Source organism: Macrotis lagotis, chromosome X, assembly GCF_037893015.1.
Source record: "Macrotis lagotis isolate mMagLag1 chromosome X, bilby.v1.9.chrom.fasta, whole genome shotgun sequence".
NCBI classification, from domain to species: domain Eukaryota; kingdom Metazoa; phylum Chordata; class Mammalia; order Peramelemorphia; family Peramelidae; genus Macrotis; species Macrotis lagotis.
In genome coordinates, this window is record NC_133666.1 from 497,989,658 (window position 1) to 498,133,836 (window position 144,179).

General features: G+C 34.2%; 1 protein-coding gene across 3 annotated transcripts; it reads left to right on the forward strand.

Moving 5' to 3' along the window:
- Positions 1 to 51,027: 51,027 nt before the first annotated feature.
- On the forward strand, positions 51,028 to 107,341 carry GALR1 (galanin receptor 1). Of its 3 annotated transcripts, XM_074203330.1 has the most exons (4): positions 51,028 to 52,623; positions 67,089 to 67,154; positions 72,346 to 72,659; positions 107,146 to 107,341. In XM_074203330.1, exons 1-4 carry the CDS (start codon positions 51,937 to 51,939, stop codon positions 107,243 to 107,245), a joined length of 1,167 nt encoding a protein of 388 aa, XP_074059431.1. In that variant the 5' UTR covers positions 51,028 to 51,936; the 3' UTR covers positions 107,246 to 107,341. The 3 variants fall into 3 exon arrangements, with proteins under 3 accessions (XP_074059431.1, XP_074059432.1, XP_074059433.1); XM_074203331.1 differs by lacking the exon at positions 67,089 to 67,154; XM_074203332.1 differs by lacking the exon at positions 107,146 to 107,341 and having other exon boundaries at positions 72,346 to 82,010.
- Positions 107,342 to 144,179: the final 36,838 nt, after the last annotated feature.

Sequence of the window (144,179 nt, forward strand, 5' to 3'; positions counted from 1 at the left end):
TATTAAAACTGCTTTTTTATTATTATAGAATGCCAAGACCTTCAAATTATAGTTGAATATTCTTGGATAATTAGGTAAACATCTTAGGTCATTTGATATTGTCCATTCTTGCCTTCCCAAAATCACAGATTTGTTGGAGAAAGAAGTTATAGTCACAAAATAAAATTTGATTGAAATGCTGTGTTATGTTATGTTGAATCATTTATTCAAGTAACATTCATTGCACACCCACTGAGTGTGATGTTGTTATAATCAAATTAGCGTAAGTTTTATTTCCAGAAGGGAAATTGAGAAGCCATCTGATCTCCTGAAATTGTTTTATCAACATATTTTCATAAATAGTAGCACATTCCCCTTGAGGGAAGAGGGAGAGGAAAGACTGAAACCTTTCCTCACATTCAAAGAGCATTCAAGGTGCAGCTAGGTGGCTCAGTTGAATAGAGTACTGGTCCTGGAGTCAGGAGGACGTGAGTTCAAATGAAGCCTAAGATGCTTAATAATTACCTAGCTATGTGACCTTGGCCAAGTCACTTAACCCCATTGCCTTACAAAAACCTAAAACAAAGAGCATTCAAGAATGCCCAAAGTAAATTTAAAACAGTAAGAGAACTCTGAATGTTTCAATATAACAAAGAGAGCTTGTTGGACATAAATGACCCAAATTGATCTGCAGTTATTTCTTAGAGTAAGACTTGTTTCAAGATGGAGATGTTCCTATTTTTGGCAAGGTGATTAGTATTAGAATCAATCCACAAAGTCTAAACAAACTGAACTGAGAAATCACTATTTAGACTCTTAAATCCATGGATTGCTTCTCTCTCCGGTTCTTATAATAGCTTAATTTTTTTTCACTTTTCACTTTAGTAGTTAGAGATTAATTTACTAAATATTTAGCTTACCCTGAACAATAACAATAAGTTGTCTCGGAGGAATGACATACAAGAGATAAATTTTGATGGTTTAAAAATGGAGTAAATCTGGAGTCCAAAACACTGCATTTTTAGTAAGGGCCTTCTAGTATTCTTTGGGTAACATTAACAAAAGACCCCCAGGCCCATAAAGGAACCTGAAGTGAAACAAAGTCTGATCATAGATTATAAAGTTTTATTGCCTGAAAAAAGGCTTGCAGAAGAGACCCTGCCAAGGAGCAGAGAGGGAGGGAGGGAGAGTCTTTAGCTGCTCAAAGGTAGTGAAAAAGGGTGAGATAATAAAGTCTCTAGAAGCTTTTGAGCAGAGAATTGGTGGGTTAAGAGAGGACTTTTTAGACTCAACAAACCATTATGTTCAGAAAGTCCTGAGTAAAATAGTGAGTCTGCAGCTGTTGCCCTTGAGCTATTTGGTTTCTGGCAGCTACAGGAATCTCCGAAATCAACTGGAGTCCACTAGAAATGGATCATTAGTATGTCAAGCAGCCTTGGATTTCAGAAGCATTTCTGATTGACTCTTGTAACTCTGAGAGGTTAGCATCATCATTCCAAAGCTCATATTAACAGTAACATATATGTAGGACAAATAAGCTATTCACTTCTCATGATGACATGTAATAACATCAAGCTAAGCTTTGCAGTCAGTAACTTTCTAGAGATATAGAGAATTTGTAGGATTAAGCAGGGAATATCTCTTTTCAGTAATACTTAGTGTTATTGCTTTTTATTCAGTTCAGTTCTGTTCCATTCAAATAATTTCAATTATTGTCAAAACATAAAATGTTTATGAAGTGTTAGGCTTCTTTTTATTGTTCAGTTGTTTCAGTCATTTCTAATTCTTTGTAACCCCAACTGAGATTTTCTTGGCAAACATATTGGAATTTTTCTTCTCTAGCTCTAGAAACTGAGGCAAACAGACATATAGTGAATTGCCCAGAGTCACACAGCTGGTGGCTGAGACTTGATTTGAACTTACAAAGATGAATCTTCCTGATTCTGGGTCCATATACAAGGAACATAATGATTAATAGCTTCTATCCTCAAGATTGTGATCTATTGAGGGAATTGGTTGTGTATAGAGAAAAGTATAATCTAGATAGAAAATGATCAGGCAATGAAAAGATCAAAGAAAGTGCTTGAGGAATAATTTGGGAACAGAATGCTAATAACTATGGGTGGTCAGTTATGGGAAGGGGGTCAGGGAAAAATCTAAACTAACTGATCAATGAGAATCAATGAGTTTTATATGTACATTATATATATATATGCATACATATACATATATATGAATTAATTTTTTAATACTACTTCTGTAATTTTTCTCATTTATATGTAGGATTGAAAATGATTCAGAAGGAATAATTTTTTGAGAACTTAGAATGATACCCCTGTGGCATTTTCAATATCTTCTAATGAAAATTTCTGAAAAAATGAAAAAGGAAATATTTGTTAGAATAGCATCTTATGAAAAGATTGGTGTCAGTAGAAAAGGACTAGTTGTTTGGAGGAAGTTCTATGTACAGTATTTCCAAGGAGCCACTTCATTGGGCAGAAGATTTTTCTATGCCACAGATTTTTTTAAAGTTACTGTGCTAGAATTGACTATCAGTACACAATTATCACTTTCAGTGTTGGTCTTCTTCCAACTGATTTTGCTTATTGCAAGAGAGAAACATTAATATAAAGAATCAGGAGAGTGGCCATACTTTTCAAATGGAACACTGTTAGTTTCATATATAGTCAGATTATCTATTTATATATGAGAGACAGCATGATGAAAATGAAGGCTAGATTTGAAGTCATAATACAGTACCAATCCCATCTCTTATGCTTTTTCAACTGTGTGAACTTGGACAAGTCACTTAAATCCTCTAGATATCAGTTTCATCATGAAGAGGCTAGACTAGATGGTCCTTATGAATCTATGATCCTATAGTCTGACCTTATCTCTCTTCGGAACTGTCTCCCAGTGCCAACTCCTGTTTGGAAATCTCTGCCTAGATGAGTCACAAGTAAATCAACACATCATGTCCAAAGTAAGACCCATTATATTTCTTCAAAGACACATGCATGGGAGGAATTAAGAGCAACTGGGACAATTCAGGGAAGACAATTTAGGAGAAAGGACTCTTATTGTTGGAGCTGTTTTCTTTCCAGCAGTTTAAAAAGGAGAGTTGGGCTACTGACTCTTTCTGGGATCCTTCTTTGCCTTCCCTTATTTATAAGGCAGATCAGAGGGTGCCAGAATGAATCTGTGTGTTAGTATGGAAGGTAAGTAAGGGAAGGGAGGGACAGCCCCTATGCATGCATGAATTTTTCTCACACTCTCCTTGCCCATCTCAGGAATTAAGGATATTCTCAAAAAAAGATAGAAGAGGAAAATTATACACATGTATGAAAATATTTTAGCAGCTCTTTTTGTTAGGGAATACCCCTGATAACTAAAGGGTGCTCCCCATCAACTGGAAAATTATTGAATAATTAAGGTAGATGAATATAATGAAATGCTATTGTGCTATACAAGAAAGAAGGAAAAGGAAAGGCTCCGTGAAAATTGTAAAGACTTGGATGAACAGCATGCTTCTTGGAGAAATAAGATCACCCCATGGCTCACAGTTGGAAGAGCAGTAAAGGAAACCTGTGACTTGCGGAAGCAAGGAGTCTGGGATCTAGCTATTTTATGCAACTACTATGAAATATTTGGACTGTGGATGTCCTATCAGAAGAGGGTTGCCTGATTAGTAGTCCTCCCAAATGATTATGTTCAGTGGGAGTTTATAGGCTATTTGGTTACTTTAACTGATTTCTACTTAAAATATTGATTCCAATGTGTCTTTTACCTTTTTGTCAAACAAAATAGAGGCTACTGTTATCATTGACCAGAATTTCAGATCACTTTTTTGCATTTTATTTTTATATTTTTATATTTATTTTATTTTCATCCATTTGAACATTCATATTTCCAAGTTACAAAATTTCCCTCCACCCTTCCTTCCCATCCCCCTCCCGTAGGGAACAGTCAGATTAGCATATTATATATGTATTTTGTTAAACATATTTACAAATTACTAATTTTTGGCATGAGGAATTAGGATTAAGGGAAAGAGATATAGAAGAGATAATTTTTATAGAGTATTCAGAAGATTCAGTAGTGGTATTTTTTTTCCTGTGTGTTTTGTTTTGTTTTGTTTTTCTTCCCCTGGTTGGGGATAATATAGAACATTACTAGTCTAATACAGTTGTTCTAGCTCTCTGGACTGTCGATATTGTTGATGTGTACATTGTTCTCTTGGCTCTACTCCCTTCACTCAGCATCAGATCCTGTAAGTCATTCCACACTTCTATAGAGTTCAACCATCATAGTTTCTTATAGAACAATAATATTCCATAGTATTCATGTACCATAACATTTTTAGCCATTTCCCATTTGATGGGCGTCCCCTCAATTTCCAATTCTTTGCCACTACAAAAAGAGTTGCTATGAATATTTTGGAACATTTAGGACTTTTTCCATTTTCTGGATAGTCCTAGAATTGGAATGGTTGGGTCAAAGGGTATGAACAGTTTTATTGCTCTTTGGGCATAGTTCCATATTGCTCTCCAGATAAGCTGGATCCATTCACAACTCCACCAGCAACGCATTAATGTTCCAATCCTCTTACAACCTCTCCAACATTGATCATCTTCCCTTTTTCTCATTTGGGCTAATCTAATAAGTGTGAGATGATACCTCATTGTTGTTTTAATTTGTATTTCTCTAACCAATAGTGATTTGGAGTATTTTTTCATATGATTATATATAGCTTTAATTTCTTCATTTGAAAACTGTCTGTTTCTATCCTTTGACCATTTATCATTTGGGGAATGACTTGTGACCTTATAAATTTGATGCAATTCTCTATATATTTTAGAAATGAGACCTTTATCAGAATTCCTGGTTGTGAAGATTGTCTCCCAGCTTTCTGCTTTTCTTCTAATTTTGGCAGCATTGATTTTATTAGTGCAAAACCTTTTTAATTTAATATAGTCAAATCATTCAATTTGCAGTTTATAATGTGCTCTAATTCTTGTTTGGTCAAAAATTTATCCCTTTTCCATAAATCAGATAGAGTATTTTGGTCTATTAATTTATCTAGGTTACTACTCTTTATGTCTAAATCCTGTACACCCATTTTGATCTTATTTTGCTATAGGATGTGAAATGTGGATCTATGTCTAGTTTTTGCCATACTATTTTGCAATGTTCCCAACAATTTTTGTCAAATAGTGAGTTCTTATTCCAGAAGCTGATGTATTTGGGTTTGCCAGATAGTAGATTTCTTTAGTCATTTACTGCAGTTTCTTTTGAATTTAATCCTAATCCATTGATCCATTTGTCTATTTCTTAACCAGTACCAGGCAGTTTTGATGACTGCTGCTTTATAGTATAGTTTGAGATCTGGTTGAGCTAGGCCATCTTCCATTATGCAGATCACTTTTGACTTCAACTAATCCATCTTACTGTAGGGTGAGTGGACTTGGCAGACATGCACAGCAAGAAACCATTATGTTGTCCTCCTGTTCCTTTCCTCAGCTTTAAGTGTGGAGCCCTCCACTACCTTCTCCCCAAGCAGTATGTGACCCTTCTTACTCTGGCCTCCTATTCCAGTATTGTGTGCTGATTTCTGTTTTTTGTTATTTTTTGTTTTTGCAGGGGTGGGGCAAGGCAACAGGGTTAAATGACTTTCCCAAGGTCACACAACTAGGTAACTATCAAATGTCTGAGGTTGGATTTGAACTCAAGACCTCCTGACTCCAGAACTGGTGTTCTATCCACTGTGCCACTTAGGGGCTGCCTTGTGTACTGACTTCTATTACAGAATGGGTGGGTAGCAGGGAAACAGCTATAAAACATTTTCACCATTTTTGTCCTTTCAGTCCACTATCCTTCCAGTCCAGTAGCTTTGGTTAATGACTGTGGAGTTATCCAAGGAACTTTTCTTTCACTCACCCTCAATATCCCATCAGCTTTCAAATATATTTTAATTCAATGAAATTACTAACTGTTCTTTGTACAAAATATTCCATATCTGTGCCTTTGCCCAAGTCATTCCTAATGTATGCAATGTAGAACTTCCTTATTTCTGCATAAATGAATCTCGAGATTTTTCCCAAAGCACAGTTCAAATGTTCCTCTTTCACAAAGTCTTTTCAAATATCTCTCATTGGTAGCATGCTGTTCAAGTTGCTTTAATTATTTGTATGCATGCTATAAACATTTAAGAATATAACCTCCTAGAGATTAAGGATTGCACTTTTGGGGGGAAAAGGGGTATCTCAGCATTCACCATAATAGCTTGCACACATAGGACACCATATTTATATGGCATCTACTATATGCCAGGCTAAAATACTAGACAAACATTATTTCATTTTACTCTCATATCAAATCTAGGAGGTGATATTATGATCCCTACTGTACAATGCTTTACATAGTTAGCACTTAATGACTATGTTTATCATAGTCCATTTCAAAAAGTACATAACCAAATAATGTCTTTTTATACTATTACTATATTTATATACATATATGTTTGTTTACTATGTTAATACAATGTCAATTATAATAACAACACTCATATTATTTTGATTTTTCTTTGTGAGTTTCTTGAATACTATGCTGGGCAAACACACTTTTATGGGAACAAAGTTTTGTAGATACCCACATGATAATAGTGGTATGATTAATATATATTGATTGATAAATCACATGATGATCAAAAATCTATTGCAAATTCAGTAATATTTTAAATGAATTTGTATTGGATTAATAACAACATATATATTTGAACAATAGTGATGTATGTATGTGAAATGGTATTTATTTGGTCTACTTTAGGTAGATTTACTTATTTATCAGCCTGAGTCATTTAAAAAAGTTGAATTCCTTGACCACTTCCAAAGTATTCTAAGAGGTACTTGTTCTCTGGGTTGGAAATCTCTGGTAGAGGGAAAAGTTCTTTGGGAACTTGAAAGGTGGGAAATCTGGGGTTTTATTATATTATATTATTTATTATATTATATATTATATAAATTATATATTAAATATATTAAATTATAAATTATATATTATATTTATTATATTAATTGGGCAAATCTCTGCTTCTCTACCTGTTTTCTCCTTCGAAATTGAGAGATTGGATTGAAGAATTTCTAAAGTCCTTTCCAGGTACAACCTTCTAGGAAATGATTGGATGGTATTTACCAAAATCAAATTTCTCTTTGAGATATCATATTTTGAGTCTTAGAAAAACTCTTACCATTCTCAACAAATATAGTGTGTTATTTTTTAATAATTGAGGAATGGTTATTTAAGGGGCAGAAATATCACTATGATTCTCTTAAATTCTCTTAAATAAAGGGTTTTCTAAAGTATTAAAAATAAAAGTTGGATCCAGTCAGTGAATATGTCTTTGCCTCAATAGGAGTGAACCAAAATAGGCTAGTGTCATTAAAATTTTATAATAGAGGAAGAGTACTGAAATTGGAGTACACTGACCTGGTCTTGGGCAAATAGCTTAACATCTTTTAAAGAGTAGTCTTTCTTAAAAATTCTTTCTCCCTCTCCCCCCACCCCCACAACATTAACCACCCAAAAAAAGAGAATTTCTATGTACCCAGCAGAATGTAAAAACATGTTTCTATATAAAACTACTTGAATCCCTTTTTTACATTATTTACTTTCATTAGTATATAATAAATTCTAGAACTTTCAAAATTGTCCTCTGTGTTTTCTTCTGAACTTTCTACTGTTCTTTGTATTTAAAAATGTTATAATGGCCCCCTTTTTTTGGCACCACTATTGGTTAAAGTTTACCATTTTCCTTTCTAAGCTTCTTCATCTAGCTCTTTTCTCAATATTTTTAATTCCTTTATAAAAATCAAAGCCTCTTCATTTCTTTTAGGTCTTCATTTAGTCCTTATGAATTATCCTTCTACTTCCTAGATCCTTACGGTTCAGAACACTGAGTTTTGAGGAATCTCTGATGTGACAGGACATAGAAGTTAGTGATCTAGCTTGAGGACATTTATAGCATGTGGCTGGTCAACTTGGCTAGCTAAATGACCCCTTCTGACACATTTGGTTGAGATTCCCAAGGTCCTCACTCTTGAACTTTTCAATATTTGGAATCCTTTGCTCTTACTATTTCCATACTGGCTACACAAATTCCTCTCTTGTTGTGCTGGCATTTTGCCAGATGGAAGGGCCCCTTTCTTGTTATTTTTGAGTTTCTGACTGATTTTTTCTATGCAATTCTCTGGCAGATAACACATTGTAATTTCTCATAGATTTCTTGATCCTTATCTGGGGTGATGCAAACCAGTATTTTGTTGGAGTAAGTATGAGGGAATGACTTGTTCTGTCTTATGTCCAGGTAGCCATCTTGGCCTTATTTAATTTTGCTAAATCTCGGTTTCCTCAAATATAAAAAAAAAGTACTGACACTTGACTCCTTTCTCTCACAGAGTTTTTTGCAATGTCAAATAATAGAATAAGCACAATTTTTTTTGTAAGATACATGTGCATGGGACTCTAAGTATTTAATTGCAGCACATAGGTGACATAGATAGATATGATGCTGGACCTGATCCACCTTTATGTAGAGTAGGAGAAGGATGATATAGGCGCCAGTAGCTGCCTCAGTGAAGGATGAGGCAGAAAAGACTTAGGAATACCTAGAATGGCAATTTCCACAGTCTACCAGAACTGGACCATCATGAACAGCAAGCAAACCCATTTATCTAAGCAAAGTAGTAAACAATTATTGAAATTTCACAAGTTTGAATAAACCGAGGAATTTGTCATTGTTCAGTCATTTAGTCATGTTTTACTCTTCATGACCAATACTGTCCATTGGGCATTTTGGGGGTAAAGATTCTGGAGTGGTTTGCCAACAGGGTCTGGGGTCATAACTAGGAAAATCTGAGGCCAGATTTATAGTCAGGTCTTCCTGACTCCAGGTCCAGTGATCTATTCACTGAGTCACTTAGTCCAGTGGCAAGACAAAAGTCAAGATCACCAGTGATGACCTGGAATGCAGTGAAGGACCTTGGTATCTTGGATGTGTGACCAAGCTCTAAGTTTTCCACAGCACCTGCTTCAGCATCTTCATATCCATTGGAACAAATTGTTCTCATATTCCCATTCTTTCAGAGGAAATCTTCATATGCATGGGGTAGACACCCCCCCCCCAACACAAGAAAGGTTTGGGTCCTGTCAGTTACCTGTCTACAAAAATGGTTTTATCCTGGTGTGGCTGTTGGGCATGTTATTTTCTTGCAGTCACAAGTGAGAACTGAATAATAGATGGACCCTAAAGGTCCCTTAAAAGGATTGGGCAAATCCTCATATCAGAGGGGTAAGTCCTTCTTGAACAACCCATACATCTCATAGTAAGCACTGAATAAATGCTTATTCCCTTCTAGTGAGGAATTTTCTATACTAATACAGATTAAATTAAATGTCTAAGCAAGACTTGAATCTAGGACTTCCTGATGCTAAAGTCATTTCTATTCATTGTACCATGATGCTTCTCATGAAGAAAATGCTATACATAATTCATCTTTGTATATGCATAAATTGTACTCTCTGGGTCTTTTTCTCTGCATGCAACCTTGTAGTATTGTGGTAATTAGAGTCAGAAGGATGCTCAGACCTCATTGAGATTAATCTTATTTCAGGTGGTTTCTTTATAACACACTTCAGTAGTTTTTGTCTTTGAGTCACTTGAAGCACTTAGACAATTGAATTCAACTTCACAAGGCTCCCAGAGGAAAATTTCAGAATTTTGAAGCAAGGAAGGAGCTTGCTCAGGGCTACATAGGCAATAAAATATCACAGTCAGAATGACAAGTCAAGCCTACTTTCTCCCTTATTTGCTCTACCTGTCAGCTCCATTAGCAATAAATTGAGAACAGAGTATGGGTAAGACATGTTTCAGTTTTTGCATTTAAATTTTCCACAGCATAACATTTTTCATGATGGCAATGTGGAAATCTCCACAATGCACCCTAAATGGAATTATCATTGCATAAAAATGAAATGACTAAGGTGGAAATAAGATAATTGCTATAAAGATGCTTTTAAAATGTAAATGAGACAAAGAAATTAATTGTGAATTCTGCTCTTTTTTTCTGCCTGAAGAAAATAGGAATTTAGGAAAACTATATACACAGGTTATAGCTTTTATTTAACTTTGAATAAGACTCTTTAAAATTGATAATTTCATAAATCTTGATTTAAAAATTAATTTTCAATTTTATGTCATTTAAGAGAATATTTCAGGGACATTAATTAAAAGAATTATAAATATAATAATTCTGCATTATGAATAAAACTCTTCTTTTTTTTTTGCAAGGCAAATGGGGTTAAGTGGCTTGCCCAAGGCCACACAGCTAGGTAATTATTAAGCGTCTGAGACCGGATTTGAACCCAGGTACTCCTGACTCCAAGGCCAGTTCTTTATCCACTATGCCACCTAGCCTCCCCAAAACTCTTCTTTTTCAAGTAATATTTTCCCCAATTACATCTAAAGGCAATTTTTACATTTTTCTTTCCTATCTCATCTTCCTCCTCCCTGAGATGATAAGCAATCTGTTATTTATTTATTTATTGTACATGTTCAACTATGTAAAACATGCTACTATATTAGTCCTGTTGTGAAAGAAATCATACACACAAAGGGGGGGAACCAAAAACAAAGACAGAAAGTTAAAAATAGCATGCATTGATCTATATTCAGACTCCATTATTTCTTTCTCTAGAGGTGTATAGCATTCTTCATCATCACTTCTTTGGAATTGTCTTAGATCATTTTATTACTGAGAATAGATAAATCATCATACTATATTGCTGTGACCAAATTCTCTTGGTTCTAATTTCTATTTTCCATTTAAGCCTTTCCATGTTTTTCTGAAATCATCTTGCTTACCATTTCTTATAGCATAGTAATATTTGATTTCAATCATATGTTGTAACTTGTTCAATTATTCCTTCATTTAATGAAAAAAATGATCTGAGATTGTGTAATAAAATGCATTCTGTTCAGCTACAAAATAGTAAAGATATAATAAGTATTAAGGAATTCATCTATAGTCTGGTCCTATAAATGCTCTTTTTAAGGAAGCACTAATCTATGTGATAGGATTTTTGCTCAAACATTTTTGTTTCACAAACTTGTTACAATACAATATTATACATATGTATGTACATATGTATCCATTCTCTATAGATAAATGATCAAAAGATATTAACAAACAGTTCTTAAAAAATGGAAAGCATTTATAACCACATGAAAAATGCTCCAGATCTCTAATAAGAGAAACACAAATGCAAGCAATTCTGAAGTTTCTCTTTATACTATGGAAATTCATAAAAATGTCAAAAAATGACTATAGTCAAGGAGTTATAGGAAAGTAGATACACTAATACATTTTTGGCTGAGCTGTGAAATGATATAATCATTTTGGAAAACAATTTAGAATTATATAAAGTGAATAAAATGTTCATGCTCTTTGAACCCAAAGTCTTTATTAGTAGAAATGATAAGAAGAAAATCCCTATATACACACTCCATAAAAATTTGAAACAGAATTTTTTATGTTAGTTAAGAATTGAAAACAAAGTAAATGTCCATCAATTGGAGAATGATAAACAAATTATGGTACATGAATATAATAGAATCCCACCATGATGTAAGGAACATGATATATGAAGAATACAGAGAAACCTGAAAGGATCTATATGAACTGATTCAAAGTGAGGTAAGTAGAATGAAGAAAATAATAAATACTGTAACATCAACAACAACACAAATAAAAAGAACAACTTATATAGCAAAATCAAGAGTAAATTCAGCAAAATTATGAAGATCAAACAAGACTCAGACGAAAAAGCTGTAAGAACACATATCCAAGCTACCTCTTCATGCAGGTAGGTGGTCCATGAGTATTATTCATTGCATATGTTTTCAGACTTTTAAAATATATTGAACTCAGTTGTGCTGACATTTTCCTTCTTCTTTAAAACATACTGTTTTCTCACCTGGAATGACTCAGGGAGTGTATGAGGAGAAGGAAGGATATATGGGATACTATGGTGACATAAGAAATAGAAAATATCAATAAAAAGATAGATGGAGAGGGAAATTATAATATACTTAAAGGCCCTGTGGATAATGAAATAAAACAAAATAGCTAACTGAAACCTTAAATTTATTATTGATAGATACAAAATAATCTTAAGGAATTTTAATATTCTTCATTCAAAACCAGATAAGCCTGAGTGATGAACAAGAAGAAAGATAGATAATAAGGGGAATTATAAATCTTAAAATATTATTGAAAAAATTAGACTTGAAACACTATGAGTATATTAAATAATTTCTCTCCTTATATGATAACCTAAAGAAAAAAAGTCATCATTTTAGAACATGGATGGCCTAGACTAGAATTGTGGAAGCACCAGGGCAATGGGAGCCACATGGTAATGGTTACAAAAGAACTTTTATTGACAGAACCAAAGATCAAAGATAATGGGAATAGCAAGGTGGAACTCAGAAGATTGAAGAGCTGATTAGCTATGGGAATCCTGACATCACTGAGTTAGCTCCTGGTAGAAGCTTCATTAAGTTTTGTGTGATCTATTTTATTCAGACCAAACTTAGGTATATAACCCAGACAGTCACATCAGATTTTAGAGTTTGGCTAGGCAGACAGAAACTATTACCTAACTGAACAGATATTATATACAGTTCCACTGATTAAGGTCAGATATTGTCACAACTAGAATACCAGAGAAACCATTTATTGATCCAGTCTTTCCTGATAATCTGAACAAAAGGGGTTCTAATGGGCTTCCAGCTACTGACAAAGGAAATACTGTGAGTTAGAGACATATGTAAAAACAATAAAATTAATAAGTGTAACTTAAAAACAAATCAGAGACACATTTGGGCTTTAAGGGATATTGTAGAAAATCCATTAATCTTGATTTTAAAAGATTATTTCTTCTCTATTGGCTATTATCTAGGTTGGACATAGACATTTACCCCCAATTTCCTACAACTCCTGTTGAAAATATGTAACTCCTTAAGAAAAGATGTAAAATTTCCACAAAAATGAATTTGTACAAGTTTTGAAATGATGCAAATTGTTGGAGGGATATGTATATGTATATGTATATGTATATGTATATGTATATGTATATGTATATGTATATGTATATGTATATGTATATGTATATGTTATGTATATATATATATATATTTAAAAGCTTTGATGTTTATCTATTTATCAATCTACTCTTATCACTCTAGATTTAAGGGTATAATTCTACTGCAGAACAATGAATAATTAGCTTCTGTGTATAATACATTATACAAATATCCATATTCAACAGCTTAGATTTTTAAGTATTGACCCTTTGGACTTAGGCATGCTTTGGTTTTTAGTTATTCTTTGCTTTTTGTTGTTGCTGTTATTAACATTTAAAATTTTTTTGATTCAATATTCTGGACATTATTTGTGTCACAGTTCACATTTGTTTTAAATATGTGCCAGGATTTGCATTACCTTGTTAGTAATGATGCCTAATTTCTACAATGCTATACTGTTCTGATTCAGTATTTCTTTTCATTCTCAAATTATTCATTCTCTTTCTCCTTCACTGACTTTTTTTCTTTTTTTTCCACTGATTTTTCTAATCCCTAAAAGTAAGCATTTCCTAAAATTCCATTGGCCTCTTTTACTTCTCAAGCTTTCCAGGTCATTTACTTGTTCAAAAACTGACAGTGTTTTTTTTTTTTTTTGTCTTCTCAATGAAAAGAAGACCCTACCATAGAAGGCTCCCCATTCTCTGACTCCAGCCTACTTTATATTCTAATATTCTCCTTAATTTTACTCTCTATTTTGGTCTATGGATGTTCTCTGAGCATACTCTGCCTCTCCTTATTGAATTCTTTGCCTCCCAAAGCGAAAAATCCTTAGAAAATGACAGGAGGCAAAAACCTCTAGAACTGAATGAATGTGAGAAAATATGTAGATTATAAAAAATGAGACCATCACAGAGCAAGTGCTTCTTCTTAAGGCAGGAACTAATATTCAAGTTTTGTTATCTTGGGTAAAGAGAAAAACAGTTACTGTTTCTGTACTTTACTCGGTTTTAATCTTAACTGCCTAGATTCCTCTTGCCTTTCCATTTGTTCTGATCTCTGGTAAAGACATACTCCCTAATAAACATCTTGTTTATGTGGTTTGCCAACCTGCTAGTTATATCCTTTGATAACTTTGAACTCTTATATTTGTCTCTTGTTTCTCCATGTCCTAGGGTCTACCTAGAGATTCAGGTCATCAGACTTAGCATGACCTCTTTATTAGATTTATCAGATTTCTTTATCAGAGTAAAGAAAAAAAATGCCTGTAGAAAGAGAAAAAAGATAAACGGCCTTCGAATCTATTTCTTTTCTTACTCTCTTACTCTTCCTCACACTAAGAAAAGATAGAAATTGACCCTCCATTTTGGAGGGATAATTCTGTGATAGGTGCTCTCCCACCATTAAAACTTCACCTATTATTTTGCCTCATTATTTTGGAAGAATTCAAAATTCTTCTTATCTTTCCTTTTCTCTCTATGCATTAGTTCCCATAAATGATCAATTTAATTTGATCTGTTTATAGTAGAATATTAATTTCCAAGCCAGGTTGCTGGAAGTAACAACTTATTTTTTCAGACTCAAAATACACTATTTTATTGATTTCCTTTGAAGATGAATAACACAATCAAAATTAAATTATTTACATAAACTTGTCACTAAATTTAAATCTATAATAGATTTCTTGCAATGTTCTTCAATGATATCCTAGGGCAATAGATAATCACTCTTTTAGAAAACCATCTTGGGGGGATTTTGTATCAGAGACCTTATGTGATATGTATAGATGGATTCAGTCCCTTTCTCAGAGAGTCAGTTGTGGCTGCAAGTCAAGTATTCATTGGGAGGGAGCAGGATTGAAATATAGCAATAAGATCTTTTTTTTAAGAGTGAGATAAAGACACGAAGGTAGAATGTTAGACAAATATAACCACATTAGCCATTTTTTTCATTATTATAATGGCCTCCTGCTATTACATAAATTAATTTCTCTATTCTTTGTCTACTTTGGAATAGAGACATAGAAGAATCAAAGGAAAACTAAAGGCTAAAAAAAAACCAAAGTAAAGCTCTTTTTAATTGCCCTTAATAACCTAAGCAGACTAAAAAGATGACTGCGATAGAGGGGAAAATTCTGCCTGTTGAGGAGAGCTGCTACAAAGGCTTTTAGTGTCAAATTGTCCTGATGTTATTAGAGATCTGGATCAACTGAGAAAAGATTCTGACTGTAAAAGAATGATCTAGAGCAAGTTGAAAGAAACAGCTTGTTTAAAGTATGCTTAGATCAGAGTTAGATTTTGTACTGATTGTTAACAGTTAAGGACCAAAGAGAAAGGTATCAAAATGTACTTTTTATAGAGTTGGTTTTCCTTTTAGTTATCAGTGCAGAAATAAAAGCCTCTATCTTGAGAGTGCTGAAAGAATGAGTAGTGTGGAATAAATAGATTTGGGGAATTTTTTTTTTTTTAGGTTTCTTTTGCAAGGCAAATGGGGTTAAGTGGCTTGCCCAAGGCCACACAGCTAGGTAATTATTAAGTGTCTGAGACCAGATTTGAACCCAGGTACTCCTGACTCCAAGGCCAGTGCTTTATCCACTATGCCACCTAGCCGCCCCAATTTGGGGCATTTTGATATAAAAGCAGTTGGCTAAAATCCTAAGTGATGGAGTTAGGTGGTTCAGGGAACAGAACACCAGGAATCTAGAAGATCTGACTTTCAATCTGACCTCAGACACTTAGCTGTTGTGTAGCCTTGGGAAAGTCACCTAACTCATCTGTAAAATGAGTTGAAGGAAATGCAAACCACTCCAGTATTTTTGCCAAGAAAACCCCAAGTGGGATCACAAAGAGTTAGACATAACTGAAAAATGACTGAACACCAACAAAAGTCCTTGTCTGTTAAATTATGAAGAAGCCATTTGAAAGAAAGTGAAAAGAGATAAATGAACTTACAACAGGATTTCCAGGGGTGGTTGTTTTTGTGATTTGTTTTAAGGGACTAATCTCTCCCCACAAACCTAGTGGGTTGGCTGGGTAGACACCTAACAAGAAAATATAAGAAACCTGTTGGAAAGGTTTGGAGAAAAGTTCTTAGAAAACAAATATTTTTAAAATGCTTAGTCTTATGAAAGACATTGTGCTATTATTGGGAGTACAAGTGCAAGCAAAAAGCCTGTCTCTACCCTCAAGAAACTTACATAAAAGGAAGACAAAAGTGTGGGTTTTGGAGAGTAGTACCCCCACAAGAGCATGGTGATGGAAGGCCAGAGAGTTGGAAGCAGAGCAGAAAAGTGAATGAAGGATGGTTAGGTTGAGTCCCTCTCCAAAATGGAGTCTCCTAGAGGAATTCATAGATGGGAGAAGGGAGCTGTCATGGTAGGGAGAAGCTGGAGTGAGAAGATCCCAGGTGATGAGGGAAATTTCAGCATAAGAAGACAGCTAAACTAAATTTCAAAGACCAGAGCATAAGAAAAGGAGCTAGAAAGGGATTGAAATTCTAAAATAGCACTGGGTGACAGGCCCTTCTTATTGATACATTGAACTCCAATATTTTTTTTAGGTATTTGCAAGGCAAATGGGGCTAAGTGGCTTGCCCAAGGCCACACAGCTAGGTAATTATTAAGTGTTTGAGATCCGATTTGAACCCCAGTACTCCTGACTTCAAGGCCGGAGCTTTATCCACGGAACCACCTAGCCACCCCTGAACTCCAATTGTTAACTGGCAATTGATCAAGAAGTCAATACCAGCTGTAGTAGAATCAGGTTAGGCCCTAAGAATCATGATTAAACAGTGAGACAAGGTGCATAGGATACTGATGGGCAATAATCTCTTTCTTCTTACCCTTGTGACTGTGTGATTAGGTTTTTCTTTGTATAAAATCCCTTAGGAAGGTATAGAGAAAAGGGAATTAAGATTTTAGACCTCATTAAGAGCAGTAGGAAGACATTGCTCAGAAATCTTAAAGTTGAAATTGCTGGTATTGTTTTCATTGCACTTACTGGAGGGTGGAGACCTCAGAATTTACCTGGAGTAGTCAATTCTTAATTTCTTAGAAGTTTTAATATTGTAATGTTTACCTCTGATCTCATTGATTGAATTTTGTCTAATCTACATTGTTCTGAGAAATTTGTTGTTATTATAATTGATGAAAAATTCATAGGATCATAGTTTTAGAGTTGGAAGGATATGAAAGACCATTAAATCCCACCCCATTTTTTTTTGCAGATGAGTAGGTAGACTGAGGTAACATCAGGAACTTAAATGCCAAAAACTAAGTTTGCATTTTTTCTCATTTGATTCTTACAATAACCCTGTGAAGTAGGTGCTATTATTATCCTCATAAGAAAAGGGATGAGATTTTTAAATTGATATAGACAATATGAGATAAATAAACAATAAATCATTATTTGTCATCTTCATAACCTTGACATAAATTTGGACTGAAAAGAAATTAAAAAGAATACTTTGAACGAACCTGTTCTTATGCATATACAATGGTTCTGAAAAAGACTGGGGCTCTTACTCATTGCTTGGTGTAGCTTCTGGTGACAGCTATTTCACCCTAAATAACTACAGTCCCTTTCCCTGGTAATAATTTGCACTTTGCCTGTTGCATGACTGTGGAAAGGAATATCTCCCTTTACAGAGAATTACTATTTTGATGGAAAGAGTCTTTTTATTTGCAACTATAATGTTCTTGAAAGAATCAGTTAAGAATGTAATTGGGAAATATTTAACAAAATGGAGCAAATATTTAATAAATTAGATAAAAATATAATAAAACATAGATGACGTTACATTACAAAATCAAGTCCATATGTGACTTTCAAGAATATTTAAATATGGTTTAGTGGCCCATGTTCCTATTTGAGTTCAATACCAATGGTCTAGAGAGTCAGAGTGGGATAGCTAGTTGGAGCTAGATAGAATGCTAGACCTAGTGTCAGAAAGATTCCTCTTCCTGAGTTCCAATATGGTCTTAGATAATTACTACCTATGGGATCCTGGGCAAGTTACTTGGCTCTCTTTGGCTGGATTTCCTCATCTCATCAGTAAAATAATCTGGAATACCACTTCAGTATCTTTGCCAAGAAAGCCCCAAATAGGGTCATGAAAAGTTGTCCCTGACTGAAAAATGACAAAATGACATATTTTTATGTCCTCTCTCTCTCTCTCTCTCTCTCTCTCTCTCTCTCTCTCTCTGACAACAATTGCATAGAATTCCTACAATAGCAAGCAAATTGTAGACATTCAAAAGATTTTGTAGTGATTCATATATATATATGCATAAATTATGTTTTGCAACCACTCAAATCATGACTAACTTATCATTCTAACTACCTTTGACATTGATAATTGCAAGTGAATGTAAGTTTGAATCAATCCAGTCATTACTACTGACTGTCATTAATTATGATTATCTAGACAGAGAGTTGACATGGCTGAAATGACTGAACTTTAAATCAGTGTCCAGGAGATGTGATTTGAGAACATAAGATTGTGTAATAGTCCAAGTATTGGGCTTATTAGTTTCAACATGTACAAGTTATTTCCAAAGGTGTTTGAATCACTTTTGTTTATAATCAAATGAGAAGTTGATTAACCACTAATTGAAATACATCAGTAGCAACATCTTGAAAACATTTGATTCTGATTAGAAATAATACTGATTGACATTTATATAGCATTTTAAAGTTGTCAAATCACTTCATGTAATTCAATTTAATGAGCATTTATTAAGCACAAACTTTGTGCCTGGCAATGTGCTAGTTTCTTGAGATAAAAAGGCAAATAACTAATTATGCTATTCTTCCAGGAGCTTATGTCCCAGAGAGGCAAACTAGCTATCATTTATATAGTGTTTCCCATGTTCCGGGATCTGTGCCAAATTACAATTGCAATTATTATCTCTTTTGTTTATTACACAAATCTGGTAGGTAGGTAGGGGCTATTAGTACCTTCATTTTACAGGTGTAGAAACTGAGGCAAATAAAAGTTATGTGACTTGCCTAGGGACACATAGCTTGTAACTGCTTTGAGGCCAGATTTGAATTTATGTCTTTCTGATTTCTATTTAATTATATCATGGAGCCACTTAGTAACTAAATGTAGAAAAATTCAGAATAAAGATAATTTCAGAGTAAGAGGGAAAACATAAATAATTGGTAGAATCAGGGAAGGATTCGCTAGGAAAAGACACCTGAGCTAAGCCTTGAAAGGGACTGAGACGGCATCACATTCTAGGCAAAAAGGAAAGTTTATTCAAAGTTATACATAGAGTTGGTGATATAGTCTTGCTCCATAGAAGGTAAGACAGTTACACTGGAAACTGGACTTGTGGGGGAACCATGAGAAATAAGCCTCAAGAGATAAGATAGAGATAAGATGTTCTGAAGTAGTTTTTTCTTTTCTTTTTCTTTTCTTTTTTTTTAGCTTTTTTTGCAAGGCAAATGGGGTTAAAGTGGCTTGCCCAAGGTCCCACAGCTAGGTAATTATTAAGTGTCTGAGGTCAGATTTGAATTCAGGTACCCCTGACTCCAGGGCCGGTGCTCTATCCACTGTGCCAGCTAGTGCAGTTTAAATGCCAAAATATAAGTTTTGTATTTTTCTCTCATTTGGATCTTACAATAACCCTGTGAAGTTAAGTGCTGTTGTTGTCCCCAAAGGACAGCAAAGAGAATAATCGACTTGAAAGCAGACACAGATCTTGGTGGTTTTATTCAAATCCAGGTCTTTTAGTATTTAGTTTATGCCACATTGTCAAACAGCTTTGACTAGTCAAAGTTAGGAAACTTGAGTTTGTCTCTGTGTTTGAGATAGAAGATTAGATCTATAGACAGCTAAATAGATAATATATTAAGCATGTCAGACACTATGCTAAGCATTGGAGATACAAATACAAGAACACAAAATTGCTTGACTTCACAAAGCTTACTTTTTTTTAGGTTTTTGCAAGGCAAATGGGGTTAAATGGCTTGCCCAAGGCCACACAGCTAGGTAATTATTAAGTGTCTGAGACCAGATTTCAACCCAAGTACTCCTGACTCCAGGGCCCATGCTTTATCCACTGAGCCACCTAGCTGTCCCACAAAGCTTACATTTCAATGGAGGAAGTCATTCCAGGAGAACTGGAAATTGGAAGAGGTGAAGAAAAAAGGGTAGCAATGTAAAAGACTCAGTTGAAGTTGGTGAGAAGGATGAATAGTCTTGAAGCATAGACAAGGAGAAACAAGACTGAAGGTCCTCCAAAAATAATAGTTCCTAAGGGGAGTCATCATTCAAAATTATTACCTCAATACAGAGATTTCTACAGTGTGGATGAATGGCTGTTGAGCAGAAGTAAGGAGGTTGAATCAAATTGTAAGTGACTCAGGACCAGAATCTTATGCAATCTTATGCAGAACTTCATCATGCTTCACAATATTAATAAGGCATTTCTGTTCAGATTTCCCTTCTGAGACATCAGAATTTCTCAACCATGCTGCAGCAAGCTCCTCAGTCTGAAATTTCATTTTGTTCCTGGTATTCTCACTCTAAAAGTATTCTCTGCTCTGGTAGCCCCTTCCTCTCATTATCTGGTTTCTCCCAAAATCTTCATTTTGAATAACTGCCCAGGCTAGCCCCATACTCACTCTTTCACTCATCTCTAGGCTGAGATCCTGTGATGCTTTGGGCAATGATCTTGGAACTTCTTCCAGTCCCTTGATTTCCTCTGCCCCATCCCTTCTTTTCAGATTCCTTTTATGTGTTATTTTCTCATGCTCCTTGAGCACAAAGAATGTTTTTCCTTTCTGAATTCGTATTCTCGGCAATTAGCATAGTGCTTGGGCACATTCTAAATAACTGTTGACTTTATGACTTTGGGCTAAGAAAAGCAGATCTAAAATTAGCAATAAAAGACAAGTCCTATAGGAGATAAAATCTAGCCTTGAAAAAGCATTTATTAACTTCTGATTCAAGATGCCATTTGTGGGAAATGAAACGATTATTAGTTCCAAAGGTTATTTGACCATTTCTAGTTGTAAAGCCAAATGAGAAACTGATTAACAATTCACCGAAATCATGATCATCTAAATACCAAGAACTGCTTAGTTACATATATTTATTTGTATATATAGTTATAGCTATATACACACACACACACCTCAGTCTAGTTTCAAGTCATGTTTGTCATGGCCCTGTGCTATTTTAGAAAACATTACTGAGATGGAGTCTGGATATTTTTATCTGGGAAAGAGCTATGAGATATCTCTGGAGAATACATGCAAGTTTTATTTCTTTTCAATCTTCAATGAACTGGTATTAAATGTCTTCTTTTTCATTATATACTTTGCTGGATATAAACGAAAAGGGGCTATTATTATATAAATATAATATCTGGGACCTTTTAGTGGTGTCAATATTTCCAGAACAAATAATGAAATTCAATTTTATATAATACTGTGATGGAATTATTGAGATGTGAACTATAAAATGTTCATTTTACAGCTTTGCATAACATTGTGAAACACATATTCACATAGTTATAAGGATTATTTTCACTAAGAGAGAATAATCAGAATCAAATAGCTTAATAATGTCAATAGTTAATAATAATTAACAATAATGTTAATAATAATTTCAGCATCCCCAAACCTGTTTCTAACTTGGAAGTCTGTTATGGAAATTTCAGCATGTATCAGATGACTTTCTATTCTCTCTGAAAGCCTTTAGTTATAATACTAAGTAAGGAAACATCCTCCATAATAGGGTGAGTGTTGTCCATCTGAATGAGGTTAGATTCATCTTTATTTGGAAGTCCCATCAGGAAGACTGTGATTTAGGTGACTTACCCCTTTAGAAAGGAATAAAAAAAATCTGATTTCTTAGATCTGAAAACTTTTCCAGCATCTTATAGGGAAAAATTCAAATCAATTCAATTTGATAAATCTATCTGAAGTAGCTATTATATACCTAATACTATATAATCACTTCCTTCACAGAGCAAATAGTTTTAGAAGATATGACTTTACAAAATCACAAGAAGGCTTAATATTGAGAGACAGTCTGGCAAAGGAGACAGAATACTGCATTCAGAAAGACTTCATGTTCTGTGTCTGAAACTTACTAACTTGGACATAGGGCAAATCACTTAAGCTCCTTAAGTCTCAACTTTCTATCTGTAAAATAAGAGGCTTGAACTTAATAGTTTTTCAGTATTTTCTAACTCTAAATGGTTCTAGGAAATGAACATATAAAAGAAAATTTTAATTCTTTGGAAGGTCAAGGAGGGAAGATGGCAGTATAAGTAGGAATGGTTATGAAATACTACTTTAATTTAGTACAAGTTGAACCGGGTCTGGATTGATGGATATAATTTTGATAGATAAGGACTGGGTGGGAGTAATTCCTGGTGGAGGGAGTTCTCTAAATGTTGTACTGGGAATGGATACTAATCCAATATGTAGACAGTGGCTTCAAACTCAAATGGCAACAAAATCCACTAAATTGTGCATAAGGATCCTTGTAAAAATGCTATTGTTGGTAGAAAAGTTTTTCATTTGGATTTTCACCCTGATTAATGAAGCAAAACTCAGGTCAAAGAATTAAAAAGATTTTATTATAAGTGCAGCAAAGTAGTAACATGTTGAGGAGCAGATCAATGAAAAATCAGAAATGATTTCAAGGTGGGAAGAACTTTTATTGGTAACATTAAGACAATCCAGATAGGTCTACCTCAGTAGAAGAGGTGGGACCCTTGAATTCTAGTTCTTCCTTAAGGTAGCAAGAATGTGACAATTTGCAGGTAGGAGTAGTGACAAAGAGATGGTGATGCCAGAACTAAAAACTTGTTATCTCCTTCCTCACCAAAACCTCTTCTGATACTGATTGAAAGCAGAGTTGGGGAAAAAAAGGTAATGGAGTCAATATAATTTTTAATACAATGTTGCCTATGTTTTATTATGATTTTATTTATTTGTTAAATATTTTTCAGTTGCATTTTTCTGTGGTCTGGTAACAAGTAATGGTATTACAGGCAGCATGCTTGACACCTGTGGTGCGGAGAAAAATAATAAGACTTTTTGCCTAGGATAGAGCTATCTTGGTGGATGGATATTAGTAGTAGAATCTCCAGTATTTGTTGCAAAGATACTTTAAGATGAAGGGAATTATTTGACTTTAGAAATATCAGAGAGAGAATAAAAATGATTGTCTTTGGGCATTTCTCTCATCACTGACCAAATCCTTAATGGTATTTGTTGTATTCCCCAAAAAATTCCCCAGTGGACAGTAAGGTAGATGTAGACAGATAAGACTCAGGCAGTGAATAGATGGCATATTACTTCCAGAATCAAATATAAAAGCCAGTGGTTGTCTTTTAAAGCCATTCATCACCCAACCCTTCCCTGTGACTGTCCTATCTTCATCCACTTTACTCTCCTCCATATGTACTACAATCCAATGATACCTTGCTGTGCCTCACACAAGACACTCCATTTCATAATTCCATTCATTCCTTAAATACTCTTCCTCTCCACCTCCTGACTTCTCTAGATTTCTTCAAGTTTCTTCTTTCCTCATGTTTTTTTCCCAATTCTCATGAGACTAGTGTCTTCCCTCTGAGACTACTACTTTACTCTGTATATATCTTATATTTACTTAGTTGTTTGCATCTTATCTCCCCCATTAGATTGTGAGTTTCTTGAGAGCACAGACTGTCTTTGTTTCTCTTATCCCCAGCAATTATTGCAATGACTAACACATAGTATTTGGTTTATAATAATTTGTTAATGTGATGTGCTGAAGATTTTTCAATAGCTCTTGGAAACAAGGATCTGATATTTGAAGTAAAAGTTTTAGTTTTGGTTCTAACTCAAACTTTAGGCATTGTAGATCTCTCTTAATGAATTTAAATCAAATGACAATCTTTTTATTTGTGTATGATAGAATTGTGATGCTTTAGGAAAGGAGAACTTCCCGTTGCTATATTGAAAAAAGATAAAATAAATATCTAGTTAACACGGAAGTCTCAACCCTCTTTGAGGTTATCATAGTTAGATGGTAACCTCTCTGTTCAACATTCTGCTCCCTTCTTCCTGTTGAGTTGAATCAATTGTTTCCTATTTATTTTTATTTTTTTTTATTTTTGGCAGAGATACTTGAGTAGATTGACATTTCCTCTCTAGCTCATTTTCCAGATGAGGAAATGGATGCAAATGGGGTGAGGTGACTTGCCCAGGCTCAACCAACTAAGTGTCTGAGGCTAGATTTGGACTCAGGGAGATGAATTTTCCTTACTCAAGGTCCATCATTCTATTCATTTTGTCACCTAATTATCTAAAGAGGGCTTTGTTGTACCACTATTTCCTGATCACATAACTAAGAACTTTAGGCACAGAGAGAATGAAAAGACTATGTAGGGATCACACTGGAAGCCATTACTGGCAAGATACACAATTGGGGTCATCTTATTCTTCATTCTAGAAGGCTCATTCATTTAATCTCAGTCCCTCTGTTATCCAACTTTGAGAAAACCTTTTTCCTATATAAGAGGAAAATTATTTTTGGGAAGAGAGATCATGAGAAAATTACATAATATATTTGTCTTCATCTTCAGTAAATGCTGTTATAGAAAGATATGAGCCATATTGGGAAATATGTGTCAACTCTGAATGCACTAGATAAGATAACATTTCAGCAGACCACTGTTGTTCACACATCCAATTGTAACTGAAGCAGAAACCTATATTCTTGGAGGAGACAACTGCTCAAGTATGTAATAGCTGAACTGTATTACTTTTGAGATCAAGGTCTTCTCCAACTATGAGATCACATGACTGTAGAATACTGAAATAAGGAACACTAAAGAATATTTCCTATGACTTTGTTTTTTGGAGTTTTTTCTTTGGTCTCCAAGCAGGTAAACCAGGAATAAAGTTTATAATCAAAAAGTCAAGGAAAAAACACAGTAGTGAGAGAATAAGTACTTCATTGGGAGAATAAATTCTCTCTTAAATTTTGGCCTTCCAAATGGGAAAATCCACATCTATATAATATTGCCCAGGTTTTGGTAGGCACTCCTATTAATCTAATTTATATATAATCATACACAAAGAACTGAAATTGTGGTTTTGGTTATTTTAGGTGGTGTAGTGGAAAGAGTGCTGGACTAATGGACACCCATTAGTGGAGGGGATGGGGCTGGAGTTTTTTCACAGGTATAAGGGGAAAATTTGTTCCTCACTGTTCAGTGCCTGCTTTAAGAGTTATTGGTAATAGAAATTATGTGACTGTGATTTAAAGTGTACTTTGTTTGGAAATTAAAAATTTTTATTCCTTTTATGTTATCATTGATTCCTTGTTATAAAAAGAGAGCTCCTTTCTTCAAGGAGCTTGAGTCTTCACTTAAAAATACTACAAAGTAATAACTCAGATTCCTTGCATTAAGGATTGCAAACTCTTGTAAAATTCAGCCTTCCTCCAAAATGTCTATCATTACTCCTTGGAAGTTCCATTGTGAAATATCTGAAATTGTCATCTGAAAGCTCTCTGAAAGGGCTTATTTTGAAAAAGACTTAACCTTTGAAAATTTACCAGTACTTTATAAGTTGAGACTAACTCTACATTAGAGGACTCCTTTAAATAACACTCACATATTTCAAATACCTTTTGTCCCATTTACCACAACAAGAAATCTCTTCTATCAAAACTGTAATGAATTCTAGAACATCAGTAGGATATGGAGGTTAGAGGCAGGAAGACCTGATTTCAAGTTTTGCTTCTTCTACCAATTGGTTGTGGGGTTCTTGGCAAATCACTGTTTCTAAGTTCCTAGTCAACTCTGTAAGACAAGAAGTTACTGAATAAATATGAATCTAAATTGGCAGAGGATATGCTTTGCTGGAAGATGCTTATAGGGATGGAAGCACATATCTGGTGGGGGTGGGGGGAAGCCAACAATAGCAAGGAGTCAGTCAAATGGAAATACTGAGATATCATTTCTTTGATCTCTTTGATACTAAGATACAGATTGAATAGTGTAATGGCTAGGTTAAAGGGTAAGCACAATTTTATAGCTCTTTTGGCATAGCTTCAAATTCTTCTTCATAATGGTTGAATTAGCACTTGAGTTTACCAGCAGTGTTTTGATGTCCTATTTTTCTATATATCCTCTAGCATTTATCATTTTCCTTTTCTGTCGTGTAAGCCAATCTAATAGGTATGGAGTGGTATATCAGTTATATCATATATATATTTTGCTAAAAAGTACCATGGACAATGAAGAAAGCAAAGCTTTCAATAGTCACAAAAAATGTTCAAAATCACTATTGACTAGAGAAATGCAAATTGATATAACTTATATATAATTGAAAACCAAGTTTTCTCTTCATCTCTGACCTTTTCATCAGGAATGTATGAAAGTACTCAGTATCATTAAATATCCATTTCCTCTGAAAGAATTAAACTCAGTTTTGCTGGGTAGGTTATTCTTGTTTGCAATCTCAGCTTTTTCTACTTCCAGAAAATCATGTTCCAAGTCTTCCACTCTCATAATGTGATAGTTGTTATAGCTTGTGTGATCCTGAATGGGTTCAATTATATTTGAATGGTTTCTTTCTGGATGCTTGAAGTACGGTTTCCTTTGACTTGGAAACTCTGAAATTTGGACTGTGACCTAGAAGTGACTATAGCCTATGGAATTTTCAAACAATATTTGGCCCTGTGTCCAATACTAGCACAGGGGTCCCCTGTAATCTCTTTTTGGTCAGTTGCCAGGTCTCCTTAACCATCTCTAGTTTGAGAACTCCCCAAATTGTTGCTGCTTCTGCTGCCATGAATCTCTTTTTCTGACCCCCTGTGTTGTCTTAGGCTGGAAGAATGTCTCATTCTGACTTTTCCTTGACTCTGTCACTGCAGAATTCAATGTAAGGCATTAATTTAATGTAGTGTTGAGGAAAATGTTGAGCAAGCTTTGCTGAATGCTTACCATATTAGCTTAACTCTCAGGAGTACCAGTAATAAAATTTTATTGAATAATAATAATATAGCTAATAGTCATATAATAATATAAGGTTTAAAAAGTCCTCTATATAGATTTTTAATTCAATTTTTACAATGATTTTTATGACATAGCATTATTAATATCTCCATATTAAAAATGAGGATACTGAGACCTGAAAAGACTAAATAACAGAATTAAAATCACACAGATAATATCAGAGTCAGGGCCATATTGAACTCAAGTCTTACCAACTCTAAGTTCAAACTTGATCTACCTTATTAAGCTGCCTTTTCTTAGAATAGTAGCATCAATCAATCAATTAACCAATCAAAAAATATTATTAACCAATTCCCATGTGATAAGGATTGTAGTAAGCACTGGAGATACAAAAATAAAAGTCAAGATGTCTTTGATTTCTATGAGCTTATATAGTAACATAGGAGACTACAAGTACATATAGTATATAAATATATACCAAATATGTATAAAATTAATAGAATATTATTTTGGGAGAGGTTGATCCAAATGCATTCATGTTGCTGACCCAGGAGATGAGTCTTGAAAGTGGTAATAGAATTTTATTGGACTAGTCATTAACCTGGGAATGGCTGGAGATGAAACTGAGCTGACCAAAGTCAGGGCTGCCAGCAATCAAGTGGTGATTTAATTTAATTAATTTCGGAGTGAAGAAAGCAAGTTTGCAAACCTGAAATTTTCCTGAGAAGGAGAACAACTCATGGTGCAGTAAAGGAAAAGATTATATACCTTAAATCAGAAGTGGGAAAGAAGGAGGAAGGTGGATTGCAATGCAATCATTTCTAGGGTTTGAGTGGTTTCCTAGGGCAAATTCAAGAGTATAGGACAATACAGGTGTTCTTGAGTCCTGTAGAAACATTTTTTTATGCTGATTGTAAGTATTTACTTTGTGGGAGTTCAGAACCAGAATTCTGTACTGGGAACAAGTTTTTCAGTCTTTGATTCACTTCACTTAATATACATGGGTAGAGGTATAGAATGCATGGATTGTCAAAACTGAATGACTACTCTAAACTCCATTGTAAATCTCTGACTCTCAAGACAGAATATGCTGGGAAAATGATAACTCTAAGAAATCTAAATTATTAGTATAGTCATTTCACATTGTTATTGTTGGAACTCTGATAATCACAGTGACCAACCACAATTTCAAAGGACTCATAATAAAACATTCTATATTACCATGAAGAGAACTAATGGGCTCAGAGTGTACATTGAATCATATTGTTTATTTGTTTCTTTCCTTTTTCTTTTTTGGGTAATGTTGAGATTTGTCTAAATGTTGAAATTTGTTTTGTATAACTATGCATATTTGTAACATTTTTATTATTGCCTTATCAATGAGTGGGAAAGGGGTAGGAAAGAGAAAATTCAGAATTGAAAATCAAATTGATTAAAATAATTTTAATTAATAAATTAATTTTAATTAATTTAATTTTAATAAAACTTATGGACTTAATCTTTAAGACATAAATAAAACAACAAAGTCCACTAGAGATTATAATACAGGTATAAATTCCACCTTGTAGATATTATAGAGACATGGTAGGACAAGTTACAATACTGGGATATGCCTCTGGAAGGATATAGGTTTTTTAAAAGGAATGGGAGAGGTAAAAGGATAATACTGTGATACTAAAAAATTAAGAAAATATACTCATTCAGGGAAATCCAGAAGCCAAAAGGAAGAAGAAAAGTGGATAACATTTGTACAAGATCAATATAGGTAGAAACATAGAAAAGTATTGTTGTAGCAATATGGTACAGACTGCTTGTAAGGAAAGAAGAAACAAATGAGGAATTTGTGAAGCAGTTTAGAAGATTCACATAAAGGCATAACACAATAGTGATTTCAATTATTAGAATATTTGTCAAAGCTCTCACTCTTTTACCCTAAAGCATAACAACTAATACTTTCTTACTTTTTTTTTAAGTGAAAGGCTTATACTTCAAAAAGTAGAGGAAATAAAGAGAAGAAATTATATTCTGAACCTGCTTCTTACTAACAAGGAGGACTTTTGGTTAGAACGGAAATAATGAGAACTTTGGGAACAAGCAATCCATCTTTCTAAGAATTTCCAATAGATGAACAGATACAAGTCCTGACATGCAATCTAATTTTACAGAAAGATTTCAAAGCTTGTAGAGAAATATTAGGTAAGATGCAATGGGTTCAAATTCTGTAGAAGTAAGCTCAGGAGGAATAGGTAAATCTTACATTCTGAAGATACTACATGAAGGTAGGGGGAAAGGGGAGAAGGGGGAAGTTTAGATTACCTTGACAATAATAGCAAATTTACAAAGGAGAAAGGTTTTGGGGAAAAGATAATGATTTCTGATTTAGACATATTGAATTGAAGATGTCCATGAGATGTCCAGTCCAAGATGTGCAATAGGCAGTTGAATATGAAACTGGAGGTCAGCAGATAGATAGTTAGGTTTGAAAATCACCAGTATAAAGATGACAATTAAATCAGGGGAGCTAATGAGATCACTAAGTGAAATAGAATAGAGGAAAGAAAAGAAGGCCTATATCATAGCCCTGTGAAAAACCCACAGTAAGAAGGCATGAACTAGATAAGGATTCAGCAAAGAAAAATGAAGAGTGGCTAGGTTGCAAGGGGAAGAACCACAAGAGCATGCTTTCTCAAAAACCTAGAGAAAAGAGTTACTAAAAAGATAGGATGGGCAAAAGAAGACAGGATGATAAGGCTAAAAGAAGATAGGCTGCCTAGATGTCCAAGAGAATGATTGAGAGAAGACCATTGGATTTAGCAATTAAGTGATCACTGGTAACTTTGGAGAGAATTGTTTTAGTATTATGATAAGATTGGAAGTTGGAGATTTATAAACAGAATGAGAGGAGAAGAAGTGAAGACATCTAATATAGATGGCTTCTCAAGGATTTTTTGCCATAAAGGACAGATAAAATATAGTATGATAGAATGATCAAGTGAGGTTTTTTCCTTTTTTGAGAATGAGGGATCATATTTGTGGGTATTAAGGGAAGGAACTAATAGGGAAAGATTAAAGATAAATGAGAGTAATAATAATAATAATTATTATAACTAAAATTCATAATGAATTGAAGCTGGTAAGAAAAACAAATGACAAAGGGAACATATACCGTTGGGAGATAACTATAACTTAGTTTGTTAGGACAATGATGACCAACAATGGAGAGAAGGTAGATGAGATGCTTTCAGTTTTCAAGAAGAGGATACCTAAGATAACTAGATGGATAGTTAGAGAGTACTAACTGTCTTTGACTGACTGGAAGTATACTCTCTTCCTGTGGATCTTTTCTCTGATAGACTAGTTTCTCCCAGAAAAGATTATGGGTAAAACACTAAGGACATCCATAGTTTTGTTCTTTTCTAGTCTCTATTCTTTACTCTGGAAGGCATTTTCACTACCATGTCCCACTTTTGGTGTACATCCCTCTCAGTACCCCCTTCCCACAACACATTTCAACTTTCTATGTATGTATGAGAGCAGGGATTGCTTTTCTTTATGATTGTATTTAGATTTTCATCACTTGGCATAATACCTGACCCATAATAAACCCTTAATAAATGCTTCCTAGCTTGACTTAACTTGAGACATTCAAGTTATTAGACACAAATGAACTACTTGCTCAGTTACTGAAGGAAATGGAAGTTGTGATGGCTTAGCCACTATCAATTATCTTTGAAAAACCAAGGAGAATGGGCAAGGCTAAAGAAATACAAGTGTCATTCCAATTTTTTAAAGGGAAGAGGAAAATAATTATTCCTTCCACTTTCCAGGAGTTAAGGATGTGGTACCCTGTGATCTGGAAAATCCATGCAAAACATTTTGGCCCTCTCTTTGTACAGAGAAGTCTGATTTTTTTTCTTTTTCTTTTATGGATATTTATATTATAAAATTTGGATCAAATATTTGGTCATAAACTTTATGTCATCTGCAACTTCTACAAAACTCCCTAAAATTCCCATTTAATTTCTTATGCTGGCTTATAATATACTGAAACTTGAATGAAGAAAGTCTTTTGATATGGAAGGAATAACTGTAGAAATTTCAAATTACAGGTTAGTGAGTTTGCCTTCTGTTTCTGGAAAATGTTAATACATGTGGTTAAATGGATATTTAGTGACCATCTAGAAAGTCAAGGGGAGGTCTTTATTTCAAACATATAATATTTAATTCAATTTTTTCTTATATTTTAAGTTCTGAACTGTTTCCCTCCCTCCCTCCCCTACACTAGAGAAGCCCTCCCCTGTACCCCTCCCCTCCATAAAACCATTCTATGCATACTTCTATTTATCAATTATTTCTCTGGAGGACATCAGCACTCATATACTTAAAATACTCAGAATAATGTAGTTGTTCACAATTGTTCTTTGAACAGTAGTATTTCTTTTGGTTCTGCTCATTTCACTTTATTATGTCATATAAATATTTCCATGCTTTTCTAAAATCAATCAGTTCATCCTCTCTTACAGCACAATAGTATTTCAGCACTATCATATACCACAACTTGTTTAGTCATTCCTCAATTAATGAGCATCCCCTTGATTTCCAATTCTAGAGAATTGCTATAAATATTTTAGAATATATATATATTTTCTTTTCCTTTTCCCTGATCTCCTTGTGAAAGACTTAATAGTAGTATTGATGGATCAAAAGGCATACATAGTTTAATAACTCTTTGCGTGTATTTCTAGATTGCTTTTCAAAATGTCTGAATCAATTCACAGTTCTACCAGTAGTGAATCAATATCCCAATAATCCTCTGCAGCATTTGTCATTTTCCTCTTCTATAATTTTAGCCATTCTAATAGGTGTGATGTGGAGGTCTTAAAGAGCCAATACCTTATTAGTGGCTGTGGTAACTCTGGTGTGTAATCATCCACATGTATTTTCCTAGAGCATTTCTATAGAGAAGCTATTACTTCTAAAGGCAAGGACTGAGATTCTCACTTTCATTAAGTGTGAAAAGCAGGGAGAATTTTGCAGTGGCCTTCACTAAATGTGAAATATTTGTTTCTGTCATGACCTAGAGCCTGTTATATATCCTCAATGTGCAGGCTGACCTTCTTCATTGAAGAGAAGGTAAAAGAGCTTGAAGAATGTCTTTTTTTCCCCTTCAGTTATCAAGGAAAAATAGACTTCCTTAACATCTATTTGAAAATCTGAGTCTTATGTAATAAGATAAAAACTTAATAATAATTGTTAAACTTAAATCTGAATTTATAAAATCACCTTCCCAAGTCTAAGAAAGAGCAACCACGAATTGACAGCAACTTGTCTGAAAATAATCCAGAAGTTTTAGTGTTCCACAGGTTTATAAGGAATAGGCAATGTGATATAGTAGCAAAGTAAAATAACGTAATCTTAAGTTTAGAGTAACATAGCATGCAAGAATAAGAAGGCAATAATCCTGAGCAGACCACACCTGAAGTATTGGGTATTGTGTTCAGTTCTGAACACTTCAATTTTAGCAAAGACATTGATAAACTGGCTATGTTGACATGGCAAAAACCCATTTATGTTTGAGTTGGGCCTATCATATTTGGTAGATATTCCAAGGTTGGTTTAAGTAACCATAGCCTGCCTTGCTGATCAGATGTATTTCCATATAGAGGTAAGGGGAGTCAAGTCAATTTAGATAAATTCTAGAATATCTTTATTGAATATGTTTCTATATCATGAAGCCTCCTTATCAGCAAACCCCTTTTCTTAATTACTGGGTGATTTATAACCACCATGTTTCATCCCTACATCAAAACTTATCTATCAGCATGAATCATACAAATGTTTACAGAAAAATAAACACACAAAATAAATGTGAAGGAATTATGTTGCTGCTGGGACCTGGGGTCATCAGATAAGCATAGGAATTTGGGAGTCACTGCAAAGCAAAGAAATTTGCATGCTCTCTCTAGGGTGCTAAAACTGCTTAGGATTTTATTTTGAAATATAGCAAACAGGTTAAAAAACTCCTCCTCAAGGGGGCGTCAACAAACAAAACAAAAGGCAAGGTGCTTAGAGATAGTAAGAGGGAGAATGGTAAAAAGAGACAGAGATAAAGAACAGTTAATCAGAGTTGACTGGACCAGAGAGAGAGAGGGGGGGTGACCTTAAGAGAAGGTCCAACTAGGATTTTATAGCCTTGCTCCTTATCTGGGCCCTGAGGGCAAAAATTGGAACTCCCTTACCCCTCATAAGACCAGATTCCAGTGGCTGGGAGTTGGGAATGAAAAGATAGGACACAAATTTTACCTTAAACAATGAAGCAAAGATAGTCAATTTATATCTGGATTGAAGACTTTTCCATACCCTTAACAAGATTACCTGATTTTAACAGTATTAAAAGATTACAGATTTTGTTTCTTGCAACATTCATAATTCTCTACTAATTTTCTGCATCAATTATAGAACTGTATAAAGAATATTTATGAAACTCAAAATTTGGTGTGTTTTCAAAAGGTCTCCATTTTTTCAACTTTTACCATTGACCACAGTGGGAATACAGGGTGTAAGCTGTATTCAGAGAAGAGTGGCGCTTCCGATGGGAGGGCTGTTGAGCCCTTTACAGGGCTCATCTTTGGTGTCTACCTGTTCTATCTAATTCTCACCTAAGGCTGCAAGAAGCTGTAGCAGGTGAAGAAGCCACACCTTAATAAACCATCTCAATTTGTTACAATGACCACGAAGGTGACAGAAGCAGGTACTATAGAGGGCTAAGAGTTTGGTTAGACATCAGGGTTGCCAAGGTCATCCTGTATCCTGAGCCATCACCAGAAATCTTGACTTTTGTTTATCGACTGGACTTTAATGACTCTGGAAAAGAGTGAGGCTGATGGTTTTACATTATTATTGCCTTACATATACAATTTATGAGCAAAAGAAAAGACATCATTCATACTTTTTACCACTACCTCAAAGTCCTGTGGTGACAGGCAAATGACAAAGGTGCAGATACCCGATGAGCTCTAGTCGTAAACACAGACCCTTAAATCATAGGGTCGACTTCTCACTGAATTGAAATTGCAGTGTGATTTGTCAGCCATTGGTTTCTGAGAAGTCTTTTTGAAGGACTCACACTGCTCACCTCTTGGTGTGACAATGGGACTAGAAAAGATGTCCCCAAAATTGTTTGTTCCATTCAACCCCATCCCAGTTTTTAGTCAAAACACAAAATAGGTATAAAAACATTTGCAAAGATTATTTCACTCACCATTCATGAAATCTGGGCGTGCTAATGGACAAGAAGAAATCCAATAGACCTGAAAGACAAAGAACTGTTTTTGTGAGAAAACTGAAAAGATATTGCATCCTAATCACAACCCTGAGCGAAACAAAGTTGGCAAATAAATGCCAGTTTACTAAAGTCAGAGTTTTTCTTTTTCTTTTTTTTTTGGAATAGCCTCAGTGAAAGGAAACAAATGAATTCAGTGTAGGTTTTGTAATTAAAAATAATCTAGTTAACAAACTTGTGGGTCTACTAAAAGGAGTGAAGGAACAGTCTAATCTCTCTTCTGTGACAGCCCTTCAAATACATAGCAGAACTCTGTTCCCCTAAATTTTCTCTCTCACAGGTGAAGCATTTAAATTCTTCCATCTAATATCCAAATGCGTTGATCTTAAGACTCTCTGTCATCTGGTTGCACCTCTCTTGACATTCTGCAGGTTATCAATGTCATCCCTAAAATTGAGAGTTCAGAAGTGAACACAATACACAATACCCAAGGTGTGGTCTGATCAGGATGATCCCTTTCTTATTCTTGCATGCTGTACTTCTCTAAATGCAATTTAAGATTACAATACTTTTCTTGGCTACTATATCAAACTGTGCCCAAACTTTCAGATTTTTTCAGACAAGTTGCTGACATTGACAAATTAGTTTACTCACTTCCTTATTCAGTGCTATACCAATAAACTATCAACTTTTTTTTGATAGAACAAGAAAAAATAATAACAAAATTTATCTGGAAGAACAAAAGGTCAAAAATATCAAGGAAATTAATTAAAAGAAATTCAAAAGAAGGTAGCCTATCAATATCAGATCTCAAACTATACTATAAAGCAATAATCACCCAAACTATCTGGTACTGTTAAGAAATAGAGAGGTGGATCAGAGGATTAGACCTACAGTTTGCTAAATTCAAAGACCCCCATCTTTTGGCATAAGACAAAAGCTGTGGGGGGGGGGCTAGAATACAATAGGACACAAACTGCATCTCACACCATATACCAAGATAAGGTCAAAATGGGTTCATGATTTAGAAATAAAGGGTGACATCATAAGCAAATTAGATTAATGATCTATGGAGAGGGGAAGAATTCAGGAGCAGAAATGTGATAGAGAACTTTATAAAATATAAATAGATAATTTTGATTATATTAAATTAAAAAAACTTTTGTCCAGACAAAAATTATACAGTCAAGATTAGAAGGAAAGTGGAAAGATGGCAAACAATCTTTATAATAACAAGTGTCTATGACAAAGGCCTCATTTCTCAACTATATAGAGAATTGAATCAAATTTATAACAATACAATTGATAATGACAAAGAATATAAACAGGCAGTTTTAAGATGAAGAAATCAAGGCAATCTATAGACAAAAAAGTGCTCCAATCACCTTTGATTGGAGAAATGCAAATTAAAACTCTTACAAGATACCATCGCACACCTATGAGATTGGCTAATAACACAAAAAAGGGAAATTATAAGTGTTGAAAAGAATGTGGGAAAATTGGGATATTAAATGCACTGTTAGTGGAACTGTAAACTAATCCAACCATTCTGGAAAACAATTTAGAGCTATGCCCATAGAGCACCCAAACTGAGCATACTCCTTAATCTGGCAATATCACTACTAATTCTATATTCCAAAGAGATCATAGAAAAGGGAAAAGGACCTACATGTGCAAAAATATTTATAATCTCACTTTTTTTTGTGTGGAAAAAAATTGGAAATTGAGGGAATTCCCATCAATTGGAGAATAGCTGAACAAGTTGTAGTATATAAATGTAATGGAATACTATCATGCAATGAGAAATGATGAACAGGTAGATTTCAGAAAAACTTGGAAAGACCTTTATGAACTGATACAAAATGAAATAAGCAGAACCAGGAAAATAATGACCCAGCTCTTCTCAGTCTCACAATGATCCAAGACAAGTACAAAGGACTCATGAAGAAAAATCTTATCCATATACAGATAAAGAATTGATAAAATCTGAATGATCGAAATATATTTACTTCAAATGTTTCATTAATTCTTGTAGTTTTTTTAATTTTGATCTTTTTTTTTACAACTGAGACTAAGATGGGAATATGTTTTACATGATAGCACATGTATAGTTTATTTACTAACATTTTCAGGAGAGGAGAGAAGAGGGAGGAAGGGAGAAAATTTTGGAACTCAAAATTTTGTGAAAATGAGTGCAAAAACCTTCACAATGTAATTGGGGGAAAAATAAAAGACTAAATAAAAACTGTGATGATGGTTTATAAAAATAGATGTAATAGAGAATATCTGACATTTCCATTTATTTTTAAAATTAAATTTTATGTTTTAATAAGCAGAAATCTATTTCTTTACTTTCTGTTCCTCACTCTATTGGAAAAAAATAGAAAAAAATTCTTATAAAAATTTGGATAGTTAAGTAAAATAAATTCCTCCATTGGTTATGTCCATCTCTATGTCTCTCATACATGCACACACACACACACACACACACACACATCCACAAACATCCACATTTCTGCTCTAAGTCCTTATCTATGAAAAAAATATGATGTAGATGTGAAAGAAATAAAAACAGTTTCTAAACTGCTGAATGAAATAAAAGAATTTCTTCATTATGTTGAAAATGTAATAATCAAAAATGACTATGCTAATTTGCTGATATTTGTCAAGTATTAGCCATTTAGAAGACAACCATTTGTTCAACAGATGCTGAAATGAGCTTCAGTTGCTAAGGAAGGATTGGATAGTTTAGCTGTAACCTACTATTTATTTCCTTCTATCCTGTATTATACAGAAATAGCTGAAAAATGTGTGTTAAAGTAAAATATCCAAATATTTATATAGAATATATGCATTAAGAAAGAGAGGATAAAATCAATGTGATCGGGAGTTGAATTTCAAAGACTTTTTTTCCAGCTCTTTTAGCAAAAGAAGAAAAATTCTTGTGATGGAATCAGTAAAAAAGCACTTTTTTTCTATTCCTTCAGAGCCTTAGCCTTTACAGAGGTTAAAGCCCCAAGAACAGGTAGAGCTCCTTAGAAAAAAGGGCAAGAGGATCTCATATGGCTAATGCTTTCAGGCTTAATATTTTCTTTCTTTCTTTTTTTCCCCAACCATATTTCTGATAAAGGGTTGAGTTGTCCTGGTCCTAGATTTCAGCTTAGCCTATGGTGACTATTAAGTACAGTTTTTAAATTTGCATGTCTGCCAATAAGGCCATAAACAAGTTAATATGCCAATAACCACAAATGACTTTGCTTTTTTGAAGTTCTTTTATTTTTATCTTTAAATTTTGTCACTCTCCATATAAATAGATGTTGAAAAGATACTGAGGCAAACTTTAAGAGATGAGATTTTTGTCTCTGTTAACCACTTACCTAGATTTTCCAAATGCAAATAAAACCTCTAAAGTCTGAAAACTGGGGAAAATTGAAGAGAAACTTTCCTTACAGCTACAAATGCTCTTGGGATGATCTGATATCATGGGCATTTGTTTTGCCCATTTCCAGACTACTTAACATACAGGTATGAATTTGGAAGATAACAGGGACTTAATTCTGGAGAAGACATTCTGCATTTCCCTATCCCATAGGTGGGAATAGCGTCTTTACACTGACTGTGTAACTGGAACAGTTTGTATCTTTTGAACTATCAGACTGGAACACTTGTTCTCATTTTTTTTTTCATGACATCTGAGGGGTAGATATTGAAATTCTTTTCCCTCAAAGCACAGGTACCATGTATTGACCAGAGCTCAGAGGAGAAAAAACCTACCTTCTACTCTCTTTTTTAGACCCTGGGTAAATGTGCTTGAGTTTTTTATTTTTTTAATGTTTTGTTTATACTTTTCAATTTCAAGTGCAGACTGGAAATAAAACCAAGTCTTAGTTTCAATTAATTTAAAGTATTTTAAATTTAAAAAAAATTAATTTATGGACTAAAACAAGCATTTCCATAACATAGTAAAATAAAAAAATATGATTGCAAATGAAATGGCAAATCTACTAAGCATAATTTGCTATTCCTTTCAAATATATAACAAAATTATCATGCAAATTTCTTTTTTTTCATTTTTTTTCTCCCTGCCCTAGAGATGGTAACCATTAGAAGTAGGACTCCAGAACAGATGTTGCTATCAGTTCAGCAAGGAAATCCTGAGAAACCAGAATGCTCAGGGGTTGAGTCCAATGGGGACTTTGGATTCAGAATTTGGTGATATTAGGTCCTAGAGTCCTTAATTGAATTAGACTGTGACTTTGATCCCTCTCTTCTCCTCAGAGACCAAGATAACATAAGGAGGTTATGACCCCCAGGTATTTTTTGAGGGGATGTTTGAATGATTTCTTCTGCTATACATTTGAAATAAACATGCTTTCACAAAAACAGATTGTTAAATTTTTAAATGTAATGGGGTGTAGGGAAATCCCTAAAATTGGGGAAATATTATCAATGGCAGAGACTAGATATCTGACCTTTTCAAGTGTGGTAGATAAGGTGAAATAACTGAGGAAAGTAAGGCTCAAGGTTCCAAGAATATCAATTTATTAAGCAATGCTTGGTACTAGACCTCCTTGACTTGGACTAGTCCCTGAATACCAGGGGAGACAGATTTTGATGCATTAAAAGCAAAAAATTTAACAGGATACCAACCAGAATACAAAATGAGATAATCTGATTTTAATTGGAAGAAAAAAATAGAGGCTTCCTGAGTTAGGAGGGGGAATGAGTGAGTTTTGATAACTGGGAGTGGGGAGAGCAAAACAGGTGGAATTTCCTGAAATCAAAAGTGTCTGAATTCAATCAAAAGAACATGGGAAAAAAAATCTGATTGACTAGTATAGGACCAGTTTCTAGTTAAAACACATAGGATGCATAAGATCATAATTGTGAGAAAACTTCTTTTCCAGTAAATCTTTGGATCTGACTGGGTTTCTGGTGAGGATAAATTAGATCTTTGTTTAAGAGTTTGTAAGTAGCAGGTAGTGGTAGCCCATTTTCCTAGTTACAAAGGGTAGGTTCAAACAATGCAATAAAGTTTTTTCATGCATCTCCCATAATTGAATAAAATTTTACATACAACAGAAATTAGACTAGCATAATTGAATGGAAAGAGAATTGAATTAACTCCAAAACTGAGTCACAAGATGGAAGCAGTGTGGTTCACTTGATTCCCATAATTCCCTCCTAAGGATACTGGATAGCACTTTGTTCCTCCACTTTTCTGGAAAGAAGAGGGTGACAGAATTCATCACCAACCTTTGGAAAGCATGCTTGATCCTTTCCATTGGATAAACTCTCAAGTCTTTCAAAGAATTCTTCAAATTTTTCAGATTTTTCCTCACTTCTCACTTGGTAGGAATCATTTTGGACTTTTATATCTTTTCCACCATGCCCCTGCATCAATACCTTCAACGTCTGAAAATAAATGTCTCATTCTACACCTCTAATCTATCACCTTTCTGCCCAGAAGGGACAGACTTTTGAAGGCATGCTTATTCTTTGCCTTGAGAAATGTTCTTAAGTCTTTTAATGTAGTTTTCTTAATGTTGTTATTGTATAAATTATTCTCCCTTGGTTTTATTCACTTCCTACTGCATTAGTTCAGCACACTTTGAATTTCTTTGCTATGACAAAAAAGTGTTATTAACAATGTTTGGCATATAATACATAGTTAACAAATATTTATTGATTGATCAAATGATGTATAATTAGGTGTGCGTATGTGAACATATGTGCAGGTATGTGTGTGTGTTTATGTGTATAACTTTGACCTCTTTGGGATATATGCTGAGTGGTCTTCTATTACCTTCATAATAGACTCATCATAAGTACAATTGTTGTGGTGAACCATGTTTGTCAATCATCTTTATCAACTCCTTTACCTCTCCAAGGGGAATCTGTGATCCATTGCTCCTATTCTTTGTTTTCAGATTGTATTCTCAATTAGTTATAATAGGACTCTTCCTCTGAAGGTTTTATTTCCAATTAGTTGTTATGAAATATTTTAGCATTAGCATTTATTTCAAGTGAGCTATGGGTAATGGAATTATCTGTCTTTAAATCTTGTTGATTAGAAAAATGTCAATATGGATATGACCTATTTCTTCCGGTATTACATCTACTTGTTCAGTGAACAGTGATCACACATTTAGTGGAACAATTGATGAATTGATATTTAAAAATGACCTAAGAATTGTGTGATCCTAATCAATGTCTTTTTTCTATTTTGTCATGTTACCACTATCATTGTAGAAGCAGAAGGAAACTGTATAGGATTCAGGACCAGTTTAGAATTTTACTTTTTAGAATTTTAGCCATGGATTGCCAGGGCTAAAATGTTTCTCATCTACTGACCAATTTACTGGTGATAAGTCTTTGTCTTTAGCTACACTGACCCTTGGATAGTAGATTCAGTCATTGGAACATTGACAGTCACTGTTAAGTATCGAAAGAAAAATTTATTGTCTTTTTCCCTAAATTTAAGTGTGTGGAGACCCACTAAAAAGTTCCAGAAACCATCAATAAGATAATAAGGAATGAACATATAAAAAAAATGAAGTGATGAAGGAGAACATGAGGTAGTCAAGCTTTTTTCATACCTTTCTCAAGCCAACTACCATCTATGAGTAGCACTTACCATATACCTTATAAAATTACACTCTGTGGGGTTTTTCTACCCAAGTTCTATTTCTTCCCAAGTTCAGAATCTCTAAGGAAATTTCCTGGTCACAGTTCATGCCACATCTAGATTTAGGAACTATATATCAGTACCCTGGAGGTTAGTTTCAGTGCTTAAGTTCAATAAATAATGATTCAAACTTGCACATCATAGACAAATCTGATTCCTTTTCAAGGCTTGATGTTTGGTTGACGTTCCCAACTTTTAAAGCCACTGAAAAAAACATCAATTTCTTTACACTTCCCTGCCTTCTCTTCATCTTGTCACACATAAAAAATGTGAATCCAATTCTATTTGGACACAAATCAAATTTTATTTGAATTAAATCAGATTGAGGAATGCAAAAACCTGAATTTTTTTTGCTGAAATCATTTGTCTCACTGTGATTGTTTTCTTAAATCTTTGTGGTTAGTCATCATAGGGTTCTACAAGTGACCCACCTTTTTCTGCATTTAACCTGGAGTCTATAAGATTGACCTTAAGAAGATATAGGCTAAAAATCTTTTCGACCATAGAGAATAATGTTGCCTTGTCACATTATCTGATTTTTATTTTTATATTTTCTTTCTTTGTTTAGTTAAATTGTTTATACAGCAGTCCTTGTTGTCAATAAAGAAGAAAATTCATTTTTCTGGAATTTAAAAGTTTCATGACTCCAAGAATTACTTTGGGTATATAGTTTTCATTGATTTCATACAGTTTAGCAGCTATTGAATTTTATGAACAAATAGGTTATTTTGGCATGCTACATGCTAGATTCTGTTTTAAACATTCCACACTGTTCCTGAATGTTCAAAACTTTACACTGCTAATACTGTTGTGTGGTGTCAATCTAATTTCCACCTTTACTTTCTGTTTAATGACTTTCAGTTCCATTAACTAAATTATATTGTTTCTAGTAAGCCCTGTTCAATTTTCTTCCACAACAATTGAGGTGATGTCTTTTTATTGGAGTGTATTCTATAGGAGACTGGGAACTAAATACATTAAAAAACTTGGTTCTTGTCTCTGTAATTAAGATAATAAATACTAATGTTCTGTCCTTTCACTCATGAGTTCAAGTGCAATATTGTGACTTTGATTGTTGTTTATATTATGATCACTATAGCTACTCTAAGCTAGTCTAAATAAATATAAATTTATTTTTCCTTTTACTCCTATTGAAAGTAACTTCAGAGAATGTTTCAATGACCATTTCTTTAGTGAAATAACGGCAATCATAACAATAATATCTTCTTGATACAAGAGACTGTATGACTTATTGAAGTGAGTGCTGGGGTTAGCATCAGGAAGCCCTTCAAATCCATCTCAGACACTTAATGGATGACCTTGGGCAAGTCACAAAACCCTGTGTTCAGTTTCCTTATTTCCTGAGATTCAGTTCCATCTCTTTTAAAATTGTTTCTGGTTCTAAAATTATGATACTTTAAAATAAAGTTTATAAATTTACCTATGTTTGTACATATACATATATAAGTACATGTACATGTAAATGAATATACTAGTAGAATATTGATATTTAAAAAGATTGGCCTTTGCATTATGGGAAAGTTTGGCATTACTCCAGAAGTTTGCATGTTCTCAAAGATAATCCAATCCTACTCTACTCTTCCAGTTTAATTTTCATCTTAACCTCTTGTCCATTATTTGTACAAAATGAATATACTATGAGTGATCACTGTAATTTGTCCAACTAACTGTATCATCATCTGAACAATATCCATTCTTCATTGGATCATTAGATGAAATTATCTTGAGCAGCTATTGATCTCATCCACAGTGCTCTGTAGTATTCCAAAGTTTGATGAAATTAGTTCAATGTTATCCACATCTATAAGCATCTATAAGACACTAATATCTATTGATATTCCTCTTTCACTTGGACTCTAGTATCCTAAGTCTTCTCAGTGACTAATCATTCTGAACTTCAAATTTTCAACATTTATAATCTTTCTCCATGCTTCATTTCCCAATCCTTTATTCTATTTCTTCCCCCCTGGTGAAACTCATAATGTCCCATTCTAGTTACCTAGCCCTTTCACTGTGCTTTCTAGAATGCCTATTCCATAGTGTACAAACTTTCTTTTATCTTAAATCTTTCCTTTACCACTCCTTAAATCCTCTGACTCTAATTGAGTCCTGGCTACCTTGTCATGATATAGCTTCTTTGTTCTCCTTTTCCATCACCAGCTATACTTTCACTAAGCCCCAGCAATGCTGGTAGATCCCTGTTCTCTCTATATACAATGTTTACTCAGTAAGCTCCTCCTTTAAAATTCACTCAGTCTACATCTGTCATTCAAAGTTTTGATAGCTATTGTCTACCATCCTCCAGGATGAATTCAGTTCCTGGTCCACAACCTTTCTCTCCTGGGGATTTTCAGTATATAACATTCAACTTTCAGCATTCCTTAACTCATCAATTTTGCATAACCTACTTCTCTTCCCCACCTCAACCACACATAAAGATTATCATATCCTTGATCTATCCATCACTCAAAAATGCACATCCTCCCTCTTATTTAAATCTGCAATTTCCTTATCTCATCACAATTTGTGATGATTTCACCTCTCCCTCTGCCTTACAATCCTAATCTTTTTCTTTGTCTATCCTCAAATCTTTAATCCTCCAACCTCTCAAGGTCATCACTTTGTATATATTCCCTACCTTTCTCCATATTGATCCCTTGAACTAGTTCAACTTTGGACTCTTCTCTTGAGTTCTTTGTCCCTTTATTCTATTGCCAAACAAGTGCTACCAAGTCTCAACCTTGTATTATTCTCACCATCTTCTAAACTAACTCCTATTCAAGTGCTAAATATGTAAAACATTTAAACATTAGAAATCAAATACATTTTACTATTCAAATGAAAAATCTCAAGTGGAAATCTTTAATTCATTACCCTACTTTTCTTTCTCTTCCTCTTTCAGGCAAGGCAGATTAAAGAAATTTATCCAGTTTTGGGTGTGTCAGTATATAAAGGAAGTTTTATTAGAGACAGCAGAGGTCTATGAAATTAGCTATTAGAATATCTTCCTTGAAACCTAGAAATTATCTATTCCTGTTACTGAACTAAAAGACATTCACAATATCTTAAATCACTAGATCTTTCTTGTAGACTGTTTTATTGTGTCTTCCAAAGTTATTCAGTTTTCCGGTTCTGTAACAACACAGAAGTTTCATCATTAAGATTGAGTCAAAGAGTGTAAAGACAAATGATACATATAATTCTTTTTTTAAAATTATTTTTTGCAAGCCAATGGGGTTAAGTGACCTGCCCAAGGTCACACAGCTAGGTAAGTGTTAAGTCTGAGGCTGAATTTGAATTCAGGTCCTCCTGACTCTGGGGCCAGTGCTCTATCTTCTGTACCACCTCACTGTACCTTCATATAATTATTTTCAATTCATTTTGGTGATGTTCTCTTGATATTCATTTTCATAGTATGCCCCCAAAAGTGGAAGAGATTCTGATTCCCATACCTGAACAAGACTCATCTCTTTAACATCCTTGACAGCTAATTATCTAGTCATTCCTTAAAGAACACAAGTGATAGGGAATTTGCCAATTTATATGGCAGATCATTCCATTTCAAGATAGCTCAAAACATGGTCATTACATCATTTAGGACTAAGAAGAGAATTTTTTTTTGTAGTGTCTAACAATCACAACTAGATTTTTGTGTACCAAAGAAATTACCAACAGAAAGCCATTACTCTAAAGAATTATACATGTAATATAGTAAAAATTCATTTTCATAATATAATTAACCTCTTAGTTGTTGCTATTATACTCCCAATCAAGGATACTTTAGAAAGAATCCAGGTACTAAGTGAATCCAGACCATACTTGTCATAATCCAGGAGACAGAGTGGATAGTAGCTAACTTAGAATCAGGATAATTTGAGAATATTCCTGTTCTAGATTGAGCCTGGGAAGGTCAATTGACCTTTATTTGTGTTGGTTTCCTAATCTGTAAAATAGGGATAATAACAGAACCTACATCCAAACAAGAGAAGAAAACTGCAAACCTTAGCTATGGTGACAATGACAATGAAAATGACGGTGATGGTGTTGTGTTAGTGATGATGATGATTATAAAGTAGGCTGTTAGCTTTACTTGGACAGACAGGTTAAAATTAGATGACAGAAGGTCTTGGATACCAAACTAAGGAAGGAACTGAAGTTTCTTACAAAAATTGTTAACACTGACCCTTTGAACCAGGAAAATCACAGAGTTGTGTATATGGTTTCAGGGAAAAGGATACAAAGTAGAGGTGAAGAGATCAGATAGGAGATCATTACAGTGGTCTAAGTGAGAGACAGTAAAGACCTGAATTAATTTGTGGAAGTGAGAATAGGAAGGAAGGTACCCTATACCTAAAGCTAAACAGTATAAGAGATTATCATAATTGAAATGGACTCAGAGGCCTTCTAGAGCACACATGCCTGAACAAGGAAATCTTCCAGTGTATCCCAAACATGTGGCTTACCAAATTTTACTTAAATATCAGTAATAAGAAGGAATAGAAACTCTCCCCAGGTTGTATTTTGGACTAGCTCTAATTTTTGGAAAACAATTCCCTTTTTTAAAACTAAATAACCTGTTTTCAATTTCCATGTATTATTTTGAACCTTTTCATGCAACCAATGAGAGAGTAAGTTTAATCTCTTTGCCTCATGATAGTCACCTCAAATACTCAAAGGCAGATCCTACCTAAATCTTTTCATATAGCATTTTATTTATCCCTGCCTCTCCTTTCATATCATAAAATTGTTATTATATTACATATTATTTATCTTATCACATCTCATCTTTTCACTCTATAGAAATTTACTCTGCCTCTGATACATTTTGGCTACTTTACTCTGAATAAGTCAGTTAACCTCTTCGTGCCCCCCAAAACTTCCTAAGACTATTATTGGCAGGGCAGGTAGAAGCAATTTCTGTCCCTTCATCTGATCAAATAGCAAATCTAGGACAAAAGTATTGTATAGTATCATTCCATGTTATACTGTTATAGTGTTTCATGGATTGCTTTGTGCATTTATCATATCCTTCTGCTAGATGGATAAACTGTATGAGGAAAATTCTCTATCTTTGCTGAATTTTCTATTCCCTCCAGTGCTCAAGCACATTTACATGCACATAATAGATTACAGAATCCAAGAATGACTGTGTTTGAAAGTAGAAGAGTAGCTTGAAAGTAGAATAAGACCACTTGTGCTTTTATGAGTCTACTTGATAGGAATTGAGATGTGTTATTGTTAGAGACATGGTGATGAAAACTAGCTGTGAGGTCCTGTTGTGTTGAGTGGACACTTTTGGGGAATGTATGGAAGGAGGTGAACAATAATCACATGGGACAAGAAGGTATGGATGAGTTGTACATTTTGGCACTAGAGGAATTATTCATACTAAAGGAACAAGGATCAATCAAAGTTTTGGAGAATAATTAATTTCTGACAAATTTAGATTTTTTTGTGCCAAAAACTTTTAGTGACTGAAGAGATAGACATTAGTATTGTTTTGAGAAAATAGTTTAAAAACAAAATTGAAAAGCCAGTTGGATACATGGTAGCACATCAGAAAGAATAGATGAGAAATCAGGAGACTTAAATTCTGGTTCCTGTACTGTCACTTATTAAAATGCTCCCTTGAACAAGTCCTTAAACATCTCTAGGCCTCATTTTTCCTCATTTTCCTCTCTTCAATGGAGAAATTAGTCTAGACCTTATTTCTCATTTCATAAACTTCTGTTTTTGGAAATTAGGATATAGATGAGATACATATAGTAGATCCCTTCTAGCTTTAAGGTTCTGTGATTCTATGAGGACATACATGAGGGTTGATCTGCCTTTGTATCCTTAAATCATTTTTAGCTTTAAATCTTTGATTCTACAAGCTGATGAATGTAGCTATGTAAAAAATGAGACAGAGATGATATGTGTGGAGGTGACAACCTACTCACCCTATTCCATGCACCATTTCCCTTTTCCCCCTCCAATGCTATCTCTAAGTTTTCATTCTCTTTTAACAAATATGTTGCTCTCTGAGATGAAGTGGCCCAGGTTAAACTCAAGCAACTATAATCTTTATCTACCTTTGCCATGATCTTCATTCTCCCTCCACACATCATTGTCCTCATGACAGTGGATAGAGCACTAAATCTGGAATCACAAAGATGTGAACTAAAATCTGACTTCAGACACTTAGTATCTGTGTGACCTTGCACAAGTCATTTAACTTTTATCTTCCTCAGTTTCTTCATCTACAAAATAGGGATAATAACAAAACCAACCTCAGATTGTTAGAATGGTCAAATGAGAGAACATTTGAAAAAGTGCTTAGCATATTCCTCATCACAGACTAAGTATTTAATTGTTTCCTTCTCTGAGCAACCAGTGGTATCTGAACATGCCAAGGGGTGTAAAGATGAATGAGCTGGGTTCTAGGCTTAATGGAGGATAGTCTGAAGTTATATCCAGCAAAAGGTATCTCTTTCATCATTCCTTTTGCCTGAAAGAAAAAACAACAAATAAACTACCAAAGCTATACTTTCAAAGAAGAGAAATGCACCAAAGGAAAATACCAATTGCTAGATAATTATTATTTCAGCTCAATAGGGCTCCTCTTAAACTCCATTCTTACTGTTTCCCTGTGCTTCTTTTTACACTTCTTAATCACCTAGCTGAACTGACCAGTGTCACAAAAGGTTTTGTTGCAGGTATTAACAGTTTTTAAAAGAAATTATCATTCAGAAGATCAGGTATGACAGTTTACTGGCCTTAACAATGCTTGAGGAATACTAATAAACCAAATAGATTTCTGATTAGCTATTAATGCAGGATAATTACCTGTTAACTACTTATTTGAACAGGAAAAGAAAGGAATGTGAGGGAGAAGAATCTTAATGATTTGAGATACCTGTGAATTAAAATCTTTGGATCTCTATCTTCTCCAAAGCTTTGTTAGGACAGAGTACATAGAGTTTTGCATAATTTTAATAATCCTACTTACCATAGAATATGGTCACATGGCCATATTATATAGTAATTAAAAAAATCAGTAGTCATTCAATAGCTAATAATAAAAAATGTAAGAAAGTATTTGGGATAATAATAAATAATAATAATGATAATAATAATAATAAATAGTTGTCTTTCATTTTGAAGAAGCCCACACCAATCAGGTTACTGGTGGCATGACTTGCACATTATATTTGGGATAGAAAATAAAAATAAACTTGTTAAGAGTTAATTAGCAGAACTTCTGGACTTGCTCAACATTTTACAAGGATAGAGAGGCTATCCAAACATGATCCTAAATATTGAGATATAATCACTTTTCTGGATGTTTTTACATATCTGATAGTTTGGTTCTATTAAAAATATAGATTGTAGTGCAATGGCAGGAGTACTGGATTTAGAGCTAGAAGAATTGAGTTTATATCTCAATTCTGCTACTTGCTACCTGTATGACTGTGGGCTAGTTACTTAACATCCTTTGGGGTCTGTTTCTTCATCTGTAAAATGACGGGGCACTTAGAGTGCCTGGCCTGGAGTCAGGAAGACTTAGTTCATAATGAGCAAATCACTTGATCGTTTGTCTCAATTTCTTCATCAGGTTCTATTATTATAATAATGCTATATTTATATAAATTTATAATTATATGTATTTATTATATTGCATATAATTATAATACACAATTATATATTATATTTTTACTGTTATTGTTTCATATTAAAACTATAGTATAATACCCTTGTAATAATAGAACCTACCTTACAGGGTTCTTGTGAGGATCAAATTGTAATATGCTTAGCACAATGCTTGGCACATGGTAAATTCTATATAAACATCTCTATTAGAAACCATTTTGAAACATATCATCTAAAAAAGCCATATTTTGTACCCTCAACCAAAGTCTTTTATCAAAACTGGCTTATGGTTTTGTGCCAGTGAGGAAAGACAAACTCTAGCAAGTCCTTTGTTGCTTAGTTGTTTCAGAGTTTCTGGAATATCTGTCTCTTCATGACCCCATCTGAGGTTTTCTTGCAGAGATACTGGAGTGATTTGCCATTTTCTTCTCCAGCTCATTCTACAGATGAGAAAACTGAGGCAAGAAAATTGCCAGGGTGACAAAGCTACTAAGTGTCTGAGGTCAGATTTAAACTCATGAAGAGGAGTCTTTCTGGTTCAAGCCTGTTGCTCTATCCACTGCATCACACTGAAGTTAAAACAAATCCCACAAAGCTGTAAAGGTACAGGTGGGTAGGAGTTGAGATCAGTAGATCAGCAGGTAAGCCACCCAGTGAAATACTTTTTTGACCATAGCAACTCTACTCTCTATTAAGACAAGGGGTAATAGCGACTTTTGGAGGTAAGGATGTGAAGGTGGGAAAGAGTAAGACGTTTGTTATATGATTTCATGATATTGTTTAATGAATATATTTTAAGGCATTAAAGAAGGTTTTGTACATCAATTTTGAAAGAAAGTAGATTAGTTCATTTAATATTTACCTCAATTTACTGCATAGATGATTGTAAGTTTTTTATATGTCTTATTAGCCATTAATTAAAATATTTGGAAAGGAAGATGATCAGAACAGGGAGAGTATTATAAAATGTGTTATTGGAGGATTATTTGAAAGAATAGGGATATTTAGCTCAAAGAAAAAAGATTTACATGCAATATATTAGCTATCTTTAAATATTTGAATGGTTGTCAAATAGAAAAGGGACAAGATTCTGTCTATGCCTTCCCTCTGAGATAATTTTCAGTTTATTCAAGATATAGGTCATTTGTGGATAGTTTGCATATCGTTTCACCTATGAGGCAACTCCTTGACAGCAGCAACTTTTTTTTTTGTTTGTTTGGTTTTGTCTTTGTATCTCTGGTGCTTAATGGAGCTAATTAAGAGCCCCCTTGGTAAGTACCTAATAAATGCTTGCTGGCTTGACTTAACCAATGGGTAGAAGCTTCAAGGAAGCAGCTTTTGACATTTATAAAGAAGATCTTTCTATAATTAGAGCTGTCCCAGATGGAATGTGATGCCTTGAGAATTTCTGAATTCCCTGCCAATGAACCTCTTTAAAGGTAGAAACTCTTGTTTGGCTTGTTATACGTAGCTGGCATTTGTACTTCAGATACAGCTTGTAACTAGATGAACTTTTGTCTAATTTATTTCTGTATTTCAACATTCCCTTTCACTTTGGAGATAAGGGCTTAAATTACATTTTAGTTAAAATTCCCCAGGTGAGAAATAGTAAAGCCTGTATTTTTAAAGTATGGTATAAGAATAAAATAAAGTATAATATTTTAAAATAAAACAATGAAGAAAGTCATGCAAATTCACTCGGACCCATGTGCTGAGGGTTAGAAGAAAGCAGTTTGTGCTAAACAAAATCAGGGAAGAGTCCTGAAGGGAATTCAATATTTCACTTCTTCCATTCAATTAAAAAAAAAATCAAAGGACATTTGTGAATGTTTCCTTAACAGTGAATTAAGGAGCCATCATATCTGTGTGAAATGATGAGGCATTGATACTGGGCTGAGGAGAAGGAATCAATTTAAAATTTGTAACAATGGAGAAATTTTCATGATGAGTCCCCCCCCCCCCAACTCTGAAGAGATATTATGATATAAAGGAGAAAAATGTGGCCGCTATAACTCAGTAGAGCAGGGTCTAGCCCTAGCATGGCTAACAACCACCACCACCACAACAGTCTTCATTTCTATAGTACCATAAGGCTTGCAGATTGCTTAAGATTACTTCATTTGAGCATCACATTTAACTAAGTGCCTCAGGTATTTGTCTCATTTTATAGAGGAGGAAATTGAAGCTGAGGAGCCAAAGGGAGAAGGGGCGGAAAGGACTGAGAGAGCCAAAGACTCCGCTGGTGCTATTTGCCTTTCTTTGGGTGTGGGAGGTATAAAGGAGAGGGAGGGGAGAGAGGGAGGAAGGAAGGGAGCGAGGGAGGGAGACTAGTGGCTCCTCTGGCTGGAACAGGAAGACATCCAAGCCCCCCACCTCACTTGCAGAGAGGAAAGGGGAGTGGACTCAGCTGACTCTACCCACCCTCCTTTCAGTCTCTTAAACCAGGAGGAGTAAAAAGAGAAGAGCCCACTTTAGGGGAGCAGCAAGCTGGAATCTCAGCGAGCGCCCAGAGTCGGGGGGCTGCTTCTGGGCAGCCGCGAGCCTGTCTGCAGCTGCGGCTCTCGCAGCGCCATCTCTCTGTGCCAACACCGCCTGCCCGGGCTGCAGCTCCGGAGGGCAGAGCGGGAGCCCAGAGGAAGCAACAGGTTCACCCTCGCGCAACTCTCTTCAGGGAGAAGTCAAAGGCAAGGCTGTGTGGGACCCTGGAAAAGGGATGGGACGAGCCCCGGAGCTCAGCCGCAGGAGCCGGTAGCCGCCGCCCGGGGGGCCGCACTCTCAGATCCCTCCAGGTCCAGCGCCGGACCCGGCTAGACCCCCCCTCAGCCTCCCAATCCTCCTCCTCCTCTGATCCGCGCCTCGCTTTTGGACCGCTTCATCTCTAGCAGGGGCAAAGTTTTTAGTTTTAGACGTGTAGAGACTGTCGCTGTTACTGGCAAGAGTTGGTCAGTGGGGAAAAAAATGGGTCTTTAAGTTGTCTCGGCCTGGTCAGTCGGTCAATGAACCCGCATTTATTAAGCCCTTAATAGGTGCTTGGCACTGGACTGATCTTTAAGGGGTGCGGAAAGAAAGAAAAACACAGCCTCTGTTCTCTCTGCCCTTTGGAAGGACTCGACCTAGCCAGGGAGAAACACCCTGCGCCCCCTTCATCCCGGGCATCTCCCCCCCTGCTTCCAAGGGCCGTGCCCTTTCCTGCTCTCTGACTTCCCACCAGGACCACCATGGAGCCCGACCTCTCTATGGAAAACCAAAGTGAAGGCGCTGAGGAGACCTGGAACGGAACGCAGGCGGACCTGGCGGATCGGGATCTCAAACCCCTCTTCGGTCTGGCCATCGAGAATTTTATCACCCTGGTGGTGTTCGGGATGATCTTCGCCATGGGCGTGTTGGGCAACACTCTGGTGATCACGGTTTTGGCGCGTAGTAAGCCAGGAAAACCCCGCAGCACCACAAACCTATTCATCCTTAACCTGAGCATCGCCGACCTGGCTTATCTGCTCTTCTGCATCCCTTTCCAGGCCACCGTGTACGCGCTGCCCACCTGGGTGCTGGGCGCCTTCATCTGCAAGTTCACCCACTACTTCTTCACCGTGTCCATGCTGGTCAGCATCTTCACCCTCTCCGCCATGTCCGTGGACCGTTACGTGGCTATTGTGCACTCGAGGCGCTCTTCCTCCCTGCGGGTCTCCCGGAACGCTCTGGTGGGCGTGGGGGTCATCTGGGCGCTCTCTATCGCTATGGCCTCTCCGGTGGCTTACCACCAACGCCTCTTCCATCGAGGAATTAGCAACCAGACCTTCTGCTGGGAGCAGTGGCCCAATCACCAGCACAAGAAGATCTACGTGGTGTGCACCTTCGTTTTCGGGTACCTGCTCCCCTTGCTGCTCATCACCTTCTGCTATGCTAAGGTAGGGGGGTGGAGCGTGGCGGGGTCAGAACCGAAGTGGGGTGAAGGGATGCACGGGCTAAGAGAGAAGAGGAAGCTGGGGGGGGGGGGATGAGAAAGAGGGGCTAGGAAGTTTGACTGCTTCCCATAGGGTTGCTTTTATTTTCTGTTCTGCCTCATTCTCCCTCCCAAGTCTCTTATTTCTCTGCCCCATTTGACAGTTCTTTTTCTTGCCCGTGGATTCACCTAAGTATGCACTCTGGTGCATATTTTAGAGCTTCATCTCGGTGTAGACTGAGCAAAAGACACCAAAGTCCTTTTACAAAAGTTTGCTTTCTGCCACTACGAAGGTTTCTATCCTATAGAATCTTTCCTTTGAAAAGTGAGTGGGCCAAAGGACTCCCAATATGAAGATCTCCTTCCCCCCCCACACTCCACTAAACTTGTTCATGTTTTACAAAGTTTTAAAATGTTCTCTCCCCTCATCTCGGTGTCTGACTTGCACTTGCTTTTTACCTCGAGAGTACACGTGTGGTCTGAAAGACATAGCAAACAAATTGGAAAGTTAAATACTATTTCCTACCAAAGCAAACACAGAGCATCCTAATCCTTAAAGGCCTCAGCTGCAGAGATGTGAGAAGGCAGGGTCTAAGTCTTTTTTGTTTTCCATTGTTTTGTTTCTCCCACAGTCCCAGAGAACTTGTCCCAGAGCAAGACTCTAATTCATTTTATCATCATGAAACCTACCCCTTTGCTGCTGACAAACATAATAAAGAGCAGACAACAGAATAATCAAAGCAAGTGATAGCAGGAGATTTATCTCTAGCTGTTAACAGGATTATCTTCTATGTCACCTGAAAATCCTGGCCCACCACGTATCCTTGCAGTGAGAAGATTCATTGACAAAAGAATTTGGCCCCTGGGTAGATAGAAAAGGTGCATAATGCTGTTAGTTCCCTGCTCTTGTGCTGATTGGATCCCGATTCCCTTGAGGTTCTATAAAACCAAAGAAGTAGGAGAGTTTGTGTGCTTCATTTTATTCACAGATTGAGAAAAAAAAAATCGAGAAAACATTTTTCTTCAAAACCCTAAAGGGAGTCAGAGACTCAGGAGAGCTGTCTTCTGCCCCTCTAAAGGTCTGTCATTCCAGGTCAATCATTCTGTAATTCAATTAGTGAACCCCCATATAATACTCCTCCTTTGCCTTCCAGTAATTCAAATTCTGAGCACCCAATCACTAAAAAGTCCTGGTCAGGGGGAAGAGAACAGATTGAGGTTCTTTTGCACCTTGAGGCTACAATACATTTTCCCTCTATAGATATTTATTGTTTTACATCAAATCAGCAGTTGTCTATTCTCCTGGAGATAGTAAGATCTTCCATCATTGTTGTTCAGCTGTTTTCAGTCATGCTGGACTTTTCTTGACCCCACTTGGGGTTTTGGGGGAAGATATTGGAATGTTTATTTTCAAAATAGAATAACATTAATATATTATAAAATAGCCTGCTATCTGTTTCTAAATTTCTATTACATTGTTTTGATTTTGCATAGAAGGCAGTCAATAGTGTGGGCAAGCAGAAAGTTAATTGATAATAGTAAAGTTTATGTTGGTTATTGTTACACTTACAAAGTGACTTCATTCTGGAGGAAAAAAAGCCTCTTACTATGTGTAAGGGAGGACATTTTGATTTTCTGCACAATATTCCTGTGAAGTGTGTGTGTGTGTGTGTGTGTGTGTGTGTGTGTGTGTGTGTGAATGGACATACGTGTTTATAATTTCTATGGGCAAATATTTTGATATTACCTGGAAGAAAGATATAAACAAAAGGGTGCTACCATAAAGACATACATTTTCCAAATTATTAATTCCGTATAATTAATGGTTTAGTAGTACTAAATTCTGTTAACTGAAAATTGAACTGCAATCACAGTACTCATTGAAAAAATCCAGTTTAGAAATGTCTTATAATGGAAAAGCCAAATCTAAAAGGCACAAAGAAAGAGTGGGATTAGGAATTAAATGGTTCTTTGACAAAATTTAAATAATTTATCTGGATAATTCTGGTCCTTAAGTTTTTTTCCCCTTAATTATTTGGGTAAAAGGAGGAGTATTAAGAAAAGCAACCTAGATTACTCTGATCATTGTAACCAATGAAAATATAGCCTTCAAGAGTTAGTAGTATTAGATAAACTACAGTATAAGTATTCAGGCCAGATTTGTACAGCACAGGGATATATTTCAGATATCTTCTTTGGAAAAGTAAGTGGTTTTCTGTTTTATTTTGAATGAGTGGCCCTGTACATCTAAAAAAAACACTTTAAGAAATGTGAGGAGTTAATAAATTTTTAAAATGCAAAATGTAGTAGAATAGCAGCAACTATTTATATATGCACATATATGTGAACATATGTATATATATCTATCCATATTTGTCTATTATCTATCTATCTAATCTATCCATCCATCCAGCTATCCATCTATCAAGCTCTCTCTCTCTCTTTCTCTCTCTCTCTCTCTCTCTCGTGCTTTACAATGTGAAGAGCATTCTTTAAAATGACAATGTTGAAGTAGTTGACTTTTTTAAATGCTTCAAGTTCACTCAAAGCCTTTACAGACTGGCAGGATTGGATCTTTTACTGCAAGATGACTAAATTGAAGATATAGGGCAGTGGATAGAGAGTTGACTTCAGAATCTAAAATATATAGATAATAGGATCATAACTTTAGAGGTGGAAGGGACCTTGAAGGACACATCTTTGTCACATAGTGGCTATGCGTCCTTGGTCAAGTCATTTAACTCAATGTTTAAGACAATTCTAAGACCGTTGTTTTCAGAACTGTTCATTATTATAATGAAATCATAGTACAAGGGAGAAAAGATGGGTACAAATTTATGTTTCACTATAATAATATTGATGAGAAGCTAGAATCACCTAATCAAAATTTAATTTGGTAAATAAATAGTTGTATTAAAAAGAGGTGATATCTGAGAATTGGAATTAGATTTCTTTAACATAGCTTAAAATATGGATATGACAGAACCCTGATCAGAGAAGGTATACAGCTTGTAAGAATGTATTTGTCAGATCTGTGGGAGATCTATTTAAAAAGTCTTTAAAGTCAAAAAGGATAGGAAAAGACTAGTTGTGTATACTTTCTAATTTAGATACCTTAGAAAGAAGCTAGAAAGAAGAAAGATTAGAAGTTGAGATACCCAGAAAACATAAATCCAAGAAAAGACAAAAGTATAAACCATGCTTGAAATATTTATATGTAAATGCTCAAAGTTTAGTTGACAAATGAGGAATTTGAAATTTCAGTATAAGAAGGTAAGTTTGTCTTCATAAGTATTTCTGAGACTTGGTATAATGAAACTTCTGACTAAACCATGGTTCTGAATAGCAATGGGTGAAAAAGGATGGGGAAACACGCTTAGATGTTAGAAAGGTATACTGTGAGGAAATCTGGTCAGTATAGCAGAAATCACCTGTATGGATAGTTCAATAGAGGGGGAAACCTAAGTGATTTTTATCTTTGTGGTATACTGCAAACCATCTGGACTTTAAAGATAATTGATGAGGAGTTTGGAAAATGTGTCATAAGCCAGAAACATGACATAGCAATGTCAGGGGACTTCAATTATCCAGACATCTGCTGGAACTCTCTCTCTCTGCCAAGAACAGAACATAGCTTGCCTTAATAATAATTTCATTCTTCCAAAAGTGGAGGAAACACAAGAAGAAATCCTATTCTACTTCTTTTTCACAAAAGTTTTCAAAATAGGAAAGAAAATAGAATCTGTAAAGCTATAGAACAGTGAGTTTGATTTTGATTCTTTGGAAAATTATAGAATGGTTCATTAAAGACATAATGGACAACTGTTTTAAAAGAGTATCTCTGATTACAAAGAATCATAATGATTTCATCAAGAATAGATTATATTACTAGATAATAACTAGATTAATATTATTTTCTTTTTGTGACAAGGGTACTATAAAGCAGCAGGTGATGGAATTGATATGGCTTGTTTATTTAGATTTTTGCAAAGCTTTTTGATAAAGGCTCTCATATTATTTCTTTGGAGAAGGAAGAAAACGGACTAGATGGGGAGAGCAGCTAGGTGGCACAGTGGAAAAGAGCACCTTCCCTGGAGTCAGGAGTACCTGAGTTCAAATCTGACTTCAGACACTTAATAATTACCTAGCTGTGTGGCCTTGGGCAAGCCACTTAATCCCATTTGCCTTGCAAAAACCTAAAAAAAAAAACAGACTAGTTGATCAAATAATTAGATGGATTTGGAAGGGATTGGTTGGGCTGACTGAAAAAAGTATTTGTTGATGGCGGAAGGGGAAGAGAAAGGAATAAGCACTTACATAGTACCTAATGTGTCCCAGGCACTGTACTAAGCATTATATAAATATTATCTTATTTGATCTTCACAACAACCCTATGAGTTGGTGCTGTTATTATCCCTATTTTTCAGCCAAGGAAACTGAGGCAGACAGTGCTCAGGGCAACTCACCTAGTACGTGTCTGAGACTGGATTTGAATTCAAATTTTCCTGGCTCCAGGTATAGCTCTCTTTTAACTATGCCACCTAGTTGCACATTGATGGTCCAGTGTCAACATGACAGATTCCCAGTGGAGTTCCCCAATAATCTATGCTTGATTCTGTAATGTTTAACATTTTTAAGAAACATTTTTATCCACAAATTTGCAAGTGGAAGAAAATAAGGAAGTACAGTTAACACAATGACTGATAGTTCATAATCCAAAAAATTCTGGGTAGTCATTTCCAACTCACCACAACTAAAACAAAACTTATTCTCTTTCCCCAAAATTCTCCCTCTTCTAAATTTCCCTATTTCTATTAAGGGTATTATCATGCATCATGGTTTGCAATCCTAGTGTCATATGAAGTTTCTTGCTCTCACTCCACATATCTAATCAGTTATTAAATCTTGTTTCTTTCTCCACAAGTCATATTTATTAGCTCATTGTGAGTAGAGACTCAAAAAAAATTATAACCCTAAGTTAAGCTTTCTTGGCACCTCTCATCGGAATTATTGTGACACCTCCTAATTAGCCTTCCTTCCTCTAGTCTCTTCAGAATCCAATTTTTTTCTCTACGTCAGTATCAAAATGATTTTCCTAAAGTACAGGTCTGACTACATTCTCTTAAATTAAATTGATTATTCGGAAAGTGTTCAATGAAGGCAGTTCAAGTCTTATTAAAGGAGCAGTTGAAGGATTGGGGTTATTAAGCCTAAATAAGAGATGAATTGAAATGGGACTATCTGATGGTTATCATTATTTATTTGGATGGCTGTCACATAGTAAAGACTTTGGATTAGTTCTGTTTGGCTTCAGAGACCATACAAAACCACAAGAAATGAATTGAATTTTTAAAAAAGACAAAATTAGACTTCTTAGTTATAGAAAAGTTAAAAGGATCTCTCTTTGGAGGTCTTCAGGAAGAAACTGCATGACCATTTGTTGAATTTGTTATAATGGGGATTCCTTTAGTGGATACTTTGAATTATGTGGCCCATTAGGGTCCCTTCCAACCTTAAATTTCCATGATTCTATGACTTTCACTGTCCACCATATCTAATCAATTTTTAAAATCAATCAACATTGATTGATTTTATCTACCTAATATATTTGGCATCCATCCCTTCTCTAATCATACAGCTACCACTCTAGTTCACTCCCTTATCAATTACAAAATATTTTTCTTATTGGTTTCTATGAATTCAGTCTTTACTTTCCAATTCTTCCTTCATGTAGCTCACAAAGCTTCATCGGAACTCTATTTTCTCTAGTACCTTTACAGGACTGTTCACATTATTTCCCTTTACATATGCTTCTATGCCCAACTAAATTGGCCCACTTGCAATCCTCAAATATGATAATACCATTCCCTACTTTTATGCATTTACATAAGTTTTGACTTGTGTTTGGAATGCAATTCTTCCTTCCTTCCTTCCTTCCTTCCTTCCTTCCTTCCTTCCTTCCTTCCTTCCTTCCTTCCTTCCTTCCTTCCTTCCTTTCTTTTTTAATTTTTGCAAGGCAAATGGGGTTAAGTGACTTGCCCAAGGCCACACAGTTAGTAATTATTAAGTGACTGAGGTCAGATTTGAACTCAGGTACTCCTGACTCCAGATACAATGCTCTATCCACTGTGCCACCTAGCCACCCCATGGAATGCAATGCTTTCTTACCTCAACTTCTTACAATCCTTCAAATCTAAACTCAAGTGCCATTTATTATTTAAGCTTTTTCCTTTTGCATCTTTATTGATCCCCCTGAAATATCTGTTCATTTACTTTGTATATATTTATGATTTACTTATATGTTTGCATGTTGTCTCCCACTCTAAAAAGTAAGCTCCATGATGACAAGGACTGATTCATTTTTGTCTTTGTATCACAGTTACCTAAGACAGTGTCTGTCAAATAGTAAGTATTTTAAAATATTTACTGAATATTGTCAGAGATATCTATATGTATGGAATGAACCAGTATTTGTCAAGATGTAATAAATATATTGATTTGCTTTACTTATTTATTATAAGACAGGATACATAAAAAGCTATAGAAAATTTACTCTATATAAGCATATACTCATATCTTCTCTTTTATTTTCTTGTGAATGTGATTTTTTTTTTAAACCCCAGTTGTAGACTAAATTTACCTGTAATAAATTTCAGCTTATTGGATATAGTTCAATATTCTATGCTGATAAAATCTTCTGAATACTTACTTTTCCAATTGATTTGTTAGGCATCCTTCCCAGCTTGTGTCACTTGAAATTATTAGCAAACTACCTGCAACATCATCCAAATCACTGATAAAAACATTAAATGGCACCGAATCAAGCATAGATCATTGTAACTCTCCATGAGATATGAGTTGACATCAAACTGTTAATGACTGCCTTTTATGTATGACTAGTTAATCAGTTCTGAATTTACTGATTTGTGCTGTCATTTAGACTATCTAGTTCACAAGATTATGATTACTGCTTATAAAATGCTTTGCTGCAATTTAGTCAACTCCATATCATTGTATATACCTACACTAGTGTGTGCCTACACTAGTATGTACCTACCACACTAGTGATCCTGTTGGGGGAAGGGGAAAGAGGCTGCTTTGTCATTACTTGCTCTTGATTTTTATGATTACTAATTTCTTTTCTAGATATTTATCAACCGTTCTCTTTATAAGATACTCTAGAGATTTGCTAGGACTATAAATCAAACCCTTAGTCTATTGTTTTAGGTGCCATTCTATTTCCTCAATAGAGATATATATCTAGATATAAATATCTATATAGGTGTAGATATCTACATCTATACATATATCTCCTATATTTATATCAATGTAGATATATCTTTTCTACATCTATATTTATATCTAATCAATATATCTTTTCATCTTTATATTAATATCTTTATATATCATTCATATCTATATCTATCTATCTAATTTATCAAGAGTTTTTTAAGTTTTAATAATCCTAAGACTTTTGGGATACCTTTTAAACATATACACACACACATACACATACACACACACCCAAATACATTTTCCAAATTTCAATACAAATATATAACATTAACATTCATAACCTTACCATGCTTTAGAATGTTCTATTTCTATTTTAATCTTTTCGGCCTTGAAAACATTTATTTTTTTCTCTCTATATATATGTTAGAAACTTATAAAATATAATTATAGTACTTAATTTTATTCTTCAAGGACTAAATTTACTCACTGTGGAAGTGATGTAGGAAAAGGCACACTTGTGAGGATCTTAAAATAGATTAATTTAACCTGGGAATTACAAAGTGACCTTTCAACCTTTCATAGTTTTTAGGAGTTTAGTTCTTATAGTATTATTTACTCTTGGACAACATTTGTTTCTCTCATATCCATCTATCTGTCTGTCTGTCTATCCATCCATCCATCATCTATCTATCTATCTATCTATCTATTTATCTATCTATCTATCTATCTTTCTGTAAATTGACAATTAATATATCTTCATGCAAACCAATAGCTATAAATCAGACCTGGAGTCAACCTGGTGAGGGCTATCCCTTTCAGAGGGTAGAAAGCAACAGGATTTTCAGAAAGTCTAGTTAAATTTCCCTTCTTTGGGTGGTTCTCTTTTAAATATTTAGCCTACTCTTTTATGTCCCATTTAGATGGGTTTGATATCTAAATGTGCCACTCATAATTACTGATAAGTTTTTATTACATTTTATTAAATTACACCCAACATTTTATTTCAAACCTAATCTCTGGCTACCTCCACCTACTTTCCTGTGCATGGATTCTTTGGACTCTGTACTTGTGTTTGAGAAAGTGAAGATTAATTATTAGGCTGAACAAACAGAGAAGACTTGGGCATGTAAGACACAAGCAAATTAAACAATCAACCAGTAAATCAACAAGCATTTAATCAAGCACTAATTTTGTGCCAGGCATGTTTTACTAATATCTAGGGATATGAAATAAAAGAAGCAAAAATAGATCTTACTTTCAAGGATCTCACTGTCTAATGGGACAGTCAATTACAAATCAGGACATAAATTGGGACATTATACCTATATATGTTATATAATATGTAATACTATATGAATATGTAAATATATATATATATATATATATATATATATATATATGTAATATGTACAAAGTATTCGAGAGGTTACATTGGAAGCTACTAGCTACTAGCAGCCATTTGAACAAGGATAGAAATAGTAGTTATCTAACTAAATATGGCCACCTTCTTTCTCCTTGCAACTGATCCATAGATACTTTTCCTCTTCTACTCAAGGCAATAGGCTCTGGGGGTGGAAATAATTTATTCAGCAGATAGAAACAAATAAGATGTAAGTACAAAAGACTCAAACACAACACAGCAATTTCTAATGAGATCTATTGTTTCATCTTTCTGTTGATCTTCAGATACCTTTCTTCTCACCCAGAAACTATGTTCTTTTTTGTCTTCCATCTCTGTCTTTATAGTCAGGGCTATGGTTTTTCCAGTAATCATCTAAGGCTGTAAGAGTTAGACTATAAGGCAAGACTATATGGCAGGACTGAAGGTTTCAAATTATGATGGAGAAGACTTTTGAGAGTATACTGGACAGCAAGGAGATAAAATCTATCAATATTTCAAGAAGTTAATTCAGGTTATTCACTGGAAGGTCAAATACTAAAGCTGAACATAAAATACTTTGTTCATATAATGAGAAGATAGCTCACTGGAAAAAGGCTTTCATATTAGAAAATATTGAAGGTAAAAGAAAAAGGGGCAGAAAAGGAGATGGATAGATAATGTCATAGAAACAATGAACATGACCTTGGACAGATTTCAAGAGATAGTGGAGTATAGAAGGGTTTGGCATACTGTGGTCCATGGGGTCATGAAGAGTTGAACCTGACTGAACAAGATTGAACAACTTCAACATCAATAACAACAACTTTCCCATGGGAATGCTTCACCCTTAGGCAGTACTCATTGTCTTCCCTGATTACTATCCAGAATATCCTAGCTTGATGCCTTGTTGTTTCCAGCCCTTCCCCATTCTTGGAATTTTCCCATTCCATCAAACTATAGACATATGTTATCCTGGATCAGGGGTCCTTAACCCAAGGATTCTATGGATAGATTTCAGGTGATTCCTAAATATAGATGGGAAAAAACATTATATCTTTAGTTTTACTGATCTATAACTGATATTTAGCTTTTTTTTTCAATCATTTAAAAAAGATTATTCTGAGAAGTGATCTAAAAGCTTCAACTTTAGTGGTACTAAAATTGTTTAAATGTCCTGGTCCTCTATTACTGTTTCAAAATTACCTCATAGGATCTTAGATCTAGAGATAGAAAGAATCTCATTGCTAATATTCTATAAATAAACCCCTCAAAGTGAAGTTCTGAAACCCCACTAGAATGATGGTATAAGTCAATTGTCCATTTAAAACATTGTCCTTATGAAACTAATTTCTCCTGTAACTGTCCCAGGAACTAGTAGTGCCAGTATTTGGGATTTCTCTCATTTGTGTTTGCTCTTTTATTGAGTATTTTCCCCCTTAGGGACTTTATTTCTGTCATATACTCTATAGGGTCAGGGTGGAACAGGCTTATGCCACTTAATACAATCACCAGAACTCGGGATGATGGTATATATAATACCACATGAGATGGCATTTCTGAAGTGCTTAGTACCATGTCTGGGGCATAGTAGATGATAAATTCTTGTTCCTTTTTTCTTCCCCTTGCTGTGAGAATAATTTCTTATCTCAAAACCAAAGTATTTTTCTAATATATTCTTTGTAACAGAGGGAATCTAGTCAGTTCAGTCTAATTTCATCAATTTCCGTTTAGAGGGTTTAAGGGTTTAACACAGAATGTAGATGCTGATTTCATAACTGTCTTCTGATGCCATTACTTTAATCAACAATTTGTAAATATTGTATGAAGTCTGATAATTTTCCTCTGGAGAACTTGAAAACAATGATAGATATTTTTGTAGCACCCAATGGCATTAATTATTATGAGACAGGTTTCAATTTGGACATTTTAATATCTATAACCAAATACTTTTATGTGTAGCATCAAATTGATTTATACTCCTGGGTATCAATGAAATGATGATAGAAAAAATACATCACTCACTTAACAATGTCGCAAATTCAACAAGTATGTGTGAAAAGTACCTAGTGATTTTTATGAAAGACAAACTCAATTTGAGTCAGCAATGTGATGTGGTAGCCAAAAAGAATAAATATAATTTTAACTTTCATTAAGACAACACAATGTCCAAATAAAAGAAGGTGATGGTACTAATCTTCCCTGCCTTGATCAAACCATTTCTGATATATTTCACCGAATTCTAGGTGACAAATTTTGGAGGCTTCATGGACAAGGATGGATATGCTCTGGAGCAGAATGAATTAGGCTTAAGTAGGGTGATCAGAATGATGAAAGGACTTAAAATCATTCTATCATGGGGATTGGATGAAGAAACGAAGGACACAATCTGAAGAAGATGGGACAGGAGTGATATGACTGTAGTCCTTAAATGTTTGAGAAGTCATCATACAGAAGATTGATTAAGCTTATCCTGCCTGAATCCAAATGGTACAGCTGATGGGTGGAAAATATAGAGAAGCAAACCTAAGTTTATTGTTTAAAAAACAAACAATGTTCCTAATTAGAGCTGGCCAAAAACAGAATGGATGGCTCAGAGAGTTGATGAGTTATACCTCATTGGAGGTGAGAATACAGGATAAGACCTTATTGTTTTTGTTGTAGAAATGATTTATGCCTTCATTTGAGATGGGTTGAGGAAATCTTCTAACTTTAAGAATCTAGGAATTTAACTGAGACTGGCTTCACATATCATCAATTAACAATGACATTTCCCAGAACAGATTTTATTCATGAGCCAAGAAGTGGCAATGAGATTTATGTTAGGGCTACAGAAGGAGTTTGTGTCACTGACTGGAAGTTATACTAAGGCAAATAAGCTATCCTAAAATGGAATAAACTTGTAAACTTGTAAAATCATGAACCCCTTCCTACTTGACGTATTTATTTAAGCAGAAATAAGATGATCACTTACTGAAGATCTTTTTATAAAGAAATTTCTCCTTTGGTTAGAAGTTCAAGTAGATAATGTCTTAAGATGATCTCATCTAATTGTATCTGTCTGTCTCTCTATCTATCATCCTAAATATAATTTCTTAAAATATAGGCCAGGCAGAAAGGACATGCATAGATAATAACTAACATCAAAATGTATAGTAATATGCTGTAAGGTGACTAGTTGTAAGATAGTGAAAAGCAAATTGCACAGAAGAAATAAGGAGGCATAGTTTCAATAATTTAGTGATGTTATTCTTGAGTGCCAAAAAACCACCATAGCAGTAGATAGAGCTACTTGGCATGCAGCAGTAGGACATAGATCAGTCAATTGGAAAGAGTTTATTAAATGACTACTGTACTCTAGACATGGTGCTAGATTCTGGGTATTCATTGATGGAATAATTGACTTTTTCTTTTCTTTTTCTTTTCTTTCTTTCTTTCTCTCTCTCTTTCTTTCTTTCTTTCTTTCTTTCTTTCTTTCTTTCTTTCTTTTTTTCTTTCTTTCTTTTTCTTTCAAGAAGTATTAAAACATGGGACAACTAGGTGGCAGTGGATAGAGTGCTGGAACTGGAGTCAGGGAGACTCATCTTTCTGAATTCAAATCTGGCCTCAGACACAGCAGCTGTGTGATCCTGGGCAAGTCACTTCATGCTATTTGCCTCAGTTTCCTCTTCTGTAAAATAAGCTAGAGAAGGAAATGGAAAACCACTCCAGTATTTTTGCCAAGAAAATCCCAAAGGGTACCACAAAGAGTTATCCCTGAATAACAATAACAAGAGAGTTGTGTTATTAATTAGCTGTGTGATCCTGAGCAAGTCACTTTATCTCTTTTATTTTGATTTCATTCTTTTTTAAGTGAAGAAGATAAAAATAACTGGTTGCAGGGAGGGAATAAGTGTGATAATATGCATAAAAATATTTTATACAATGATAAATAAATGGAAGGGATTGACTAGGCATTAATTTTTAGGCATATTTTTATATAAGCATAAAACTATCTGGGCCATATAATCTTTAATTTTTGAAAAATAATGGTTTATATGGGAATTATTGTAATGCCTAAGAATTATAGCCCAAAATGTTTTTTCATATATAATAAGCTTTCAAAACTAATAAAATGTCATTTGAAATTTTTATAAATATTTTATTTTCTCCCCAATTACATGTAAAATAATTTTTAATATTTGCTTTTTTAAAAAAATTGAATTCTGAATTCTCTCCCTGCCTCCCTCTTTTCCCCACTTTCTGAGATGGTAAGCAATATAATACAGGTTATACATGTGCAATTATATAAAACATATTTCCATATTAGTCATTTTGAGAAGAAATTAGAACCAAAGAAAAAGAAAGGAAGGAAAGAAAAAAGAAAGAATGAAGAAAGGAAGGAAGAAAAGAAAAAGAAAGAAAGAACAAAGGAGAAAAATACTGTGGTTAGTTGTGGATTCACACTTTCTGAGATGGTAAGCAATATAATACAGGTTATACATGTGCAATTATATAAAACATATTTCCATATTAGTCATTTTGAGAAGAAATTAGAACCAAAGAAAAAGAAAGGAAGGAAAGAAAAAAGAAAGAATGAAGAAAGGAAGGAAGAAAAGAAAAAGAAAGAAAGAACAAAGGAGAAAAATACTGTGGTTAGTTGTGGATTCACACTTCATCAGTTCTTCTCTGGAGATGGATAGCATTTTTCATTATGAGTCCTTTAGCATTGTCTTGTAGCATTATATTGGGGGGAATAGCTAAGTCCTAAGTCCTAAGTTATTAATTTATAATATTGCTATTACTAGGCACAATATTCTCTTGGTTCTACCCACTTTACTCTGAATCAGTTCATGTACTTTCCAGGTTTTTCTGAAATCATCCTGCTCATAATTTAATAGTACAATAATATGCAATTATAGTCATATATCCCAACTTGTTCAGCTATTGTCCAATTGATGGATATCCCCTCAATTTCCAAATCTTTGCTTCCACAAAAAGAACTACTATAAATAATGTTGTACAAATAGGTCCCTTTCCCTCTAAAAACATGTTTGGGATACAGACCTAACAGTTGTATTACTTGGTCCAAGGGTATGTAACAGTTTTACAGCTATCTAGGAACAGTACAAAACTCTCTCAAAAATGGATACATTAATTCACAACTCTGCCAGGTGTGTATTAGTATCCTAATTTCCCCATATCCTGTTAAGCATATAAATAATTTTCTTTTTCTGTCATATTAGTCAATTTGATTGGTGTGAGGTGGTACCTCAGAATTGTTTTAATTTACATTTCTCTAATAAATAATAATTTAGAGTGTTTTTTTTCCATATGACTATAGGTAGTTTTGAGTTCTTCTGAAAACTGTCCTGTTCATATCATTTGATCACATATCAATTGGGGAATGAATTATATTCTTATAAATTTGACACAATTCTTTTTATATTTGAGAAATGAAACTTTTATTAGAGATACCTGTAGTAATGTTTCCCTCTAGTTTTCTACATGCGTTTTCCCTACATGTTTTTCATTATGAGTACTTGATTGCATTGTTTGTGCAAAAACTTTTTAATTTAATGTAATCAAAATTATCTATTTGATATTTGTAAAATTCCTTTTTCTCTCTTCTTTGGTATTAAATTCTTCTCCTATACATAGAGCTGATAGGTAAACTATTGAAATGCAATTTGAGATTTGGTATTATTTGGTCACCTTTCTTCCCAATTTATTTTAAATGATTCCCTTAATATTCTTAATCTTTTTATTTCAAATTTTTCTTTGAATTATAAGCAATAAAGTGGAAGCAATAAAATTTATCTTACACTTTTTTTCAGGTCCTTAACCATTTACATAAAAAACTGAAAAATATGTCAAAGAAGTCAGAAGCATCGAAGAAAAAGGTGAAATTTCACATATTTACAATGTTTTTATCCTTAAGAATCCTTTCTATTTTGTCATTAAATTCTGGAGTATAATTATACTTAGTTAACTTTTGAAGTATCTGATATCCTAACACCAGCTTTTAACTTAAAAATCTTCATTAGTCATTGGGAAATAAGTTAATATATATGAAAGGAAAACACAAATATATTTATAGTAATGGAGTTAATCCTGGGGGGGATATAAATGTATTTTTTAGGGGATGTGGGCCCTTAGAGAATTGGTAAGGGATAATTAACATCAGAGTATAGAGGGAACAAACTTGTGATAAACTTCTTTCCTTTTACAGTACAACTACTGTACTCTTTCAAACTCTACCAGAAAGTAATTGCTTTATTCCTTGGGATGTGAGTTGAGAGTACTATGATGCCTTCATCCTTCTGGAAAAAAAAGACTTAAGGCTATCCCTTGATCTTTGTAGTCCTGTCTTTGTGCATGAAAAATAATAAAGCTGAGCTTACAAAACATCTTAGGGGAAATTATCTCTTTGCTATTGTCTTTCCTGCTAAATGAGTTCTAGTCTAAACACCCTCCTTTGATTAATGTTAAAACATGCAACTGCCCAATTTTTATTTACCTCGTAAGTTTTTTTATTTTCAAGAAACACTGAAGTCTCTGAAACTAGACACTTTTGACTCTTGTTTTGACAATATTTATCTGATTTCTGTTTGGTATATAATAACCAGAATTTCAGAGAGTATAGCTGTGATGATGGAGGGAGATAAATGTCTAATTATTTGACCTGTAAGGGTAGTCACAGTTTAAAAAAAATTTCTATTCCATTTTTTTCAAGCTGAATATATTATGTAAAAGATTTCATTAGTGGGGGCAATTGGATTATGTTACACAAAATCATCTTTCCAAAAAAAATAGAAGATTAAAAGCATAATTCATAGAATCAAAACATCTCATGATTGGCAGGAATCCTAGAAATTTTAAATACTTCAATTTGACAATGAATGTAGAAAATTCTGATATCACACAGTATCTCAGATGGATGAAACCTCTGTTGTAATATATTTAGTGATAGTGAATTCTGATCCTCCCTCCATCTAGAAAATTATTCTTTAGACATAGGGCCAGGTGGTTTCTGGGTCTCAGGGATGGAATGTGGGCTCAGGGCCTCTTGGCCCCAGGACTGGTGATCGGTCCACTGTGCCACTCAGTTACCCTATAGCACATTTTAGAAGAGGGACAGAGTGAAAGGAGAGAGAAAATATATTATATGGTAGTGGGGAGGTATGAATGGAGGCAGTTGCTATCAGTAACAACAAAGATGGAAAAATATGGAAGTAGCTTTTGTGATGGACTTATCATAAAGAATGTGATCCACCTCAGACAGAGCCTGGTGGTGCTGGAACACAGACTGAAGCACATTTTATTTCTCTTTCCTTTACTTTATTTCTCATGTAGGTCTATCTTTTTTTTGGGGAGGTATTATGCTTATTCTTAAACAAGAATATTTTAGTAGTGTATAAAAATCATTTGTATAAAAATAAAAATAAAAAATAAGTTAAAAAAGAAAGACACTTTTGACTTGAACAAAAATAAATTACCCTTTATGACAAAGAAAAAAAGTATCCCAGAAAAACTAACAAAATAATCAGATTAGATAATATATAATCCCCACCTCTTCACAAGAGAGGGAAGTATATTCTCATATTTCTTCTGTCAAATCAAGATTGATCATACATGTGTATATCTAATCTATAATCTATATCTAATCTATCTGTATCTCCACATCCACATCCATATCCATATCCATATCCATATCCACATCCATATCCATATCTATATTCATATCCATATCCATATCCATATCCATATCTATATCTATATCTATATCTATATCTATATCTATATCTATATCTATATCTATATCTATATCTATATCTATATCTATATCTATACCTATATCTATATCTATATCTATATCTATATCTATATCTATATCTATATCTATATCTATATCTATATCTATATATCTATATCTATATCTACATCTACATCTACATCTACATCTATATCTATATCTATATCATCTATCTATATCTAATCTATATCTGTATCATCTATATCTATATTTATATCTATAGTTTCATTTTTTTCTATTAATTTTTTTCTAATCAGTATGCCTGGTATTTTTGTTGTATTTACTTCATCTTGTATCAGTTCACATATATTCACATTTCTCTTTTTATTCTTTATATTTAATATTTTTATGACACATCAATATTCCATAACTTTCATGTAATATAATTTGTTTAGTTATTCCCCAATAGATGATCTTGTATTTTATTTCCATTTTTAACTATAGAAAGTGGTGATAATTTTTTTTCTCTTTTGTACTTCTGACCTCCCAGGAGTATGTGCTAAACACTGGGGATTCTAGATGAAAGGTTATATAGCTATGCAGTTCAGTCAGAATAATTCCAAATGATTTTCCAAAATGTTTGGATCAATTCATAAGTCAAAAAAAACAAGGTGGGGGGTAGCTAAGTGGTGCAGTGGACAGAGCCCTGGCCCTGGAGTCAGGAGTACCTGAGTTTAAATCTGGCCTCAGACACTTAATAATTACCTAGTTGTGTGACCTTGGGCAAGTCACTTAACCCCATTGCCTTAAATAAATAAAAATTTAAAAAAAGATACTTAAAAAACAAGATGTTCATCTTTTTACTTCTCTATTGTCACTTCAATATTTATTCCTATCTTTTGCATCTTTGTAATCCCATTATACTTTAAAACAACTCCAATAGTTTAGAAAGTTCTTCCTTGAATTAAATGGAAATTCATTTTCAGATGGGTAGATAATTTAAGTAACCCTTGGCCCTTCAAGTATTCTTTCTGATACATAATGTTCAGATCTCTTGACCTCGACTTGTTACTTTTTTCTTTTTTGGACACATCTCTTAAAATATAATTCCTAGCATTGAATTTAATATTCTATGTATAGTTTGGTCAGTTCACAAAATGGTGAATAATAATAATAATAATAACCAAGATTGCACTTTTTGATCACTGCTGTCTATGATTGACGCATAAAGTATTTACCATCAATAAATATTCCTTTTTTTAAAAACACAAGCAATTGTAAAATCATTTTGATTAAATATTTCATAGCCTTTTATTTCTTTGTAATTGCCATTTTAATTCCAAGTATTAAATTTCATATAGTTGGGCCCATTGATTCTGAAGCTCCTCTAAATCATTTTTGGATTTTGATTCTAGCAGACTGATGATAGAAGGTACAACTTATCTCTTGACAGATGTGAAACATTTGCTTGACTTTATCTGTTATAAATGATTTGATTTTCCTTTTCTCCTTGCTTTATTCCTTAGGATGTGGGTTGAGAGATAAGACTTCTTTTAGTTAAAAAAAAAAAAAAACTGAAATGGGGAAATCAGGAGTGCTCCAGATGTGAGATTGTTTCATGCACTTTCAGATGGAGTCACTATATGTTTAATTTTACTTAATAGTTTTTACTTTGTTCCAAAAGTTTTCTCATGGGTTGAGACATGATCTGTAAATAATTACAATATGAAAATAAAATACATTAACAAATATTTCAAAAGGAAACAAACTACTAAATGATATAGCATTTGATTCAGCAATACCTCTATTAAATATATTTCAAAGAGAGGGAAAGGAATCATACACACAAATACTTCTAGTAGAACTTTTTTGTTTTAGTAAAGAACTGGAAAAAATATAGACCTCCATCTAATGGGGAAGGCCTGGTCAAACTGTGGAGCATGAAATGGATTATTATTGTATCATAAGAACTGAGGAAAATAAGGGATTCAGAGATTTTGAAAATTCTTGTCTAAGTAATTGAATTGTTTTTTCTTTTTTTTTCTTTTTTTGTTTTTTTGCAAGGCAATGGGGTTAAGTGACTTGCCCAAGGCCATACAGCTAGGTAATTATTAAGTGTCTGAGACTGGATTGAACTCAGGTCTTCCTGACTTCAGGGCCTGTGCTCTATCCACTTTGCCATCTAGCTGCCCCCAGTGGAATTATTTTTCAATGACAGTTAGATAATATGAATTTATGTGATTCAACTATCAAAAAGATCAAAATGGTGAATCTTTGGTTATACAGAGGACCCATGTAAGACCAGTTTACATTTTTAAAGGAGCCTCCAATGAAATTGAGTATTCTGGGTATTCAATTAAAAAAATTGGATTGTGGGAGGGATAATATTACCTATCTCCCAGGTTTGTTGTAAGCATTAAATGAGATGACATTTTAAAGCAATTAGCAGAGTACTTTGTATGAAGTAGGTACTACATAAATATACATAGTGACAGGTCTGGGTCTTGGCCATAGTTTTGAGGTCTCTGGTGAAATTTTAAAAATGTAAAATTAAAAGAGCTTAAAAATCAAAAAATTCAATTTAATGAATAAATGGATGAATGGGGAAAACATTTATTACTTACTCTATGCTAATCACTGGGAATACAAATGAAAAAAGGATAGTCACTCTCAAGAAGAGCATAGATGGGGGAGACATGTATAACACAAGGAAGGTAGATAGAAACCGTAATGGTGCAGCATCCAAATGGATGACAAGATCAAGGAAATATTATTATTTCTTGGAGATCTGTAGATCATAGAGAAAAAACAAATGGTATGACCCAAAATACATAGAATACAGCTGCAGGGCAAATGGTAGGGTGCGGTTATCCTTCATTTTAATGGAAAGATTAGAGTTATTTACTTCCATCTTATCCAAGTAGTAAGAACAATTATGTTGCTTTTCCTAATTGGTAACTCTGGATCTGGCAGTCTGGGGGTTGAGGAAGGAATAAAAAATAGGGAGGACCCACTGGTTGAAGGGTCTTGCCAATGCCAAACCATCCCCAGAAACATCTGTTTTCTGAAAGACTTCTGAAAGACTGAAAGACTGTTTTCTGAAAGGCTATATTGAAATATTTGTGGCTATCATTGGATCTTATTGATGGTCTAATTGCCAATAAATTGATAAACTGATGCGTTTAATTCTTTTGTAAGATCTGTAGAAAGATAGCTAAAAAGTTCCCAAAATGTAGGATTTGAATATCTAGAGGAAAACAATTATTTGGCAAAGAAATATTCATTGACATATTGGGAAATATAATGCAGCTGACATATGTTTTCCTTTCTTGTTCTAGACAGCACAGACAGTTCTCGTGGTCGTAGTTGTATTTGGCATATCCTGGTTGCCACATCATGTCATTCAGCTCTGGGTTGAATTCGGAGTCTTTCCATTGACTACAGCCTCCTTCTTGTTCAGAATCACAGCACATTGCCTGGCTTACAGCAATTCTTCTGTTAATCCTATAATATATGCGTTTCTTTCTGAAAATTTCAGAAAGGCTTACAAGCAAGTTTTTAAGTGTCAGATTGGCAGTGAATCACCTCAGAATGATGCTAAAGAAAATAAAAGTCGGATAGATACACCACCATCAACCAACTGTACCCATGTGTGAGTCAAACAAATTATGTATTCAGGTATTATTGGGTTTCATGAAAGTGGGACAGAATTACAGAAAACAAAGCACAATTACATCTCAGAAAAATCTGTAACTGAATTTTGACCTAAAAATTGGCTTCGTTACTGAAATTCTGTGTGTTCTAATTTGTAAATGCTATAACCTTGCAATCCTAAGGTTTCTTAGTATGTTTAGGAAACTGAAAGATTCATTTTAAGAAAAGAAACTTCTTTATCTTCTAAAAAGACATCCAAAGAAATGAGAAAAGAACTGGTTTTTGCTGTATTTATACGGGAAGTTAAAAAGCACTCCCATGGCTTATTTCAATTTCCTAACAACTAATTTATCAACCAAATCATGAGATGTTTGTGTGTTAGATTGAGTACAAACTTTATCACAGAATCAACGTTTAATTTCTTTGACTTCAAGAGGAATATTTATCTTTTAGAGATTATGCAACAAGACATTTTGTAGAAGCAGAAAGGACATTGGATCTGGAGAGAGGACATCTATGATCACATTATAGTCATTTACTACCTTTGGGATCTTAGCCAAGTCATTTCATCTCTAAAGGTCTCAGTCTCTTCATATGTAAAATTATGAAGGTTTTGTTGGACAAGAGAATGTCAAAGTCTTAAATATTATGAAGCTTTTTTGATCTTGGACATGCAATCAAGCTTTGATTTGAATTGATGATTGTCTTAAATTTTAAAAGTAAACTTGGCACTTGAATGAAATTAAGGAATTTTAACTTTATCTCCCATGGTCATATTTATACAATAACCAATGTACTTTACATGACTGTCAGAGCATCCAAATCATTCGGGGTATGAGATTTCTTGTCCTTATTTTACAGTGATGCAGAAAATGAATGCAATTTTAACAAACCAGATAAGATGTTAAACTTTAACTTGTGTATATCTAAAGGATTTGATAGCAGTAGGTACTTTAAATTAATCAGTGCCTCATAATCTGTGAATTTGGTCAGTGAAATCAATGAAGAAGGCCAAATCTCAATGTAAGATCAGAAATCATCTTTATCTTCTTAAAAGAAAGTATATGTGAATCTGGAGAATTAAATTGGGATTCAGGGTTTTATCCAGGTATTTGCTGATGTATGTAAATATTTGTCAGTGTTGTGACCTCTCATGTCTAACAAGATTTGCATGAAAATATAGCTGTGTGGCAAAGAAGTGGGCGAAGCAAAGTCCTGTGTAATAATGTTTGTTCCTAGAGGAGATATTGCTTTTTAAGACTCATTAAAATCTGGCTCAGATTGCCTTTCTATGGACAAAGATTAATCTTTGGAGTGAATGTATCTTTGTGCTATTCTGTCCAAGACCAAACAGAAAATATATTAACATTTCATTATGATGATCCCTTCAAATGTTCTCCCTTTAGTAAGTTTCAGTGGTATGTAAAAGCATGGGTATTAGTATCTGAATTATAATTTTCATGACAATTTAAATATTTATTGATATTAACACTAGAAAATAGTATAAAAATATAAAATTATTCCTAGACTCTGAGAATCCAGGATATTCTGGCACAAGAGCTTTGAGCCTTTTATTTCTTTGAAGTATTTTGTATGCTATCCAAGTCAGAAAAATCATAACCATCCAATGAAATAGCAGCAAATAAATATGAAATAATCTTAACTTGCCTAACATTTTTGCCTCATTATGTGATTTAACTACTGATTAACTTCTTTTTAATGACAAATTTTTAATGAATGGATTGAATTGGTTTCTTCCTTATTCTGATAGCAAGCAGTGTTCTTAATGAAATAACATGAATTATGTCTCTGTATAGAATACATAAAGTTAATAAAATTTAAATTTAGATTCATCTACCCAGAGTAGAAGTGTTTAGGTGTGTGTGTGTGTGTGTGTGTGTGTGTGTGTGTGTGTGTTTGTGTTCAAAGGCTGAAATGAATTTTTTGCACAGTAATTTTGAGTATTTTTTTAGACACTGCATAAAAACTATGCTATCTGGAAGTAATATTGAAGATACCTTCCAGGGCTTAAAAATCTCTTTACAAACTGTCAAGAGTAGTTTCATCTTCCATATGTATTTGTGACTAAATTTTGATAGCTAGGTAGAATGACACTTAGATCTATAGACTTTTCTGGTCAGGTGGGAACCTGAATCATTCTCTCCTGCCAAACTGAGGTGCAGCATTCGTAGTCTCATGTTAAGTGGAAAGAGCATGGTGATTGATATTCTCATAGCTGTTGTTTGCTAAGAGTATGTTGAGCTTTAGTTTTAATTTTCTCTTCCCTTTCCACTTCTGTATTCCTACCCAACTACCTTTGCTATAGCATCAACTATAGCCAAAGTGCAATATTTTATACAAAAAGTCATAAATGACATTTATAAAGCACTGAACCCTTGACTAACTGCTTTATGTTCAAACACAAATTCAAATAATCTTATGATCTAGCCAGAAAGAATATGCATATCTATATCTATTTTGCCTTGACATTTTCTTTTGTCAATGTTTTATGATATGAAATGCTTATAATAAATCCCTTTTAAGATAATTATGATTATTATTCTTAGACACTAGAGTTGTAGTTTCAATTAAAATTTCCAGATATTCCTGAATAATAGAGAACAAGAAGAGGGTTGTAATTTAAGTTATAAAGGAATGTCTTTCTTCCCACTCCTACCCTCAGGAATGATTTCTTAGCCTGTCTCTAACAGATATTCTCTAATTTTTAAACTAGAATTAATCTGATAAATGTTGAAGCTCCAGCTCTACAGGCATTAAATAAACCCCCAATCCAAAATGCATTCTTTTTCTTCCAGCAAGTCTGAAAGAGAAATATAGTATTTGCCTTTAATATCTGGTTGCCTGTGAAGCATGTTTACAACCTAACTTCAAAGACGAATGTTTTTCCCTTCAACTGGGCCTCCTCTGTGCTCCAAGGCAGCTGCTCTTCTTCAGTGTCTTTTTTTTAAATTTCTTTTTTTTTTTTACTTTCACTAAGAGATATAGAATATGCAGCATTTAAAATAGTCATGAGATGCTGTTTCACTAATGCATGTAATGGCTTGGTAGGAAGGATTTTTCCACAACCAGATATCCAAGAGACATCTTTGAGTTGTTCTTTTCCTCTACCTCTAGCTAGGTTCCTAGAACCAAAACACAGTGGAGAACTTGGGATATTTTCCAGATAATTTACTTAACATTTCTCCTTTTACCTGGATTAACTGCATTCTGTACATTGAAAGTTGTTCTGTAGCATACTTACATTTATTCTCTTTTCTATTTCTTTTTAACATTCAAATTCATTTCTTTTATTTTTGTAGTGCTTTTGTTTTTATTACAAATTCATACTACCCTTAAATTTTCATCTTGAAACCAAAGGCAAATTTCGCCCTACTCTCTCTCTCTCTCTCTCTCTCTCTCACACACACACACACACACACACACACACACACACACACACACACACACATAGACAAATATATGAAAGAAAAAAGTGCATTTTCAAATTACGTGAGTCAGGGACTCATGAAAAATTCAACTGAAAAACATCTTTGCAGTTTTATGTTGTAATATTGTAGAAAATCATGTTTGCTGAATTCCTTCCAAATCAAAGCCCTTGCTCTCTTCTAGCAAGGTTTATTCGAGCAAATCTACCTTCTTCTTGGATTAGATCACATTTTTGTGTAAAAGATGGTTACTTAAGAATCACATCTTTTGCTCATACATTTTTTGAATATCAATTTTATGAAACTTTATAAAGTGGCATTCTGTATCTTTGTCAATATTATACAATGCTGTATTTATGAGCTCATATGGAAATTTTATTTTATTACTGGGAAAGAATTAGATAAGATGAATTGATTTCTGCCCTATTAAGAATTTACAATCTGAACTCTATAAGATTTTTCATGCATATACGTAAAATCTGAAGGATTTTATATACATATATATGTATATCCCTGCTCTTTTTGTTGCTATTAATCACATTTGTCATGGGAATACTACTAGTTTTGAAGCATTTTGCAGATGACTAAAAAAGTGATCTTTTTCCATAAAGAAACATAAATGAGTAAAAATAGGATGGTTTATATATATATATATCTGTATATATATATATATATATATTATACATATAACATGATGAAAAATCCTTATATTTTGGGTTCTTAATTTTTTTGTGTTGTGGATCTCTTAGCTGTAGACCAGAAAAAACTTATACTCTTTTTCTCATAATAATATTTTGAGATAATTGAAAGAAATGCTAATTTTAAGTTAGAGGCTAGTGAAAATAAACATGTAATTTCCTCCCAAATCCAAATTTCTAGACCTCTTAAAATTGATTCATAGATTCCCTTTTTTTTGAGGGGTAAATGGATCCCAGATTAAGAACACTTACCTTAGAGGCAGCATGACATAGCAATAAGCCTATTGACTATGTAGAGTTAGAAAGCCTACTTTCAAATCATGACTTGGAAAATTACTAGCTAGGGTACCTTGGCCAAGTCATATCCCTTTTCTCAGTTTCAAATTCTTCATAAAAATATTCATGCTACCCACCTCAAAGAGTTATTTTTTTTGCAAGGCAAATGGGGTTAAGTGGCTTACCCAAGGCCACACAGCTAGGTAATTATTAAATGTCGGAGGCCGAATTTGAACCCAGGTACTCCTGATTCCAAGGCCGGTGCTCTATACACTGCCCACCTAGCTGCCCCTCAAAGAGTTATTGTAAGGAAATTCCACTATATATTTGAAACTCTTATAAAATCTGTTTTGTTTCTGGATCTCTCAATCAGAAAGTATTTAATAACCACGAACTTTGTGCTATACATTGTGCTAGACTTTGGGCATCTAAGCAGAAAGAATAAATCAATTCCTACTTGAAATGATCATATATGTTTTAATATAAGCTTATATTCTACTTATCCTATTTATGTTTTCCACTTAATCATCATTATAAACTACATATTCAATTTTAGTGAACAAATTAACCTCTGTATAACATTCACAACCAATGGGTGGGAAAGGGGAAAAGAAGAAAGGGAATAAAGACATGAACTGAGGAGAAATGGTGAAAAAATGTAAAGAGGAACATTGTGAGCCAAGAGATTTTTCTTCCACCAGGATTAGGCAAAAGGATAAAAAAAATGAGAAAGCAGTGCATGATGATTAGAAACATTTCTTGAAATGATTATAAACATTTCCCAGCACTAGTTCTAATATGACCTTGTCTAGTTTCATTGCCTTTTGGGTCAGCTAGACTCTAAAGGTATGGAGTGGGAGGCTACCTCTAGTGGATAAGGTTATTGATTCCTTGTCACAAGGATTCAAGTCAGTTTACATCTTTGTTGTAGCAGCATAGACAAGCTTATGATAGATAGGTAGTCCATTTGTCAAGGTGAATAATGGGCAAATAAAACTTTCAAAAATAGGAAGAGACAAAAAGAAGAGAAAAAGTAGAAGAAAGTTAATTTCAGATAATTTTTCTTCTCTCTCTCTCTCTCTCTCTCTCTCTCTCTCTCTCTCTCTCTCTCTCTCTCCCCTTGCCATTCTTTTTTTCTCTAGTTCATCTGCATGACTTTTTAACCATTGTAAATATTGATGTGGTTTAGTAAAACTGTTTTTTAGGTCCACTGTGATTCTTATTGCCAATCCTAATAGTTTCCTGATTTATTATCCTTAGTCTTTTAGACTTAAAATAGTTACAGTACTCATTTCTGCACTTCTGAAATCACAAGAAACATCAGGTGACATAGAACTCAAAGGATTTTGCATTTCATTTCTATCCTATACCTAGTGATGCCAAATTTGAACCCAGTTTTTCAAGGATGCTGCTTGGCAGTCGGATATCCTTTCTAAGGCTAACTGCATGGTCAGCCTTCTGATCATAATTACAAAAATGAATTTGCTAAGTATCTGTTTGTGTTTGGTATTGTAAAATAGTAGGGGTCAATTGATTATAGTTTTTTGTCGTTTTTAAAATTAAATTTTATTTTTCTGTTCTAAAGAACTGACTATCTAGTCTCTTTTTGGATGGTCAGTGTATGAATTTCTTTAAGGAAGCTGGGAAACAAAATGTTTTTCCTACTGGCCCTATCTACTCTCTGTATTTCATGATTTTTCCCAGTGATTCTAGGAAGAACTGAATAAAGAGACCTAGCCAAGAAGTTGATGATGATTGCTGTGGAAGCAGGTTTGGATACAGTGCTTACTTTGGTGTACTAGACAAATAAAATTCCTGAGGGATTTAGGTCTTTTTGCAAAAGGGTTTGTCTGACAAAGATTTAAAAATAATTGCCTCAGAGGAAGAATAAGAAGATAGGTGTCTGAAAAAATGATTCTCCTTGATCATCATAAAAGAAACATTTAAAACTTATTAGTAAGCAAAACCTTTCAGTGTTTTGGAGCTATGAAGTTATGGAGATAATACAAATATGTTTGTAAAATAAAAAGTTATCATTTACTTTCTTATTGTCTTTGTTCATTTCCTTCCCTAAACTTTATCTCTTTCTATGGAAGCTTTGAATGAATGCTATTTGTATATACCCATGCCATCAAGAAACAGAGGTTTGATTTCTACTCTGGATTCCAGTAAGATTTTTTTTTAACTTTGGTGGGACCAGCTTTCATAGTAGTACTTGATCTTGTCTTGGGTCACTGTAGCAAGCATAGCTGTTTATCACCTCAAAAAGATTGGAAAACTATGAAGAAATTTAAAATTTGAATAAAAAAGAAAGTTCACCTGTATAATCACATTTTTTTCTATTTTTAAAAGAAGTGTTAAGAAAATCTGTTACATTTAATTTTAAATAGCTTAATTTGAATGTGTACATGTCTTTTGTGATGGTTGAATATTATTCTGTCTTGTTCATTTCAGTTTTAAAGTGAAACAACTATATTATCTCTAAGAGATAAGTTATTATTTGCATTGTATAAATGTTTTACAAATAAAAAAATTCCTATAGGCAAACTCATGTGAATTATAGAAAAATTTATATCTATTACGCTTTTCAACTTCAAATTTGTTATGTCTGTACTCTATATATGATTACTGAGTATGACTGTATTTATACTTGATAACATTTATAATCATTATCTAAAGACTCTATAATGGAATTGCTTTTTACAGATATGACTGAAGCATGCACACAAATTTTGTGAAAAGCTGCTAATGCTAGGATAGCATTAAGCCATTCTAAATTATTGTACTATTGTATTCTGTGTGGTTTCCAATGGATCTTTATCATGTAAAATTGTACATAATTGCATAATTGTAACGCACTGAAAAAATAAAAAGTCTGTTTCTTAATGTGTTCTAATATGATAATTCTCTCCCCTCACCAATCAAAAAGTAAACCCTACCAAATATATTGTGTTGGCATAGATGTTCAGTTTCTTCTTGTTGAATTGCATTGTGACCCACCTTTATTATTTGAGAACTCTGCCCACAAATTTTGATCTCTTCTACTTTAGATTATGTCAAAATGGTGTCAAAATATACGAATTAGAAGTGCCAGTTTGGTGGTTTGGTGTCCTGAAAATAAGGTGTCCAGAGGAGTTGACTGAAATATTTATCCTTCAGTAAAAGACAGTCTTTACATAGTTTCAATAGATAATCAGTTCAGCCTCAAATTAAATTGATTTAGTGTAACTATTTAAATAAAATATGTATTATAATGTACACAAAACTGACTTTGGCAAACTGATTCCCCCCCCACTTTTTATTCAGTGCTTTTTGCTGAAATAAACAAAATTCTAGCCCTTCCAAAGCCTTATAAAAGCTTTCAATCAATTTAAACACATTTTTCACTAAGTAGAGATGTTTCCAAATTCAGGTCCAAATTGCCATTATCCAAGGGAGGAAAGAAGCATTTTATCAACACAATGATGTCTTAAAGAAGCATCAAAAATTTACAGTAATTATTGAGAGGTATTATGGGTGAGATGTTTTTGTTTCTTCAAAACTGAGAAACTATATACTTTAAAATTGCTTTGAATTTAGATTTTATTTGCTATAATCCCCATCAGAAGAGTTCTCAGACTAGAAAACTGGTCTAACTCAAAAATAAAATTAATAAGAATTACAGTTGCCATGTATGGGAATGATCTGTGACTTTCTTAGCTTTGAGGAATAGCTTCCACCCCATGATGATTGTAACCCATTTTTGACTTATTTGATGTCCTACAGAGTTGCTTGAGAGACATAGAGGTAAAATAGCTTGTCTGGGGCCAGTGACGGAATTTGAATCCAGATCTTGAATATAAGCCTAGTCCTAGATCTACTAGACCTTGCTAAGTAATATCTCCCCCAACCCCATTTTTTTGTCCAGACCAAAAATTTAATTGATTTGAAAATTCTTCATGTTGAAATAAGGAAACTGATGAAACCCTGAGAGGTGAAATATATTGCCATTGATCATATAATTAGTAGGACTGTATATAGAGAGATAGGAGATGAGTATAGTTTTTCTTGTCTCTTAGGTTTGCTCTTTATTCACTACTTCAAATTGTTTTACATCCCCACATCAATTACATAAACTCATTATGGAAAATGTGACTAGATGAAAGGTCACATGGCAAAAAGACAGGAAGAGAGTTAACTTTGTTTCATATTACATTCTGAAAACTGGAATTCAGTCTTCAGACAGATTCATAGAAATATAATACTTAGTATGAAGAAAAAATATAGTCTCACATGAGTTTTGTTTATCACATTTTAAGAGAACCATTTACTGGATCACAACCATGGAGAGTGTGGTGCATACTAAGGAGATGTAAAAGCATGATATATGATGGTAATTTGAAGAAATTTGGAAACTTAGAAGATTAAGGAAGCCTATTATCTTTAAATGCAGAGTATCCCAAAAGTCAGCTTTGTTAATACTTTTGGGATACCTTATATTTGAAAGCTTGTCTGGTATAATAAGGATTAGACAGATTATTTTATTAGTGATGTGGCAGAGGGTAGATGTATAGAATATGGAGTTCAATAAGGTGACCTTTACCATTTCTTTCAACTACATATTCCTTAATAATTGTCAGGAAAATGTCTTGAGATTATCTTTCATTTTTTAAAAAGGATTTTTTATTCTTGAGTTCCTAAAGAACTCAAAGTAATACAATGATTTATTTTACAGTTGATAATGGTGACTTCTTTATAGATTGTGTGAGTTGGAAATAATTTTGATGCCAAAGGTCAGATTCATTATTTGCTAAATATCTAATAGGAAAGTGATTTTATTTTAAATTCATGGATCCCTGCTTTTCTTTTCCTTCTTTATTTCCAATCATTATGAACCTTTGATAACATTTTCTCATTGGAAACAGAATGAGCCCTCCCAGTCTTGCTTCCTTTTGATGGCTGTTCCAGAACTCCATGAATGGGTGAACATATCAGATCTGCCTTCTCTGTCATGGTCCCATGTTGGTCCCTGACCATTTAGGGTTCCTTGGTATTATTCAGGTCTTTTCTTTCCAGCTCCCAATCTTTCTCTTCATTTTATGGGGGTTGATGGGAAAAATAATTTTCATATCCTAAGTGTCATTGTGTTTAAGGTTTCAGAAAATTTAAAAGAAATAATTAATCCGAGTCTCACTGACGTGTTTAAAAAAAGAGAGAAAATAATCTGTGTATATTTTAACAATGTCTCTGGAAATAATGATCTCTCTTCTTGTACTCATTCATGACTAAAGTGGTGGGAGCTCAGGGAAAAATAAAAGGAGAGAGAATGCCAAATGGAGTGGGTTGAGGGTTAGTGAAATCACACTGTCCCCCTAGAATCACATTACCTGTTCTTCATCTACTAGGTATTATCTTCTGTTTGGGAGGTGTCACTTTTTGGAAGTCAAAAACTGACATCCTGATTGATTTATGTATTCTTTTAGGCAAATATATGAATTGTGGTTTGAGGATCTTGAAGTCTAAGAATCTCTGAAGAAGTGGTTGCCAACAGAAACCAAATAAAAGGCTAGAGACACTTTTAATCAAAGTGTTAATATAAATAATTGGCCTCTCCCCCTATAGTCCATCTAAATTACAATATTTATATCATGGATAGATCCTGATTAATTTCTTTTATAAAAATTACCTTTATTGTTTCTCTACCATGCATTTGGTTGAATATGCATGTTTTAGAAATCTTTGACTAAAAAGAAGATTATGGAAGTATAAAGAATGTAGATTACATGTATACAAATCATAGGATGCATGACCTGAAATAACTGTGAAAAACTAAGAAATTGAAATGTCTCCTGATGAATGTGTAATTTCTTAAGATTTCTGTTTATTCCAGAAATTGTTTTAGGTATAAAAATGCTAAAAGATTAGTATTAAAAACACTCTGTACCAAAACCAGATAATTTCTAATTTACATTAGTATTTTTGAGATTTAGTGCTGAAGAAAACCCTAGAAATCTTTGATGTGATATTTTCCCCCCCATTAACCAAGAAAGTAACTACTATTCATTTCTGGTAAATTGAAAGTTGATTTTGATTGTATTTTGTTGACTTAAACAAGTTAGCATAAATTTAATATTCTCCTATACTTCATGTGCTGAAATTTCTTGCTCTTGCATATTCACTTAAGGTTTCTTGGGGTGGGTATCCCCCACTCTTGTAACTCCACCCATCACCAACTTTCTAGAGAAATTTGAGTAACCCAAAGACCAATCTCATCTATTTAAAAGTGCTGCTATAACTCCATGGCCTGCAGAATATAGCATATTTCAGAGATACTTTGGCCTTGGTTCCACTGTAACCATTGCTGTGGAGTCACAAAATTTTGCTTTTTTTGGTTTCCCAGTGGATATAAAATACTATATTGTAGGCTATTAAGTGCACAGTATTATCAAGTCTAAAGAATGTACATACTTTAATTAAAAAATACTTTATTGCTAAAAATGCTTATTTTCATCAAGTGGTAATTATTATTATTTTTTTGGGGGGGTAGAGTTTCTTGCCTCATTGTTGATGGTTGCTGACTGATCAGGGTGGTGGTTGTTAAAGCTTGGAGCAGTTGTACCAATTCCTTAAACTAAGATAATTAAATTTTTCACATTGGAATACTCTTCCTTTCACTTTTGTAAAGTTATTAATTAGCCTAATATTAATATGATATTGTTTCTGGGAACTGTCTTCAAGGACTTAAGAAGAGGGAGTGAGACCTTTTGGTGGAGCTGACAAAATACACAGGACATTTATCAATTAAGTTCATTGTCTTATATAGGCATAGTTATAATTACAATACTAACTTCAAAGATCATTGATCACAGATCACCATAACTAATAAAATAATAATGAAAAACTTGAAATAGTGTGAAAACAACCAAAATATGACATAGACTTGATATGATTGCATACTATTGGAAAAAATGGTGCTGATAGAATTGTTCCATATAGGACTGCCACAAACCTTCAATATTGTAAAAAAATATCTGTGAGATGCAGTAGAGGAAGCTCAGTAGAATGAAGTTATGCCTTTAATTCCATCACTTGTGAACTGGCATCATCTCCCAGTGATGTTAAAGGGAGGAACAAGGGTAACATTCATCTCACCTCCTTATCAAAACATTTAGTCATTCAGAAGAAGATACTTCTCAAGATATTTCTCCAGATTTTGTTCTGCTATCCTATTAATCACTATAAAAGATTATACCATATCTTACTTGGAGTCTTTGACTATTGAGGAGTCATTGATCTTAATTTATTGGTTATTGCTAGTTTAGCTAATAAATTGACCAAAGTAGGATCTTTGTTGCCTCAGTATACTTTAATTTCCATCAGAACATCTCCATTTAACATTTAGTGAGGAACTGTGTATTGGTGATACAAAGACAAAAATGAAATAATCTCTGTCTTCTGGAGTATTCAACAGATATGCAAAAGAAAAAGTACATGTAATATAGGTATTTAAAGAAAAAGAAGTTACAAATAACTAGAGGATCAGAAAGTCCATATATAGAAGTTGGTAACTGGGCTATGCTTTGAAAAAAGACTAAGCATCTATGAGGAAGAAGGAGTTAGTTCATGCTAGACATTTTTAAATAAAATGCATGGGATTATAAAGGCAATTAAAATACGGAGGAATTTTTTTTGAGTTGTTTCAGTCAGGTCCAACTTTTTATGATCCCTTTTGTGTGAAGATTTGAAGAATGGGGATGAAATGTGAAAAACACTTATTTGTTGGGGGTGAGGGGTGGAATAAGACATAAAAGACATGCTGTTTACCTTCTAGGAGCTTAATTGTGAGATGTGACATACATATACACATACACATATATCCATATACATATGTGTTAATGTTTATGTATATATACATACATAAACACGTGTACTGGATGGAGGTAAAAATATTAAAGAAGAGAATATGCATACAAGTGGCACAGTGGACCTGGAATCGGGAAGACCTTAGGTCCAGTTCTTCCTTAGTGACTTGCTAGAAGTATGATTTGGGATAAATCATTTAACCTTTCAGCCTCAGTTTCCTCATCTGTAAAGTGGAGATAACTATAAGAGTACCTAACTCCTAGAGTTAGTGTGAAGATGAAGGGAAACAATTCTTACAGGTACTTTAAAAATTATGTACTCTATGAATGCTAGTTATTAGTAGTGTTTATTTATTATTAACTTCTATAGGAAGTCAGAGACAGAGGTCATATTAAACAGGTGGAAGGTTTACTGAATTCATGGTTGGAGAGATTGGATTCAACTCCTGCTACTGCTTACTTCCCATGTTACCTCAGCCAAGTTTTTAGTATCTTTAAGTCTTAAAATTACTCTGGCTGAGTGACAAAGGAAAACTTTATTGAAGAGATGAGAACTGAAATAGGTCACCTGGTAGGAAGAATAAGGTTTCAACATTCTGGTAAATAAACTTTAGGAAATACCTGACAGAGGAATCTCTGATGATGGGAAAACAAAAAAAAATCTTTGTGTACAGATATAATTAATACTAATAATTTTATCATATAATGAGAGGTTTCTAATTAGAAGGGATTTAGACCTTACTAGAGCAAGTTTATCATTTTACATTTCAGGAAACTTGAGGCCTATAAACATTTCTGAAGGTCACACAGTAAGTGACAGAGCCTTGGTTTGAACCCTGGCCTTTTGGTTTCAAATCCAGGGCTCTTTACTTGGGATCCAAAAATCGTCTCTTTAAGGTGTGATTCCATTTTGAACTGGGGAATCATTTGAAGAAAATAGAAAGCAAATATCCTGGAAGAGCTCATAAAATAATGATGTAGGTAGACTGTATAGTATGCCACCAAAATAGGCATTTGACTTTGTCGTAGAGTCCTAATGTCTTGGGGATACCATCAACCCTTCACCTTATGATTTGATCTCACACTTGGCCCATGGACAACTCTCCAAGGATCAGTGACCATAATAAATCTTCTCGAGGGCTTACCTCTCTCTAATGTCTCCATCACCAATATCTTTTTGAGAATTGTTGATCTCACTACTGAGTCTTCAAAAGCTTATCATCTAACTGATTTTCTACAGCTGTCATCTCTAAGATAGTCTGTCCTCTGTGATGCTAGGAAATTGAATGGGGCACCAAAGGAGAAATGGTTTTTTACTTATGACTCTACCTCTTTTTTATAAAGATTTTATTTGTTTTCCAATTATATACAATAGTAATTTCTACCTATCATTTTGGTAAGGTTTTGAATTTAACAATTTTCCTCCACTTTCCCTCTCATCCCCCTCCCAGAGAAGGTAGTATGATAATCTTTACATTATTTCCATGCTATACATTGATTAAGATTGAATGTGTTGAGAGAAAAATCATATCCTTGAGGAATAAATATAATATTAGAGACAGCAAAATTATGTAGTACATGAGACAACTTTTTTTTTAAATTGAAGGTAGTAGTTTTTTGTCTTTGTTTTAACACTACGGTTCTTTCTCTGGATACAGATGATATTCTCTGCTGCAGATACCCTAAAACTGTCACTGATTATTGCACTGATGGAATGAGCAAGTTCATTAAGGTTGATCATCACCCACATGTCACTGTTATGGTGTACAATGTTCTTCTGGTTCTTCTCATCTTGTTTAGCATCAGTTCATGCAAGTATTTCCAGGTTTCTTTGAAATTCCATCCCTCCTAGTTTCTAGTAGAACAATAATGTTCCATACCATACATATAATACAATTTGTTCAGTCATTCCCCAATTGCTGGTCATTCACTCAATTTCCAATTCTTTGCCACCACACAGTTGCTATGAATATTTTTGTACAAGTGATATTTTTAACCTTTTTCATGATGTCTTCAGGGTACAGACTCAGTAGTGGTATTGCTGGATCAAAGGGAATGCACATTTTTAGTGCCCTTTAAGCATAATTACAAATTGCTCTACAGAAAGGTTGGATGAGTTCACAGCTCCAACAATGCATTAATGTCCCGGATTTCCCACATCCTTTTCAACATTGTTCATTATCCTTTATGGTCATATTGGCTAATCTAAGAAGTGTTAGGTGGTACCTCAAAGATGCTTTAATTTGCATTTCTCTAATCAGTAATGATTTGGAGCATTTTTTCATGTAACTATGGATGTCTTTGAATTCCTCATCTGTAAATTGCCTTTGCATATATATCCTTTAACTATTGTCAATTGGAGAACTTTTTTTATAAATTTGATTCAGTTTTCTATATATTTTAAAAATGAGTCCTTTGTCAGTAATACTAGCTCAAAAAATTGTTTCCCAATTTACTGCATTTCTTTTGATCTTGATTACAGTGGTTTTGTTTGTGCAAAAGTTTTTTAATTTAATGTAATAAAAATTATCTAGTTTGTTTTTAATGATGTTCTCCATCTCTTCCTTGGTCATAAACTGCTTCCCTTTCCATAGATCTGACAGGTAAACTATTCTTGATCTCCTAGTTTGCTTATAATACTTTTATGTCTAAATCCTGCACCCATTTTGATCTTATGTGAGCTGTTGGTTTAATCCAACTTCTGCCATACTGACTTCCAATTTTCCCAACATTTTTTTATTTATCAAAGAGAGAGAGAGTTCTTATCCCAGAAGCTGGATTCTTTGGGTTAATTTAACAGCATATTACTATTATCCTTTCCTGCTGTCTCTTTTGCATCTAGTCTATTCCATTGATCCACCACTCTATTTCTTAGCCAGTACCAGACAGTTTTGATGACCAATGCTTTATAATATAATTTTAGATCTGATAAGTCTAAGCCATCCTCTTTTGCACTTTTTTCATTAAATCCCTTGATATTCTTGATTTTTTTGTTTCTCTATATGACTATAGTTACAATTTTTTTCCAGCTCATTAAAGTAATTTTTTGGAAGTTTGATTGGTAAGGCACTAAATAAGTAGTTTAATTTAGATACAATTGTCATTTTTATTTTATTAACTCAAGCAATCCATGAGCAGTTGATATTTGCCCAGTTATTTAAATCTGTTTTTATTTGTGTAAAAAATGTTTTATAGTTGTTTTCATAGAGTTTCTGAGTCTGCCTTGTCTCTTCCTTTCCAATTCCTTCAATTTCTTTTCCTTCTCTTATTACTGAAGGTAACATTTCTTATACCATATTGAATAGTAGTGGTGATGGGGGCATCCTTGTTTCACCAAGATCTCATTGGGAATGCCTCTAGCTTATCCCCTCTGCATATAATGCTTGTTGATGGTTTCAGATAGATACTACTAATCATTCTAAGGAGCAATCTATTTATTCCTACACTCTCTAGTGTTTTTTGTAGGAATAGGTGTTGTATTTTGTCAAAGGCTTTTCCAGCATCTATTGAAATAATCATGATTTCTGATAGACTTGTTATTGATATAATCAATTATACTAACAGTTTTCATAATATTGAAACAACCTTGCATTCCTGGGATAAATCCTACTTGGTCATAGTATATTATCCTAATGATAACTTGTTGTAATCACTTTACTAATATTTTATTTGAGAATTTTTCATCCATATTCATTAGGGAAATTGGTCTATAATTTTCTTTCTCTGTTTTGACTCTTCCTGGTTTAGATATCACCACCAAATTGGTGTCCTAAAAGCAGTTAGGCAGAGTTCCTGCTTCATCTATTTTCCTAAAGAGAGTTTAATATAGAACTGGAACCAATTGTTACTTAAATGTTTGATAGATTTCACTTGTGAATCCATCCGGCCCTGGAGATTTTTTCTTAGGGGGTTCAGTGATGGCTTGTTGAGTTTCTTTGTCTGAAATTGGGTTATTTAGGTAGTTAATTTTCTCTTCATTTAACCTGGGCAACATATTTTTGTAAATATTTGTCCATTTCACTTAGATTGTCAAATTTATTGACATATAGTTGGGCAAAATAATTCTGAATTATTCCTTTAATTTCTTTCTCTTTGGTGGTGAGTTCATATTTTTCATTTATGATGCTAGTAATTTGATTTTCTTCTTTCTTTTTTAAATCAAATTAACCAAAGGTTTATCAATTTTATTGATTTTTTCATAAAACCAACTCTTGGTTAGTTCAATAGTTTTCTTGCTTTTGAGTTTATTAGTTTTTCTTTGTTTTTTAAGATTTCTAATTTACTATTTAATTGGAGCTTTTAATATTTTCTTTCTCAAATTTTTTTAGTTACATGCTTAGTTCATTGATTTCCTCTTTTTTTTCTATTTTATTCATGTAAACATTTAAAGATATATCTCCTAATAATTGCCTTGGCTATATCCCATAAAATTTGGTATGTTTCCCCATTATTGTCATTATCTAGGATGAAATCATTAATTCTATCTATGATTTTTGTTTGAGTCACCCATTCTTTAAAATGAGGTTATTTATTTCCCAATTAGTGTTAGAGCTATTTCTCCATGGCCCATGATTTTTATTGCATTATGATCTGAGAAGAAAGTATTCACTATTTCTGCCTTTCTGTATTTGATTAAAAGGTTTTTATGTCCTCTATAGTCAATTTTTGCATAAGTGTCATGGAATAATAATGCAGGACAAAAGTATATTCCTTTCTATCCCCATTCAATTTTCTTCAAAGGTTTACCATGTCTAGGTTTTTTAACATTCTATTTACCTCCTTAACTTCCTTCTTGTTTATTTTATGATTAGATTTATCTAGATGTGAGAGAGGGGGGTTGAGGTCTGCCACCAGTGGAGTTTTGGTGTCTTTTCCTGTGACTCATTCAGCTTCTCCTCTAAGAATCTGGATGCTATACCACTTGGTGTATGTATATATATTTAGTACTGAAATTGTTTCATTGTCTATGGTACCTTTTAGAAGGATATAGTTTTCTGAGATCTATTTTTGCAGATTACTTGTCTGAGATAGGGGATTCTGCCCCTGCCTTTTACACTTCAGCTGAAGGAAAAGATATTCTGCTCTAACCTTTTAGCTTTACTCTGTATGTAGCTCTCTGTTTCAAATGAGTTCCTTGTGAGCAGCATATTGTAGAATTCGGGTTTTTAATCCATTCTGCTAATTGCTTACATTTTATGGGAGAGTTCATCCCATTCATTTCAAAGTTATAAATACTACCTCTTCATTGCCCTCCATGCCATCTTCCTCTGTTTTGTATCTTCCCCTTTTTTCACTTTATACATATTCTCCAATATTTTGCTTCTGAATACCACCTCCATCAGTGTGCTTATCCCCTTATATCCAACTCCTCCCCTTTCTTTCCCCTTTCCCTTTGCTCCTTCTTCCTTTCATTCTTTCTGTTAGTTCATCTTTTTTTCTCTCCCCTCTCCCTTTCCCCTTTTATTTCTTGAAAGGTAAGATAAATTTCTTAACTTAATTGAGTTTGTGAATGTTAATCCTTCTTTAAGCCAAATCTGATGAGAGCAAGATTCAGGCTGTTCTTACTTCTTACCTTCTTCCCCTCTATAGCAATGTCCTTTGTACCTCTTCATGTAATGTGAATTACCCCATTCAATTTCCACCATCCTCCCATCTTTACAGCCCCCCCTTTTAAGGAGATATTATTTTTAAATCATTCTATTAGGGTCAAGAACAAGTCATGAGTATTCATTATTTCTGGCTAAGTATATTCTCTCTAATAGAGTTACAAATTTCAAGAATTATGAAAATCTTTCTCCCAGGTGGGGATATAGCCTGTTTCATCTTATTGGATAGCAGTTTTTTTCTTTTCCCTTTTTTTCCCCTTTTCATGGATCTCATGAGTTTCCTGTTTGAAGTCCAAATTTTCTATTTAGCTCTGGTATTTTCACCAGGAAAACTTGGAAGTCTCCTATGTTGTTAAATATTCATCTTTTCCTCTGAAAGAGAAGGCTCAGTTTTGCTGGATAGTGAATTCTGGCTGAATTCCAAGCTCCCCTTTTCTTCAGAGTGTTGCCTTCCAGGCCCTTCAATCCTTTAATGCTGATGCAGCCAGGTCCTGTGTAATCCTTACTGTAGCTCCCTGGTATCTAAATTGTTTCTTTTTGGCTGCTTGCAGGATTTTCTCTTTTGTCTGATAGTTCTGGAATTTGGCCACAATATTCCTTCATGTTTTCATTTTGGGATCCCTTTCAGTATTCTTTCAATAACTTATTTTGCCCTCTGGTTCCATGATATCAAGGCAATTTTCCAACACTAAATCCTGAAACATGAATCCAGACTTTTTTTTATCCTCAATGTTTTCAGGAAGCCCTGTGATTCTTAAGTTGTCTCTCTTGGATCTATTCCCTAGGGCTACCATTTTGCTGATGACGTATTTTGCATTTTCTTCTATTTTTTTTTTTTTGGTTTTTGGGTTTTTGGTTTTGTTGAATAGATGAATAGATTCTTGTTGTCTCATGAAGTCATTAGTTTCCACAAATTCCAATATTTTTTTTTAGAGAAGAATTTTTTTCGTTTACCTTTTGCAACTCCTTTTCCAATTGGTCAATTCTAGGTTTGAAGTTTTCTATTTGCTCAATTGTATTTTCCAAATATTTGTTTTCTTGTTGCAGGGTGTTAGTTTTCTCTTGTGTTTCTTTTCCCAATTTTCCCAAATGATTTTTTAGGTTTTTTTTTATGTAAGGCAATGAGGTTAAGTGGCTTGCCCAAGGGTCACACAGCTAGGTAATTATCAAGTGTCTGAGGCCGGATTTGAACTCAGGTACTCCTGACTCCAGGGCCAGTGCTCTGTCCACTGTGCCACCTAGCTGCCCTAATATAGTCAATTTCTTTTTGAAAGGCAATGGAGTTAAATGGCTTGCCCAAGGCCACACACCTAGATAATTATTAAGTGTCTGAGGTTGGATTTAAACTCAGGTACTCCTGACTCCAGGGCTGGTGCTCTATCCTCTTTACCACCTAGCCACCCTCCAAAAAAATTTTTTCATGGCAATGGGGTTAAGTGGCTTGCCCAAGGCCACATAGCTAGGTAATTATTAAATATCTGAGGCCGGATCTGAACTCAGATACTCCTGAATCCAGGGCTGGTGCTCTATCCACTGTGCCACCTAGCTGCCCCCAATTGATTTTTAAACTCCTTCCTGATCTCTTCTAAGAAGTCTTTCTGGATTGTAGGCCAATTCATCTTGTTGTCAGAGTTTCTAGCTCTCTCTGAGTTAGGATCCTTGTTTTCAAGGTAGCTTTTGATGAGAACCCCACCCCCCTGCTTTCCACTGGCTTTTCTTCCTTTCCCTAGAATCATGTGTTTGGGGAGAGGCTTGTTCACAGACATTTGGGGTTGAAATCCTTAGTGGTTTAGTTCACTAAGCTTCATAACTTCAAGTGTACCAGCTAGTAGGGGTGCTAGAGGCTCTCTCTGGAGTGTCTGTGATCTTCATTAGTGGCTCACTTCCTAGGCCTAGGGAGGTGGGGGGAACAGCAGGGTCTGAATTGTCCTTGATAATCCAAGGGATTGGCCTTTGGACTAGATAGATAATCTCCTTGTTATTCACTCAATACTGAGGGAAATCTGCTGCCCACATCTGAGCAAGGAAGATTTGGGGGTGGGGAGGGTTACTGTGCTTGCTCTGGAAAGAGTCATTTTCTCCCACAGTGATAGGGAGACTCATCTTGAAACAGGGGGACTCCACTGAAAAATGGGGCTCAAGGCCCTGGTCTTCCAGCCCAGCTTAGGTTACCGGATTGATGTCTAGCCATACTCTGGAACTCTCCCTCCAGCTCCACTGGAGTTCTCCTGCCTGCCACTCACAAAGCCAAAGCTTCTGCAGCTCTTATCAGGTTAGTCCCAGGCCTTACCCTACCACCCCTGCACTAGTTTTCTGCTCTCTGCCTCTAGCTCATCCATGCTCCACTGAGACAGACCTTATTGGTTGATGTTCTCCTTACTTCTCTTTCTGGGTGTTGTAGATCTAAATTCCGTTAAGAAGCTTGATTCATATTACTTCTGAGGGAAAGCCAGGAGACCTTAGCACAGTGCCTAGCTTCTCTTGGCCATCTTGGCTGATGACTGGAAGTCCTTGACTATTTCTTGACATTTACTTTATGAAAAATCATTAGAAAACTTTTCTTGCCATCATTCCTGTGTCAGCCTCTCTAGGTCTTCCAATAGTTGCTCCTACTTTTGTTTTGAGGCCAAGCAGAATGCATTGACTCTCTCATCTTAGCCTTTCATGTATTTAAGGCCAGTTCTCATTCCTTCTTTTTCTGGACTGAATTTCTCCAATTCCTTCAGTTAATGCTTATGTGATATAGTCTCCAATATTCTCAAGATACTTGTACTTATCTTGTGGTACTCCGGCTAATCTATATCTTTCTCAAGATGAAGTGTCCAGAACTAAACATAGTACTCTAAATTTGCTCTGAAGAGATTTTGAAGAGAATCTTCAGATTCTAGAATACAAGATTTTGTGAAGGGAGAACTACTAGGATACCAAGAAGCAAGTGCTAGAACCTACACTTCAACACTGGTCCAGTGAGAAACTTCACTACACGGATGACAACCTGTGAGTAGAGCTGTATTTTATCTTTTTGTTCTTTGGGTCATTGTCATCTTAATACCTTTTTCATAATTATGTTTACTTCTTTATCAAACAGATCAAGTGTATAGAAGATATTGCTGCTGATGAGATATGGCCATATGTACTGAGGATGAGCCTTCTTGTATATCAGTGGAGAAGTTGCCTGCCCTTCAAAAAGGCTATCCCATGGCCCCAAAATATAGCTAACAGTCAGAAGCAACATGATTGGGCACTATATCTTCAGACACAATAGTTGTGGGATATGGGCAAATCATTTACTTCTTTCTGCATTAGTTTACTCATTTGTACAAGGAGAGAATTGTAATTTGTGCACTCTAAAGTCCTTTATATTTCTAAATTTGTGACCTTATGATTGTATAAGTCTCCCTTCCTATAACCCTCACAAATCTTTGGGAGAAGATTAGGGGTAAGTATCGAGGTAGAAAAATGCATAGCATAGCATAGCAATTTTCATTCTCCTTGGTAGGGGAAAAATAGAAATATAGAGTTGAGTATTTCTGCTATCTTTCCTTTGTCTTTAATCTTCATTCCATTTATTCTAAGCTTTAGTCCTATCCCTTACCTGTTCTTCTTGTTCTTAAAATAACCAAATTGATCTTTTTATAGTTCTCAGTTCATAAAGGGTTTTTTATTCTTGGATCAGAAATATATATATATATATATATATATATATATATATGTAACTGGCAAACCAAAAATCACACATTAATTATATCCAAAAAATAAAAAAGAGAAAAAAATAGCCTTCAATTTGCATTCTACTCTCTATTAGGAAGTGAATAAGATGCTTCATCAAGAGTTTTGTGGATTTGTGGCTAGTCATTGTGTTTATCAGAATTACTATAGTCTTTCAAAGTGGATTATCTTCACAGTATTGCTGTTATTGAATAATTATTTCTCTGGTTTAACTCACTTCACTTTGCAATTGTTCATAAATGTCTTCTCATTTTCTCTGAAATTATCATTTTCTTCATTTCTTATAGCATAATAAGGGCAGCTAGGTCACACAGTCGATAGAACACTGGTCCTGGAATCAAGAGAACAGGTTCAAATGGAGTCTCAGACATATTTTATGTTTACTAACTGTGTGACCTTGGGCAAAACACTTAACTCTCATTACTTTGTATCCAGGGTCATCGGCAGTTTTTCTGATTCACATCTGGAGGAGAAATTGACCTAGCACAGCATCCCCTCACTCAAATCAAATACACGTACTTGTTGAAGCATCACCTCCAGATGCATGACCTTCTTCAAGAATGAAGAACAAGATATCCTCATCATTACATCCATACACCATAACTTGCTCAGGCATTTGTTGGACATCCCCTCAGTTTCTAGTTCTTTCTCATCCCAAAAGGATGAAAATTACAAGTCCATTCCCTCTCTCTCTCTCTGTCTCTCTCTCTCTCTCTCTCTCTCTCTCTCTCTCTCTCTCTCTCTCTCTCGGGAATAGACCTAGTAGTGGTGTGACTGGGTCAAAAGATAAGCATAATTCATTAACTCTGCAAATTACTTTACAGAATGGGTTTACAAGTTCTTTTTAAACATAATTTAACTGAATAGATCTCTTACTCTATATTTTAGGCAAAATGACCTTCTTTTCTGTGTTTTCTATTCGTGTATTCTATTCTTTTCTTGTATACATTCCCTTCTCATAACAGACTCTCAAAAATCTATATTTTTTTCATCAAAACTCAGCTAAAGTAGTAATTCCTACTCAAGATTTCTTTTCTGATCCTTTTACCCTACCAGTTCTATTGTCTTCAATGAAATTACTTTATATTTATTCTCTTGACATATTGTATTTGGTTATTTAATATAAATGCAAATATATATATATGTGTGTACATGTATATTGTTTTCCTTGATAAAATTTAAGTTTCTTTGGGATAAGGGCTCATTTGTTTTTGTCTTTGCCTCAACAACACTTCACAAAGTCCATAATACTTAGTATATCTTAAATAAATGCTTGTTAATTGATTTATATTATTTTCCATGGACAGTTCCCCATTTTCTTTCTCGTTGGAATAACTTGTAATTTCTCTATCAGAATTTCATTCTTGATAGAATAATATTATTATATTGTTGTCTTGTCTCCAATGTGCTCTCCAGCACAAATAGTAGTGATTGCAGCTAACCATGAAGAAAATTTGGGGATCACTGAGTCCCCTGATTGACTACTGAGTTGGATTTTATAAGATCTCCAAAAGAAAGATTCTACTGGTGTGGTTTACCTGGAATTGGACTGCAAGTCTGAAGACTGAAAAGGGAAGGGTAGGGATTTTGTCCTTATGAGTCCTGGCAGCAGCAGCACCTCCAGATAGTTTTCTTCTGCCATATAAATACATTAGTTTGTGTCATCGTATTCCACTGATTCTTTTTTATTATTTCTTTGAACTCCATCTTACCAAAATCTGGGAAGAATACTATACCAACCACACTAGGATTCTCTATCTAATCTGTCTATCATCTATCTATCTATCTATCTATCTATCTATCTATCTATCCATCTATCTGTCTGTCTGTCTGTCTATCTTTCTATCCATCTAGTTGTACCTATTTAGGCATTTTTCAGGTATGCCTGTATCTGCATGAGCTCTTTTGGAGTTTCCTTGGCAAAGATACTGTAGTGATATTCCATTTCCTTCTCTAGATTATTTTTCAGATGAGGAAACTGAGGCAAAAAGGATTAATTGATTTGTCCAGAGTAATATAGCTAGTATCTGAGACTAGACTGAGACCCAGTGCTCTTTCTACTAGCTGTTCTCTCTCTTTGTCTTTGTCTCTGTCTCTCTAGGATTCTCACTCTAGTCATTCCTTTCCAAAGCTTAGGCTATTTCAACTTTAGCACCTGTATTAGTGTTAGTGTAGAATAAAACAAGCCATATTGGTCTTAGAGTCAGAAAGAATTGGTTCAAATCTCACCTCATAGACTTACTAGTTGTTGACTCTTGGTCAGTGACTAAACCTCTTCCACTCTATTTCCTCATATGCTAAGTGAGAAGAGTTGGTTTTGATAGTCTAGAAGGTACTTTCCATTGTTAAGTTTGTGATCCTCTTTTTTGGGCAGAAATTATATCAGAATAGTGATTCTTCTGATCATTGCTTCTACATTTGGAATAATGAAATTATCAATAAGAAAAGGCAGGAATCTGTTGACAAATCTGCTTTTAGCATAAAAATTCTATAGCAGATTTCTGGATAGTTGAAGTGACAACCTTTAATTGACAGCAGGGTAGAGACTACCACTTGTGCTGCCATTTTCCCATGAGTTAATAATCCTTTGAAATGATTTTTAGATCTCTCCTGGCAGGAGCCTTATGCGAATCAACATGAATAGAGGGTCAACCTAAGGGTTGATAAGTCTTAGGAAACTCTACATGACTTTCAAAATAGAAAACATGCATCCCAGTTATCTTCACGCATTTGACATGTGCTACCTCATTACATCTTATCAGAAATTGTCAAACAACAATTTATCTTTTCTTTTGACCTTTATTGTTTGTCTTTTCTATTTGTAACATTTGAATTCCTCAAAATTGTATCTTAGAATTCAGGTAACTTTTTTTCATAGATAGTCCTTTTTTACCATTATGGCAAGAGACCCATAGCCTTTGTAAAGCTCCAAAGCTTCAGTGGGCCTTCTTTCCTGTCTCCTCAGTGTCAACATTTTTTGCCATTGAAACTCTCTAAACAGCAAAAGAAATCTATTTAGGTTTTAACTTTGTTTTATCAATTTTTTCAAAATATTTAGTTGCAAAACTATTGTATTTAATGAAAATTCAAATGCAGAGAGATGGTGAATTGGGACAATTCCACAAATAATATTTCTTCTTTCTCTCTCAATAAATAAATGTATATAATATATAAAAGCATATATATCATATATTTCTCTCTAAATAATATGTGTATGTATATGTTCATGTGTATATATGTAGGTTTTTATATATATACATACATAATATATATGTATTATATGGCTCTGATACCTTTTGAGAAAAAAATGTTGCAACAAGACACAATGTATAGTGACCTCATTATTCTACATCTGTCATTTTAGCATCAGAGGTGAAAAATGTCCAAAACACAAATCAAAAACCCTTTAACTCATTCATTGTCTCCATTGTCCTGTTTATTTTTCCATTTTTTTCCTCAGAGTATTATTTACATGAATAGGGTATGAACTCTGTGTTGAGCATGGTTGAACAGAGATAGAAATCTTGCTGTGCACCACTTAAGCAGATGAGGAATTTATTGATGTAATTTGAATGAGTCCTTTGATATAAGTATTCACTGCATGTACCAGCTGAGATGAATTACATACAGTGTGTGGGAAAATTGGAATGGCATTATTAGACACTTTTGGCGAGCACCAAGGACTATTTCACAGCTCAAAGTCTCTCCAGTGAATGAATTTACCCAGAATATAATTGCTTGGCCATTTCAATATGCTAATGTTCAGAACTGAAACTTTGCTTAAAATCTGCTTAAAATAATGACTTAGGTAATATTCTATTCTACCTCTACATCTCCATTTTCTTTTTATTATTTTTCCTTAGTGTTTTTTCTTTTTTTTCCTGAAAAAAAAATCCTATCACCCTGATAACCGAGAGAGTAAGGAGCCTTCCAGAAGTGTTTTTGTTTTCTCCATAAGAAAGACAATTTATAGTTTAAACAGCATACTTTTAAAAGAAAATCAACTTATTATTTATTTATTTTATATCATTACAAGAATCTTATTCAGAGAGTAAACACAAACCCTGCCTCTATCCCCCCCCACCCCATAAAGATGAGTAACCTCAAGAATAGTGAGAGAGAGGAAAAAAGTGTACTTTAGTCTGTGTTCAGATTCTAATGGCTCTGTCTCTGGGATGAGTTGCTTTCTTTATTATAAGGCCACCAGAGAAGTTGCTTCAATAGTTGCTATAACAAACTATTTCCCTCCACTCTATTCCTCTCCACTCTCATTTATTCTATTCCCTCTTCCCTTTCATCCTGCCCCTGTTCAGGAATGTGTTGTATCTGGGTACCCTCTCTCATAATCTTCCCTCTCTTCCGTTAGCTACTTCTCCCCTTCCCTTCCCCCATTCCCCATTCTCCCATCTTTTTCTTCTCATTTTTCTCTAGGGTAAGATAGATTTCTATTCCTCATTAAGTGTATTTTTTAGTTCCTCTCTGAGCCATTTCTGATGAGAATGAAGGCTCACTCATTCGACCCCTTGCCTTCCCCCCCATTCCACTCCATTGTAAAAGCTTTTTCTTGACTCTTATATGAAATATATTAGCCCCTTCTTCCTCTCCTTTCTCTTCCTCGCAGTACTTTCCTTTATCACCCATTGACTCCATCTTTTTACTATATTATCATTATATTCAGTTCCTTCCTGTGTTTTGTCTATTTATGCTCCTTCTCACTGATCTTTTAAATGAGGAGGTTCATATGACTCATCAGTATCTTCTTTGCAGGCAGGAATACAAACAGTTCAACATCATTAAGTTCTTCATAATTAGTCTCTCTCGTCCACCTGAGTCCTGTACTTGGAGATCAAACTTTTTATTCATTGGTTGTTTCGGTAGGAAAGGTTGAAAGTCCCCTGTTTCATTGAAAGTCCATCTTTTTCCCTGAAAGAGGATGTTCAGTTTTGCTGGGTAGTTCACTCTTGGTTATAAACCAAGATCTTTTGCCTTCTGGAATGTCACATTCTAAGCCCTATGAGCCCTTAATGTAGACCCTGCCAAATCCTGTGTGATTGCCAAATCCTACGTAATCCTGATTATAGAGTCACAGTAGTGGCTTTGACTTGGGAGTTTGGAATTTGGCTATAATATTCCTGGAAGTTTTTCTTTTGGGAATCTCTTTCAGGAGGTGATTGGTGAAATTCTCAATTTCTATTTTCCCTCTGTTTCTGGGATCTCAGAGCAATTTTGCTGTGTTATTTGTTTGTTTGTTTGTTTGTTTGTTTGTTTGTTTTTAGGTTTTTACAAAGCAAATGGGGTTAAGTGGCTTGCCCAAGGCCACACAACTGGGTAATTATTAAGTGTCTGAGGCTGAATTTGAACTCAGGTACTCCAGATTCCAGGGCCAGTGCTCTATCCACTGAGCCATCTAGCCACCCCTTATTATTTCTTAAGTCTTAGCTCTTTTCCTGGTCATGATTGTAAGGTAGCCCAATAATTTTTAAATTATCTCTCTTGGATCAGTTTTCAAAGTCAGTTGTTTTTCCAATGAGATATTTCACATTTTTTTCTAATTTGGGTTTTTTTTGGAAACTTTTATTTCTTCCTGATTTCTCTCAAAGTCATCGGTTTCCTTTAGTTCTATTCTGCATTTGAAGGAGTTACTTTCTTCAGAGAGTTTTTTTTATTGCCTTTTCCAGCTGGCCAATTCTGATTTTTAAGACATTCTTCTCCTCATTTGCCTTTTGTATTACTTTTTTTTTTCATTTGGCCTAAGCTGGTTTTTAATATGTTATTTCCTTCAGCATTTTTTTTGTATTTCTTTCACAAGCTGTTGACTTGGTTTTCATGGTTTATTTGCATTACTCTCATTTCTCCTTCCAATTTTCCTCTACCTTCTTTAATTGCTTTTCAAAGTCTTTTTTTTGAGCTCATTCATAGCCTGAGTTCATTTTCTATTTCTCTTGGAGGTTTTGGGTACAGAAGCTTAAACTTTGTCTTCTGAGTATATATTTTGGTCCTCCATAGGATCAAAGTAATTTTCTATGATCAGATTCTTCTTTTTCTCTTGTTAGTTCATTTCCTCAGTCTATGAATGATTTACCACACTTCCAAGGCTTTGCAGGGTTTGGGGACAATCCACAGTGACCTTAATTCCTCCAAGGTCTTATGAGAGGCTCTGACTGCTCTCTTGTCTGTTCTCTGAGATGTGGAGTACTACAGGCCCTTCCCTCTGCCCTGGTCCCAGTGAAACAGGTCTTTCCTGTGAAACTTTTAAGTTGTCTTGGACTGGTAAACTGTATCACTCAATATTTCTGTTGGTTCTGCTCCTCTAAAGTTTGGCTAGCATCATAATTTGGTGGCTTTTGGAGTTTTTGGGGCAACAAGTTTCCAGAAATTCCTGCCTTCATGCTGCCATCTTGGCTCAGACCATATTATTTATTTTTAACCTTTTAAAAAATTTTTGAATTCCAAATTCTCTCCCATCATCTCATCCCTACCCCACCTACTAAAAAGGAAAGTAATATGATATCTATTATAAAAAACATTTCCAAATTAGTAATTTTTTTTAAAAAGAAAGAAAATATAAAGAAAGTGAAAAAATTATTCTTTATTTTGAACTTAGATTTGATAGTTTGCTAACTGGAGGTATGTAGTCTTTTGTTCACCATAATTCCTTGGAATAGTCTTGGATCATTTTGTAGATCAGAATAACCAAATTTTTCAGAGGTGATTATCATGACAATATTACTGAATAACAGATTTTTCTCATTTTACTTTTCATCAACTCATAGAAGTCTTGCCATGTTTTTTTCTGTAACCATTCCCCTTGTTATTTCTTATAGCATAATAGTATTTCATAACAATCATATGTTTCAACTTTGAACTGTATAAGTCTTAGATGGCATTGAAAAAAATGAGCTCTTAGAAAAATGGGGCTAGAGTCAGAAGAGAACCCACAGGTAATCTATTCCAATCTTTTAATTTTATAGATTAGAAACCAAAATCCAATTTTGGTCAGATGATTTGTTAGAGGTCATATATGTAGTGTTGAGTCAGGATTCAAACTCAGGTCCCTTGTTTCACTGAACTATGAAAATTTGTCCCAGAATATGAAGGGCAACTTGACCATCTCTAAACTCACATAAGCCTGTTTCCATCAGAGCCTGGGGAAAATTTTTGCAATGGAATAATCTTATGCTATATAGTCAATGAGATATGACTGCTGAACATGATGTTGCAAACTTACTCAAAAGACATTAAATTTGTGGAGACTTCAGAGACACAAGGGGAAAAGAGTGATATAGACAGCAAGTTAAAAGAAATAGACTTAGGAATTGTGAATTTTTGAATGTAGTCATTGTGCCACAGACATATGTGGGAGACTGAAATTGTATACCTTGATCTCCAGGGATTTTAACAAATAGCAACTACTTAGAGGGAAACTTCATGCCTGAGAAGTCAGTCCTTATTGTGCTTTACTTTGTATATTCCATCTGCAGACTCTTCTTATTTTCTGTTTGCTTTTTTCCTTGAATGAATAATTTACTTATTCATTACTTGTAGTGATATTTTTGTATATATTCAGAATTTTGTTGGGTGAGGCAAAGCTGGTGAATATAAGCCAAGGTTATCCTCTTCCTGAGAGAAAAAAAAGGTAAGTGATTTTTCTCTTTGAATATAGATTCATATCCCTAGCCTAGAGGATTGAGAGGCTAATAGTTAGATTTAATTCTGGTCTAATGTTCTTCTTGGTTGTGGGAGGCATAGACAAGCCTCTGGTAGCTCTTGACATTGCCTGTCCCTCTCCCAGCTAAGTAACTGGGGTTTCTTGTCTGGCCACTGCACAATGGAGGAAAAACAGTTATCTTTGAGATGACTTAGACCTGATCAGGCACAGATAATTTCTATCCATAGGCATATATCTAACCATAGGCATCTCTCTATATTATATATATATATATATGTATATATAATTTATTTACATATATTTATATATCACATATATGTATATATAAAATTTATGAATATATTCCAGACATATTTATAACTTGGAATCACAGATGAGAATTAGTTGGCTCAGGTGGACATCAAAGGTGGAAAGCAACTGTGAAAAGGATTCAGCAATACTCATAGCAGAGGTACTAGTCTTCCCTTAAACTCACCATAGCTCAGCATTTGGAGGGCTCCAAAAGAAAAAGAATGTGTGGAAGAGAAAAATTAGATTGCTTAGCAAACCAAAGATATACAGAGCCATTGTGTTGACCTCATTGTTGTATGCTTGTGAAACATGGATAGTACTTGTACCATGCCAGGGAACTGAATCATTTTCATTTAAATTGTCTTAGGAAGATTTTGAACATCAACTGGCAGGTACCAGACACAAGTCTTTTCTTGAATTAAACTTCTCAAGAGCTAACTCTGGAGAACACAATTCTGATAAACTAGTCATGTTATTTGAATGGCAAATGTTTGCTTGCCAAAAAAAGACTATTTTATGGAGAAATTATACAGGGCAAGTGCTCAAAGTTGGAGGGGTGCATCAGAAAAAGAAACATAAAAACTCTTTCAAGATCTCTTAAGAATTTTGGAATTGATTATGCCACCTGAGAGACACTGGAACAGGACTGCCCAGTATCAGAGAGGGTATTGTTCTCTATAAGCAAAGCATAATTGAAGAAGCTCAAAGGCAATGTGAAATGTACAAGTTTAGAGAACTCACTACAAATATTCACATGAACTATTTGTAATTAGAATACATTGAGCTCATTGATCAACTACAGTTGGATACTTGTTGCAACTTGACTATAACATAGTGATGTAGGTTTGGCCCTCTTTGAGAATGCAGACAAGAACCCAAGTAAACAACCAATCATAGTTTTATCTCTCTCTATCATGACTCTTCTGCATAAAGCATTGCCAAAATGATCAAAATGATCTCAATCTCTCTCGTTAGCATACTCTGTGTGTTCCAGCTTTGTACCTTCTCCTGTAATTCTATCTCAGGATGATACTTTCCCATCAAACTTATTCACATTTAAAGCCTGTTTTTTAGCTCTGCTTCCCTCCCTTCTCCATATAAAACATTTCTAATTTCCTCCTGTCTCTAATAACCTCTTTTTTCCAATTCTTATAGCACTATTGACCATACCAGTCACATGAGTATTTTGGATCTGAATTCTGGATCACAGACAAGTTTCTTAACCTCTCAACCCCAATTTTCTTCTCTGTAAAATGGAAATAATTTGCCAGTGGTATGTAAATTATATGATTATTGTGAGGTCAAATGCGTTAATGTATATAAAAGTACTCTGAAAAATTAGAGCATTATATAAATATTATTATTATTTTGCATTGAAAGTTGTATAAATTCAGCTTATCTCAGAGAGAATACATATGCCATCTAGCATATCACAGTTGAAAAATTATTGACTCTGGCATCATAAAACCTGGTTTCAAATCATGCTCTAATGATACTTATGTAATTTTGGGCAAATTATTTCTCTTTCCTTGGTTTCAATTTCTTCCTCTGTAAAATAAGGGAGAGTTGAAGTAGTGATGATCTCTGAATTATCTCCTATTTCTAGCTTTCCAATTTTTCACACTCTCTTTAAAGGGATGAATGTAGTCTTGTGTGTCTTTTTATTTTCCATTATACCTAATATAATGTCTTGGCACATAATAGGCATATACTATATATTTGTTTAGTCATAAATTGACTAAAAGCAATTGGAAGACTTGTTTTTTTGCAAAAGAATGACTAAAATCATCCTTTAAGTTAGGTAAACTAGTTTTGGTACAATATTTAGAATAAGTGAAAAGTAGGGAAAAAACTGAAGCCTGTACACCTATTTGGAGACTCTTGTAATATTCCAGACAGAGGTAATAAGGTCCTGAATTGCCAAGATACTTCAAAAGTACTTTAATGGTTCTGAAAGCATGTTAAAAAGCATAAAGTGGCATTAAAAGGGATGATAGTTTAGGAAAGTACCAGGAATTTGACTGGAGTTACTTCTTATCTTGCCCTCATTTTTTTCAGACAAGTGATCAGATTGTTGATGTATCTGTCACAAAGAGAGAACGTTTTATGGCAGAAAAGACATAAGACCTGGAGTAAGGCTGCCATTTGTATTTCTTCTGCGAGCTAGCTGTGTAGTTGTGAGGAAGGCATATTTTCTTTTCCACATTTGTAATAAAAATGTTGTAATATAGCATTTAAGGTTTACATAGCACTTTCTCATAGCAATCTTGTGAGGCAGACAATGCAAATAATTATTGCTTCATCATGTAGATAAGGAAGCTGAAATTCAGGAAATCAAAGATTTGCTCTAAATCACATGGCCAGTATTAATAAAAGCGGTAATTCCCTTTCAGTTCTCCTGTCTTTATTATCAGTATTCTTTCTACTAAACCACATTACCTCTTCTACTAGCTGCTAGGGTAGGGAGGTAATGCTATATAAATATTAACTATTATTACACTTCTCCACTTCATTTTAGCCTTGGAGACTTGATTATAAAACATATTCAAATGCTTCTATGTAAGGAAGTAAAAATGGTTAGGCAACAGTCTGGTAGCTTACCCTGCCTCCAGTTTAAAATGAACAAATATTTCCAAAGCAGAGTGCATCAAAGACTTGACCTTTGTCATTAGATCAATTTATATAGGATACTCTTCAATCTAACATGTCCCCAAAGTCCATTCCTCCATTTTTCTGAAAGTATATTTCCATTTGTAAAAGGTCTTCAACATTTCAGAACTGATATTCCCATAACAGAAAAATTTTTAAGGATAACCAGATCTTTTTGAATCTTGAACTTCACATCATAGGCTATTTTTAGGTGTTTCTGAAAAGATGATAGTTTGAAAGCCAGTCAGTAGGCTTATGTAACTCATGTGCTCATATTGAATATCATCTAGTAGAGAACAACCATATTTGTTTAACTCTCTGGCAGTAACTAAAGGACTGGAAGAGTAAAGTGCAAAGGTAATTTTGGGTCATACTTCCTTTAGGGAATGTATTAGGTGCACTAAACAAATTCAACATATGTTTGATGATGATAATGAATAATAAAAAGTACCTTGGAAGTGGTTCTTTAAATTATTTACTCTACAGAATTCCTTGTTCTTTGACTACTAATCTCTGAGAATTATCAGTGGAAATGTGATTCTAAAAAGGTAATATATGAACATTAATCTAGTGGAATCTGTCATTTATGAAGGGCACTTATACTCAACAGCTTATAGTCAATCACATTTATGATGAGTTGCACCTAATTTATGTGTGTGCCCTAGCATTGGTGTTTTGAAAAATGCTTTTTTCCCACATCTGTCATTACTCACTAACTCCTCTCCAAATGGACCCCTTCTTTTTTAACATGCACACACATAATATAAAATCAGGTAAAAATATACATATATATATGTATATAAAGCATCAACACATTCTAAATGAACAAAAGAAAACAAAAAAGAGGTACAAAAATGTGTCCAACAAAATAGAAGATATATATTACTTTGTTAAATTAGGTGTGTATGTATGTGTTTGTGTGTTTCTTTATATGCAATCAATGTTGAAAAGTTCATTGGTTCTTTTTTTTTTAGGTTTTTTCAAGGCAAATGGGGTTAAGTGGCTTGCCTAAGGCCACATAGCTCAGTTATTATTAAGTGTCTGAGACTGGATTTGAACCCAGGTACTCCTGACTCCAAGGCTGGTGTTTTATCCACTGTGCCACCTAGCCACCCCCTCATTGGTTCTTAAAATGTAAAGAAGTCCACAAGTTTATTCTTTTTGATTTTCTTTATCTTGAGATGCTTTATATTTATTGATGAATATAAAGAATAAAAAGAAAATTACTCTAAAATCATGATAAATTCAATATTTTTCAATAACTCCTTATTAATCATCATCTACCATGTATAAGGCATTATTTTAGGAGTGAAAGATAAAAAGACTTTAAGACATAAATCCTGCTTGCAAACATCTTAGTATCTACTGGATTTGAAGAAGGTGTTTATGAGTAAAAAGCATTAATGTTCAAATAGTAGTAATGTATTGGTTAATGTAGTCAAGTGCTAAGGGGAGGACTATGTCTAATGATATGAAAAAATTGAGGATCAAGGGATTCCTTTTGTCTGGGAGTTTGTCTTAGAGAAGGCTTTATAGATGAGGTAGCAGCAGAGTGGGTCTTAAATAAAGGGAGTTAAATCAACAGAGCAAATAAGACAGCTTTTGGAAGACAGCATGAGACCCTCATCTGAAGTTGAGCAAGAATTAAAAATGGGATGGATAATAACAGTTAAACTAAAATGTAGAATATATGGGGGGGTATTAGTCTCAGTCAGCCTGGAAAGTTAGTTTAATCTAGATTGTAGAAGCCTTGAAAACCAACATTAGGAGCTACAAGTAAAGGCCGAGGAGCTGCTCTACCACCACAGACATTTCTCATGGAATCAGTTTCCTGGATAAGCACTAGACCTTCTGGGATAAAATGTCATAAATGTGTAACAGGCATGGGGCTTTATCAAGTTGAAATCATAGATTTCCTGAATCAAAGTTTTCATTTCTATTCCGTGAACAGTCTGAATGACAGTAGCTTAAGCATCTTCAGGGACTCTTTTTTTTGATATTGCCAAATCTGAAGTCACTTGGTTCTTTTACAGACATCTGAGATGCAATTGTGGTGTAGTGCAGTGTCAATCTCAAGTGAAATGGGGCCCAGGAGTTATATCCTATATAGGGAGCCCTGTGGACTGCATATTGACTTTGTTTTAAAATGTTATGTTATCTATTTTGTGTTTATTCTTATTTATTTTGATAAATATTTCTCTATTTTAATATGATTTAGATCATATTCAATATGTGTGTTCAAATACATACTGATAAATACTACCTTTATGATATTTCAGATGTTGTAGGCAATTTTTGAAGATTCTAAATTGCAGAGAAGGAACACCTACCTACAATGGTCCAGAAATTTTCCTCACTGGGATCTCAAAATATCAATGAAATAACAGGTTACATCCTCAGTCCTATCCTACTGCCATGGACTTGGAATTAGATTGACCTTTGTCCTTCATTCTCAAAGAAGACCATGACATCAGTGGAGGTGATTCTGGGACAAGTATGTGAATTGGATTTGAGCAAGGGGGTGGTGAGTTGTCATCAGCTTAACTTTCTCCTCCAGAGTCATCTGGGTCCAGTGACCCAGGATAAATGAAGATGACCTTGAGGTAATCAGGGTTAAGTGACTTGCCCAAAGTCACATAGTTGATAAGAGTCAAGTGTCTGAGGTCAAATTCAAACTCCCATCCTGATGACTCCAAGGCTAGTGCCCTATCTACTGTGCTACCTTTCAGTCCATCATTGCCCTACTAATTTCTGTTATTACAGATATATTTCTATTTTGGGGAGGGGTTGGTGGTTCAATGGTGTTACATGTCTTGCCCAAGGTCACATAGCTAGTAAGTAAACATCAAGTATCTGAGGCCAAATTTGAACTCATTTCTTCCTGACTCCTTGGGCGGGCACTCTATCTAGCTTCTCTTCTAGGGTGAGTATAGAACAAGACAAGTTTATAAGACATCTATTTGGAAAAACCCTCAATTCTGTAGTAACTTGGATGGCTAATCCAGAAATGAACCTAACAATCTCTCGAATGAACCTAATAAATTCTCAAAGTCACCAAATTTTATTGAGTTTGACTTGATATCTAAGAATGCCATAAAAGAAGTATAAAACAAAAGATCAAAAAATGCCTGAGAATTGAAAGGAAAATGTAGAGTTATCAAGTCATGGGGCTAACCTAAATTCATCAACTGTAATATCTGAGATAATGTGAATATTCTTTTTAAAAATTTTTTATTAAAGATATTATTTAAGTTTTACAATTTCCCCCCCAATCTTACTCCCCCCCCACAGAAAGCACTCTGTCAGTCTTTACTTTGTTTCCATGTTGTACCTTGATCCAAATTGAGTGTGATGAGAGAGAAATCATATCCTTAAGGAGGAGACAAGAAGTTTAAGAGGTAACAAGATCAGACAATAAGTTAACTGTTTTTTTCCCTAAATTAAAGGGAATAGTCCTTGAACTTTGTTTAAATTCCACAGCTCTTTATCTGGATACATATGGCACTCTCCTTTGCAGACAGCCCAAAATTGTTCCCGATTGTTGCACTGATGGAATGAGTGAGTCCTTCAAGGTTGATCATCACTCCCATGTTGCTGTTAGGGTGTACAGTGTTTTTCTGGTTCTGCTCATCTCACTCAGCATCAGTTCATGCAAATCCCTCCAGGCTTCCCTGAAATCCCATTCCTCCTGGTTTCCAATACAATAGTGTTCCATTACATACATATACCACAGTTTTCTAATTATTCTTTATGATGTGTGTGTGTGTGTGTGTCTGTCTCTGTGTGTATGTTGCACAGTTTTTAAGTGGTAGAACTGCTAAATACTCTGCTCATACTATTTGGGTAGCCAGAAACCTCACTTAAATTTCATGCTGAATCATGTTTCATTTCTATTTTTTTCTTGGCAATTTTCTGCTTGAAGTTATAAATGAAAATGACCACAAGAATTAAATAGGCTTTTAGATTCTCTACTTTGCTGGTATTTTTTTATTTCTTCTATTTTCTGACTATAAAATCTGTTCAGTCTTGTCAACAATAGCAACCATAACTTGAGTGCCTGTTTAAGCTTTTGGATTTGAAAAATCAATTGTGATGTTATTAATTTGCTGCTCTGCACAGTTCATAAGGCCATTTTGTACTCAAAATTTGATTTTATTCTTCCATTGTCATTATACAGTTTTAGAAGATAGATTGACACCTTTAGTAAGTCTCAATTTTCATGTCTGGTTATAGAACTAAATGTTTAACAGCCAACTACTTGAATGGCCCTTTGTACCCTTTGCATTAAGAGAGAAACAGTGATGCAATGAAAAATAAAATGGATTTTGGAGGGATCTGGGTTCATATCTCAGACCTGCTCCTTGCTAGAGTTTAAGATTCAGTTAACCTCTCTAGGTCTCAGTTTCCTTTTCTGTAAAACACTGAGATGATCTCTTAGGTCTTTTCTAGTTCTTAATCTTTGATCCTATGAATGAATATTTTGTTGAGTAGATTCAAGATAGCGTTTTTCACATTCCTGAAATCTTAGTATGAACGAATGAGCAACTGAAAAAAGATAAATTGATATTTATCAATGGAATAAGATCTAATTCATATACATATATTAATATATTATCTTCTTATAGCACATCATGCCTTCAAAGTGTCATTGCATTGTTTATCATAGTTTATTCTCTCTCTGAGATAGGTATTCCAGGATAACGGATGATGAATTGAGTCCAAGGAAAGTGAAATGATGCTTAAAGTTACAAAGACAATTGTGCTGGAACAGAACCAAGAATAATCAGTATCTAGAAGAAAACTTGGAAGTCATCTAGTTCAATTAATAGAAAACCCATGGAAGAATTCAGGAAACCTGCTTACAACTAGTATTGATAATGCAATAGAAGTGTTTGGAGACATTTGGAGCACATGTAGAAATTTTGAAACTGATTCTGGCCTATTAGATACGTGATGAAGATGAGCTTTTTTGTTGTTGTTTTAATTGACTATGTGATGTAGTGGGTTGCAATCCAAAGAATCTAGTAACCCATATGATTTTCCTTGGTCTGACTGTATTCTGGTTACATAAAGTTCCTCTAAGGGGAGGACATTCTTCATATGAGGACATACTGACACTTCATATGAGGAAAAAGTCTCTGCTTTTTGACTCTTTGCATTTATTATTTCTCATTTTAGTTGAACAAGACTGGAGATGGCTACAACCTGAAGAGCTGTGTAAGACCATGAAAGAGAGGCACAAGAAGGTCAGGGAATAATGGTAATGCTGGGTTTAGAGATGTTCAACATCAAGGTTTTTAGGTGCAATGATTGGTACTCAGACCATTGGCAGCTGAGATGAAGACTAATCCAATGGTTATAACTTATTTGAAAGTGAGCAAGTTGGAATCAATACTTCATAGAAGTCTCAGCTCACTCTCTAGAGATCAAGGGCAAATAAGGAAAAGTGTGAATTTCATCAGTTGAAAGAAAATGTTTGTACTCCTATGGTTGTTCTAATATCAAAGCAAATATTCCTTTGGAAAAGCTAATTGATATTACGAATTACATTGAGATGGTGAATTAGTCACCATGCAATTAATAATAGAGAGGGAATAATAGAATTGGGACTTGAGCCAATAGGGTTAAATATACTTCTAACTATTTAGGGCTACCAGTGGAACCTTTAGAAAGAGAGAGATGAAGCCAACCGTGCTCTTGGAGAATGACACCAGAGTCATTCACTACACTAGAACAAAATGTTTGATGTCACATATATGGAACTTTGTTTTCTTTGCTTAGCACCCTAATGAAGGTTAATATTATTCTTTTTGTACATTTTTATCTTGTATCCTAACTGTATACTGGTATTTATTTGATACTTGTTGAATAAACTAAATGTTATGGTATAAGTGGAGGAGAGGAAAAAAAAGGTGAACTACAATGAAAAAAAATTTATTATTCATTTGAGTTACCTTCAAAAAGCCATTTTTCTTATAAAGACTCCATTCTGTGTCCTCTATTATAATTATCCTCTGTTTATAGTTAAATGATTATAAAAATAGTAACAGTAGCATCTTTTTAGCAACCCATTGGGGATATATTTCTAAGGGCAATAAACTGGAGAAGGAAATCCAAATGAGTTCTCAGTGAAGATGTCCTGTACTTGTAGCAAGATCACTTGAGCACATTTCCACTGAACCAATCAAATGAAAGAGACCCCTTGAAGTCATTTAGTTCTTCCATTGCCTTCAGGCAGAGCTCCATCCAAATAATTTTAGATATATGAGAACAAGTGCATTCTATTCTATTAAGACCACTATATCAAAAGTCAAGTTTATGAATAGTTTCAGTGAAATAATGCTTATTAAATTAGCAGATAATGAAAAGCAAGGAAATAGAGATAGAATAAGAGAAGAGAGATAGAAAGAGAGAGAGCAAGTTAGAATGGATAAATGAATCAGGATTGGATTTAATAGGGATGTGTATAAGGCACAAACACATACACACACACACACACAAACACATATATATATATAAACAAATATAATCTGATATTATGGTACTTAGATGTCTCTCTCATGTCATCATTGTACATGCTTCTTAAAATGATGGAAATTTTAACTCTTTCTTGTTCTTTCACACTGGACAGCTCTTTTCTATGTCCTTTCACAAATCCTCATGAATTCACCCATCTTGATGGGGCCACACTCTATTTCTTTTGACATGAATTTATGAAGACAAGAATATGCAGCTTCCTTTATGCAGTTCATGGTAGGCAATGTATTGGAGGTTAACAACAATTATGTGCCTCTTCATTACCCTTTGGGAGATCCTCAACTATAATTTTTTAAGTTTATGATATTCTATGTCTTACAGTCTTACAACATAACTTCAAGAACATTGGTATAAAATATGGACCTTTGTTTTGTGGCAGAGGAAATGATTAGGAAGTCTTTACTGGAAAGTTAAAGTGATTTCTTGATCAGTTCCCAAAGACTAGGATTGCTTTGAAGATCATTCTTGAACAGCAACATGGCTTCTTATAGGAACAGGTCACCATTTTTATGATCATTGAAAAAGCTCCATTTGCCTGGGAACTCTTTTAATTTTTTTTCTCCTTTCTAATTCTAGCCCAAAGTTCAAAGAAGGGGTGGTGTGAATTGTTCCTTTGCCTCTTAGAGCAGCATTGTCAATGTAGAGGCATGTACTGTATTAGAATCAGGAAACCCTGGGTTCAAACCCCTAGACTTACTGACTGGGTAGCAATGTCAATTCTCTTAACTTATGTGCCTTAATTTATTCTTCCATAAAATGAAACACTTTGATCTGATGTTCTCTTTCAGTTCTCAATTTGTGATCCTATAATCCTTCCAGCTATAAATCTATGATACTAAAAGACTATGATTTGTAGTAGAACATATGACATGTGCTTGCTGACAAGTTTGACATTTGATCTCAAGTCCTGTTTGCCTTTTTCCTGTTTATTTAATTTTATAACATGTCATTAAATAATGATGCAGAGCAATGGACATTTATGACTTTAGCATGGGTCAAGCATTTCTGAATATGGATTTTGGATGTTATCATTTTAATAGAAGATGTCTACAACATCATTCTTTTCTGAGAAGTAGATCACTGTCAAGATCACCATGTAACTGGTTAAATGATAATAAAAAAGAAAATGAAGCCATGGCTTTTGCTGCTTCTCCACGACATTTTCTGTGAGTTCCTTGAACTGTTTATGTTTGAAGTTAAGTGTTTTTATGTTTCAGTTGAACTTTAAGGCGTGTAATAAACTGAGTATTCTATATTCCCACATCTGCTTATGAATGTGTTCAAGTTCTTTACTTTCAATATTTTTTTTTGTGTGGTAGAGAAAATAAAAAAAAAACTATTTCCTGATTCGTACCTACATTGTATATTGCATACCTATTTAGAAGGGGATTCTAAAACTCACTTTTTGGAAAATTCTAGATATGAACCATGTTTAAACTTTGTTTTATAATAAAGCTCCAGGGTAAAGAGCAGAGAAAGGACCTGACTAAACTGGGTCTATATGAGTTGAGAGTGCCTTTTTTATACTCCCCAGACTATGGTATCATTTCTTACAACACAGTAATATTTTATTGCATTTAAGTACCACTGTTTAGTAATCTCTTTCTCACTTGATTAGCACCTGAGCTTTCCCCCAGTTCTTTGCTACCATAAAAGTGATATATAAACTAACTTTAACATAGTGCTTCACTAATATTATCTAATTTTATTCTTTTAAAAATCTTGGGAGGTAGGTGCCAATATTATTCCTATTTAACAGTTAACAAACAGAGGTTAATGTTTGAGCTTGAATTTGAACTTGGTTCCTCTTTATTTCAGATCCTACCCTTTAGCCACTATACTTACTGCCTAATTGCCTCCAAAATAGTACCATATTTTTAATGAATATGTGAAAATTCTTTTTTCATCAATGAACTCCCTGAAAAATGTATCTAATGGTGGACTCTCTGGGGAAAAGTGCATCACCAGGTTTTCTTCCTTTTTTTTTCCTTTTCTTATCACTGTTTGAAACATCTTTAGAAACAAAATTTTATATATATATATATATAATATATTCCTACATATGTATATATACTATGCATATATTCCTATATATATAAATATATTTCAATCTATGACTATGTAAAATAACATAAAGAGAGTGAGAGAGCAAGAACAAGAGTGAGAGTGAGAGTGTGCGTGTGCGAGAGAGACAGAGAGAGAGAGAGAGAGAGAGAGAGAAAGAGAGAGAGAGAGAGAGAGAGAGAGAGAGAAAGGTCATGGAGAACTTAAATGATTTCAGCTGGGCCACACAGCCAGTATGTGTCAGTGTATTGCATAGAAGGTGCCAGTTTGCATGGATTCCATGCTGATGTCAAAAGGCTGTTCAAAAAATGTGGTAATAGCATTTCACCCCCTGAAAAAACTCCCTGGGAGGACAGCTAGGTGAAGTAGTGGCTAGAGCTTCGGCCTGGAGTCAGGAGTTCAAATTAGACCTTAGACACTTAATAATTACCTAGTTATGTGACCTTGGGCAAGTCACATAACCCCATTGCCTTGCCGAAAACAAACAAACAAACAAACAAACAAATAAACAAAACCTCACTGGGATACATTCCTTAAGGCAAATAACTGAATGAGAAAAATTCAAATGAATTCTCAATGGGGAAAAAATATTCCAATTGGATCTTAAAAAAATCAACTGCCAATTTTGGGATGGGGGAAAAGGGAAGACTAGTTGAACAGCATGATCATAAGACTGGAGTTTTATTAGACTGTATATGTAATTGAAGATGATAGCTTGGTACCTAAAAAAGTTGATGTAATTTTAGACTCCCATTAAGAATAAAATAAGAGGATGAGCCTGATTACTTCATATTTTGAACTTCCATTGCGAGGGAAGCAATGACACTTGAAGGAGAGAGACAAAGTGATGATATGGAAAATATATAAAGATCAGTTGAAAAAATGTTGATGCTTATCATGGAAAAGAGAGAAATAGGAGAATATGATAGTAAGTATTTGAAGAATTATTAAAAAAAGGGATTATATTTATCCTGTGTTGTTTTTATAAGACAGATCTTAGAATAAAAGACAAAAGCTATAGAGATTTAAATTTAAGCTTAGGAATAAAATATAATGTTCTAATAATTTGAACAATATCAAATGGAATACCTAAGATGAAAACATAAGTAATGAGTCACTTTATGAAAGGTTTTCAAGCATAGATTAGAGACTTGCTATGATAGGATAGATGTGGTAGATGGAATTTCTGCATGGGGTAAAAGATATGACTGAATGATCTAAAAGAAAAGGGCCTTGGGTATCAATATTTGAAAGAATTAAACTTTTACTGAAGTAATAAATTTCCTTTTAAGTTGTAAGATGTAGAAATGTGGCTATAGTATATAGTGAAATCTTAGACATAGACATTTTCTAAATGCTTTATGACTGGGGATCAATAACATTTCTTCACTGATTCATTAAAGGAAATGTTACTGAGCAGCTACCATGTACAAGATTTTGTCCTAGATGATGAAGACAGAAATATAGGAAATTTCTGTTAAAGGCAAGGTCATCATTATGAGACTGCATAAAGCTGCAGTGAACTTAGGAGCAGTAAGCAATTTTCTCATCTCCAACAGATCACTCTAAAAACCATTACTGAGATTTGAAATTTCTCTGTGCCACAAAGGATAATATCTTTCACTCCACTATTAGAAATAAGGCTTAAAATATCAGTATTGGTTTAAATTAATAAGATTTACATGATTATTATTTTTACCCTTTCTTGGGAAGTGGGACATTGATTATCATAAGAATAGAGGGAATTCAATCATGATAGAAAACTTTGTAGAGAGGTACTGGTTGTGGGTATGTTTTAAACTAGAATAAATTTCCCTTAATTGACTTTTCATGGAGGTATTTCTGTTTTAGGCATAAAAAATATAAACTACTTGTTTTCAAGTTCCCGTTTCAATAACCTTATTTACAGACGGTCCATGGTTTATATTCACCACAATTAGAGATAATTACTATCTGTTCACTCAGTTATGTTTTATTAAGAATCCACTATGCCAACAATGGTAAACTCTACTTGGGTATAGTTTGGATTAAATAACAATTAAAGAGTTTTTTGTTTTATATGACTCTTTGATTCTGACTTTTTGTGTTAGAACGGGATAGTCTGGGAGAAGTGAGCTCTGTGACTGTTAATACTAAATGCAGCAACCAAAATGCTGATAATACTTCTTATCACTACTGATAATCTGAAGATGGACCAGTCAACAGTCAGTTTGTGGAGGAGGATACTATCTTTGTTCCTATTTGGATTCTAAGGCAATGTGTGTTTGTTTGTGTGTGTTTGTGTGTGTGTGTGTGTGTGTGTGTGTGTGTGTGTGTGTGTGTGTGATTAGAAAAGGCAGAGAGTGCATCTAGAATCTGAAATACAAACTATGGGTTTTTAGAATTTCAATGATACAAGGATAATATTCACAAAATAAAATATGACTGGCTGTAGGTAGCAAATGGGTCATTGCTACTGATTCTAATGGCTGAAAGCAGACTTTGAATTACCAACCATTTTTTTATTATTACATTTTGATTCCAGGGAGTTTGTGGGAAGTAAAGACAATTTTTTCTTTGTTGAACTTCATTTTAGCAGACCCACACTGTGATCTCTTTTAACCTCCCTATGAAAATAGCAAGACATGAAGTTCCAGACATTTTGTCACTATCCTTATGAAAATAATTTAAAGATAGGAATTTACAATGGGTCTAAAAACAAATGACAGGTTAATAATTATAGTGAGAACATTTAATAAAGATGTGTCATCCATTTTCCCTTCATTTTAAAATGTGCAAATATGAGAATTCTTTATAAATTCAAATATCACTAGAAGGTGAACAAAATTCATCTTTACAAAATAGCAGGTTTTGTAAAATTGTTGGAATCTTAAATTAGTGATAGACTTTACTTACAATCTTCAAAACAACAAGTGCATTTGTCCTTTCTTCAATCATTAAAACCTTAATTAGAAGCAGAAACTAAGTTTTTTTCAAGAATTGGAGTGTCCAAGTTTGTTGGAAATGAAAAACTGTAGATTTGGGGTCAGTAAATGTGGGGTAAAATCTGAGTTTGTTGTTAATTAGAAGTATAATTGGAGAAAAGTCATCACGCCTTTATTAACTTGTCCTTTTTTTTAATTTTTGTCTTTTAATCTAATATACATCTAAGATCCTTTCCAATGTTTCCATATAAAATTAATTATGTCTGCATTTTTACCCAGAAAGTTAGAGCAATCTAAAATTGCAAATACCAATTCTCAGTCTTAATTTTGAACTATTAATTGTAGTAAAATGAATAGAGGGATAACCTTGGAGTCAGAAAGAGCTGAATTCATGGTCCTCATCTTCCATATATTAGCTATCTATGGACATAGCATGTAACCATTCTCTTACTCTCTAACATGGCACATTCCAGTTCAGTTAATTATCTTCATTGTCCCTCCAATTGCCCCCAAACAAACAAATACTTAATCTTTTCCCAGAATATGATAGTAAAAACCAAATGAGTCCTTGATTACAAAAGCATTTTCAAATCTGAAATATTTGTCAAATTATCTCATTTTGAATTTTACATATTATCTGTACCATCTCGAGAATGTTACTTAACCTTCTTGGGCCTCTGGAAGGGTTAGACTACATCACATCTAAGGTAACTTCCAGTTGTAACTGTAATACTTTCCTAACAGGTCTAATAGATGGCTTCTTTCTATTGTCATTCCTATAGACCACTGCTGAATTTATTCCCTTCCACCTCCCCCATTTAGTATTTTCCTATCATTTACCTCCATAGCTTGGCATTTAATACCTTGTACAATCTTGTTCCATGGGGCTTTTCTAGCTTACACTATGCTATTTTCTTACATAAAACTTTTGTTTAGCCAATCCTATCAACTTTTTCTTTCCTTTATTTTAATCTTTGATACTGAACTCTAAAATAGCTCTCCCACTCTCTGCTCATCATGCCTGGAATGTCCAGTTCTCATTCTCTCTTCATACTTCAAATTCACTTTACTTCCAATGTTCAGTTCAACACCAATCCATAAAACTTTCTACCATCTCTTCATCAATAGTGATCTATCCTTCATTTTGTGCTTACTATTTATTTCTTTTAATTCTAAATAATCTTTTCAATTCTTTAATATTTCATTGAATGTCTACTGTGTGCTAGGCAGTCTGCCTTCCTAAGTATTCAAATACTGACTGACTCATGCAGTAAATAAATAATTACTCTAAAAAACAGTTGTTTTAATTCTTTGCTTCACTTACATTTGGAGCTCTGGCTTGATGGAAGACAGCACCAAGCACAGAACAAAATGAGTGGTGGAATAATGATCATCAGATGAATTTTTTTTGTGTTAACTGTAATTTTGAAAAAAACTGGATATTTTAGCCCAGTATGAAGCTATCAAATTTGGTAAAAGATTTTTTTACCACCAAATATAATGTTTCTTCAGTACAATATGCACTCTATAATTTAGAGTAACTAGAGCTTTGTGACAGGGGCTCCTTCACCTGATACCAGACATCACCTGTACATTCTTACCTAGTAGCTTTTCTCAAATTCTGAGTATGCTACCTCATTGGATTTGGGTTATAGATCATTGTGAATTATATTTTATTTCTGAAGTGTTCTTCATTAGGTTTGGATTAAATAAGTATAAAATTGTGGGGAAGGTTTTTCAGGTTCCAACATAATTTGAGCAAACCAATTTTTGGAGATATTCTCTTAAATAAGAAACTAATTTCTATAATTATAGGTCATCTAAGTTGTTTGTCAAGCTATCTGTGGATTTGATTTTAATTTTTTAAGGTGATACTATTGATAATTTCTTGTCATGCTCTGCTGTGACATATAAATAAATTTGGCAAAGAGACCTAAGTTATTGGGTAAACTTTTTTCCTAGGTTCTGTAGGCTTTTCTAGTTATGTCAATTACTTTACATAAATAATGTTTTTCATGGGGAATGATGAAAATGAAGATCAGGAGCAGTATCTTTCTCCCCCCGCCCCATTTTTGAATCTTTGGCATTGCCATTGAATCATTGGTATTGAATAGTTCTTAATGAAAATATATTACCCATTGTAAAAGAAGTTACTGAATTTCAAAATTATAGAACACAGAATCTCAAAGCTAGAAGAATCTCAGAATTTTATTAGGCCAGAATTTAAATAATCAAAAAATTAATGTACAATGTGCTATCCAAATAGTAGAACATTCTTTGCTTAATGATTTCAAGGGAGGAGGAGGAAATAATTGATATCAGGCACAGGATAGCTATTTATTTCCATTACCACAAATGAAATGCCTAAAACACATAAGATTCATGAGTGTGCATTGACAAATACTTAAAAACCTAAAACTGTAACCTGTCACTTCTCATATACTATCCCAAGATGTATGAAAGATTGGTACTCAAGGATGCAAAAACTTGCAGGAACTCATAGATACAGAAAACGCATGAAGTACTCAAAACTCCCATACAAGTCTCTGACTATCCAATACTAGGGTATTTCCATGGGGTCATGGCCAGGTAATTACTGCTAAAGGTATTTGAAGGAAAAGATAGTGAGACATAGGAGTTCTTGACACCAGAGTCCTTGGCATTGACAAATGATTCAACCCTAGAAATGAATACATTTCATTAGAACAAGTGACATTAAATAAGATGAATTACCATCTATTTTTGCCTTGACACCCTAAAAGTCATTGAGTTAAAGAGATCCAGAAGTGTCCAATATATATAAAAATACCTATATGTATATATTAAAATGTATATACAAAAATGTTAAGAATCATTAGTCTAAGCTTTTTTTGGGGAGATACAATGATGAATAAGTCATGATTTTGACTATCAAGAACTATAGATGAATAGATAGAATTACCCTACATTTATATGTATATACATATTATAGATGTATCCATATTTTAAGTATTTACATATTTTTATAATAAATAATATATAACATAATACAGATATAGTAAATATTTACATATGGGTGTATCTATCATCTTTCTATCATCTATCTATCATCCATCTATCCATCTATCTATTTATCCATCTATCTGTCAGTAAATCTATCTATTTACTGATCTATCCATCCATTTAATTACCTATAGGTCTTGATGACTGAAACCATGACTTATTATATCCCCTATATAGCATAGCACAGTGATTATTACCCTTTAAAAAATTGATAAGTATATATTTGTAAAAGTCTGCCATACAATGTAATTGTTGAAATACCAAAGATACTGATTTTAAGTGACTTTTTTCCAATTTAGATATTGTTTCTATATAGTTACTAAGACAGTCAATATTATGCAGCATGACAATGATGTTTGTCCTTCATTCTCAAAGAAGACCATGATATCAGGGAAGTGATGCCTTTACAAGCACTTGACTTGGATTTTAGTGAGGAGGTACTATGCTAAGTCATCAGATTCACTTCCTTCTCCAAAGTTATTTGAATCCAATGGCCAGATATGATTCAGGATGACTGGAGATGGTGTAGGAAGTGAGGCAATCAGGGTTAAGTGACTTGCCCAGGATTACATAGTTAGTTCAAGTGTCTGAGACTAGATTCAAAGTCTCATCCTTCTGACTCCAAGATCAGTGCTCTATCCACTGTACCACCTAGTTGCCCTGTATTGCAGTCTGTGGAAGGTCAACCTTGAGTTAAGATTTAATTTCAAGATTTTGGAAACTGGACAAATCATTTAATTTTTAGTGCACCAAAGAACTCTTTAAAGCTATAGGTTATTGACTTAGTGTCATTCTATATTGGGGAAGGAATTTATAACCTATCCTTATACTGATGAAATCACAAATTCAGACCAAAAATAGAAGTAAAATATGTAATAAATGCTTTTGTGATCTGATGCCTTCAATTGACATAATTGCTTTATAACTGTGGAGTATTTGACATCTTGACTTATGAAATGCATAGCATCATGACAAAATGCAAAGAGATCAGGGTGCTATGCATTTCATAAGTAATTGCATTGAAAGGAATATCCTGGTACCAACTGTGTGACCTTAGGCAAATAATTCACTTTATCTCTTTAGAATTCAGTTTCTGTATAAGTAAAATTGCATGTTGGGATAGATGATTTCCAAGGTTCCTTCCATTTCTAAATCTTTGATTTCTCCTTTTGTGAATCCTTCCATTCAATGTTCTTTCTTTTCCTCATCTTAGGCATCTGGTCTTTTCAGGTTAGGAAATCCCATTTGAATTACTGATTTATACCAGAGTAAACTTAAGTTTACTATTATTCTGTCCAGGAATATTTTCATTTTAAAATTAGACAATTTTAGGGAGTCATTGAGGAAAACAGAAGGATGAAAATTTTAAAGATGAAATGCCAAATAGTATTGCCAGACCAGTAGAGGAAGTTTGTTAGAGGCTAGGGAAGGAGAGAATGATGGAACATATCAGTGGCTTTAATCATTTTACGTATATTAGACCTTAATAACTTTATAGACTAGCTACTGATAATATTTCTTAGGGATCATTTCTCTCCAAAATTTTGTAGAGCATCTATATGACATCTCTTGTCCAGATTTTTTTAAACTTGCTCTCTGGTCTCTGTGTTTATGTTGAACAAATCCTTGCAGCCTAATGCTTAATTCTGCTTCCAGAAACCACCACCTCAATAGAGAAGAGAAGACACTCTGACTCCTTTGGAAGAAAAATAATTTCCGTAAAAAATATTGTTTCAGATTCCAGCAGCTGAGATTTGTTGAGTTCTGCAAAACATACACACACCAATAAAACCATATTTTGGGAGTCTTTCAGTATCCAAATGATTATACTTGTCTTTGAAGTTAAGCTCTAAAAATGACCCTAAACTATCTGCATTCCAATATCTGACCAGATGCACAGCAGAGATATCTTAAGTCTATTCCAATGCTCAATGCATATGGTAGACTGTCTAGATCATAGAGTCCTCAGAATTATTCCAAATTATTCCAAACAGACATAGTTCAATCTATGTCTCTTCTTTTGGACTAGAGAATAACCATGAAAGTATGGTTTGTCAAAATGTCACCTTCAAGTACTTCAAAATAAATCATTAATGAAGCTATATTAAAACTATCTCCTGGAGTAGTTAGGTATTGCACTGGATTGAGCACTGACTCTGGAGAGAGGAGAAACCGAGTTCAAATCCTGACTCAAAAATTTAATAATTACTTTGCTGTGTGACCTTGGGTAAGTAACTTAACCCCCATTGCAAAAACAAAAAGAAAATATAAACTATCTTCATTGTCATTCCCTGTTATAAAAATTCTGGCTTAGAAATAATGTTTATCATTTTTCTGTACCACTAGTCTCATTCAGTAAATGGAACTCCAGAAAGATCCTGACCTAATTTGGTAATTTGGTATCTGAATAATAAGAGGAAAGGGAAAAGCTTCTAAATGAAGAAATTTTCATCTTTTTCACTAGGGTAGAAAAAAATCCCTAGGAAAATTCTGTTTTAAATATTGGTTTACTATGTTACTCTTTGCTTTAAGGAATTCTATTCATGTAATTATTTTCAATATGGATAAAAATATAAGGCATATTTATTAAAAAGGAAGGGGGCCAAATATAGGTTCTAATTATTTGCCATCCCTTCAGCACTCATTGTTATTGCTGTTTTCCCTTTAGTTGATACTATCCCCTGGTTGAGTATCTCTTTTTCATTAGCCATTTATTTATTTGTTTGTTTGTTTGTTTGTTTGTTTGTTTGTTTTTGGTTATCCATAAGGTAGAGGCCCACTTACTTCATGAGCAAGAAATAAATTAAATTGCAAATAGAACCCAGTTATATAAGCTAATTTGCATATTTCTGATCCAAATTTCAGCTTATTATTATTAGATTCATAGTTTTTAAGTTATAAGGCTATTTTATTTGAATTCTTACCTCCAAATAACTGAGATTTCTTAGAATTGTCACAAGAAAAATTTCTTCTCATTTTGAGAATGTTAAAGCAATAATTCAGTTGAGATACAGTTGCAAAAGCTTTTTTTTTTAGGTTTTTGCAAGAAAAATGGGGTTAAGTGGCTTGCCCAAGGCCACACAGCTAGGTAATTATTAAATGTCTGAGACCACATTTGAACCCAGTTACTCCTGACTCCAAGGCCGGTGCTTTATCCACTACGTCACTTAGCTGCCCCAAAACCACCTGCAAAAGCTTTTTTTTTGTGAATTGTCCTTGTCCCCAGTGGGTTTTGAAGCAGCCTTCCCATTAAAAAGAGAAATTACTTGATAATTTCTTTCTTTCTCACACATTTCTTTGTTTCTAAAAACAATTTCTTTACTTTGTCCTCATTGTAAAATAAGTCAACATAGTTCTATTTGAGGCATTGTTAGGAAAAAAAAAAAGGAAAATCCTGGTTCAAGCCTCACCCTGATCAGTTAAAGGCAAGCTCAGAAAATAAGACAAAAGATGTTTAGTGGCATGCCAAAGCATAGGCTGACCATTGTATTTTAACTTTAATTTGCTTTTATTATAGAGGAGCAAAAAAGAATTCATAATTTTAAAAATAAATGCAAATTTATATTTAGCAATTTTTTTGTGGGTATTGTTCTATTCTATCTAACTTTGTGATCCCATTTTGGGATTTTCTTAGCAAGAATACTGAAATGGTTTGCCATTTCCTTCTCTAATTCATTTTTCAGATGAGGAAATTGGGGCAAATAGAGTTTAAATCATTTGCTCAGGTGTACAGACAGTTATGTCTGAGGCAGGATTTGAACTTAAGTCCAGTGCTCTGCCCCACTTCACTATCCAACTGCATATATAAGGGTAAAATAATCTTGATTGGTAGACCTTTCAGTGAGGCAATGGGAGTAGTGGTTCCTTAATTCTTCTCCATTATAGCATCATCAGATGATGAGAGTAGCACTCAGTTAATTGGGAGTAATTCACAGGAGATGGGATTGGTTCCAAGGGGAACAACCCCTTCTTTTTTTTGTTTATTCATTTCGTATTATTACAATAATCTTGTTGTGAAAGTAAACATAAACTCCTCTCTTCCCCTCTCCCCCTGCAAAAAAAGATGAGAAACTTCAAGAGTAGTTAGAGAGAAAAAAATGTACTTCAGTTTGTGTTCAGATTCTAATGGCTCTGTCTCTGGGATGAATTGCTTTCTTTATCATAAGTCCACTAAAGAAGTTGCTTCAATATTTTTTTCCAACAGTTGCTGTTACCAGCTGTATTTCTCTCCACTCTATTCCTTCCCACTCTCATTTATTCTATTCTCTCTCTCCATTTACCTTGTTCCTGTTCAAAAGTGTGTTGTATCTGAGAACCCTCTCCCACACTTTTTCCTCTCTTCTATCATCTATTTCCCCCTTCCCTCCTCCCATTCCCCATTGTCCCATCCCTTTCTTCTCAATTTTCTCTAGGTAAGATAGATTTCCCTACCCTACTAAGTGTCTATATTATTTCCTCTCTGAGCCATTATTGATGAGAATGAAAGCTCACTCATTCCCCCTCACCTTCCCCTGTTCCACTCCATTGAAAAAGCTTTTTTTGACTCATGTGAAATCCTTCTTCCTCTCCTTTCTCTTCTTCTCAGTAATTTCTTTTATCACCCATTGAACTCCATCTTTTTGCTATATTATATCATCATATTCAGCTCCTTCCTGTTCTTTGCCTATATATGCTCCTTCTAACTGCTCTTTTAAATGAGAAATTTCATACGAGTTATCAGTATCTTCTTCCCTTGTAGGAACAAGCAGTTCAACATCACTAAGTTCCTCACAATAAGTCTTTCTCATCTGCCTTCTCTATGGTTCACCTGAGTCCTGTACTTGAAGGTCAAACTTTCTGTTCACCTCTGGTTGTTTCAGTAGGAAAGTTTGAAAGCACCCTGTTTCATTGAAAGTCCATATTTTCCCCTGAAAGAGGATGTTTAGTTTTTCTGGGTAGGTGATTCTCAGTTGTAAACCAAGATCTTTTGCCTTCTGGAATATCAAATTCCAAGCCCTACAATCCCTTAATGTAGATGCTGCCAGATCCTGTGTAGTTCTGACTATAGAGCCACAGTAATTGAATTGTTTGTTTCTGACAGCTTTTAGTATTTTCTCTTTGACTTGAGTGTTTTGGAAGTTGGTTATAATATTCCCTGGAAGCTTTTCTTTTGGGATCTCTTTCAGGAGGTGATCAATGAATTCCCTCAATTTCTATTTTACCCTCTGCTTCTAGGATCTCAGGGCAATTTTGCTGTATTACCTCTTGAAAAATAAAGTCTAGGCTCTTTTCCAGGTAGTGACTTTCAGGTAGCCCAGTAATTTTAAAATTATCTCTTTTGGATCTGTTTCGAGGTTGGTTGTTTTTACAATGAGATATTTCACATATTCTTCTAAATTTTTTTGGAATAGTTTTATTTCTTCCTGATTTCTCACAAAGTCATCAGCTTCCTTTAGTTCCATTCTTCAGTTGAAGGAGTTATTTTATTCAGAGACCTTTTTTTATCTCCTTTTCTAGCTGACCAATTCTGCTCTTTAAGGCATTCTTCTCCTCATTTGCCTTTTTTGTGGCTTTTCTCATTTGGTCTAAACTGGTTTTTAACATAGTATTTTCTTCAGTATTTTTTTTTTGTATTTCTTTCACCAAACTGCTGATTTGGTTTTCATGAATTTTCTGCATCATTCTCATTTCTCATCCCAATTTTTTCTTCACTTCCCTTAATTGCTTTCAAAGTCTTTTTTGAGCTCATCCATAGCCTGAGTTCATTTTCTATTTCTCTTGGATGTTTTGAGTATAGAAGCTTCGATTTTTGTCATTTTCTGAATCTTCCATGGGACCAAAGTAATTTTCTATAGTCAGATTTTCTTTTGTTTTCTAATTTCCACAGCCTATGATTGTTTTACTGCACTTCCACGGCTTTTGGGGGTTTTGGGGACAACCCACAGGGACCTTAATTCCTCCAAGGTCTTATGAGTGGCTTTGAGCCCAAAGTGAAACCTGGATTTTTGTGTGGGCAAAAAGCTGAGTCCTGCCCCAGGGACAGCAGAGAGACTTCTTCAGTCTCCCCCAACATGCTTACTGTCTGTAGGCTGTGCTCTGGAGATGCAGGGTGGTTTCCCCAATTCCTGCTGTAGGTTCTCACCACAAGGCTGCTCTGAGGCCAGCCCTCACTCCACACTTTGGTGCGGCAGAGATCTTTCACCTCTCTTCAAGCTGTCCCTGGTGATCCCTTGGCCAGGAGGTCTGGAAACTACCCCCTCTGCCACAGACCTAGGTGCCTCCAGGGATCTAGGTATAGCTCTGCTGTTCTGGCTGTGTCTGTGCTAGCAGTGGCTTTTTCCAACTCCTGGTCCTGGTGAAACAGACCTTTCCTGAGGAACTGCTAAGTTGTCTTGGACTGGGAAATTGCATCACTCAGTCTCTGTGGGTTTTGTCCCTCTAAATTTTGGCTAGAGTCATAATTTGACAGATTTTGGAGTTTTTTTGGGGGGGGAGTTTCTGGGAATTCCTGGCTTCATGCCACTATCTTGGTTCCACCCACAAGCCCTTTCTTAAAGGCTGTTTAACACCACATTGACATATTGAGCAAGGTTAAAACATAGGACTCACTCACTCTGACTCTATTCTAATGGATAACTTTGTTCAGCAAAGATCTAGAACTAGAAAAAAGACTTCAGAGGTCATATAGTCCAAGCCCCTAATTTTGGAGAAAATGCAGTTGAGATATGTTGTGTTGTAGTTGCTCTTGTTGGTGTTGAGTCCTTCAGTTGTGTCTAACTCTCCATTACTCCCTGGACCATAGCATGTTAGGCCCTTCTATTCTTCACTGTCACTCAAAGTCTGTCCAACTTCACCATTATTTCTATGACACTATCATTAGATCTCATACTCTACTGTACCCTTTTCCTTTTGTCTTCAGTCTTTTCCAACATCAAGGTCTTTTCCAGTGAATTACATCTTATTACATGGACAAAATATTTTAGTTTCAGCTTCAGTATTTAAGTTTCTAGGGAATAACTTTGATGAAATAGAAATACTCTGCAGAAAGCAAATGGTTAACTTAAGTTGTACTTCTTTATGATTACTTTTTCTCTACAAAGTAATCTCTGGTGTAAGGTGATGCCTTTCTAAAATCTCTGAAAAATCTTATTTTGTCCCTTCCTGTGCCATCCTTGTATTGATTATCCTATTTCTGATCAGAAACTTCTCCGTATCATATACCCCGTATCCTGTACATTATTTCAGGGTTTTCATGCCCCCTGTTGTGGACCAGAATCATAGGATTCCCCGAGGCACACAATCAATGTTGAGACAGCAATGTTGCCCAAATAACGAACAAACTATCCTTGATTTTGCAGAAGGTATTCTTTCCTAAGTCCTTTCCAAACTCCTCACAACTCCTCACCCCTTCTATTTATCTTTTCACAAGTTGCTAGTTCCTAGAACTCTGTCCACTTGGACAAGCTACACTTTTGCTCAAGCATAAATGAACTTATCTTCCCCATAACCCTGAGTCTGTGAATTCTTTTCCATGTTCAATCATAAAACTAAACTCCATTCATCTGAATTAATTTCTTTAAATATTGTTTTTATCTTTTTTGCTAAGGGACTCTTAAAAGTCTACCTTAGAACCACAATTCAAGTGTCAATTCTGCAGTTCTCAGTTTTCTTTATAATTCAGTTTCCAGGAACAGCTAGGTGGCACAGTGGATAGAGCACCGGCCCTGTAGTCAGGAAGACCTAGGTTCAAATCCGACCTCAGACACTTAATAATTGTATATCTGTGTGACCTTGGGCAAGTCACTTAACCCCATTGTGTTAAATAAATTAAAAATAATTCACTTTTCACAGTCATAACATTACTGCTACAAAACCCAAAGCTTTGACTGTATGAACCTTTATTGGCAAGCTGCTATTTTTGCTTTTTACTATGTACCCATATTTGCCATATTGTTCTTTTCAAGGAGCAAGTATTTTTTAACTTAATTTCTACAGTTGCCATCTGCAATGATGTTTGAGACCAAGAATAAAATATGACACTATTTCAGTTTCTTTTCCATCTAGTTGCCAGGAAGTGATGGGATCAGTTGCCAAGATTTTTCTTTGGTTGTTTTTCTTTTTTTGGATGTTAAGTTTTAATACAGCTTTTATACTTTCCTCTTTCATTCTCATTAAGTGATTTCTTAATTCCTCTTTGCTTTCTGCTGTCAGAGTGTCATCATCTGTATTTCTTAGATTATTGCTATTTCTCCTGGCAACTTCAATTCTGGCTTTTGATTCATCCAGACTGGCATTTCATATGATATACTCTGCACACATACAAGTTAAATAATGAAGGTGACAGTGTACAACCTTGTCATATTCCTTTTCCAATTCTAAACCATAAAGATGTTTCATGTTCAGTTCTAACTCTTGCTTTTCGACCAAAATAATGGGTCCTTAGGAGGTAAGATGATTTAGTACTCCTCCCTCTTTGAGGACTTGTTACATTTTACTTTGATGCACACAATCAAAGACTTTAGTGTAGTCAATGAAGCAGAAGTGGATCATTTTTTTTCAGAATCCCTTTCCTTTCTCCTTAACTCAACAATTGTTGACACTTTGGTCTCTAGTTTCTCTGTCTCATCGAAAACCAGACTGCTCTTCTTGTAATTCTTGGTTCACATCATGGGCAGACAATTTGGTAATTTGCACACTTCATGACTTTAAGATGGGGATGCAAATTCATCTTTTGCAGTTCAGTAGCCACTGTTGATTTCCAAATTTGATGCATCCTGTCTTAGAATTTTAAGTAATCCAGCTGGAATTCCATCACCTCCTCTATCTTTGCTGTTAGCAATGCTTCCTAAGGCCCACCTAACCTATTCTCAAGAATGTCTGGCTCTAGATCAGTAACCAGGTTATCCAGGATATTAACATCTTCCTTCTCTTGTGCATTCTTGCCACCTCTTATGAATCTCTTCTGCTTCTGTTAAGCCCTTAACATTTTTGTCTTTTATCATACTCACTTTTGCATGAATTATTCCCTTAATATTCTTGAAAACATATTTCATCTTTCCTATTACTTTTCCTTCTATTTCTCTGAGTTATTAATTTAAGAACACCCTCTCTGCTTGCTCTTCTCTGGAGTTCTGCATTCAGTTGGGTCTATCTTTCCCTGTCTCTTTTCCTTCTTTCCTCAGCTATTTATAATGTCTCATCAGAGAACCATTTTGTTTTCTTGTTCTTTTTTCCCTTGGGAAGTTTTTTGTTGTTGTCTCTTGCACAATATTGTGAATGTCTCTCCATAGTTCTTCTTAAATCTACCAGATATAATTGCTAAACTCTATCCATTATTTCCACTTCATATTCATAGTTAATATTATTTAGACCATAACTATATGATTTTTATGATTTCCCCCCACTTTACTTCAATATTTCTGATTTTTGTGATAAGGAGCTCATGTTCTGGTACACAGTAAGTTCCAAGTCTCTTTTAAACTGACTATATAGAACTTTTTCTACCTATGGGTACAAAGTACATAATCAGTCTAATTTCTATATTAGATGGGTAGAGTCACCTTTTGAGTTATTGAAAAAATCTTTTGCTATTACTAGTAAGTTATCTTTTCAAGCCTCTTCTTTTTGTCATTACAGTAATACAAGTCTATGCTCCATTCACTTATGCCAAAAGAGGCTAAAGTTGATCAGTTCTGTGAAGACAAACAATGTCTTTTAGAGACAATATTAAAAAAATTCACGTTTTAGAATGTCAAAAGACAATTGAAATGAAAGGTAAGTTTAAGCATTGAGTAAAAAATGAAGCTGAGACCAAGAGAAAATAAATGACTTACTGAAAGTTACAATATAATAAAATTTAGGAGTATTATTTCCACCTAGATCCTCATACTACACATACTACAGTGAACATTCTTTCCATTCTGCCATGCTATTGTTTTGCTGTATGATGTTAAACAACACTGAGAGACCTTTCTAGCATGAAAGAGTGTCAGCAGAGCCCCTTATATTCTGGTTTAAAAGATTTTTGAGGGGCTTTCTGATTCTGTTTTTTCTCCAAATTCAGGTCTTCTCAAGGCAATATATAAATGGAATACCAGTCATTGCCTTGGAACAGATGAGTCATATGTTTCAGTGGTTTGTGTGAACCTTAATTATATTCTTAACTAGCTTGATGCTCACAGAACTCATTGTTTTGAATATAGAATGCAATTGTGCTATAATCCAGTTTTCTTTTTCTTGAACTAGAAAATACAATAAATAGAAAGTGAAAAAGAAAAGCAATTAGAATATCATATCTTTGTCTTAGCTCTAGAATAGTTTGTCATAGCAAATTTCCCCCAGCATGAATTAAAAAAGCTATTCCAATTACTCAGAACTGAATATTATTATAATAAAGGAATATGATGATAATAATCCAATGGAGACCGTGTAATGACTTCAGGAGACATCTCTCATCATCTCATTTTAAAAATAATAATTCTGGTAACATGTATGTAGCTTTGGATGGTTTGTAAATTACTTTACAGAAATTAGCTTCTTTTATCATTAAAAGACCCCAAAAGGCCAGGACTATTATTGTCTCTCTTTTATATTTAAGGAAACTAAAATTTGCAGAGGATAAGTGATTTGTCCATGGTCAAACAGAAATTAAATTGGAGAGATTCACATCTAGGCCCATTTACTCCACTATGCCATGTTTCTTCTCACATTAATTAGGTCCTACATTAGAAGCCCAAATGGAGGTGGTGAAAAACTTGCTGCAGAAAACTCTAGAGTAGAGCCATTTCTGACACTCAGAACTCTTCAACCCTCTCCTCTTATAGAGTAAATGATGTGAAAAAACAAAGGAATCTCATTGAATGAAACAATGTTTGTAAAGGGCTTTTCAAAATAAAACTCTACAAATGCTGCCTATTATTTATTGTCATTCACAATTACTGTCAAACATTCAATGTAACTTGAAGATGAATTCCATAAAAAAAAATCAAAGCCACACAGAAGTAGGACCTGGATTATTGAAAATGGGAAAGTAGAGTTGGAATAAGGCAGGGTACAAGTTCACACATCTGAATAAGTCTAGAAATTAAAATAGATTTTGAGTGCAAGTAGGACATTTTAATATCACCGAAGTTAAGATTTGTAGGATCAGAAATTCTGTGATTCCCAAGGGGTAGTTTAATCATGAGAACATCAGTGACTCAAACCATTTCTTCTTTGCTTTCCTGAACAAGGTCAACTATACATTCTTATGATTCAATTTTTACTTCATTAAATGACCTCTCAGGCCTCTTCCAACTTCTATGCTTTCATGATAGCGTTTAGTTATGTATAGTTAACTTGCTTTTTAGGAAGGAAGAATACAAGAAACTAACTCCATTAATGATGTCTTCATGCTCGAGAATGAAACACTAAGAGCATTCATTGAAGAGACTATTAGAACTGATTGATTGCCTTTCTAAGTTCATCTATGAATAATGCATGTTTAAATAATCATTAGGAAAGTTATCATCTAAAACAGAAATAGGCAGGGATAAGTAATCAGACAAAGCCATCAATGTGATATTAGTAGTGTATTTTATTATTCAAGAAACTGTTGAAGTAGCAGAAAATGAAAGCCATTTAGATGATGGAGTTTTGAAGGAAAATTTTACATTTGCAAGTAGAATTTCAGCACTGAAAAAAATGTGCTTTGAGGTAGAGAAAAATCATTTTTCTAATGGGGATGATGGTACTTGCTTTTTACCATGGAAATGACATTTATTCTGATGAATGACACCCCCCCAGGTCTTTCATGCTTTCTTTTAATGCACAAAATGTAGAATATTTTTAGACAAGGAAAGTTTATGGCAGCAGTAGGAGTCTAACATATTTTTTAGGGACTCAGATGAGATCAACAGTCTCCCAGAAACAAGATATATTCTAGAGGTGATTCATATATTGACTATTTCTTATCTTCATGAAATGCTTATATTTCTTTTTCCTTTATATCCTAATTATTTTTTATCAATTTTAATCCACTAATATTTTAATGGTTGTTGGAGAACACTATTTTCCAATAAAGCAAAGTTTATTTTTTCCATGTAGTAAAGATTTTTTTCTTGATACTTATCTATATTTTAATGGTAATTTACTTAATGATTTTAATTAAGCAGGAACTATTTGGGAAGGAAGCTTGAAATGCAATTAAACACTACCAATAATCCCTCTTTCCTCATTTCTGTGAGTGTTTGTATGTGTGTGTGTGTGTGTTTACTATTTTCAGTCCTGTAGTCTTCAGGTATCTCAAGATCATCCATAACTATACAATTTTGGATTGTGAGGCTTCTCTAAACTTCACATCGTTGCAATAACTATTTAGCTTTTATGCCATTCTTCATTGGTAATATGACTATTTTTATCTATTCAACCAAGATATGCTTTAGATTTTTGTTAAGTCCTACAACTCTTAAGAGAAAACCTGATACATTTGCTTATTTTCTCTATGTGGGTTGTATACAAAGATATATTTTTTCTTTCATAGGTCCAGGATAATGATGCTAGGAGCTATGGACTCAGCAAAGTCCCAAGGTAACTTGTCTGTGGAGCTCCTGCTTGTTGAAAGATAGAGACTAGAATTCTTCATCACTCAAAGAATTTCTCCCATTTTCCATGTTGACTTAAAAACAATGACTTGTGACTAAGCAGTCAATCCTTGATTATGTAATTATTTCTTATATCTGGACTTTTCCCTCCATTCCAGTATATGACATTTATCTCTCCTATCATTCTTTAGTTTCTTGCAGAGAAATGAATTTTTAATGTCTTTTAGTCTACTGTTACACCAAGGTGAGGAACCTCCAGTGCAGGTCATATTGGTCTGATGTTGCCAAGGTAACTGCAGGAAGGACTCAAAATTCAATAAATCTAGGAGGTTTTTAGGCGTGAATTAATTAAATGTTTGATATAGTCCTTGAATGATGCTATAAATATCCAAATTGTCTTCAGTAGAAAAAAGATTCCTTATTCCTATAGTTTTCATCACTCAATATCTTTTTCAATCTGAGGTCCATATTATTTATTTTTAACATTTTTCTCATTTCATAGTCTCTGGATTTATGTTACTCTTCCACTTAACTCAGGAAAGAATGAAATGAATTAAGAGGCATTTATTCAGTGATTAAATTTTCTGAAGCACTTTGCTATATACACTGGTGATACTGCTAAAAAGCAAGAGAGTTTTTGCCTTCAAGGAGTTTATTATATTCCAATAAGGAAATATAATATTAGTGAATAGAATCAAAAGGCAACTGATTAATGGCAGACTTCCCTTTCTGCAAATGGTAGCATTGATAGAGGCAGATAGGTGCCTCTGTGGATAGTGTGCTGGGTTTGGAGTTAGCTAGAACTGAGTTCAGATATGACTTCAGACACTTACTAGCTGTATAAGCCAGAACAAGTCATTTAAGTACTTTAGTTTTCTCAAGTGTAAAATTGATATTGGGGAATAATGTATCCACCTAAAGTTTTGGGTGGAACATGAAAGAATTCATGTAAAAGACAGACTCTGATCAAGAAGAAATTTTTTTAGGGACAAAAAGGCAGTGGAGGACTTCTGGGTGGAGTTAAGATAATGGTATGAAGCAATCATGCTCCAGGAGCTTTTCCCTACATAACAATAAATGAAGCTCTGCCCAGACATTAAGGCTACAGATCCCACCAAAAAGAAAGGCAAAATCTAAGGAAGTTTATGATTGTATACTTTATGGAGGATCTTCAGTGAAGGTCTGTCTCTTTAGAAGGTGAAGGGGAAGTAAAGCCCAGTGAGGCCAGAGAGAGGGAAAATCAGGTGGAGACTTTTAGCCACAGTGCAGTCCAGGTACCAATAGCTTGACAACAGTATAGATGCCAGCAGCTATATAGCAAGTCAGCAAGGAGAGCCCAATCTCAAACAAAGTCTGAACCCTGGGGACAATGAGGCAAAAGATAAGACTGGGTTCTGCACAGGCAGAACCTGGGACATAAAGGAGGGACCAATCCTTTGCAAAGGCAATGCCTGCACGGCATAGAAAGAAAACCCAGGGATCAGACATCAGACCCCAACTGCAGCATAAAAAGCTGAGTTTATACTCCCTAGACCCCAGGAGCAGAGCTCAAACAATTAAGATGAGCAAAACAGTGAAATGAGTGCTCACCATTGAGAGCAGATACAGATGTTAACAATGCCACCTCAGAAGAAAGCAGTGAAAAACCAACTACAGGGGAAAATCTCAAATAAGTCCAAGAAGTGAACTCAAATCCTAAGGTTCATAGAAGAGTTTAGAAAGAATTTAAATACCAAGGAATAGAAGTAGTAAAATGGAAAAAAGAAAAGAGAATCATACAGGAAAATTATGAAAAATTGATCAAAGAAATCTACTCCTTTAAAAAGGAAAAAATAATCAATTGGAAAAAGAATGTAACTCTTCAAAAATTAAAACTGACCAACTAGAAAGTGAATGTAACTTAGCAAAGAGTAAATTAGCCAAGTGGAAAAGGAAACACAAAAATTAATTGAAGAAAATAAAACCCCCAAAATTAGAATTAGACAAAGAGGAACCAATGAATCTATGAGAGTATAAGATTCCATGAAACAAAGTAAAAAGGCTGAAAAAATTGAAGAAAATATAAAGTACCTATTAGGAGAAAAACAGATGACCTGGAAAATACATGCAGGAGAGACAATTTGCAAATTATCGGACTACTAGAAAGCCTGGGTAAAAAGAGCCTGAAAAATATCTTTCTGGAAATGATCAGTGAAGACTCCAAATATACTAGAGCAAGAAGACAAAGTAGTCATTGAAAGAATACAAGAACTCCTCCAGAAAGAGAACCCAGGACAAAAACTCCACGGGCTATCATAGTCAAATTCCAGAATTCTCAAAACAAAGGAGTAAATGCTATAAGCAGCAAAAAAGAAGACATTTAAATACAAAGGTAACACAATCAGATTTACATAGGACTTAGCAGCTTCAACATTGAAGGACAGGAAGACCTGAAATACCATATTTCAGAGGGCAAAGGACCTTATATTGCAACCAGTAATTTACTACCCTGAAAAATTCAGCAATTTTTGTCATGGGGAAAAGATGGACATTCAAAGAAATAGAGGACTTCCAAAATTTCCTGATAAAAACACCAGAACTGAACATAGAATTCAATCCCCAAATATAAGACTCAAGAAGATGCATAAAAAGGTAACTGAAAAGGGGAAATAAATATTGCTGGGGTTAATAGAAGTTAAGGTAAGTAAAGGCAATTTTAAATGTAACAAAAATGAGGATAATAACAGAATTTTACAAATAAGAAGACTAAGACTGACATAAATTAAATAACTTGCCTATGGTTTGCACTTAACTTCATGATTGCAAATGCTAAGGCATTACAAAGCAGGGAGGTGGCATAGAGTTTAGCTGGGTATATCTGGAGTATGTAGGGCATCTACATATGGTGAACTCTTACCACTTAGGAGTGCACTGGGAGTTGAACTGTTCTGGATCAAGGAAGGAGGGCAGAATTCATTAGCATGTCAGGAAGATGTCTAGACTGTAATTTTATATTTTTGGATAGTTTTTTATCTATTGGTTTGTTGGATCAAATTTAGCACTGAGAAAATTTAATAAATATTTCAAATCAATTTTCCCTATTTCTTTCTGTTATAAGAAATGGAATGCTATCTCCTCATATATTAATTACAAACTCAGGGAAATAAATGATTAGAAAGCTGGAGAACGTCTAGAAAGAGATAATTCAACCTCATTTACAACAGACAGCATTGTATAAGCAATTGTGCAACCTAATAGATAGTTCTTAAAGGTGGTTTTCCTTATCCTTTGTTTATTGAAAATATTTCTTCTCTCTCACTGTCTGGGATAGTCATTATCATAATGGCCTCCATTTATAGGCTCCCATAAATCTTAGAGAATAAACTTCATGTGTAAAATATGTTTTCTGTCTTTATTTTAGCTCTAAAATTTTAAGGGTTACAGAACCTAAGTTAATGTCTCCTGTCTCAATACTACATAACTTCTACATGCACATTGTTATTCTTTCTACTACTATGGCTTCATAATATTTGTAGCATCTCTAATTACTTTTATGTTTCTGCCTGTCATCTGATGGCATGGCCACACTTTGGATATCTTCATTACTTAAAGTTTCTCCATATTCAAAATCTAAACCTCTCACAATCTTGTTACAATTTGAGTCTGATTTTCATACCATTTCAAGAATGACTTAGTTTTGGATGCTCTATATTTTCTCAAGTTGCCCTCAGTTTCCTCTTCCTTCTGATTGAGAGGGTAGAGCATTACACTTCTCCCAAAGTCCTCCTTTCTAGAGGAAGTGTTGCCTTCCAGGTAACTCTGTCTTCCATGATATCTCTATCTGGCTTCAACTTCTTGGAACAACATGCTCCAGACCAGGTCCCTACAATCCAACCCTGCTTTTCAGCTTCCTTTTGTGTGTTGTTTTCCTTCTTTGGATTATAAGATTTCTGTGAGCAGGGACTGTGTCTCTTTTTCATTTGGATCCCCAAGAGCTTAGCACTTTCCTTACACATAGTAGGCACTTAATTATAAGTATTTATAGAATTATTGGAATTGACTTACTACCATTCTAAAATCTCTTATTTTCATAGCCCTCTTACCATTTTTACCTGACTACTCCCCAATTATGACAAACACCTGCAGTCTTCATTTCCTTTAGAATAATCAAGTATTACTACAGAAAAATCATTGCTGCTTGGAATCACTTCAAATAGGGATTGATATCTTTCTAATTTCTAATACTCACTGGGTCAGTACTCTTTTTCTTCAGCTCAGTGAATTCTCCATTGCTGCAGTAGCAAAGGCAAATCTTTTTTATTTTCTCTAATTCAGTTTAACAAACATTCTATAAGTATCTAGAGTGTACTATGTACTTTAACTGTGACAAAATATACTATATACAAGGGGCGTCTAGGTAGCGCAGTGAATAAAGCACTGGCCCAGGAGTCAGGAGTACCTGCGTTCAAATCTGGTCTCAGACACTTAATAATTACCTAGCTTTGTGGCCATGGGCAAGCCACTTAACCCCGTTTGCCTTACAAAAAAAAATTTAAAAAAATATACTATATACTATATACTAATGACAAAAAGGAAATATCACCTGCCCTGAAGAACTTTACATTCAACAAGAGGAACTCTACATTGAAGAAAGTAGGGAGAGGCCAAAAGATGGAGACCATCAAAAGGTCATTGTAGAAATAAGATTATATACTAGATTATATAGTATATACATATTATATGTTTGTCTATATACTATCTAGCCAAATATGGTTAAACTTTATATGATCAGTTAAAACAAGACCTGTAGTTGACTGTAGAATAGATCATGAACTTCTTATTATAAAAATCAGACTTAAATTGAAGAATGTAGGGAAAATCATTAGCTCACATAAGTAATATATGACCTAAATAATACTCCTTATGAATGTGAAGCTGATGGATTGGTTAGATTTTTAGTAATTATATCTGGTAGATAGAGTGCCTGAAGAATTGAAAAGATGTTCACAATATTATGCAGGAAGCAGTAACAACAACAACAACAACAACAAAAACTTCCCCAAGAAAAAGTACAAGAAAACAAAATGATTGTGTGATAAGAATTTATAAATAGCTGAGAAAAGAAGGGAAGCAAAAAGGGAAAAAAAAGGGAAAGATATACTCAATTGAATACAGGACTCCAGGGAAGAAAACTAGAGATAGGAAAGTTTTCTTTAATGAGTAATTGTGAGAAATACCTCAAAATAATAGAATGCGAAAGATAAAAGCTCTGTTCAAGACAATTTAGAACTATTAAAGAATGTTTCAGGCAAAAATGTGCATGATAAAAGACAAAAATGGTAGGGGTTTAATAAAAGCAGAAGAGATGCAAAAAGCAAGAATACACAAGGGAACTATACAAGGAAGATCTTAACATCATGAATAACCACTATGGTGTGATTACTGCTCTAGAGACAGAGGTCCTAGATAATAAATCAAGTGGATCCTAGGAAGCTTGCTAATAGAAGGCTTAGTGCTGGTGATACAATTCCAGCTGGGTTGTTAAAATCCTAAAGCAGAATGCTGGTAAATTGCTGTTCTCAATGAGAATTTACATCCCCATCTTAAAGAAGGACAGTGTCAAGGCATGTTTAAATTACCAAACAATTGTACTTGCTCCATATACAAGCAGATTTTTGCTGCAAGCTAAAACTTCACCAATTTGTGAATCAAGAATTACAGGAAGAGTAATCTGGTTTTCAATTAGACAGAGGAATGAGAGATCAAATTGTCAACATTTGCTGGTCATGGACAAAGGAAGGGAGTTCTGAAAAAAATCTACTTTTACTACATTGGCTACACTAAAGCCTTTCATTGTGTGCATCACAGCAAAATGTGGCAAGTCCTCAAAGAGATGGGAATACTAGATCATCTTACTTATTTCCTGAGGATCTGGTAGGGGTTAAAAAGGAAGAATTAGAACTGAACACAAATCAACTAATTGGTGTAATATTAGAAAAGGCAATATGATAAAGCTATATATTGTCACCCTTTTTATTTAATTTATATGCAGAGTATATCACACGAATTATCAGGCTAGATGAATCAAAAAAACAGAACTAACGTTGCCAGAAGAAATATCAATAATCTCACATATGGAGATTATTCTATTCTGATGGCAGGAAGTGAAGAATTAAAAAGTACTTTGATGAGGGTGAAAGTGAAAACTGTAAAAGTTATCTTGAAGCTTAAAAATAAAAAAAAAAAACTAAAATCTTGATAAGTAGTCCCATCACTTCCTAGCAAATGGAGGGAGAAGAAATGAAAATTGTCAGATTTTCTATTCTTGGGATCAAAGTTAACACCATGAAATTAAAAGATGCTTACTTTTTAGAAGGAAAGTTAAGTCAAATCTATTCACCATAGTAAAGAGAAGAGATATCACCTAGCTAACAAAGCTGTAAGAATTGACCAAAAGGAAAGTTGAGTGTTGTAGAATCAACTATTTAGAATTATGGTTTGGAGAAGGCTTTTATGAGTCCATCAGATAGCATGGAGATCAAATTAATCAATTAACTCAAGATGTTCAATGGAAGGTTAAATACTGAAAATAAAACTTAAATGCTTTAGCAATATAATGAGGATATGAGATTCATTGGAAAAGTTCCTGATATTGGGAAAGACTGAAGGCTCAAGTAAAGGGGGATAGTAAAGGGTTCCAAAAAATAGCTCATATAGGAGAGAGCACTTTAATCTGATTTTTGACTAAGGATAGGGTATCATAAAAAGGGAGTCCTGTGAGATAGATAAAGAAAGGTACACAGTCTGGAGATGGAGAATTGTCTTTAGATAATGACAAGTAGACCTTTTTGACTGGAATGCTGAGCATATCAAGAATAGTAATGTGCAATCAGTTTGCAAAGATAACTGAACCTAGACTTTTAAGGGTTTTAGATACCAAAAGGAGGAATCTGTATTTTAGTTTAGAAGCAATAAAAAGTGACAGGCTTCTTGATTAAGGACATGTCGTGGTCAATTTTGTACTTTATGATCATTCATATGACAACTGTGTACAACATGGATTGTACAGGAGAGAGATGAAAGATAAGAAAAATAATTAGAAAGCCATTTCAATAGTGTAAGTAAGAGATGATAAGGACCTTAAGTAGAGAAGAGGTTATGTGAAATGGATAGATGTGTGAATAAAGTGAAGGGGATATGATGGGCAGTTGATAATACTTGGCAAATGTTGATATATGGGGGATAAAAGGAAGTGAAAAGTAAAGAATAATTTCTAGGTTGCAAACCTGAATGACTAAAAATTTTTAAAATATTCCTTTCCCATTTTTCATGTATAATAATGTTGTACATAAGCAATGAGTTTCTATTATACTATATATAGATAACTATATGATATATACATGTTATCATACATGTTATATAATATTAATACTGTATCATATTGCTACATGTAGTCTTATACATCACACACATATAGTATAATGTTCTATGTATAATACTTTATATGATATTAAACAATGTTATTACTATATCCAACTTTCATCTTATTCAGCCCAATATATACTCTTTTGTCCTTTATCTGAAGACATTTTTGTTTTTCCTTGCCAAGTTTATTCCTACTATTTGCTAGTTTGATCCTATTTTTACTCATCTCTTCATCTCTGTTCTATCAGTTGTCCTGTCTTTTGTCTTGCATTTTTTTTAGGTTTTTTTTTTTGCAAGGCAAATGGGGTTAAGTGGCTTGCTCAAGGCCACATAGCTAGGTAATTATTAAGTGTCTGAGACCGGATTTGAACCCAGGTACTCCTGGCTCCAGGGCCGGTGCTTTATCCACTGCACCACCTAGCTGCCCCTTGTCTTGTATTTTCTATAGCCTTCTTTCCACTGTTCCTTCCTCTATTTTGGTTTTAGATTTACCGTGTCATAGCCTTTTTTCAACCCATTTAGTTATCCTATTTCTTCTTTCCATTTTCAATTCTTGAATGACTTTTTATTCTGTACCACTCTCTCATTCCTTAATCTTTTGAAAAATGACTTTTACCATTAATGTTAAAATTGCTTTTTTCAAAGACTAACAATGCTCTCCTGATTTAAAAAAAAATAACTACAGATATCTTTTTTTAGTCTTCTTGAGGTCATTGTGACAATCCATATCATTGAATGTAATACTGAATTTTGATATTTTTTCTTTTAGCATCCCTATTTTAGTTCTTTTGTCTTTCTGATCATTAATTTTCTAGTGTCCTTTGCTATTTTTTCTCCCCAAATAAACAAGCACCTTCTCTATGCAAGATACATCTTCATATATCCTAAGTGTAGACATTTCCTAGATTATAACTTAATTCTTCATTTGGTGATTTTCCAAACTCCTCACTTCAGGAATCTCATCCATGGTTTTACCTATCACCTCTACATGAAGGACATATTCTAGAGCACCAATCTCTCTTATTTTCCAAATTTGAATTTACTGTGTGACAAACTTTGTCAAACTTATACCTTAAACTCAAAAGTTATCAAAGCAAACACATGTGTTTCCCTCCCTTGTGACTGGATCAAAACATTTCCAAATTCCTGAATTTATATTTTGATTAATGCCACCATCATTTTCCTAGTCATCCAAGTTGGAACTTATGGGATCACTTCTGATGCCTCTTCCTCCCTTCCTTCAAATCTTTGTTGATTGTCTACTGTATGTAAAAGTACTGTGTTAGCAATTAGGGATACATAGACAAAAATAGAATTGTTTCTATCCATAAGGATTACTCATTTTTTTGCAGTTCTATATTTTTCATATCCAATGAGTTGGAAAATTATTTCAATTCTAAATTATTTGTGTCTCACAGATAAACTCCCTCTTTTTTATTTACACTACTATATTACTATTTCAGAAACACATTGCCTCTTGTGTTAATTGTTTCAGTACTCATATAGGCGGTATCTACTTTTAGTATCTCTCATTAATCCATTTGGCAATTTGAGTTAAAATAAACCTTACTAGATTGTAGCACTTCACCTCATTTACCCATACAAAACTTTCAATGTCTCTCTATCACCTTCCAGATTGAGTTCAGAATTCCCAGTCCTATATTTAAAGCCAATCCATTCTTTAAGTTAACTCTTTCTAGCCTTATATCCTACCACAACACAGAACAAAGCCTAGTCTTCAGTCCAAATTTATTTGGCTTTCCTAAATAGCTCTTGGGCATTCCTGCCTTTATATCTTTGCTAACGTCATTTCTATCACCTCTCCCTCATTTGTCAAAATTATACCTAGTCTTCAAGGCCAAGATCAGCTGCCTTTGCTTCCACCAAGATAATCCTGCAAATTCCTTCTTTCTTTGAACCTTGCTTCAATTATTTGAAACTCTCTTAAGACACATCCTGGTTTTATTGTGAGTTATGTATTTACCTTATCTTATCATTGAATTGTAAACTTTGTGAGGGAAGGAACTATTATCTCATTCAAGCTTTTATCATTTACTGTGCTTGGCAGAGTACTCTTTGTACATAGCAACAAAAATTTCACCTGAAGACTGAATTTATTTCCTAATGAAATAATTATAATGGAACTGAAATCAATCAGTGTTGATCCCACACTTACTAGTACTTGTTGCTTAAATTCTAATTGATGAGACAGATAAAAGTTTTTCTGTCTGTCTGATTATCTCTTACTGAGAAAACTTTAGCGTTCAGGAAATAGTTTGTCTTCTTATTATCAAAACAAAATAACCTAAGTATTCCGTAGATGGATCAATCAATTATTAAAACTGGGAAAAAATATGTTCTGCTTAAGAGTAAAGAGGTTCACTCTTTCCAATGTGATTTCTAGATGGTACTTAGCAAAGTTCATCAACTTAAAATTCCACAATGGATAAATAAAATGAATTAAGTTGAAAATAACTACCTTGTTTTTAAATTTTTGGGGGGTAAACTTTTATTTTTCTAGAGGAAATGCTCCTTTTCTATATAGGTTCACTTGGATCAAAGTTATTAAGTGCTCTGTCTTCAGTCATATTCTCTTCTCTCTCAGTGATATAGCTTTGAACTTTAGCTCTGTCTCCTATGCAATTTTATCAAAACTGTAACTCCAGCACTGCCAGCTGTTCTAAAATCTAGATCATTTTTTCGACTCCTTGTCAAAGAAATTTACTAGCACTTCAATTAAATATATCCAAACTTGAATTCTTTCTTCCTGTAAGTCTAATCACACAAAATTGTTTGACTTACTGACATCTAATAATGATCTCACTTGATTCTATCACTGTGTGATAAAAATCGAGTCATATTTGAGTCTTTTTTTCCTTTCACGTGTATTCAGTTGATACTATGAAACTATTATATCTTATTCTTAGTTCTCATAGCTCTCTTCTTTTCAGTCACAGGTACCCTACCCTATGAAAAACAAATGATTATTTTAGTGTTTTCTATGTCAGTTTTATTCTCAGAAATCTTATAGAGATTTTGATTGTGATGAAACATTCTTTTTATATATTTTTAAAAATTTTGAAATTTATTTATTTTTGAATTTTACAATTTTCCCCCAATCTTGTCTCCCTCCCCCACCTCCCACAGAAGGAAGTCTGATAGTCTTTACTTTTTTCCATGTTATACATTAATCCATATTGAATGAGTTGAGAGAGAACTCATATCCCTAAGAAAACAATAGAGCATAAGAGATTGCAAAATTACATAATAAGATAACTTTTTAAATTAGAGGTAATAGTTTTTTTGGGTCTTTGTTCAAATTCCACAATTCTTTCTCTAGATATAGATGGTATTCTCCATTGCAAATACTCCAAAATTGTCCCTGATTGTTGCACTGATGGAATGAGCAAGTTCATTAAAATAGATCATCAATGCCATGTTGTGATTATAGTGTACAATGTTCTCCTGGTTCTGCTCATCTCACTCAGTATCAGTTCATGCAAATCTTTCCAGGCTTCTCTGAATTCCCATCCCTCTTGATTTCTAATAGAACAATAGTGTTCCATAACGTACATATACCATAATTTGTTCAGCCATTCACTCAATTTCCAATTCTTTGCCACCACAAACAGAGCTTCTATGACTATTTTTATACAAGTGACATTTTTGTCCTTTTTCATGATTTTTATTGCCCTTTTAGTGTAAATTCAAATTGCTCTCCAGAAAGGTTGAATGAGTTCACAGCTCCCTAAACAGTGTATTAATGTCCCAGATATCCCCTATTCCTTCTAACAAAGGACAATGCTTTCTGGTCATATTAACCAGTCTGAAAGGTGTGAAGTGGTACCTTAGAAATGCTTTAATTTGCATTTCTCTAATCAGTAAAGATTTAGAGAAATATGTCATATGACTATGGATACCTTTGATTTTCTCATATGTAAATTGGTCTTGCATATCCTTTGACCATTTGTCAACTGGGGAATGGCTTGATTTTTTTATAAATTTGACTCAGTTCTCTATATGATTTAGAATGAATCCTTTGTCAGAAATACTAATTGTAAAAATTGTTTCCCAATTTGCTACATTTCTTTTGATCTTGGTTACAGTTTTTTATTTGTGCAAAATCCTTTTAAATTAATGTAATCAAAATTATCTAGTTTGTTTTTAATGATTTCCTTCATCTCTTCCTTGGGTATAAACTGCTTCCCTTTCTATAGATCTGACAGGTAAATTATTCCTTGATCTTCTAGTTTGCTTATAATATTGTTTTTTAATATCTAAATCCTGTACCCATTTATGATCATATCTTGGTATATGGTGTGAGATGCTGGTCTAATCCAAGAAACATTCTCTCTTTTAAAAATTATCCAAACAAGAAAGAAAAAGTATTTATAAGAAACAATTATTGAGATTAAGGGATAATTCTAAATCAAAATTATCATAAAACTGCAAATTTTTTACTCATAAGATCAAAACTAAAGAGATAGAAGGCATTTTTGAGGTTATTTGGCCTATATTTGTGATTTTACAGATGAATTGCCCGAGATCTAGGAAACTTAAGTGGCTTACCCAAGGTCACATAGATAGTAAGTAACAGAGCCTTTGAATATGAAGTCAGTCCTTTTTTCATTGTACCACCACTCAAGCATTGAGGTTCATATTTTGTTGTTGTTGTTTTTTCTTTTTCAGTTTTTTTTTTTGTAAGGCAAATGGGGTTAAGTGGCTTGCCTAAGTCCACACAGCTAGGTAATCATTAAGTGTCTGAGACTGGATTTGAACCCA

What these genes read in the sequence shown, in the direction of transcription:
- GALR1 (XM_074203330.1), top strand. Translation starts at nt 51,937, where the DNA reads ATGGAGCCCGACCTCTCTATGGAAAACCAAAGTGAAGGCGCTGAGGAG. An exon ending in TCACCTTCTGCTATGCTAAG is followed by an intron (nt 52,624 to 67,088) that starts GTAGGGGGGTGG and finishes ACTTTTTTTCAG; the next exon opens with GTCCTTAACCATTTACATAA. An exon ending in TCAACCAACTGTACCCATGT is followed by an intron (nt 72,660 to 107,145) that starts GTGAGTCAAACA and finishes ATGATATTTCAG; the next exon opens with ATGTTGTAGGCAATTTTTGA.